This window comes from Salvelinus namaycush, unplaced genomic scaffold, assembly GCF_016432855.1.
Source record: "Salvelinus namaycush isolate Seneca unplaced genomic scaffold, SaNama_1.0 Scaffold394, whole genome shotgun sequence".
NCBI lineage: Eukaryota > Metazoa > Chordata > Actinopteri > Salmoniformes > Salmonidae > Salvelinus > Salvelinus namaycush.
The window spans coordinates 32,225-176,403 of NW_024060941.1; the positions used below are offsets into that span (position 1 = coordinate 32,225).

Genomic DNA, 144,179 nt, shown 5'->3' on the forward strand with positions numbered 1-144,179 from the left:
AGTGAGTTTTGGGCAACCTCCGCCCATGGGACGTACCTCGCCCATTCTCCTGGCCGGTCCTGTCAATACAACCGCAGAAACCTACCCACATCCTGGTTCACTCTCTCCACCTGCCCATTGCTCTCGGGGTGAAAACCTGAGGGCAGGCTGATCGAGACCCCCAGACGCTCCATGAACGCCCCCCAAACCCGGGACGTGAACTGGGGACCCCGATCAGAAACTATGTCCTCAGGCACCCCGTAGTGCCGGAAGACGTGGGTAAACAGGGCCTCCGCAGTCTGTAGGGAGACCGGGCAACGGGAGGAGACGGCAGGATTTCGAAAACCGATCCACAATGACCAGTATCGTGGTGTTCCCCTGAGAGGGTGGAAGGTTGGTGAGGAAGTCCACCGACAGATGTGACCAAGGCCGTTGTGGAACGGGGAGGGGCTGTAACTTCCCTCTAGGCAGGTGTCTAGGAGCCTTACTCTGAGCGCACACCGAACAGGAGGAGACATAAAACCTCACGTCCTTCGCTAAAGTGGGCCACCAGTATTTCCCCCAAGACCCCGCACCGTTCTCTCAATTCCCGGATGACCTGAGGAGGGTAGCGTGTGGGCCCACCGGATCAATTTGTCATGAACACCAAGCGGCACGTACTTCCGGCCCGCTGGACACTATGGTGGCGTGGGTTCTAACCGTGACGCCCGCTCGATGTCCACCTCCCATACCACGGTGCCACCAGACATGAGGCCGGAAGTATGGGAGTAGGATCGGTGGACCACTCCTCGGTATCATAGAGACAGGACAGCGCATCGGCCTTAGTGTTAAGGGAACCTGGTCTATATGAGATGGTGAACCGAAATCTGGTGAAAAACATGGCCCATCTTGCCTGGCGAGGATTCAGTCTCCTCGCTGCCCTGGTGTACTCCAGATTAGGGTGGTCAGTCCAGATGAGAAAAGGGTGTTTAGCCCCCTCAACCCAATGTCTCCACACCTTCAGAGCTTTTACCACAGCAAGCAACTCCCGGTCCCCCACGTCATAGTTTCGCTCCGCCGGACTGAGCTTCCTCGAAAAAATAGCGCAGGGGCGAAGCTTCGGTGGCGTGCCCGAGCGCTGTGATAGCACGGCTCCAACCCCAGCCTCGGATGCGTCCACCTCCACCATGAATGCCAAAGAGGGGTCCAGATTCACCAATACGGGAGCATCGGTAAACAGCGCCTTCAGACGACTAACCGTTCTGCCCGCCTCCGCTGACCACCGCAAACGCACCAGCCCCCCCTTCAGCAGTGAGGTAATGGGAGCAGCCACCTGGCCAAAACCCCGGATAAACCTCCGGTAGCAATTGGCAAACCCTAAGAACCGCTGCACCTCCTTTACCGTGGTCGGAGTCGGCCAATTACGCACGGATGCAACGCGGTCACACTCCATCACCACCCCAGATGTGGAAATGCGATACCCCAAGAAAGAGATGGCTTGTTTGGAGAACACACATTTCTCAGCCTTGACATACAGGTCATGTGCCAACAGTCGCCCAAGTACCCTGCGCACCAGAGACACATGCGCGGCGCGTGTGGCGGAATAAATCAGAATGTCATCGATATAAACCACCACACCCTGCCCGTGCAGGTCCCTGAGAATCTCATCTACGAAAGATTGAAAGACGGCTGGAGCATTCTTCAACCCATACGGAATGACGAGGTTTTCATAATGGCCAGATGTGGTACTAAACGCGGTCTTCCACTCATCTCCCTCTCGGATACGCATCAAGTTATACGCGCTCCTGAGATCCAGTTTTGTGAAGAAGCTGTAACGAACGTCGTCGGGAGAAGGAGAAGAGGACCAAGGTGCAGCGTGGTAAGTATTCATAATACGTTATTTTAATAAATATGAACACTCTAACAAAACAACAACACGACAAATGAACAGTTCTGTAAGGTGACGAAAAACACTACACAGAAAATAATCACCCACAACTCAAAGTGGGAAAACAGGCTACCTAAATATGGTTCTCAATCAGAGACAGCGATAGACAGCTGCCTCTGATTGAGAACCACACACGGCCAAACACAAAGAAATAGACAACATAGAATACCAGACATAGATTGCCCACCCAAACTCACGCCGTGACCAACCAAAATAGAGACATAAAAAGGTTCTCTACGGTCAGGGCGTGACAGTACCCCCCGCCCCAAAAGGTGCGGACTCCGGCCGCAAAACCTGAACCTATAGGGGAGGGTCTGGGTTGGCATTTCACCGCGGTGGCGGCTCTGGTGCGGGACGTGGACCCCGCTCCACCTTAGTCTTGGCCCACTTAGGTGGCGCCTCTGGAGCGGGGACCCTTACCACCGACCCCGGACCGGGGAACCTAGCAGCGGGACCCGGACAGGAGGGAGACTCTGGCTGCTCCGGACAGGAGGGAGACTCTGGCTGCTCCGGACAGGAGGGAGACTCTGGCTGCTCCGGACAGGAGGGAGACTCTGGCTGCTCCGGACAGGAGGGAGACTCTGGCTGCTCCGGACAGGAGGGAGACTCTGGCTGCTCCGGACAGGAGGGAGACGCTGGAGGCTCCGGACTAGAGGGCGACGCTGGAGGCTCCGGACTAGAGGGCGACGCTGGAGGCTCCGGACTAGCGTCCTTCGTTGGAGGCCTCGTGCCATAACTCCTCACTGGAGGTTTCGTGCCATGGATCCTCACTGGAGGCTTCGTGCCATGGATCCTCACTGGAGGCTTCGTGCCATGGATCCTCACTGGAGGCTTCGTGCCATGGATCCTCACTGGAGGCTTCGTGCCATGGATCCTCACTGGAGGCTTCGTGCCATGGATCCTCACTGGAGGCTTCGTGCCATGGATCATCACTGGAGGCTTCTTGACATGGATCATCACTGGAGGCTTCTTGACATGGATCATCACTGGAGGCTTCTTGCCATGGATCATCACTGGAGGCTTCATACCATGGATCCTCACTGGAGGCTTCGTGCCATGGATCATCACTGGAGGTTTCGTGCCATGGATCATCACTGGAGGCTTCTTGACATGGATCATCACTAGAGGCTTCTCGCCATGGATCATCACTGGAGGCTTCTCGCCATGGATCATCACTGGAGGATTCTCGCCATGGATCATCACTGGAGGATTCTCGCCATGGATCATCACTGGAGGCTTCGTGCCATGGCTCACCACTGGAGGCTTCTTGCCATGGATCATCACAGGAGGCTTCCTGCCATGGATCATCACTGGAGGCTTCTTGCCATGGATCATCACTGGAGGCTTCGTGCCATGGATCATCACAGGAATGGAGAAACACACAGGAGGCCTGGCTCTGGGAGAAGGCACAGGACTCACCAGGCTGGGGAGACATGCAGGAGGCCTTGTCCTTGGCCGAGGCACCGGATGCACTGGACCGTGGAGGCGTACTGGCGGTCTCGAGCGCATAGCTAGCACAACTCTTCCTGGCTGGATCCCCCCTGTAGCCCAGCAAGTGCGGGGAGTTGGAACAGGCCGCACTGGGCTGTGCTGGCGAACTGGGGACACCGTGCGTAGGGCTGGTGCAGTATACCCCGGCCGAGGAGACGCACTGGAGACCAGATGCGCTGAGCCGGCTCCATCCCTCCTGGCTCGATGCCCACTCTAGCCCGGCCGATTCGAGGAGCTGCGATGTAGCGCACCGGGCTATGCGTGCGCACTGGGAGCACCGTGCGCTTCACCGCATAACACGGTGCCTGCCCAGTCACTCTCTCGCCATGGTAAGCACAGGTCAGTCCTACCTGACTCAGCCAATCTCCTCGTGTGTCCCTCCCCCCCCAAAAAAAATTCTGGTGCTGCCTCTCGTGCACTTTTCCTCGAGCCAACTCTTCATAGCGTCGCCGCTCCGTCTTAGCTGCCTCCAGCTCCTTTTTCGGACGGGGATACTCTCCCGGCTGTGCCCATGGTCCTTTGCCATCCAAGATTTCCTCCCATGTCCAGGAGTCCATTCCACCACGCTGCTTGGTCCCTTGTTGGTGGGTGGTTCTGTAACGAACGTCATCGGGAGAAGGAGAAGAGGACCAAGGTGCAGCGTGGTAAGTATTCATAATACGTTATTTTAATAAATATGAACACTAACAAAACAACAACACGACAAACGAACAGTTCTGTAAGGTGACGAAAAACACTACACAGAAAATAATCACCCACAACTCAAAGTGGGAAAACAGGCTACCTAAATATGGTTCTCAATCAGAGACAACGATAGACAGCTGCCTCTGATTGAGAACCACACACGGCCAAACACAAAGAAATAGACAACATAGAACAGCAAACCTAGAATGCCCACCCAAACTCACGCCCTGACCAACCAAAATAGAGACATAAAAAGGATCTCTACGGTCAGGGCGTGACAGAAGCGTGCTCCGTGAAATGATTCCACCGCCGTAGCGATGTGAGGTAGCGGATAACTGAACCCCACTGTGATGGAATTTAGACCCTCTATATTCAATGCACGGACACAGACCTCCCTCCTTCTTCACAAAAAAGAAACTCGAGGAGACGTGTGACGTGGAGGGTCAAATGTACCCCTGTCCCAGAGATTCGGTGACATATGTCTCCATAGCCACTGTCTCCTCCTGTGACAGCGGGCACACGTGACTCCTGGGAAGTGCTGCATTTACCTGGAGGTTTATCGCACAATCCCCTCGTCGATGAGGTGGTAATTGGGTCGCTGTCCTTTTACAGAAAGCGATAGCCAAATCGGCATGTTCTGAGGGAATGCACACAGTGGAAACCTGGTCTGGACTCTCCACCGTCGTTGCACCGATGGAAACTCCTATACACCTACCTGAACACTCCTCTGACCACCCCTTTAGAGCCCCCTGTTTCCATGAAATCTTAGGATTGTGAATAGCCAACCAGGGAACCCCCAGCACCACTGGAAACGCAGGAGAATCAATGAGGAAGAGACTAATCCGCTCTTTATGACCCCCCTGCGTTACCATGTCCAGTGGAACTGTGGCCTCCCTGACCAGCCCTGACCCTAACGGTCGACTATCTAGGGAGCGCACGGGGAAGGGTTGTCCTAACTGCACCAATGGAATCCCTAATCTATGAGCGAACCCGTGGTCCATAAAACTCCCAGCTGCACCTGAATTGACTAGCGCCTTATGCTGGGAAGAGGGGGAAAACTCAGGAAAAGAGATTAGTACAAACATATGACCAACAGGGAGCTCTGGGTGCGTCTGGTGCTGACTCACCTGGGGTGTCCGAGCAGTGCTCTGCCTGCCCTCTCGACTCCCAGACGAGCTCCTCCAGCACCGACCGGCAGTGTGCCCTCTCCGACCACAACTGGTGCAGGAGGAGACTCCTCCTCTGTTTCTCCTAGATGCAGCACCCCCTAACTCCATGGGTGTTGGAGCGGGAGTGCTGGGGGGTGGAACAAACAGGACCCGCTCTGGACGCCCGCGAGCAGCAAGGAGGTTGTCCAGTCGGATTGACATGTCGATGAGTTCGTCTAGGGTGAGGGTGGCGTCCCGACAAGCTAGCTCCCTGTGGATGTCCTCCCGGAGGTTACACCGGTAGTGCTCCATCAGGGCCCTGTCGTTCCACCCCGCTCCAGCGGCCAGGGTCCGAAACTCCAGCGCGAAGTCCTGCGCGCTCCTCGTCTCCTGCCTAAGGTGGAACAGCCGTTCACCCGCCGCTCGAACCTCCGGTGGGTGGTCGAACACAGCCCGGAATCGGCGGGTGAACTCAGGGTAGTGGTCCCTCGCTGATTCTGGACCCTCCCAGACCGCGTTGGCCCACTCCAGGGCTCTGCCCGTCAGGCAGGAGACGAGGACGCTCACACTCTCCTCTCCAGACGAGGACACTCACACTCTCCTCTCCAGAGGGAGTCGGGCGAACGGTAGCCAGGTAAAGTTCTAGCTGGAGCAAGAATCCCTTGCACCCGGCAGCCGTTCCATCATACTCCCTCCGGGGCGCGAGCCGAAGAGCGCTGGGTCCGGACGCCACCGGAGAAGTTGATAGCGCAGGCTGAAGAGGAGCTGGAGACGAAGTAGGGAGGCCGCTCCTCTCCCATCTGTCCATTCTCTCAATCATCTGATCCATCGCCATCCCGATCCGGTGTAGAATGGCTGTGTGATGGAGGACACGCTCTTCCATGGATGGGAGAGGGGGCGCAGCTGCTCCTGCTGACTCCATGGCTTCGGGTGCGGGCTTCTGTCAAGGATAGCTAGGAGTGGTGGGTGTGGAGTCAGGCGCAGAGAGCAATGCTTCCAATGGATACGTTTATTAAGCTGGGTCTAGCCAACAAACAGGCAAAATGACCAATAAACAGGTATGTCCCCAAAACCAGGGAAAAATAACAGACAGCAAAAATACGTAAGCAAAACAATTTCACCACTGACAGTAAGAATAAGCCTGCACAAAATCAGGCGGGCCCTGGAAGTTTAAATAGGCCATAATTAATAACAAATAAGTAACAGGTGAAAACAATCAAGACAAAACTAACAGAAAAGAAAAAGGAATCGGTGGCAGCTAGTAGACCGGTGACGACGACCGCCGAGCGCCGCCCGAAAAGGGAGAGGAGCCACCTTCGGTGGAAGTCGTGACATAGAGCAAAATGGAGACCGCATTCATATTAGTTTGTAGGCCAAACACCTTGTGAGAAGACCGATTTTCGGGATGTCTCATGGTCTGAAAAACACTGCTGTAGCTCGGCCACCTTCCTCCTCAGATGCGGAAGGCTGATAGGCTGATACGGTGGATTGAGACGCAGCCAAATATCTTATACCTTTATCTTAAAGTGACGAATTTTGATTGGGATTTTTTTATGATGTTACTTCGATTTATGCACGGGTGCATCAATAGACTCTTAAGGATGAACTTGTAGGTTTAATTCATATCTAAATAATAAAAATAAATTTGATCAGATGCTGGAACTCCTCCACTCATTCAGTGCATTAATTAGAACTGAAAGGGGCAAACATGCAATGTATTCATGGCTTAAATGTCCTCTAAAGCGTTTAATCTCCACCTCAAAATCTCTGACCTCAATTTCATCATATAAAGATAATTTTTTATTTAGCTTGTTTTCCCTTTAAATGGTGTAAACCATTTGCATAACATATATTGTTGCTTGCTAGGTCTGTCCATGTTCTATGAATTTACCTTGTAAATGCTCTCACAATCTAATTGCTATTTTCCCAATGATTTATTCTGCCTTTTACTTGCTTTGAACATAATAAAACAATAAAAAATGGATTTCCCCTTACGAAAAATAGCCACACCCCACACACAAATATGTCAATTTATTATAATCCAGTACCACATAATTCACACGAGAGATGCTGTAGCTGCATGTAGCCTACAGTATGCTACTAGAAATGGCGCCCAATGGACCTGCAGTCTAATGTAGTTAGTAGGTAGGCTACGGTACTGTATTGCAGGGATCATCAACTAGATTCAGCCGACGACCGATTTTATCTTGAGAGGATGGCCGGGGGGGCGGAACATTATTACAAATAATTTATAGACTGCAAATTAACAACAAGAAGCCCAAACCGATATAATGTTTGACTAAAACATAAATCAAATCAAACTTTGTCACATACACATGGTTAGCAGATGTTAATGCGAGTGTAGCGAAATGCTTGTGCTTCTAGTTCCGACAATGCAGTAATATCTAACAAGCAATCTAACAAATTCGCAATGACTACCTTATATACACAAATGTAAAGGGATGAATAAAAATACACTGCTCAAAAAAATAAAGGGAACACTTAAACAACACAATGTAACTCCAAGTCAATCACACTTCTGTGAAATCAAACTGTCCACTTAGGAAGCAACACTGATTGACAATAAATTTCACATGCTGTTGTGCAAATGGAATAGACAAAAGGTGGAAATTATAGGCAATTAGCAAGACACCCCCAATAAAGGAGTGATTCTGCAGGTGGTGACCACAGACCACTTCTCAGTTCCTATGCTTCCTGGCTGATGTTTTGGTCACTTTTGAATGCTGGCGGTGCTCTCACTCTAGTGGTAGCATGAGACGGAGTCTACAACCCACACAAGTGGCTCAGGTAGTGCAGCTCATCCAGGATGGCACATCAATGCGAGCTGTGGCAAGAAGGTTTGCTGTGTCTGTCAGCGTAGTGTCCAGAGCATGGAGGCGCTACCAGGAGACAGGCCAGTACATCAGGAGACGTGGAGGAGGCCGTAGGAGGGCAACAACCCAGCAGCAGGACCGCTACCTCCGCCTTTGAGCAGGAGGAGCACTGCCAGAGCCCTGCAAAATGACCTCCAGCAGGCCACAAATGTGCATGGTTGTTCAATGAACCATAAACAATTAATGAACATGCACCTGTGGAACTGTCGTTAAGACACTAACAGCTTACAGACGGTAGGCAATTAACGTCACAGTTATGAAAACTTAGGGCACTATAAAGAGGCCTTTCTACTGACTCTGAAAAACACCAAAAGAAAGATGCCCAGGGTCACTGCTCATCTTCATGAACGTGCCTTAGGCATGCTGCAAGGAGGCATGAGGACTGCAGATGTGGCCAGAGCAATAAATTGCAATGTCCTTACTGTGAGACGCTTAAGACAGCGCTATAGGGAGACATGACGGACAGCTGATCGTCCTCGCAGTGGCAGACCACGTGTAACAACACCTGCACAGGATCGGTACATCCGAACATCACACCTGCGGGACAGGTACAGGATGGCAACAACAACTGCCCGAGTTACTCCAGGAACGCACAATCCCTCCAATCCCTCCATCACTGGAATCAGTGGAACTCTTCCATCAGTGGAACTCTGTGGTAATGTTTTCATACGCCATCGATGCATCGGTATACACTTTTTACCTGCATAAACAGACATCTGCCCACATGAAGATCATCTTCATCTTCTTGTCAATAGGGGGGCGCTGTTTTCACTTTGGAAAAAATTGTGCCCAATTTAAACGGCCTCGTACTCTATTCTAGATCATACAATATGCATATTATTATTACTATTGGATAGAAAACACTCTCAAGTTTCTAAAACTGTTTGAATTATATCTGTGAGTAAAACAGAACTCATTTGGCAGCAAACTTCCATACAGGAAGTGCAAAATCTGAAAACGAGGCTCTGTTTCAGGGCCTGCCTGTTCAATTGCCTTATATTTATCGATATACATGCACTTCATACGCCTTCCACTAGATGTCAACAGGCAGTGGAAGGTGGAATGGGGTGTCTAGCTTGATCTGAGATCGAACAAGAGCTTTTGGAGTGACAGGTCTGCCATTTTGTCAGTTTTCCAAGGCGCGCGAAAGAGCTCCACATTGTCTTCTGAAAAGTGTTCGGTATACACGGCGAATATCTCCAGCTCTGATTTTATTTGATACATATTAGAAAAACATCATAAAGTAGGTTTTTTCAACCGAGTTTTATCAGTTTATTCAACGTTTATTGGGACTTTTGGAGTTTTCCGTTCTTTGCGCCAAGAGAGGATGGGAATGTTAGCAACTTTGGCTAGCATTGTGGCGCGAATTCGACAGAAGAAATGGACATTCTAAAACCAAACAACGATTTATTCTGGACCAAGGACTCCTTGCACAACATTCTGATGGAAGCTCAGCAAAAGTAAGAAAAAATGTATGATGTTATTTTGTATGTGGAAAATGTAGAATCCAACAGGGCGGAGAATATGTGAGCGCTGTCTCACAATAATGTATTTTGTATGTTGTAGTAAAGTTATTTAAAAAAATCTAACACAGCGGTTGCATTAAGAACCAGTGTATCTTTCATTTGCCATACAACAAGTATTTTTATGTAAAGTTTATGATGAGTTCTTTGGTCAGATTAGGTGAGTGTCCAAAATATCTCCGGACATTCTGGGAAAATGTTGCTACGTATTCACAATGTATAACCACGATTTGCAGCTCTAAATATGCACATTTTCGAACAAAACATAAATGTATTGTATAACATGATGTTATAAGACTGTCATCTGATGAAGTTGTCCAAAGGTTAGTGATTCATTTTATATTTATTGCTGGTTTTTGCGAAAGCTACCTTTGCGGTGAATAAATGCGGTTGTGTGTTTGGCTATTGTGGTAAGCTAATATAATTCTATATTGTGTTTTCGCTGTAAAACACTTAAAAAAATCGGAAATATTGGCTGGATTCACAAGATGTTTCTTTCATTTGCTGTACACCATGTATTTTTCATAAATGGTTTATGATGAGTATTTATGTATGTCACGTTGCTCTCTGTAATTATTCTGGCTGCTTTGATGCTATTTTTGATGGTGGCTGCAATGTAAAACTATGATTTATACCTCAAATATGCAAATTTTCGAACAAAACATAAATGTATTGTATAACATGTTATAAGACTGTCATCTGATGAAGTTGTTTCTTGGTTAGTGACTAATTATATCTCTATTTTGTCGGTTTTGTGAAAGCTACCTATGCGGTGGAAACATGGTGAAAGTATGCGGTTGTGTGTTTGGCTATTGTGGTTAGCTAATATAAATACATATTGTGTTTTCGCTGTAAAACATTTTAAAAATCCGAAATAATGGCTGGATTCACAAGATGTTTATCTTTCATTTGCTGTATTGGACGTGTGATTTCATGAAAATTATATTATATGATATCCCTGTCCCGTTAGGCTAGGCTATGCTAGTCAGCTTTTTTGATGAGGAGGATCCCGGATCCGGGATGGGTATCACTGAAAGGTTTTAAGGTCTGTCTCTGTGAAAGGGAAGAGGGCCCGTAATTCTGCTCTGTTTGGGAATGGCCTCCAACTGTTTTGAGAAATGTTGCCTCCTTTATGTCAGAAGGGAGTCTGGTTTACTGAGTCAGTTTAGCAACAGAGCAGACAGTGTACCTTCCCCAAGTGGCTTTGCAGGACCTGGATACTAAGGTGGAGCGCAGCCAAGGTGTCAGCCAAACTATTTACACTACACTCTGTATTGGGCGGTGGAGTGTGTGTGTGTGGATTAGCTTAAGGGCAAGGCCATACTGATCCCTGGAGAATGGACACCAAATTAGAACAAATACATTTTGGTCCGTAGTCCACGCGCGTGTGGAGAGCGTGACAAGCATTTCGCTACACTTGCAATAACATCTGCTTACCATGTGTATGTGACCAATAAAATTCTATATGATTTTGATTTGACATAAAATTTCCTCTTTGCTAAACGGATGGTTACGTATCTGTCGGCCCTTCAAAAGTTCAACTCGTCAACTTTTTGTCCATGAAAATGGATGGAAAATGTATGGATGTGTCATCTTCGCAGAACATAAACCTACGACTCCTATTGAGAAATCATTGGAAATCACGGATACAGATAAAATCAGCAGGCCAGTCTGGCATCGCCTTTACTCTTCAGAATGTATCCTTCGGATGTTTGACAGGTCTGCGATATTGGTTGGAAGGGAGTGTGTTCCCCGCAGGTTTACTAAATGGGAAACTAACAATTCATCAGGAAAAGGTCAAATTTTTGGGAAATCCTAACGCCTTTAGATACCCCACTGTACAATATAACCAGGGTTGAAAGTGAACCCGGTACGGTCCAGTATGGAGTACAGTACCAGTAAAACAAATAGTGGGGATACGCAGTACCAGTAAAAGATTAGCCTATTACAAAAATTAGATCAAAGATGTCAACAAAACCTTAGGCTTATACATTATAATTATCATTAACACATCAGTCAAACATTTTTTAAATGGACTTGAAAAAGTTGGTGTACGTTCCTGAATGTGGTGTGGGTTTCTCTCTAGAACAAGAACACTGAAATTTTGCCAAGACAGAGATGACATGCCAAGACCAAGGCGCCCGCGGACAACAGAGGACGCATCAACCTAAACTCAATCCTGGTTAGTGTCTCAATCTCCAAATGTCATTACACTTTCTGGTGATTTTCTAGCAGATGTCTTTTTTCATTCATCAAATGGATGGTGCACTGTTGGATGCTGGAAATATTTTAGTGTGGATGAACGTGTGCAGGTAGCCTAAGAAGCATTTGAAGTGTTTTGTTTGACAATCAGATGAAAACATTATGACTGGTTCTGCTTTCCGGTATGCCACATATTGAAAGGTCAAATATTTTAAAAGCAAAAAGACAAATCTTTACAAATTAAACCCTTAATAAAATGTTTAGTTTCACCCCTGGACAAAACAGCTGATAAACCTTGAGGAATTGCTATTTCTATAGGTTGTTCTCACCTTGTGTGGGACGAGATGATAGATAGTCGATGGCAAGGAAGTCGTCCAGGAGGTGGAGGACATGTGGCAGTTTGTTGGTCAGGATCGGAAAGGGAGTCAAAGAGCCTGGGGCTACTCTTGCAGCCGAAGCTGAGGGGGACTGCAAAGTAGTATTGGCACTTCCAGCAGACCCCACAAAAATGCAAGTATTCTGGGACCAGAGGAAGGACCTTGAAGGTGCTGATGACGTCATCGTTGGTAAGCCAAGCGTTATGTCCTGCGAGTTTATCATCGAGATGGTCTGGTTGACTATGTGGTACTCAACAGAGAAGTCTTAGCCGGGAATAAGGCTGTTAATACTGGGGATGTGGCTGTTGCAGGGGTCAGAGAGGTCAGTGATGATTTGTTTCTTTCCAGAGTACTTACATGTAGCTATCCCTATGGGGCTGATCCTGTAGATGGGGAAGGATGGTGATGAGAAGGGGCCGATCATGAATCCTTCCTTCATCTCCTTGGCAAGAAGAGTTTCCAGTTTCCACTGCTTCCGGTTCTGTGATTACAGTCTGGAGCTTGGGGCATGTGAAGGATGATTATGGCAGGGTGATGAGACTGGGGGAGAAACTGTGGGTGAGGCCGTTGAGGAAGAACTGGACGAAGGGGGTGTTGGGGTGAGATGAGAGTTTGGCTGCCATGGCTGGGATGTTGATGGTGGTAGAGATTCAACTCTTCCAGCTGGAGCCTGGTGGGTGACGTCACAACGAATGGGATTGGGGGACGTGAGGTCATCATCGGAAGTCGGGTGCTCGGCTCTGGCAGCAGTGGACGTACTAGCGGGGCCCTCTCTGCTGAGGGAACTGGTGTAGATCGAAAACACTAGAGCTTTGGAATCTACCTTGCGAAAAGGGATTTCCCGCTCTTGGAGTAACTCTGGAGGCCGACCACCAGTGATGGCTAGTGGCTTGGACTTGTTGCCGCTGTAAGCTGTGCGGGGAGATCTGTATCTCTCCCAGACTATGTTGAAGTGACGTGGGCAGCAGGGGATGGTTGAATCTGCTGGCTCGGTCTGATTGAATGCTGTATTGGGGTATCCGGGAACAGGTCTTCATCGGATAAAGAGAACATGAGCTGTCCTATGGCAGAGGTGGTGAGTAGCAAAACTAATACCGTATCGGTAAAGTGGCTAGTTGGCACTAGCAATAGCAAATCTGGTGAGCAAACAAGAATAGCAAACTACTAAAGCGTGCTACACTTGGTGTAACACAGAGAGCAAACACTATGGCTGAAAGATGAACCGAAATGTCTTTTTTTTGGGGGTGGGGGGGATGGGGGGGGTTATTAAACAACTTTTAACAGTTCAATTACTTAAATTCCATCTAGTTTAGAAATCATATTATTCACAAGAGAAATGTAGTCAATAACTATGTGTGACGATGGGCTGTTTGTAAGTTTTCATTAGGCAAATATTCAACCTAGTTCTGCGCAGAAAAGTAGTATTAAGAGGCTGATAACTACAATGACCATAATTCACATCACCTGTTCTTCCCGGCCCCGGGACAGAGGTGGATACATACAGACCATATGAAACCCTATGAGAGGAATGTACACAACACAACGACAAGTGGGATAAAGACAGTTTATGAGGTAGCTCTACCCAATTGATAGTTGTAGTTATTGGTAATAAGCGATCTTGAAAGTATACGTTATCTACTTTGAAGAACTAGTATAAATGTTTTCATCAACCAGCTAGCTGCTAACCTAGCTAAATAGGATGACTCGTTCAATGAGGAGGACAGAGATAACAGATGGTTGTATGGCTGGCTGCTATTGCCTGAGCAGAGATGAGATGATGACTTAAAGTAATCAGATAAAAACTAAGTAATATATACATCTGAAATATTTTATTAAAGTAAAGTTAGTAATGTGAATAAATGGTTAATACGTGATAACCAGTAATGGGCATTCAACTAACATCATGGGGCTCTAAATGGTTTATTCTGTGTTGTTACAGTATTTAACCCTGTATGGAGCTCTAAAATCATTTTAATGTTATTATTTCATATGCATTTGCTTAAATAGTGGGCACAGTTGGACCCGGATTAAGAGGCTGATTTATTCAACATACAGTATAAGGAGGTGGTATATAAATCAAATTAGATTGTGTGCTCTATGGTTGAGGCAGGGGATTAGGATGGACTTCATAAATTAACTAGGATTATCTGTTCAACCATAAATCTAATTCCCAGAACACACACAAGAATTCCAGATCAATCCATTGAAGGTCCTCAGAGTAGTTGAAGTGCATGTGTTGTTAGGAATCCCAGGGATCCGTCAGGTCACAATAAGGACAAGGAGAACGGCAATGGGTCAATGAGGACAAGAGCTGCAACATACACAAAGTATGTGGACACCCCTTCAAATGGGAGGATCCTGCTATTTCAACCACACCTGTTGCTGACAGGTGTATAAAATCGAAAACACAGCCATGCAATCTCCATAGACAAACATTGACAGTATAATGGTCTTACTGAAGAACTCAATGACTTTCAACATGGCACTGTAATACTGTAGGATGCCACCTTTCCAACAAGTCAGTTCGTCAAATTTCTGCCCTGCTAGAGCTGCCGCGGTCAACTGTAAGTGCTGTTATTGTGAAATGGTAACGAAGTATCCATGAAGTGGTAGAACACAAGCTCACAGAACGGGACCGCTGAGTGCTAAAGCACGTAAAAATCGTCTGTCCTCGGTTGCGACACTCACTATCGAGTTTCAAACTGCCTCTGGAAGCAACGTCAGCACAAGAACCCATTTCATGAGACAAACAGTATTCAAATCAAATCAAATCAAATGTATTTGTCACATACACATGGTTAGCAGATGTTAATGTGAGTGCAGCGAAATGCTTGTGCTTCTAGTTCCGACCATGCAGTAATATCTAACAAGTAATTTAACCTAACAATTTCACAACAACTACCTTATACACACAAGTGTAAAGGAATGAATACGAATATGTACATAAAAATATATGAATGAGTGATACCCGAACGGCATAGGCAAGATGCAGCAGATGGTATAGAGTACAGCATATACATATGAGATGAGTAATGTAAGGTATGAAAACATTATATAAAGTGGCATTGTTTAAAGTGGCTAGCGATACATTTAATTATGTCAAGATGGCAAGATGCAGTAGATGGTATAGCGTACAGTATATACATATGAGATGAGTAATGTAGGGTATGTAAGCATTATATAAAGTGGCTAGCGATAAATTGATAAGTAAATTTTTCCATTATTAAAGTGGCTAGAGTTGAGTCAGTATGTTGGCAGCAACCACTCAATGTTAGTGATGGCTGTTTAACAGTCTGATGGCCTTGAGATAAAAGCTGTTTTTCAGTCTCTTTGATGCACCTGTACTGACCTCGCCTTCTGGATGATAGCGGGGTGAACAGGCAGTGGCTCGGGTGGTTGTTGTCCTTGATGATCTTTTTGGCCTTCCTGTGACATCGAGTGGTGTAGGTGTCCTGGAGGGCAGGTAGTTTGCCCCCGGTGATGCGTTGTGCAGACCTCACTACCCTCTGGAGAGCCTTACGGTTATGGGCGGAGCAGTTGCCGTATCAGGCGGTGATACAGCCCGACAGGATGCTCTCGATTGTCCATCTGTAAAAGTTTTGGAGTGTTTTTGGTGACAAGCCACATTTCTTCAGCCTCCTGAGGTTGAAAAGGCGCTGCTGCACCTTCTTCACCACGCTGTCTGTGTGGATGGACCATTTCTGTTTGTCTGTGATGTGTACATCGAGGAACTTAAAACTTTCCACCCTCTCCACTACTGTCCTGTCAATGTAGATAGGGGGCTGCTCCCTCTGCTGTTTCCTGAAGTCCACGATCATCTCCTTTGTTTTGTTGACATTGAGTGCGAGGTTATTTTCCTGACACCACACCCCGAGGGCCCTCACCTCCTCCCTGTAGGCCATCTCGTCATTGTTGGTAATCAAGCCTACCACTGTAGTGTCGTCTGCAAACTTGATGATTGAGTTGGAGGCGAGCATGGCCAGGCAGTCGTGGGTGAACAGGGAGTACAGGAGAGGGCTGAGAACGCACCCTTGTGGGGACCCAGTGTTGAGGATCAGCGGGGTGGAGCTGTTGTTACCTACCCTCACAACCTGGGGGCGGCCTGTCAGGAAGTCCAGGACCCAGTTGCGCAGGGCGGGTCAAGACCCGGGGTCTCGAGCTTACGAGTTTGGAGGGTGATATGGTGTTAAATGCTGAGCTGTAATCGATGAACATCATTCTTACATAGGTATTCCTCTTGTCCAGATGGTTTAGGGCAGTGTGCAGTGTGATGGCGATTGCGTCGTCTGTGGACCTATTGGGGCGGTAAGCAAGTTGGAGTGGGTCTAGGGTGTCAGGTAGGGTGGAGGTGATATGGTCCTTGACTAGTCTCTCAAAGCACTTCATGATGACGGAAGTGAGTGCTACAGGGCGTTAGTCATTTAGTTCAGTTACCTTAGCTTTCTTGGGAACAGGAACAATGGTGGCCCTCTTGAAGCATGTGGGAACAGCAGACTGGGATAAGGATTGATTGAATATGTCCGTAAACACACCAGCCAGCTGGTCTGCGCATGCTCTGAGGACGCGGCCGGGGATGCCGTCTGGGCCTGCAGCCTTGCGAGGGTTAACACGTTTAAATGTTTTACTCACATTGGCTACAGTGAAGGAGAGCCCGCAGGTTTTGGTAGCGGGCCTTGTCAGTGGCACTGTATTGTCCTCAAAGCGAGCAAAACAGTTGTTTAGTCTGTCTGGGAGCAAGGCATCGTGGTCCGCGATGGGGCTGGTTTTTCTTTTGTAGACCGTGATTGACTGTAGACCCTGCCACGTACCTCTCGTGTCTGAGCCGTTGAATTGCGACTCCACTTTGTCTCTATACTGACGCTTGTTTGATTGCCTTGCGGAGGGAATAGCTACACTGTTTGTATTCGGTCATGTTTCCGGTCACCTTGTTCTGATTAAAAGCAGTGGTTCGCGATTTCAGTTTTGCGCGAATGCTGCCATCAATCCAAGGTTTCTGGTTAGGGAATGTTTTAATAGACGCTGTGGGTACAACATCACCGATGCACTTGCTGATAAACTCGCTCACCGAATCAGCGTATTCGTCAATGTTGTTGTTCGCCGCAATGCAGAACCTATCCCAGTCCACGTGATCGAAGCAATCTTGAAGCGTGGAATCCGATTGGTCGGACCAAAGTTGAACAGACCTGAGCGCGGGTGCTTCCTGCTTTAGTTTCTGTCTATAGGCTGGGAGCAACAAAATGGAGTCGTGGTCAGCTTTTCCGAAGGTAGGGCGGGGGAGGGCCTTATATGCGTCGCGGAGTTAGAATAACAGTGATCTAGGGTTTTGCCCTGGTAGCACAATCAATATGCTCATAGAATTTGGGGAGCCTTGTTTTCAGATTAGCCTTGTTAAAATCCCCAGCTACAATGAATGCAGCCTCAGGATATGTGGTTTCCAGTTTACATAGAGTCCAATGAAGTTCTTTCAGGGCCGTCGATGTGTCTGCTTGGGGGGGAATATACACATATGTGATTATGATCGAAGAGAATTCTCTTGGTAGATAATGCGGTCGGCATTTGATTGTGAGGAATTCTAAGTCAGGTGAACAAAAGGACTTGAGTTCCTGTATGTTGTTATGATCACACCACGTCTCGTTAATCATAAGGCATACACCCCCTTATCAGAGAGATGCTTGTTTCTGTCGGCGCAATGCGTGAAGAAACCAGGTGGCTGTACCGACTCAGATAGCCTGTCTCGAGTGAGCCATGTTTCCGTGAAACAAAGAACGTTACAGTCTCTGATGTTTCTCTGGAATGCTACCCTTGCTCGGATTTCGTCTACCTTGTTGTCAAGAGACTGGACATTGGTGAGTAGTATGCTCGGGAGCGGTGCACGATGTGCCCGTCTATGTGCACGATGTGCCTGACCAGAAGACCGCTCCGTCTGCCCCTTCTACGAAGCCGTTGTTTTGGGTCGCAGGCTTGGATCCGATCCATTGTCCTGGGTGGTAGGCCAAACAGAGGATCCGCTTCGGGAAAGTCGTATTCCTGGTCGTAATGTTGGTGAGTTGACGTTGCTCTTATATCCAATAGTTCCTCCCGACTGTATGTAATAAAACCTAAGATTTTCTGGGGTAACATTGTAAGAAATAACACATAAAAAAAGAAAATACTGTATAGTTTCCTAGGAACGCGAAGCGAGGCGGCCATCTGTCGGCCCCGGAAGTCTTGGCCGGAGCAGCCGCACAAGCCTAAAATCACCATGAGCAATGCCAAGCATCTGCTGGATTTGTGTTAAGCTTACCGCCATTGGACTCTGGAGCAGTTTGGCAGATGCCAGGAGAATGCTACCTGCACGAATGCATAGTGCAAACTTAAGTTTTGAACAATGGTCTGGGGCTGTTTTTCATGGTTCGCGCTAGGCCCCTTTCCTCCAGTGAAGGGAAATCTTAACGCTACAGCATACAATGACATTCTAGACATTTCGGTTCTTCCAACTTGGTTTGTCAAGATTGGTGTGGAAGAACTTGACTTGCCTGCACAGTGCCCTCACCTCAACCCCATCGAAAACCTTTGGGATGAATTGGAACGCCAACTGTGAGCCAGGCCTGATCACCCAACATCAGTGCACAACCTCACTAAGGCTCATGGCTGAATGGAAGCAAGTCCCCGTAGCAATGTTTCAACATCCAGTGGAAAGCCTTCCCAGAAGAATGGAGGCTGTTATAGCAGCAAAGGGGGGATTAACTCCATATTAATGCCCATGATTTTGGATAGAGATGTTCGACAAGCATACTTTTTATCATGTAGTGTATGTACGTATCTTCTATACTCAGCAGATGGTAGAGCGGTCATAAAGAACCTGTCTGAATTGGGAGTGAGATGTTGCTAAAAGCTATCCATATTACTCTGAGGAAGCCGCAGGGTCAGCTAGCTAGACAATGCTCCCCTCTATGGGACAAAAGAGGGAATGGTTTACTCCATGTAGCATGAATTTAGCAGCACCACAACAGACCTAGCCACATGCATTTTGTGAGTGTAACTGAATGAGATCATGATTTTTAAAAATTAATTCAAACCTTGTTTTACCAACTATGTTCACAGAGAATACAGTGTCACAGTCTCAGGGAAGAGTTGCAGGGAGGAGAGAGGTTAAATTATCCAATTGGAAGCTAGGAATGATTTGGTGGCCATGTTAGCCAGACTAGGAATGATCTTAGACTTATTGAAAAATTGCCCTTCTGAATGCCAGTAAAGCAATGGAAAAGGGGTTGGGCAGTGAAATACTGTCGGTCAGGTGTGTGTAAACATAGTTCCAAACACAGGCCTGGTGTCTGAGAAGGAAGCTGCCAGGCCAGGAAAAGAGCATGATCCAATTGAAAAGAGAATACATTTGTAGAAATGTTTTACACAATAAGAGGTTCTCAGTTAAAGTTGGTCTAGTACAATACACAAACACTTACTTTACTTGTACTGTCCCTTTGTACTTGCATAACTTTTATTTCAAAGCCATTTTTTGTGTGGTCTGAACTAAATAGTTATTGGTTTACTAAGCGTTCAAGTTTATGAGCTGAGAGAAACGTGATATTGCATTTTTAATTGGTGCTGGACTGGAATACTTTTACTAGACTGCAATAAAAATGTGATAAAAAAGTAACGGGATTTATTAGCTATACAATTGAAAAACAATAATGTTTGTACTAAGGTATGTTAATTAACTCTCAGAATATTGATAAGAACCTACTCCTGCTCTGCAGATTTTGCTGTGAAGAGAGATCATGAGATCACTTGTTTTGGTACTGCCCATATGTAACTTGTTTTTGGTCGCAGGTTCAGGAATGGCTGAAAAATTGCAACATTTACTTGGAACTAACTCTGCAAATAGCACTGCTGGGTGATTTGAAAAGTCATAGTCAATCAATCAATATTTAATTAATATTCTTAACAAAAGTGTTTATCTTTCATTTACAGTCTGTAGAAACCATGAGAATAGAACGTTTCAGAACCTTTGTGAAACATCACAGCACAGTGGAAAAATATATGGCAGCTAGAAATCTAAGCTGGAAAATGATCTACTCCTGCCTTCTTTCACATGCGGGCAAGAGCAGCCAGGGTCACAGCAGCTGAAATGTGTTATGTTGTGATAGATTTCATTTTCACATAGTTTAGACACTCTCATTCAACTTACTCATAAATACATAGCCACACATTCAAATGTGTTATAATGCCACTGGAATGACAAAGAATTTTACAAATCTCCTTTGCAATAAATCAATATTTGTAATGTAGTAATTAGATTAAGGGCAGACAAAAGCACGAGGGACAAAGAAGGGAAAGACAAAAGCACGTCACAGCAAGAGGGATATCTCAACACTACAGGATGTGAGACCCACTGCAATAATGCAAAACATTGCAGGAGCAGGCAACAGCACAAGGGGCAATTAGGAAGAAAGGTATAATGGACAACTGGACAGCAGAGTACAGTGAGTATCAAAAGTTTAGAGACAGTGACACATTAAATGTTTGTTGGCTCTGTACTCCAGCACTTTGGATTTGAAATTATACAATTAAGTGAAGACTATCAGCTTTAATTTGAGGGTATTTTCATCCATATCATATGAACCATTTAGAAATTACAGCACACCTTTTGTACATATTCCCCCCATTTTAGGGGACCAAAAGTAATTGGGACAGATAAACGTATGTGTATTAAAGTAGTCAAAAGTTTAGTATTTGGTCCCATATTTCTAGCACGCAATGATTACATCAAACTTGTGACTCTACAAAGTTGTTGGATGCATTGGGTGTTTGTTTTGGTTGTGTTTCAGATTATTTTGTGCCTAATATAAATGAATGATAAATAATGTATTGTGTCATTTTGGAGTCACTTGTATTTTACATAAGAATAGAATATGTTTTTCTAAACACTTCTACATTAATGTGGATGCTACCATGATTACGGATAGTCCTGCATGAATCGTGAATAATGATGAGTGAGAAAGTTATATAGCAGCGGAAACAGACAGACAGAAAACTGACACCACAATCAGCAACTTAAGTTATTGGTTTGCATAAGGGCTACAAATGTCAGTGAAAATGTCCATGACTGAAAAAAAGGGTATAGGCTAAGTGATTTTGGGCATAGGCTACGTATCATTTTGGCATCATTCACGTCATTAGGGTTGACTGGTGGAACTTGACTCACACAGCAGAAAACAAACCAAGAGACATTGTAATAATAGATACCTTATTGTCCACTGGTTAGAATGGAAATGTGTCTGCCTTTCCCAACACCCCCGGATATACACACCCACACACGTTGAGAGGCACAGGGTCAGCCACAGTCCTGGATGGAGAGCAATAACAGCAGGAGAAGGTACATGGGATCAGAGATCAGCAGCCTTCAAGCTGCCAGTTCAATTGAGTACAGGGTTAGCTGAATCAACAACAAATACGGAATGCAATATTACATTTGATTAAATCGTTTGGGGAATGACCTCGTCAGATGTTGTGATGTCAGGGCTGCTGGTTCAACCCCCCCCCCCCCCCCCCCCCCCCCACCCCGCTGGGGGAAAAGAGTTCCAATGACTGACATTAAGGTTATTATAGCTAGAGGTGGATGGTTGTCGAAAACCTTTGCAGAAAAACAGCAAGTGAGAGAACGAGAGTAAATTGACAAAAATACACTACCAATCAAAAGTTTTAGAACACCTACTCATTCAAGGGTTTTTCTTTATTCTTACTATTTTCTACATTGTAGAATAATAGTGAAGACATCAAAACCATGAAATAACACATACGGAATCATGAAGTTACCAAAAAAGTGTTAAATAAATCAAAATATATTTTATATTTGAGATTCTTCAAATAGCCACCCTTTGCCTTCATGATAGCTTTGCACACTCTTGGCATTCTCTCAACCAGCTTCACCTGGAATGCTTTTTCAACAGTCTTGATGGAGTTCCCACATATGCTGAGCACTTGGCTGCTTTTCCTTCACTCTGCGGTTCAACTCATCCCAAACCATCTCAATGTGTGGAGGCCGGGGGATTGTGGAGGCCAGGTCATCTGATGCAGCACTCCATCCCTCTCCTTCTTGATAAAATAGCCCTTACACAGCCTGGAGGTGTGTTGGTCATGGTCCAGTTGAAAAACAAATGATAGTCCCACTAAGCACAAAGTAGATGGGATGGCATATCGCTGCGGAATGCTGTGGTAGCCATGCTGGTTAAGTTTGCCTTGAATTATAAATAAATCACAGACAGTGTCATCAGCAAAGCACCCCCACACCATAACACCTCTTCCTCCATGCTTTATGGTGGGAAATACACAAACACATCCGTTCACCCACACCGCGTCTCACAAAGACACGGCGGTTGGAACCAAAAATCTCCAATTTGGACTCCAGACCAAAGGACAAATTTCCACAGGTCTAATTGCTTGTGTTTCTTGGCCCAAGCAAGTCTTCTTCTTATTGGTGTCCTTTGAAGGCCTGATTCACACTGTCTCCTCTGAACAGTTGATGTTGAGATGTGTCTGTTACTTGAACTCTGTCAAGCATTTATTTGGGCTGCAGTTGCTGAGGTTGGTAACTCATCCTCTGCAGCAGAGGTAACTATAGGTCTCCCATTCCTGTGGTGGTCCTCATGAGAGCCAGTTTCATCATAGCACTTGATGGTTTTTGTGATTGCACTTGAAGAAACTTTCAAAGTTCTTGAAAAGTTCCGTATTGACTCACCTTCATATCTTAAAGTAATGATGGACTGTTGTTTCTCTTTGCTTATTTGAGCTGTTCTTGCCATAATATGGACTTGGTCTTTTACCAAATAGGGCTATCTTCTGTATACCACCCCTACCTTGTCACAAAACAACTGATTGGCTCAAACGCATTAAGGAAAGAAATTCCACAAATTCACTTTTAACAAGGCACACCTTTTAATTGAAATGCCTTCCAGGTGACTACCTCATGAAACTGGCTGAGAGAATGCCAAGAGTGTGCAAAGCTGTCATCAAGGCAAAGGGTGGCTATTAGAGAATCTCAAATATAAAATATATTTTGACTTGTTTAAGACTTTTTTGGTTACTACATGATTCCGTATGCGTTATTTCATAGTTTATCTTCACTATTATTCTACAATGTAGAAAATTGTAAAAATAAAGAAACCCTTGAGTAGGTGTTCTAAAACTTTTGACCTGTAATGCATATCCCAAGATTTACTGCCATTGGTTGAGAGAGAGGAAGGTGATCATTTCAAGAGTGAGCCCATACAACAAACAGCAAGTGTGGGGAATGTGCATTATTTTGCAGTAATTATAAGGTAGAAAAGTGAATGACATTCTGCACATGGCTAATAGGAAAGACGAGAAGAAGCAAGACACTATGCTGATGATACATTCATCCGCCTCACAAACACACATCAAAATTTGATACATTTTGAACACAGGACCAACAATGAGAAAGTTTGCAAGTGAAATTCATTTACTTTTAAAAAGGGCTGTTATTTTCACATTTAGTCTGGACAGATGTGAATTTCTCGCATCAGTCCTTGGCTAGCTACAATTGTAATGAGGTCTGTGTGTAGCTGTTTAGGAGTCAGGCGCAGGACCGCAGATATGAGTAAATAAACGTACTTTACTTTTATTTTTGTTCAGTATAGATTTATACAATATAATTTCCTTTATCAACTGTATCTGACAGGTTGAATAGAAATTATCCTGATATACGAGCAATATGTTTCAGGTGTGGAATAACAGAAAGTACTTTTCTACACTACATGGGACTGTCAAATTACAAGCATTTTGTCAGGAGGAGGTATATGACATGCTTCCATTAGTCATGAATAATCTTGTTCCACAGACCCCAAACTGCCTTCTGGGTAATTTTGAGAAGGTAAACCTTACAAATAACTGTCATATAAAATTGAACTGAAATTGTCCTTGCTGTAGCAAAAAAGTGTGTTGCTCTAACTAGGAAATCAGACTCCTCCCTGGCAATTACAAAATGGTTCTGAAATGAATAAATGCATTCCTTTAGATAAAATAACGGTAACACTTTACTGTCGGTGTCCTTATGAATGAATGCATTCATAACAGCTACAGTGCCTTCAGAAAGTATTCATACCCTTTGACTTAATCCACATTGTTGTATTACAGCCTGAGTTCAAAATGGATAAAAATTCTCTCACCCATCTACACAAAATATCCCATAATAACAAAGTGAAACATGTTTTTAGTGTTCACACCCGAGTCATTTGTTGAAGCACCTTTGACAGCGATTACAGCTGAGTCTTATTTGGTAAGTCTAAGAGCTTTGCACACCTGGATTGTACAATATTTTCCCATTATTATATAAAAACATCTATGTCAAATTGATTGTTGATAATTGCTAGACAGCCATTTTCAAGTCTTGCCATAGTGCTCAGACTGTCCGCAATAGGCTGAGAGAGGCTGGACTGAGGACTTGTAGGCCTGTTGTAAGGCAGGTCCTCACCAGACATCACCAGCAACTACGTCGCCTATGGGCACAAACCCACTGTCGCTGGACCAGACAGGACTGGCAAAAAGTGCTCTTCACTGACGAGTCGCGGTTTTGTCTCACCAGGGATGATGGTCGGATTCGCATTTATCGTCGAAGGAATGAGCATTACACCGAGGCCTGTACTCTGGAGCGGGATTGATTTGGAGGTGGAGGGTCCGTCGTGGTCTAGGGGGATGTGTCACAGCATCATCGGACTGAGCTTGTTGTCATTGCAGGCAATCTCAATGCTGTGCGTTACAGACATCATCCTCCCTCATGTGGTACCCTTCCTGCAGGCTCAACCCTCCAGCATGACAATGCCACCAGCCATACTGCTCGTTCTGTGCTTGATTTCCTGGAAGACAGGAATGTCAGAGTTCTCATATGGCCAGCGAAGAAACGGGATCTCAATCCCTGTCACGAATCCCGCTTCCTGAGTCTGTGTTTGCCTGTGTTTCTGTCCTGGAGTGTGTTTCCGGTGTCCTGGAACGCACCCTGTCTGGTTGCCGGGCGAATTAGCTTGTTGGGAGATCGATGTTCACCCGCACCTGTATCCCATCAGTAATCTGCACACCTGTCCTGATCATCACCTCTCCCCTTCAAAAGCTCTGACCTGACATCCATTCCCTGCCGGATCGTTAGCCAAGAACAGTATGTTGTGCCCACGAACCAGCCTCCAGTTTATAGAGTTTGTTTTGTTTTGTTTTATTGTTTTGTACGTCTTGCTTGACTTTAACTTACCGCCGTTTGTTTTGTTTACAGCCATTCACCCGGAACCCATACCCCATCCCTGTCTGCTCGTCGCCAGTGTGTTGTTATCCATTGGATCTGCCTATCCACTCCCATCAACCCACCTTCGCTGTCCGCTCCTCCACCCGGAACTATCTACCTCCACGTTCTCATTGATTAATAAATACTCACCATCTTTTTACTCACCTTGTCCTGGTCTGCTTCTGGGTCCAATTCTGGTAAACCCTGACAGAACGATCCGGCCAGTGATGAACCCAGCGGACCTGGACTCCGTTTGCCATGCAATTACCCAGCAGGAGAAGATGTTGGGACAACACAAGACGGCGCTACACGAGATAGCGGGTTCAATCCGAAACTTATCGGATAGATTAACGAGTATCCAGGATCAGCTCAGGTTGCCGGCGGATCATCCACCACCTGTTTCATCCATATCACCTGCCGATTCGGGAGCGGGTTCCTTCCGTGAGCCCAAGGTTCCGACACCGGATAAGTACGAGGGAGATCTGGGAGGATGCCGTTCATTTCTTTTGCAGTGTGGGTTAGTTTTTGATCTGCAGCCCTACTCTTACGCCACAGATAAGGCTAGGATAGCTTTTGTTATTGAGCTGCTGCGTGGTAGAGCTCTGGAATGGGCTTCAGCTGTTTGGGAACGACGGGACACCTGCATGACGTCATACCAGGGTTTCACGGCAGAGATGAGAAAGCTTTTTGACCATCCAGTCCGAGGTAAGGACGCAGCTAAACGTTTGTTCTCTCTTCGCCAAGGAGCTCTCAGTGTGGCAGACTTTGTGATAGAATTCCGGACATTGGCTGTGGAGAGTGGTTGGAATGAGGAATCACTACAAGCGGTTTTTTACCAGGGGTTGTCGGAGCAACTCAAGGACGAGCTGATCTCCTATCCAGAGCCTAGTGACCTAGATAGTTTGGTCACCTTAGCTATTCGGGTAGATAATAGAGTCCGAGAGAGAAGGAGGGAGAAGAAGTGGGGTCCATCTAATCAATCTGAGACTCGGTTACCATTCGGGTCAGGAAATGGACCAGAACGGGTTGATCATTTTCCTTCACACGGGATAAGTGGAGGAGTTCTGCCGCCAGATCCTGAACCTATGCAAGTGGGGCGGCACGGGTTAACTAAGGACGAGCGCCAACGTAGACGTGAGACCAACAGCTGCCTCTACTGTGGTAGTTCGGGACATTACATCTCCGGTTGTCCTCAGCGCCCGTTAAACTGCTCGGCTCGTTAAGTTTGGGAGGTTTGTTAGCGAGCCAGTTTCAACCTCTCAAGAGCCCTGTCAGACCTCGTTTTCCTGCTACCCTCATAAATAAGGATCAGAGTTTAGCGATTAACGCTTTCATCGATTCAGGTGCCGATGACAGCTTCATTGATGCCGACTTAGTGGAACAGCTGGGGCTTTCCAAGGAGCAATTACCGGAAGCCATTGAAGCAACCACTCTGAACGGCAGTGTTCTGGCACGGATCACTATGAGGACTGAACCGGTTAAGATGTTGTTGTCGGGGAATCATTCAGAGGTTATTTCTTTTTTCATTTTGCCTTCCCCCCATGTACCTCTGGTTCTTGGATACCCCTGGCTAAGAGAACACAATCCTTCGTTCGATTGGGTGACTGGTAAGGTAACTAGTTGGAGCATTGAGTGCCATGCTAACTGCCTCAGGACTGCCTGTTCTCATGCTGTCCCCAGTCGGGTCAGTGAGTCTGCTCCTCCTGATTTGTCCCTGGTTCCTGAAACATATCACGAGTTGGGTGAGGTGTTCAGTAAGCAGAAAGCTCAGTCACTTCCTCCCCACCGACCTTATGATTGTACGATTAAGCTGTTCCCTGGAGCTGCCTTTCCCAAGGGACGGTTATACAGTATTTCTCGACCTGAGCGGGAAGCCCTGGAAACCTACATAAAGGAGTCTCTTGCTGCAGGTCTCATTCGTCCCTCGTCATCACCCTGGGAGCTGGATTTTTTTTTGTGAGTAAGAAGGATGGCTCTCTTCGACCGTGTATTGATTATCGGGGGTTGAATGATATTACGGTCAAGAACAAGTACCCCCTGCCCTTGATGAGCTCCGCTTTCGATTCTTTACAGGGTGCTACTGTGTTTACGAAGCTTGATCTACGCAATGCGTATCATCTGGTTCGGATCAAAGAGGGGGACGAGTGGTTGACTGGATTCAATACACCTATGGGACATTTCGAGTACCAGGTGATGCCGTTTGGACTTTCCAACGCTCCAGCAGTGTTCCAAGGTTTGGTGAATGACGTGCTGAGGGATATGATCGGTCTGTTTGTGTTCGTTTACCTGGATGACATCCTGATTTTCTCCAAGGAGCTTTCCAGCCACATCCAGCATGTTAAGCAGGTCCTGCAGCGGTTATTGGAGAACCGTCTGTTTGTGAAGGCAGAGAAGTGTGATTTTCACGCCCACACTACATCCTTCCTCGGGTACATTATCTCCAGGGGTGAGATCAAGATGGACCAAGAGAAGGTTCGGGCGGTTCGGGATTGGGCCCAGCCCGGTACGAGATTGCAGCTCCAGAGATTCCTGGGATTTGCGAACTTCTATCGGAGGTTTATCCGTGATTACAGCCGGGTGGTCGCTCCTTTAACTGCTCTGACGTCTTGCACCAGAGTTTTCTGTTGGACTCCTGAGGCAGACCGAGCATTTCTGAACTTGAAGAGCCGATTCACCAACGCCCCAATTCTCTCTCAACCTGACACTTCCCGTCAGTTTGTTGTTGAGGTGGACGCGTCTGATGTGGGGGTGGGCGCCATCCTGTCCCAGCGTAGCTCCACTGACGGTAAACTCCATCCCTGCGCCTTCTACTCTTGTCGTCTTTCACCAGCTGAGAGAAACTACGATGTGGGTAACCGGGAGCTTCTCGCTGTGAAGCTTGCCTTGGAGGAGTGGCGTCACTGGTTGGAGGGAGCGGAGCAACCGTTTGTGGTCTGGACTGACCACAAGAATCTGGCTTACGTGCAATCGGCTAAACGTCTCAACTCCCGTCAGGCCAGGTGGGCTTTGTTTTTTGGACGCTTCAATTTTTCCCTGACGTTCCGACCTGGGTCGAAGAACGGCAAGGCGGACGCCTTGTCCCGGATGTTCTCCAAGACGGATGAGAGTGGGGCCAAGACTGAGACGATTCTTCCCCAGAACCTTGTCGTGGGAGCCGTTACATGGAGGATTGAGGAGGATGTGATGGCGGCCCTTCGGACGCAGCCCGGCCCCGGTAACGGTCCACCCGGTCGGTTGTTCGTGCCTGAGTCGGTCCGTTCTGCTGTTCTTCAGTGGTCCCACGCCAGCAAGATAGCTTGTCACCCTGGCGTTGCTCGGACTATGGCGCTACTGCGCAGACGATTTTGGTGGCCTGCCATGGGAGAAGATACCCGGAGGTTTGTTGCCGCATGTCCTGTTTGTGCTCAGAACAAAAGTACCAATCGGCCCAGCTCTGGGCTTCTTCACCCCCTACCTATTCCTCGGCGACCTTGGTCGCATCTGGCCCTGGATTTTGTCACGGGATTGCCCCCTTCTGTTGGGAACACGGTCATTCTGACCATTGTGGACAGATTCAGCAAGTTTGCTCATTTTGTCCCTCTCTCCAAGCTTCCATCTGCCACGGAGACGTCCGAGATCCTGGTTAGGGAGGTTTTCAGGGTCCACGGATTGCCCAGTGACATTGTTTCTGACCGTGGTCCTCAGTTTACCTCTGCTGTCTGGAGATCCTTCTGTTTGGCCATTGGAGCTACAGTCAGTCTCACTTCTGGATTTCACCCACAATCTAATGGTCAGGCGGAGAGAGCCAACCAGAAGATGGAGTCCACGCTGCGTTGTCTTGTCTCCTCTGATCCTACCTCTTGGTCATCTCAATTACCCTGGGTCGAGTATGCCCATAATACCCTTCCTTCATCTGCCACTGGGATGTCCCCCTTCCAATGCCTTTACGGATACCAACCTCCCTTGTTTCCTTCTCAGGAGAGGGAACTTTCGGTTCCTTCTGTCCAGGCCCACATTCGTCGTTGCCACCGGACCTGGCATCGGGCCAGGAAGGTCCTCCTTAGAGTTTCTGACCGGTATCAGATCCAGGCGAATCGTCGCCGTATTCCTGCTCCCGCTTATACCATCGGAGATAAGGTTTGGTTGGCTACACGGGATCTTCCTCTACGGACTGAGTCGAGGAAACTGTCACCAAGGTTCATTGGTCCGTTTGTGGTGGATAGAATCATTAACCCTGTTGTGGTCCGACTCAAATTGCCGGCAACGCTTCGAGTACACCCCACATTTCATGTCTCCTGCCTCAAGCCGGTTCTCCTCAGTCCTCTGTTGCCCCCTCCTCCTCGGCCTCCTCCTCCTCGGATGATCGGAGGTGGTCCTGTCTACACGGTGCGTCGCATAATGGATTCCAGACGGCGGGGTCGAGGTTTCCAATATCTCGTGGATTGGGAAGGATATGGTCCAGAGGAGAGGAGTTGGATTCCTCGGCGTCAGATCCTTGATGACGACCTGCTTCGTGACTTCTACCGCCTCCACCCTGGCGCTCCAGGTAGTCCGCCCGGTGGCGTTCGTCGGAGGGGGGGTACTGTCACGAATCCCGCTTCCTGAGTCTGTGTTTGCCTGTGTTTCTGTCCTGGAGTGTGTTTCCGGTGTCCTGGAACGCACCCTGTCTGGTTGCCGGGCGAATTAGCTTGTTGGGAGATCGATGTTCACCCGCACCTATATCCCATCAGTAATCTGCACACCTGTCCTGATCATCACCTCTCCCCTTCAAAAGCTCTGACCTGACATCCATTCCCTGCCGGATCGTTAGCCAAGAACAGTATGTTGTGCCCACGAACCAGCCTCCAGTTTATAGAGTTTGTTTTGTTTTGTTTTATTGTTTTGTACGTCTTGCTTGACTTTAACTTACCGCCGTTTGTTTTGTTTACAGCCATTCACCCGGAACCCATACCCCATCCCTGTCTGCTCGTCGCCAGTGTGTTGTTATCCATTGGATCTGCCTATCCACTCCCATCAACCCACCTCCGCTGTCCGCTCCTCCACCCGGAACTATCTACCTCCACGTTCTCATTGATTAATAAATACTCACCATCTTTTTACTCACCTTGTCCTGGTCTGCTTCTGGGTCCAATTCTGGTAAACCCTGACAATCCCATTGAGCACGTCTGGGACCTATTGGATCGGAGGGTGAGGGCTAGGGCCACTCCCCCCAGAAATGTCCAGGAACTTACAGGTGCCTTGGTGGAAGAGTGGGGTAACATCTCACAGCAAGAACTGGAAAATCTGGTGCAGTCCATGAGGAGGAGATGCACTGCAGTACTTAATGCTGCTGGTGGCCACACCAGATACTGCCTGTTACTTTTGATTTTGACCCCCCCACCTTGTTCAGGGACACATTGTTCCATTTCTGTTAGTCACATGTCTGTGGAACTTGTTCAGTTTGTCTCAGTTGTTGAATCTTATGTTCATACAAATATTTACACATGTTAAGTTTGCTGAAAATAAACACAGTTGACAGTGAGAAGATGTTTCTTTTTTTGCTGAGTTTATAAATGCAACATGCAGTTACAGTTCATATAAGGAAATCAGTCAAAAAATAAATTCATTGGGCCCTAAACTATGGATTTCACATGACTGGGAATACAGATATGCATCTGATGGTCACAGATACCATTAAAAAAAGGTAGGAGTGTGGATCAGAAAACAAATTTGCCTCATGCAGTGCGACACATCTCCTTCACATAGAGTTGATCAGGCTGTTGAGTGTGGCCTGTGGAATGTTGTCCTACTCCTCTTCAAAGGCTGTATGAAGTTGTTGGATACTGGCAGGAACTGGAACACGCTGCCGTAACGTAGATCCAGAGCATCCCAAACATGCTCAATAAGTGACATGTCTGGGGAGGATGCAGGCCATGGAAGAACTGGGACATTTTCAGCATCAAGGAATTGTGTACAGATCATTGCGACATGGGGATGTGCATTATCATGCCGAACCATGAGGCAATGGCAGCGGATGAATGGGACTACAATGGGCCTCAGGATCTCGTCACGGTATCTCTGTGCATTCAAATTGCCATCAATAAAATGCAATTGTGTTCGTTGTCTGTAGCGTATGCCTGCCCATATCATAACCAAACCGCCATCATCTGGCACTCTGTTCACAACGTTGACGTCAGCAAACAGACAGCCATACACGCTGCCTGCCATCTGTCCCGTTAGAGTTGAAGCAGGGATTCATCCGTGAAGAGCACACTTCTCCAGCGTTTCAGTCACCATCGAAGGTGAGCATTTTCCCACTGAAGTCGGTTACAATGCAGTACTGAAGTCTGGTCAAGACCCTGTTGAGGACGACGAGCTCGCAGTTGAGCTTCCCTGAGACGGTTTCTGGCAGAAATTCTTCAGATGTGCAAACCCACAGTTTCATCAGCTGTCCAGTGGCTGGATGTGGAGGTCCTGGGCTGGAGTGTTTAGACGGTGTAGCGGTATTGCTAGAGAGGGGTAAAGATAAAGATTTTGTTCGGTTGCCAGGCAAGTATTAACCCTGCCGAATGGAAAAGAGTAGGATAGATAGAGTACCACTACCAGACCCACACACATCAGCAGAAGAGACTGCTTAGAGTGTAGCCTGTTTGCCAGATAGCCATTGGAGATAACAAATAAAGACACACCATATAAAACCCACATCACAGCACAGGGGTAACCCAACCAATAATACCTCATACAACAATAAGGGCAGAGCAATTTAGAAACAATTGACAAGAAGAACCCAGTCATCAACATTAGAGGATTTGCAAAAATCTGTATTACCTCCCAGGAGGGGAGTGCAGGTGATATGAATGGGTGTGTGGGGGTGGGTGTTCATAGACCAAACAAAGGCCTTAAAATTTCAAATTTCTCGGCCAAATGTAAATAGTCCCACACCAAATCAATACAGTTCAAACAATATTAAACAATACTCACACAAACTCCCTTAAAACCTCTCTGGGATAGCGGGACGGTAGCGTCCCACTTGGCCAATAGCCAGGGAAAATGTAGAGCGCCAAATTCAAAATAATTATATAAAAATCAAACTTTCATTAAATCACACATGTAAGATACCAAATTAAAGCTACACTCGTTGTGAATCCAGCCAACATGTCAGATTTCAAAAAGGCTTTTCGGCGAAAGCATAAGATGCTATTATCTGATGATAGCACAATGTCAACAAAGAGAGAGTAGCATATTTCAACCCTGCAGGCGCAACTCAAAACGCAGATATAAAATATAAAACATGCATTACCTTTGACGAGATTCTTTTGTTGGCACTCCAATATGTCCCATAAACATCACAAATGGTCCTTTTGTTCGATTAATTCCGTCCATATATATCCAAATTGTCCATTTATTTGGCGCGGTTGATCCAGAAAAAAACAGCTTCCAATTTGCGCAAAGTCACTACAAAATATCTCAAAAATTACCTCTAAACTTTGCCAAAACATTTCAAGTACTTTTGTAATACAACTTAAGGTATTTGTAAACGTTAATAATCGATCAAATTGAAGACGGGTCTATCTGTTTTCAATAGAGGAGATCAACAAACTAACGCTACTTTTTTTAGTCTTGCGCAACTCTCAAACAGAACACATGAGGTCACACTGCTTCCTGATGGCCTTCTTCTTCATTGCACAAATGAATAACCTCAACCTATTTCCTAAGACTGGGGACATCCAGTGGAAGCAGTAGAAACTGAGAACAGCGTGATTCGAAATCTGGCTTCCCAATGAAACCTCATTGAACAGACAGTGACTTAAAAAAAAAAAAAAAAAATATGGTTAGTCCTCGGGGTTTTGCCTGCTACATAAGTTCTGTTATACTTACAGATATGATTCAAACAGTTTTAGAAACTTCAGAGTGTTTTTTTTACTAATAATATGCATATCTTATATTCTGTGGATGAGTAGAAGGAAGTTGAAATTGGGCATGCTATTTTTACAAAAGTGAAAACTCTGCCCCCTATCCTAGAGAAAATATCACACCAAATACAACTGGCAGGGAACTAATAGTCTAACAACACTAAACATCAAAGGGAGCGTATTGACAAAAAGGCAAAGTCTGCTGCAGTGTAAAGCGCTGGAGCGATAGAGGGGAAATGAGAGAGCGAGAGAGAGAGAGAGAGAGAAAGAGAGGCTGTTGACTTCAGGCTTGCAGTTGCACTGTCTGTCCGTCTGATGGTTTGTTGGTTTGTATGTCAAAGCTTCGTAACAATGTTGCTACTAATCCATGCGATCAATAGCCGGTGCTGACCAAAAAGATACATCACGACCTACAGTGGTAACACCGGCGATCAAGTTAAACACTTTAAGAGCCAATGTTAAAGTCTTTTTACAACTGAAGCATTTTTTAAGTCAATATTTTGTAATGCCAGCAAGACAAGCATGCAATATGCCATTTACAATGTAGTTGCTCCTGAATGGTTTTAGACCCCTGATCATTTCCATTGTTTTCCCAGTTGTTTGTTTAAGGTTATGTTGAACAAAAACATAAATTGTTGGAAATATTTCTGTAAGTAAAATTTTGGATGGTAAGATGCAGAGCCCTAAGTGGGCCCTAACATTGTGTGGGACTACTGAGTGATTAACATATAACAGGAGTATGCATATATAACAACATCTAAAGAAGAGATGCTGTGGGATGTGGAGATTTAATGGAACGCAAACTTAGCTTTGGAACACATTTGAGGGATGAAAGTGTATGGGAAAGTTTGATGTTGGTGTGAATTACTCTGTTATCATAATAGTTTGAAGGTCTTGGCTCGAAAGCCACTGACACACACCATGGGGAGTCTCTCTCTCTCTCTCTCTCTCTCTCTCATTCTTTTAGTTTTTCAGATTTGTCAGCAGGCTTCATAGTTTATTTCATTCTGACTAAATCATGAACACGTTGGTGCATAGCTCAGAGCATTCTAACGCGTTCAATGTCAGTACCAGAGCACAACATCTACAGTTGAAGTCGGAAGTTTACATACACTTAGGTTGGAGTCATTAAAACTTGTTTTTCAACCACTCCACAAACTATTGTTTTGGCAAGTCGGTTAGGACATCTACTTTGTGCATGACACAAGTAATTTTTCCAACAACTGTTTACAGACAGATTATTTCACTTATAATTCACTGTATCATAATTCCAGTGGGTCAGAAGTTTAAGTTGATTGTGCCTTTATACAGCTTGGAAAATTCCATAAAATGATGTCATGGCTTTAGAAGCTTCTGATAGGCTAATTGACATAATTTGAGTCAATTGGAGGTGTACCTGTGGATGTATTTCAAGGCTCACCTTCAAACTCAGTGCCTCTTTGGTTGACATCATGGGAAAATGTAAAGAAATCAGCCAAGACCTCAGAAAAAAATTGGAGACCTCCACAAGTCTGGCTCATCCTTGGGAGCAATTTCCAAATGCCTGAAGGTACCACGTTCATCTGTACAAACAATAGTACGCAAGTATGAACACCATGGGACCACGCAGCCGTCATACCGCTCAGGAAGGAGACCCGTTCTGTCTCCTAGAGACGAACGTACTTTGGGGCGAAAAGTGCAAATCAATCCCAGAACAACAGCAAAGGACCTTGTAAAGATGCTGGAGGAAACAGGTACAAAAGTATCCATATCCACAGTAAAACGAGTCCTATATCGACATAACCTGAAAGGCCGCTCAGCAAGGAAGAAGCCACTGCTCCAAAACCACCATAAAAAAAGCCAGACTACGGTTTGCAACTGCACATGGGGACAGAGATTGTACTTTTTGGAGAAATGTCCTCTGGTCTGATGAAAGAAAAATAGAACTGTTTGGCCATAATGACCATCATTATGTTTGGAGGAAAAAGGGGGAGGCCTGCAAGCCGAAAAACAACATCCCAACCGTGAAGCACGGGGGTGGCAGCATCATGTTGTGGGGGTGCTTTGCTGCAGGACGGACTGGTGCACTTCACAAAATAGATGGTATCATGAGGTAGGAAAATTCACCCAACTTATTGTGGAAAGCTTGTGGAAAGCTACCCGACACGTTTGAACCAAGTTAAACAATTTAAAGGCAACGCTACCAAATACTAATTGAGTGTATGTAAACTTCTGACCCACTGGGAATGTGATGAAAGAAAAAAAAGCGGAAATAAATCAATCATTCTCTCTACTATTAATCTGACATTTCACATTCTTAAAATAAAGTGGTGCTCCTAACTGACCTAAGACAGGGAATTGTTTACGAGAATTAAATGTCAGGAATTGTGAAAAACTGATTTGAAATGTATTTGGCTAAGGTGTATGTAAACTTCCAACTTCAACTGTATCTATACAGTTATTTTTTGGTCTGCAATTGTTTTGCGACTCTTTCTTCCAAATCCAATATTATTCAAATTCAGTTTTGGAGCCTTCTAGTGTGTCCAATTGTTTCTTCATTTGTTGTTCTTTTACAGACCGAAGAATCAATGACAGTCTTGTCCTGCATTTTATTTAATTGGATTTTGTGGGCTGCTGGGAATGGAGGGGTAGTTAGGAGACGAGTGGTTTGAAACAGTGGACACACAGGCTAGCCTCGTTCAACCATGCTGATCATGCAAGCTTACATTTTGTTTTGTTACTCTGTATAACAAGCTGGCACTCTCAATCTGACTGGCCTTTAGGCCTGTCAATCACCCGCATATTCCAAACAATCAGGACGCTTGGATGCAATCCAGGGCTCTGACACCTCAAGTTAGTGATAGCTTTCGTTACAGGCCATCACAAGGAGAAGAAAGTGTTGTGCTGCCGGACTGTTCACATTTTCCTTCATAACCAAAGTGTTTAGTATTTATTAGAATTCCCACTACTCTTCCTGGGGTCTGGGATTAAAACAATTACATCACAACAAAACAACCGCCGAAATAAAAAATAAAATAATACATCATACAAGATATTATTACATTATTAGTGTGCATCCATTGGAATAAGTAACTGTTGTAAATGCTAGTGGTTTAATGTTGGGTGTAATGTCAGTGAATGGTAGTTACTTTACCATGACATGTAAATGTGTAGATAATTAATATCAGGGCCGGCGTTATGGTCGGGCCTTAGGGGGCCTGGCCCGCCCAATCGCACCTCTTTGCCCATCCAAATAAAATATTGAAATATTAATCATTTCATTTACCAAGACGCACCGCCAACAGAAGCTGCCTCAATCTCAGATAAAGCATCCGAGCTAGTGAAACAGCGGCCCTCTGTCTCATTATGTGTAGAACATGTGTCTGATGCTGTCTGGACCAAAAGAGTATGGCATGTCATACTACAGTATTTCTGACTCCAATTGTAAGGGTGGACACATGAGCATCTCGTCATTATATACAGACCTCTGGTTTCAGCGTCTATAGGCGAAGTGGAAAGGAAAGTTGGCAGTTACACAGTGCACTGTTAGGATGCTGGCTTCCCCTAAAGTAAATTTATGTTTTACCAAAATTATATAATCACTCCTGTCTAAGTAAAAACATTCAAACTACTTCACCAGAGAGCATGACTTAGCCACAGAAGATCATTAGCTTATTTAAAAAAAATAGCTGTGGATTGTTTCAAATCACAAGTGTGTAGGCCTATGCCTATTTGGGAATCCCGCAATTTGGGCACTCGCATGGCAATATGTCTAGCTAATTGAGTTGTGGCTGTCAGTGAAAATTTTCTAAAATGTGTGTGAAGATAATGTGTCCAGAGTATAATTTTAAATGTTGCAACAAGAAGAAGGGGAGAGGTGTGATACAACAACACAATCTCACACTCAATTTGTGTAAATATGTACAAATATATAAAAATAACAGATTTCGTGCATTTTTGTGTGGCTTAATTCATGTGAAAAGACACACATTTTTGTACGACTTCATTCATAGGAAAATAGATTTTTTGGGGGGGGGGAAAACTTCAGAACAATCTTTTGAAAGTGCATGATGCATGATGGGCAACTGCCTTTTTTGTGTCCCACATTTATTTATGTATATAAAAAAACATGTTAACCTGTCTAGGACTGGGGAACCCCTCGCCAACAGCCAATGAAATTGCAGGGCGCCAAATACAAATCAACAGAAATCTCATAAATCAAATTTCTCAAACATACAAGGCACCATATTAAAGATAAAATTCTCGTTAATCCAGCCACAGTGTCTGATTTCAAAAATGCTTTACAGCGAAAGCTCCACAAACGATTATGTTAGGTCACCACAAAGTCACAGAAAAACCCAGCCATTTTTCCCGCCAAAGAGAGGAGTCACAAAAAGCACAAATAGAGATAAAATGAATCCCTAACCTTTGATGATCTTCATCAGATGACACTCATAGGACTTCATGTTACACAATACATGTGTTTTGTTTGATAAAGTGCATATTTATATCCAAAAATCTCATTTTACATTGGTGTGTTATGTTTAGTAGTTCAAAAACATGCTATGATTTTGCAGAGAGCCACATGAATTCACAGAAATACTCTTTAGAACTTTATATACACTTCTCCTTAATGCAACCGCTGTGTCAGATTTACGGAAAAAGCATCATCTGAGACCGGCGCTCAGAGCCCAAACCAGCCAAAAGAAATATCCGCCATGTTGCGCCGTCAACATTAGTCTGAAATAGCATTATAAATATTAACTTACCTTTGATGATGTTCATCAGAATGCACTCCCAGGAATCGCAGTTCCACAATAAATGTTTGTTTTGTTCGATAATGTCCATCATTTATGTCCATTTATGTCAAAATAGCTTCTTTTGTCAGGGAGTTTGGTAAACAAATCCAAAAGCGCGTTCAGGTCCAGTCGGACAAAAAGTTCAAAAAGTTATATTACAGGTCGAAGAAACTTGTCAAACTAAGTATAGAATCAATCTTTAGGATGTTTTTATCATAAGTGTTCAATAATGTTCCAACCGGATAAGTCCATTGTCTGTAGAAAAGCAATGGAACGAGAGACACCTCTCATGTGAAATGCGCGTGACTGAGAACGAGGCTGCTGGCAGACCCCTTAGTCAAACAGCTCCCATCCGGCCCCCCTTCACATGAGAAGCCTGAAACAACGTTCTAAAGACGGTTGACATCTAGTGGAAGCCTTAGGAAGTGCAATATAACCCATATCCCACTGTGAATTCGATAGGGGCTGAGTTCAAAAACTACAAACCTCAGATTTCCCACTTCCTGTTTGGATGTTTTCTCAGGTTTTTGCCTGCCATATGAGTTCTGTTATACTCAAGGACATCATTCAAACACTTTTAGAAACTTCAGAGTGTTTTCTATCCAATACTAATATGCATATATTAGCATCTGGGACTGAGTAGGACTGAGTAGGAGGCAGTTCACTCTGGGCACGCTATTCATCCAAAAGGGAAAATGCTGCCCCCTATCCCAAAGAAGTTTTAACAACCCAATATTGTTAATCAACGAGGTTGTCACTGAAATAATTATAATACAATAGAAGATTTACGTTGTTTTTATTTTATTAAGCCAATACTGTTTTCTATGCTTGTTTTAGCTTAATACTTTGGAATACTGGTGCACTTGTAGTCAGAAAGGCCCTTTTTCTTGTAGGCAACCTTAGGCCCGACAAGATTTTCTTCATAACGCAGTTCATATTTTGTGGAGCATACATTACACAATTTTCTTCATAATACATTTAATACAACACCCCACTTTTTGTTTACATTACATCATTTCTTACATAATGCATTTTATGCAAGGCTTGTTAAATTTTATGAGGGTTGCCAGATTACAGAAAAAAAACAGATTATTTGTATTTATTTTTTGGTATCGATGAAGGTATTTGATTAGGGAATGGTGATACATTTTTATGATGGGAAATTATAATACACACCATAATACACACACACGCACAAAAACAGTTACACAGATAGAGCCAACTGATGACTTTTGTATGAACTATTTGTATCTAGTTGTCATGTATTCCTCATCTTTAACTGGTTAAATGTTTAGTCAGTAATGATTAACATGGTTAACAGTCATAAATCTCTGCTTGATTTAGCTTTTGCTATGAATACACACATTCTGTATTTCCACTGAAGAAAGCAATAATTAATCAACACACCAATGTAAATAAAATGGAAATTGCTCTCTGTAAATAAGTGGTGAGAAATGCTCAGTCTGAAGCCATTCTGCTATGGGTTTCACAGCCCTATAATATTGATACAAGTTATATCACCTTAAAAGGGGTTTATTTACAACCTATGGGGTATAAGATGTTGGACAAGTGGTATAGGAAGGTCTGACATATAACCCCTAACTTGAGTTCAGTCTTTGCCAATGAGAACCAAGAGGGGCCTAGCTTCGTCCTTCATGACTGGGAAAGGCCTCGATTCTAGTCTGTATAAAATCCTAGATCCATCTCATTAGATCAGAACAGGATGGATCAAAAGTGATTCACATTACTGGTTTGCATCCTAAAAAAAGGATAGCTGTGTTTTGCTGCATAACACTTACAGTATTTGTCTACCCATATGATGTAGATCATTGTCAGGTTATTTTATATACAGTTGAAGTCGGAAGTTTACATACACCTTAGCCGAATACATTTAAACTCAGTTTTCACAATTCATGACATTTAATCCTGGTAAAAATTCTCTGTCTTAAGTCAGTTAGGATCACCACTTTATTTTAAGAATGTGAAATGTCAGATTAATAGTAGAGGGAATGATTTATTTCAGCTTTTATTTGTTTCATCACATTCCCAGTGGGTCAGAAGTTTACATACACTCAATTAGTATTTGGTAGCATTGCCTTTAAATTGTTCAACTTGGGTGAAACGTTTCGGGTAGCCTTCTACAAGCTCCACACAATAAGTTGGGTGAATTTTGGCCCATTCCTCCTGACAGAGCTGCTGTAACTGAGTCAGTTTCGTAGGCCTCCTTGCTCGCACACGCTTTTTCAGTTCTGCCCACACATTTTCTTTGGGATTGAGGTCAGGGCTTTGTGATGGCCACTCCAATATCTTGACTTTGTTGTCCTTAAGCCATTTTTCCACAACTCTTTGGAAGAGCTTCCTCCAGCATCTTTACAAGGTCCTTTGCTGTTGTTCTGGGATTGATTTGCACTTTTCGCACCAAAGTACGTTCGTCTCTAGGAGACAGAACGCGTCTGCCTTCTGAGTGGTATGATGGCTGTGTGGTCCCATGGTGTTTATACTTGTTGTTTGTACAGATGAATGTGGTACCTTCAGGCGTTTGGAAATTGCTCCCAAGGATGAACCAGACTTGTGGAGGTCTCCAATTTTTTTTCTGAGGTCTTGGCTGACTTCTTTTTATTTTCCCATGATGTCAAACAAAGAGGCACTGAGTTTGAAGGTAGGCCTTGAAATACATCTACAGGTACACCTCCAATTGACTCAAATTATGTCAATTAGCCTCAGAAGCTTCTAAAGCCATGACATAATTTTCTGGAATTTTCCAAGCCGTTTAAAGGCACAATCAACTTAAACTTCTGAACGACTGCAATTGAGATATAGTGAATTATATGTGAAATAATCTGTCTGTAAACAGTTGTTGGAAAAATTACTTGTCAGTCACAGAGTAGATGTCCCAACCAACTTGCCAAAACTATAGTTTGTTAACAAGAAATTTGTGGAGTGGTTGAAAAACGAGTTTTAATGACTTCATCGGGATAGGGGGCAGCAATTCGACTTTGAACAAATTGCGTGCCCAAACGGAATTTCCTCTTACTCTGTCCCAGAAGGTAATACATGCATATTATTATTACTATTGTATAGAAACCACTCTGAAGTTTCTAAAACTGTTTGAATTATTTCTGTAAGTATAACAGAACTCATTTGGCAGACAAAAACCTGAGAAGAGGTCAAAACAGGAAATGAGAACTCGATTTTCAAAACAGTGTCAAATGATACCCCTTCTAGTTATGAATGAGCAAACACTTCCTAGGGCTTCCACTAGATGTCACCGTCTTTAGATTTTAGTTATATGATTCTACTATAAAGGAGGGGCTCATAGGAGCTATTTTACTGAGTGGTCGTCAGAAACTTTCAGTCTCTTTTGGCGCGCTCACGAGAGAGAGTGCTCTCGTTCCAATGCTCTTTCTTCAGACAATGAAATTCTCCGGTTGGATCCTTATTGATGATTAATGTAAAACACATACTAAATATGGATTGCATACATCATTTGACCTGTTTCTACGACCTGTAACTGAACTTTTTTAGTTTTTGTCTGGAGGGATTGCTCGTGCGTCATGAAAATGGATTCCTGGGCTGAACATGCTAACAACAAGTGGCTAAATGATGGGCTTTATGGAACTTTTCAGTCATTTATTGTCGATCTGGAAATCCTGGGAGTGCCTTCTGATGAAGTTATTCGGAGGTAAGTGCATATTTATAGTGTTTTTGTAGCTTTTGTTGACGCCAAAATGGCGACTATTTCTTTGGCTGGATTGTGCTCTGAGCGCCGTTCTCAGATTAATCTTTTTCCGTAAAGTTTATTTTGAAATCTGACACAGCGGTTGCATAGAGGATAAGTTTATCTTTAATTATGTGAATAACACTTGCATCTTTTATCAATGTTTATTATAAGTATTTCTGCAAAATCACCAGATGTTTTGGAATCAAAACATTACTGCACGTAACGCGCCAATGTAAACTGAGATTTTTTATATATATATATATATATATATATATATGCACATTATCGAACAAAACATAAATGTATTGTGTAACATGATGTTATATGACTGATCTGATTAAGATGTTCAAAGGTTAGTGATTAATTTTATCTCTATTTGTGGGTTTTGTGAATGTCACGTTCCTGACCTTTTTTTCTGTTAGTTTTTGTATGTGTTAGTTGGTCAGGACGTGAGTTTGGGTGGGCAGTCTATGTTTTCTGTTTCTATGTTGGTTTTGGGTACCTGATATGGTTCTCAATTAGAGGCAGGTGGTTATCATCTCCTCTGATTGAGAATCATATTAAGGTAGGTGTTTTCACTTTGTTTGTCGTGGGTGGTTGTCTCCTGTGTCTGTGTTTGTTTGCACCATACGGGACTGTTTCGTTCGTTCGTCGTTTTGTGTAGTCATTTTCCTGTTCGTGAGTTCTTCGTGTTATGTAAGTTCTTATGTTCAGGTTCGTCTACTCCGTTTGTTGTTTTGTTTAGTTTCAAGTGAAGTTCGTGTTTTCGTCTTTACTTAAATAAATCATGTCATATCAAGACGCTGCATTTTGGTTTAATCCCTGCTCCTCCTCTTCGGATGAAGAGGAGGAGGAACGCCGTTACAGTGAAAGCTACCTTTGCTGTGAAAGAAATGTCTGTGCTTTTTTGGATTTGGTGGTGAGCTAACATAAATATATGTGGTGTTTCGCTGTAAAACATTAAAAAAATCGGACATGTTGGCTGGATTCACAAGATGTTTATCTTTCATTTGCTGTATTGGACTTGTTAATGTGTGAAAGTTAAATATTTCTAAAGAATATTTTTGAATTTCCCGCGCTGCCTTTCCAGTGGAATGTGGGGTAGCTAGCGGAACCCCAGTCCTAGACAGGTTTTAATGACTCCAACCAGAGTATATGTAAACTTCCGACTTCAACTGTATAAGCTTAAGTAACAAATGACCACCATGGTTGTAATAACACTTTAAAAAGGTTGTTTTTGAATGTGTTTGTTTTGGGTCCAGACTGGTAATTTAACTTGTGTAAATTAGACAGTCACACGGGATTTTCTTCTGAATAACTGGTCAGGGCATAGCACTTTCCATTCAGCTTCAGGCAACTTTGATTTAAGGCATGATCACACCTGTAGTGATCACTTCTAACCATCATGCCCATTGTTGCTTATCCATTGTTCACTAGTTATATCAATGTAGTTACACCCAACACAATGTTGAAAAACAGAATGCTTCCCACCACTAGACGTGATGTGATCCCAACGCTGCCACCAATAAAGCGGAAGAAAGTGAAAATGCAACAGGGACTCTAACCAGGGCTCTTACGTGGCAAAGTAAGATATAACGGCCATTGCCATGAAAGTGTAGTAGGCCTCAGGGCAGAGGCAGTAGGTCTACAATACTGGCATATACCTTGTTACAATAGCCTAAGTATATAACATGATTGACACAACCATAATAATCATCATGAAATGGCCTTGTACAGTAAGTGCCATAAGTGTAAGCCAACATTATTCACTATTTTTTCAGTAGCCTGTTTAACTGCATTGATATGGCTGAATTGATCGTAGTCCAGACTCATTATAGTTGCAAATACCATGCAGTTGCACAAGGGAAATGAAACCAAACAGATTTTTTGGGCAGGTCTTCTGTTTCCCAACATTTATTGATTTATTAATTTCCCATAATGAAAATGTATCTCCATTCCCCTTTCAAATACCTTCATCGATACCACAAAAAAAAACTGATAAATAAAGCTTTTTATTCTAATCTGGCAACCCTCATAAAATCCGACATAATACTTTGGGATACCGGTGCTAAGGGAAAACAAGCATAGAAAACAGCATTCGCATTAATAAAAAAATGTAAAAAGTAAGACTACTATTAAATTATAAGTATTTTGTTGACAACCTGGTTGATTAACAATGTTGGGTTGTTAACATGTTTTTTTTATATACAGTACCAGTCAAAAGTTTGGACACACCTACAGTACTCATTCCAGGGTTTTTCTTTATTTTTACTATTTTCTACATTGTAGAATAATAGTGAATACATCAAAACTATGAAATAACACACATGGAATCATGTAGTAACCAAAAAAGTGTTAAACAAATTAAAATACATTTTATATTTGAGATTCTTTATAGTAGCCACCCTTTTGACAGCTTTGCACACTCTTGGCATTCTCTCAACCAGCTTCATGAGGTACTCACCTGGAATGCATTTCAATTAACAGGTGTGCCTTGATAAAAGTTAATTTATGGAATTTCTTTCCTTCTTAATGGCTTTGAGCCAATCGGTTGTGTTGTGACAAGGTAGGGTTGGTATACAGAATATAGCCTTATTTGGTTAAAAGACCAAGTCCATATTATGGCAAGAACAGCTCAAATAAGCAAAGAGAAACAACAGTCCATCTGTCACGATCGTCTTCCTGAGAGAGAGAGAGGACCAAGGCGCAGCGCGTGAAAAATACATCTTCTTTTAATGAAGGAAAAAACAAACACTTACAAAATGAACAAAACAAACGATCGTGAAGCTAAACCTGAACTAAGTGCACACATGCAACATAGAACATAGACATAGACAACTACCCACCAAAACCTACTGCCTATGGCTGCCTTAAATATGGCTCCCAATCAGAGACAAATGAATGACAGCTGTCTCTGATTGAGAACCAATCTAGGCAGCCATAGACATAACTAGACAACTCCACTCTACTCTGCCCCATAAACATACAACACCCCTAGACACTACAAAACACATACATTCCCCTTGTCACACCCTGACCTAACTAAAAAACATAAAGAAAACAAAGAATACTAAGGCCAGGGCGTGACACCATCATTACTTTAAGACATGAAGGTCAGCCAATCTGGAAAATATCAAGAACTCTGAAAGTTTCTTCAAGTGCAGTCGCAAAAACCATCAAGCGCTATGATGAAACTGGCGTTAAACGGGAGTTACCTCTCCTGCAGAGGATACGTTCATTCAAGTTAATTAACTGCTCCTCTGATTGCAACCTGTCACGTTCCTGACCTGTTGTCTGTTATTTTTGTATGTGTTTAGTTGGTCAGGGCGTGAGTTGGGGTGGGCATTCTATGTTTTGTGTTTCTATGTTTAGGTCGTTGGTAATTAGCCTTATATGGTTCTCAATCAGAGACAGGTGTTTGACGTTTCTCTGATTGGGAACCATATAAAGGTAGGGTGTTCACACTGTTTGTTTGTGGGTGGTTGTCTTCCGTGTCTGTATGTATGTTCGTACCACTCGGGACTGTAGGGTTTTGGTTTGTAGTCTATACCTGTTCGTACGTTCTTCGTGTTATTTGTAAGTTCTCTAGTTCAGGTCTGTCTTCGTTCGTTTTGTTATTTTGTAATTATTCCAAGTGTTGTTTCGTGTTCGTCTTCGTCGTTTAATAAATTCATTATGTTTTCTAAACCCGCTGCATGTTGGTCTGATCTCTACTCCTCCTCTTCGGACGAAGAGGAGGAGAACAGCCGTTACAGAACCACCCACCAACGAAGGATCAAGCAGCGGGTTAACGGACAGCAGCAGGTGTACAAGGAGGAATGGACATGGGAGGAAATCCTAGACGGAGAAGGACCCTGGGCAGAACCAGAGGAGTGTCGCCGCCCCAAAGCGGAGCTGGAGGCAGCGAAAGCGGAGAGGCGGCGATATGAGGATGCAGCACGGAAACAAGGCTGGAAGCCCGCAAGTCAAACCCAAAAATTTCTTGGGGGGGGGGGCTCTCGGGGAATATAGTTGGGTCAGTCAGGGGACTTGAGCCAACTCCTCCTGCTTTACATAAGGAGCCGGTGAGGGCGGATTTGGAGGTGAGTGACGCAGAGACAGTAAAGGGGTTAATGGAGAAATTGAAGGAGAAAGATATGAGAGATGTACTGGTTTGGTGCATGAGGCACGGCATCCGTCCGAATGAACGTATTGGTGAGTTAATGTCACTGGGAACAGCTCTCCATACTCGTCCTGAGGTGCGTGCTAGCCGTCTGGTTAAGACAGTGCCTACACCACGCACCAAGCCTCCTGTGCGTCTCCAGAGTCCTGTGCGTCCTGTTACTGCTCCCCGCACTAGCCCTGAGATACGTGTTCCCAGCCCAATACCACCAGTGCTGGCACCACGCACCAAGCCTCCTGTGCGTCTTCAGAGCCCTGGTTCTCCTCCATGCACTCTCCCTGTGGTGCGTGTCTCCAGCCTAGTACCACCAGTGCTGGCACCACGCACCAAGCCTCATGTGCGTCTCCAGAGCCCTGTACGCACTGTTCCTTCTCCCCGTACTCGCCATGATGTGCGTGCCCTCAGCCCGGTACCATCAGTGCCGGTATCAGGCACCAGGCCTATAGTACGCCTTGAGAGTCCAGTGTGCCCTGTTGTTCCCCGCACTAGCCTGAAGGTGCGTGTCCTTAGCCCGGTGCCTCCAGTTCCGGCACCACGCACCAGGCCTACAGTGCGTCTCAGCCGGCCAGAGTCTGCCGTCTGCCCAACGGCGCCTGAACTGCCCGTCTGCCCAACGGCGCCTGAACTGCCCGTCTGTCCAACGGCGCCTGAACTTCCCGTCTGCCCAACGGCGCCTGAACTGCCCGTCTGCCCAACGGCGCCTGAACTGCCCGTCTGCCCAACGGCGCCTGAACTGCCCGTCTGACCAACGGCGCCTGAACTGCCCGTCTGCCCAACGGTGCCTGAACTGCCCGTCTGCCCAACGCCGTCTGACCTGTCTGTCTGCAAAGCGCCGCATGAACTGCCCGTCTGCCATGAGCCTTCAGAGCCTTCCGCCAGACAGGAGCCGCTAGAGCCTTCCGCCAGACAGGAGCCGCTAGAGCCTTCCGCCAGACAGGAGCCGCTAGAGCCTTCCGCCAGACAGGATCAGCCAGAGCCTTCCGCCAGACAGGATCAGCCAGAGCCTTCCGCCAGACAGGATCAGCCAGAGCCTTCCGCCAGACAGGATCAGCCAGAGCCTTCCGCCAGACAGGATCAGCCAGAGCCTTCCGCCAGACAGGATCAGCCAGAGCCTTCCGCCAGACAGGATCAGCCAGATCAGTCAGCCAGCCATGAGCAGCCAGATCCGTCAGCCAGCCATGAGCAGCCAGATCCGTCAGCCAGCCATGAGCAGCCAGATCCGTCAGCCAGCCATGAGCAGCCAGATCCGTCAGCCAGCCATGAGCAGCCAGATCCGCCAGCCAGCCATGAGCAGCCAGATCCGTCAGCCAGCCATGAGCAGCCAGATCCGTCAGCCAGCCATGAGCAGCCAGATCCGTCAGCCAGCCATGAGCAGCCAGATCCGTCAGCCAGCCATGAGCAGCCAGATCCGCCAGCCAGCCATGAGCAGCCAGATCCGCCAGCCAGCCATGAGCAGCCAGATCCGCCAGCCAGCCATGAGCAGCCAGATCCGTCAGCCAGCCATGAGCAGCCAGATCCGTCAGCCAGCCATGAGCAGCAAGAGCCCGCCGGCCAGGATCCGCCAGAGCCCGCCGGTCAGGATCCGCCAGAGCCCGCCGGCCAGGATCCGCCAGAGCCCGCCGGCCAGGATCCGCCAGAGCCCGCCGGCCAGGATCCGCCAGAGCCCGCCGGCCAGGATCCGCCAGAGCCCGCCGGCCAGGATCCGCCAGAGTCGCTAGACAGTCATGAGCTGCCCTCCAGTCATGAGCTGCCCTCCAGTCATGAGCTGCCCTCCAGTCATGAGCTGCCCTCCAGTCATGAGCTGCCACTCAGTCATGAGCTGCCACTCAGTCATGAGCTGCCACTCAGTCATGAGCTGCCACCCAGTCATGAGCTGCCACCCAGCCCGGAGCTGCCACCCAGCCCGGAGCTGCCAGTAGTCCGGAGCTGCCCCTCTGTCCTGAGCTATCTCTCTGTCCTGAGCTACCTCTCTGTCCTGAGCTACCTCTCTGTCCTGAGCTACCTCTCTGTCCTGAGCTACCTCTCTGTCCTGAGCTACCTCTCTGTCCTGAGCTACCTCTCTGTCCTGAGCTACCTCTCTGTCCTGAGCTACCTCTCTGTCCTGAGTTATCTAGGGGGGACCGGTGTGAAGGTTCCTAGACCAGGGTTGGGGGCGAGGATCGCCACTCGGAGGACGCTAAGGAGGGGGACAAAGACAATGGTGGAGTGGTGTCCTCGTCCTGCGCCGGAGCCGCCACCGCGGACAGATGCCCACCCAGACCCTCCCCTTGAGTTTTAGGGGTGCGCCCGGAGTTCGCACCTTGAGAGGGGGGTTCTGTCACGTTCCTGACCTGTTGTCTGTTATTTTTGTATGTGTTTAGTTGGTCAGGGCGTGAGTTGGGGTGGGCATTCTATGTTTTGTGTTTCTATGTTTAGGTCGTTGGTAATTAGCCTTATATGGTTCTCAATCAGAGACAGGTGTTTGACGTTTCTCTGATTGGGAACCATATAAAGGTAGGGTGTTCACACTGTTTGTTTGTGGGTGGTTGTCTTCCGTGTCTGTATGTATGTTCGTACCACTCGGGACTGTAGCGTTTTGGTTTGTAGTCTATACCTGTTCGTACGTTCTTCGTGTTATTTGTAAGTTCTCTAGTTCAGGTCTGTCTTCGTTCGTTTTGTTATTTTGTAATTATTCCAAGTGTTGTTTCGTGTTCGTCTTCGTTGTTTAATAAATTCATTATGTTTTCTAAACCCGCTGCATGTTGGTCTGATCTCTACTCCTCCTCTTCGGACGAAGAGGAGGAGAACAGCCGTTACACAACCCAAATAAATGCTTCACAGAGTTCATGTAACAGACACATCTCAACATCAACTGTTCAGAGAAACCACTACTAAAGGACACCAATAAGAATAAGATACTTGCTTGGGCCAAGAAACATGAGCAATGAACATTAGACCGGTGGAAATCTGTCCTTTGGTCTGATATTTGAGATTTTTGGTTCCAACCGCCATGTCTTTGTAAGACGCATAGTAGGTGAATGGATGATCTCCGCATGTGGAGTTCCCACTGTCAAGCATGGAGGAGGAGGTGTGATGGTGTGGGGGTGCTTTTCTGGTGACATTGTTGGTGATTTATTTGGAATTCAAGGCACACTTAACCAACATGACCCCTGGCACAGTGCTGTCCTTCACAATACCAACAATCTCAGACAAAGTGTTCACTCTGGTCTTTCTGAAGCGCTGCTTGATGAGGCCGAAGCACCAGTCGGGGGCAAACTTGGTGTGGCCTGTGATCAGGAAGTGAAGGTCCGGACTGTTGTGGAGGTTGTGCATGGTCCGCCAGGCACAAAACCAGTGCACAAACTTGTTCATGTTTTGGCTACTGCAGTTATCACAATTCAGATCCACACTTGTTTCCCCAACTCCGTAGTTACTGAAGAAATGGTGCATGGAGTTGATGACTGCGCTGCTGCCTTTGCTGGATGACATGCCTTCATGAATCAAGTCGTTGACTTGTTGTGGCATTCCTTCACAGCAGACACCAAACAAACCAAGCTTGCGAGGAGTTAAAAAATAGATGGGACCTGGCTGCGTAGGGTCAGAAGGATAGTGCACCTGCAAACAACAAAATAACATTAACTTTTTATGGCTGCAGGGGCAGTATTGAGTAGCTCTGTTTAATGTGCCCATTTCAAACGGCCTCGTACTCAATTTTTGCTCGTACAATATGCATATTATTGTTATTATTGGATAGAAAACACTCTCTAGTTTCTATAGCCGTTTGAATTATGTCTCTGAGTGGAACAGAACTCATTCTACAGCACTTTTCCTGATATGGTGTGAGATTTCAGACATCTTGGCCCCTGCTCCCAGGTCAGTTCATAAGTCCCTGTGAAGGCTATGATGCTACAAACACTGCCTACGCCTTCCTCTAGATGTCAGTAAGAGGTGACAATTTGAATGGAGTCGATTGCGCAATCAGGGCCTGTATAAAACGACAAAGACCGGATGTACCGTTCTTTTCCTGCTGCGCCTGACGCACGATGTACGTTGGACCTGCTCTCTTTCCAAGCTTGGGTTTAGCCAGTAATATATCGCCGGTCATGTTTTTACTCGTTATAGGTGTTAAAGACATCATAAGGTAGTTAATTTAAACCGTTTTATAGCAATTTATATCCGTTTAGTGCGATTTTGAGGCAATTCTTGGTGATGCACTTTGAAGCTTTGGGCACGTTTCCAGTACCGGTCGAACGTTAGTGGGCATTTCGACGGACAAGCGGACATCTTTCGACCAAAAGAAGATTAGACCCAAGAAAGGATACATTGCCCAAGATTCTGATGGAAGATCACCTCATAGTAAGAAATATTTAAGATGATAAATCGTTGTTCTGTCGAAAAATTTTAAACGCATATTCCGCCATTTTCTTTGGTATAGCTTCGCTTGGCGAACCCTGTATTGCACAGTAAGGATAATTTTAGAAATGTAATTCAGCGATTGCATTAAGAACTAATTTGTCTTTCGATAGCTGTCCAACTTATATTTTTTTAGTCAAGTTTATGAATAGTTAATCATGAGACAAGATCACTGTCAAATATGGCGCCCGACATTTTCAGGCTAGTTTTGCTAGTTTTGTCATTGTATAACCACGTTTTTTTGTGGCTAAATATGCACATTTTCGAACAAACTCTATATGTATGTTGTAATATGATGTTACAGGAGTGTCATCGGAAGAATTCTGAGAAGGTTAGTGAAAAAATTAATATATTTTGGCGATGATTACGTTATCGCTCTCTTTGGCTTGAATCGATGCTCTGGTAACGTTTGCACATGTGGTATGCTAATATAACGATTTATTGTGTTTTCGCTGTAAAACACTTAGAACATCTGAAATATTGTCTGAATTCACAAGATCTGTGTCTTTCCATTGCTGTGAGCTGTGTATTTTTAAGAAATGTTTTATGATTAGTAATTAGGTAATACACGTTGCTCTGTGTATTTATTCTAGTCGAGTTGTGATGGTGGGTGCAATTGTAAACTATGATTTATACCTGAAATATGCACATTTTTCTAACAAAACCTATCCTATACAATACATATGTTATCAGACTGTCATCTGATGAGGTTTTTTCTTGGTTAGTGGCTATCAATATCTTTATTTGGCCGAATTGGTGATAGCTACTGGTGGAGAGAAAAAATGGTGGACAAAGAAAAATGGTGTCTTTTGCTAACGTGGTTAGCTAATAGATTTACATATTTTGTCTTCCCTGTAAAACATTTTAAAAATCTGAAATGGTGGCTTTATTCACAAGATCTGTATCTTTCATTTGGTGTCTTGGACTTGTGATTTAATGATATTTAGATGCTACTATTTAATTGTGACGCTATGCTAGCGATGCTAATCAGTGTGGGGGGGGTGGGGGATGTTGTCATAGGTGTACCGACCTCGGGCTTAAGTTAATAAAAGAAAATGTAACATAAAATATAATATAATTTTTTTATGCATCATTATCAGGTAAGTTTACCTTACCTACAAATGTGCAAAGCAGCAGCACTGCATACAGAAACATCATCTTGGAAACTGAAAGTTTAAATGACACACAGCCCAACTACACGTACCTCTGGAAAATACAGAAATAATGTGATATCAATAAAAGTAGTGCCAATCATGTTAGAGGTCAATTAAATCATCAAAATGTGTTGTTTACGCTTTACATGCCAAGTGTTGTCATCGATTCCTCGTAGACGCCACACTGCTGCTTTTGTCACATGGGATGGTAACAGCTTTCCACTTAAGTGTTTGTGTCCTGGGTGGCATCCTGGTAATACTATTGCATTATCCTCTGCGTAGTTGTTGAAGTTTAACACTCGCTGCAAGTCCTCATGCTTCAGGTGTAACCTGTGCTTGCTTGGGCCAGCTCTCTTTTTGATGGGAGGCATTAGACCATTCTCCTTGTATGACTGGTGGAGGAGAGTCAGGCATGTTCTACTGATGCTGAAAGGCAAATTCCAAATACAAATATTTTGGCATTATTATACATTAGATAGCCGTAATCAAAGTCAGACACACATGGCTAACTTGATGGGTCATGTACTCTTTTTGCGAAGTGGAGTCTTTTGTTTAAACATGCTAGCTAAACGATGAACCGTAATCCTAATCCATAGTACTAGCAATACAAACTGATTTCCATAGCTAGCTAAAGTTAACCAAATAGTTTCAATGTTAACTAGTTAGCTAGCTTACATTAGGCTATAACTAGCAATGCGAAATGACATTCTGAGATAACATTACTACACACAGATTGTAAACGTAATGTTAGCTAGCCATCAGCTAGCTAGCTAACAGTAAGCTTTAACTTGGGGTCTTTTGTTTAGACATGTATCTAGCTAGCTAGATAGCTAAAAAATGAACAATAATCCAAATCCATAGAGTACTAGCAATACAAACCGATTGTCATCGCTAGCTAAAGTTAACCAACTAGCTTCAATGTTAGCTAGGTAACATTAGGCTATAACTAGCAATGCAAAATGGAATAGCCAGCCATCAGCTAGCTAGCTAACAGTAAGCTTTAACTTGGGGTCTTTTGTTTAGACATGTATCTAGCTAGCTAGATAGCTAAAAAATGAACAATAATCCAAATCCATAGAGTACTAGCAATACAAACCGATTGTCATCGCTAGCTTAAGTTAACCAACTAGCTTCAATGTTAGCTAGGTAACATGAGGCTATAACTAGCAATGCAAAATGGAATTCTGAGATAACATTACTACACACAGATCATGAATGTAATGTTAGCTAGCCATCTATTTTTATTTTTTTATTTTGCTAGGCAAGTCAGTTAACCTGTTTAGGCCAGGGGTGCCGCTAGCGGCACTCCTCCCACATTCCATTGAAAAGGCAGAGCGGCAAATTCAAAAAAAAAATTATTTGAAATATTTAACTTTCACACATTAACAAGTCCAATACAGCTAATGAAAGATACAGATCGTGTGAATCCAGCCAACATGTCCGATTTTTTAAATGTTTTACAGGGAAGACACAATATGTAAATCTATTAGCTAAACACCTTAGCAAAAGACACCATTTTTTCTTTGTCCACCAACACCACTAGCTATCACCAATTCGGCCAAATAAAGATATTGATAGCCACTAACCAAGAAAAAACCTCATCAGATGACAGTCTGATAACATATTTATGGTATAGGATAGGTTTTGTTAGAAAAATGTGCATATTTCAGGTATAAATCATAGTTTACAATTGCACCCACCGTCACAACTCGACTAGAATAAATACAGAGAGCAACGTGTATTACCTAATTACTAATCATAAAACATTTCGTAAAAATACACAGCATACACTAATCGAAAGACAGATCCTGTGAATACAGACAATATTTCAGATTTTCTAAGTGTCTTACAGCGAAAACACAATAAATCGTTATATTAGCATAGCACATGTGCAAACATTACCAGAGCATTGATTCTAGCCAAAGAGAGCGATAACGTCAACATCGCCAAAATATATTAATTTTTTCACTAACCTTCTCAGAATTCTTCAGATGACACTCCTGTAACATCATATTACAACATACATATAGAGTTTGTTCGAAAATGTGCATATTTAGCCACCAAAATCATGGTTAGACAATGACAAAAGTTGCCCAGCTGGTCAGAAAATGTCGTGCGACATATTAGACAGTGATCTAGTCGTATACATAAATACTCATAAACGTGACTAAAAAATATAGGGTGGACAGCGATTGATAGACAATTTAATTCTTAATACAATCGCTGATTTACATTTTTTAAATTATCCTTACTTTTCAATACAGTTTGCGCCAAGCGAAGCTACATCTAACAAAATGGCGGCATAAGCGATTAACATTTTTCGACAGAAACACGATTTATCATAATAAATTGTTCTTACTTTGAGCTGTTCTTCCATCAGAATCTTGGGCAAAGAATCCTTTCTTGGGTCTAATCGTCTTTTGGTCGAAAGCTGTCCTCTTGCTATGTGGAAATGCCCACTGCGTTCGGCATGAACTGGAAACGTGCCCAGAAGTTCAAAGTGTCTCAGAAATAAATGTCCCAAAATCGCACTAAACGGATATAAATTGCTATAAAACGGTTTAAATTAACTACCTTATGATGTCTTTAACACCTATTACAAGTAAAAACATGACCGGAGAAATATTACTGGCTACACTAAAGCTTGGAAAAAGAGCAGGTCGGTGTCCACCGTGCGTCCGGCGCAGCTGGAAAAGGGAAACTACCTACACGTTGTTCTGTTTTATAGAGGCTGTGATTGCGCAATCGACTCCATTCAAAGCGTCATCACGTAAAGACATCCAGGGGAAGACGTAAGCAGTGTTTGTATCCTCATAGCATTCACAGGGACCTTTAAACTGACTCCAGATCAGGGGCCAAGATGTGTGAAATCTGACTCCATGTCAGGGAAAGTGCTGTAGAATGAGTTCTGTTCCACTCAGAGACAAAATTTCAACGGCTATAGAAACTAGAGAGTGTTTTCTATCCAATAATAATAATAATATGCATATTGTACGAGCAAGAATTGAGTAGGAAGCCGTTTAAAAATTACACGATTTCCAGAAAAAGTGACAACAGCACCCCCTATCCCAATGAAGTTAAGAACAAATTCGTATTTTCAATGATGGCCTAGGAACAGTGGGTTAATTGCCTTGTTCAGCTGCAGAACGACAGGTTTTCACCTTATCGGCTCGGGTATTTGATCTTGCAACCTTTACGGTTACTAGTCCAACGCTCTAACCACTAGGCTACCTGTCGACCTGTCTAACGTCAGCTAGCTAGCTAACAGTGACGTTTAACCCCAGCTAGCTAGCTAACAGTAAGATTTAACTTGCAATGAAAACAACTTTCTGACAAAATTTGAAACGTATAATATCTGAAACTGTAGCTAGACTCTTACCTGTATACATGGATGAACGCTTCACGGCAGACTGCAACCTGTTTCATTAAATAAGATGTCCTGTGTCGTTTCCGTTTTGTTTGTACAGCTTGCTTGGCCCGTTGTTATGTCAAGTCACTGGTTCGCACTGACCATGTGCAATGCCATAAGAATCATCTTAAGCTTTAACCCCCACCCAAACTCTGACAAATTTACTCGCCCTAGCAGAGCCGGTTAGGCTGTTTTCATGTTATCCAGAGCGTTGTTGACTATAACTGTGCTCCTGGCAACAATTTAATTATGCTTTTTTGCCGACGTTTACTGACACCGGCCATATTCAACCGGTGTTGAGCGTTCATAAATTCATCAGTTATTCTGCGCTCTTACACACACTCAGACGAGAGCACTGTGAAACAGTTGTTGCTGTGACGTTCTATTGAAATGGATACTTGCATAGTTGAGTCTTTTGTTAAGTTTTACATCACGATACATTTTTTATAAAAGCCACGTTAGACAGGATTACCTACACAAACTGACCAGCTCAAATAGACAGAAGCCTGCTACAGTATATGGCAGACCAATCCAAACTCATCTCTTGGCCTGTCCAGCCCACTCATTATCTCAGCCAATCATGGGTAGTGGGAAGGTTGCTGACTTTTTCTGTGGCTTAACCAACTAGGCTCGTAATTTAACAATTGTATTAGTATTTACAGATGGCATACAAGTTTGTTATTAACTTCTACTTGGTACTCATCCCGGATCCGGGAGCACCCTCATCAGTAAAAAAGCTGACTAGCATAGCCTAGCATAGCGCCACAAGTAAATACTAGCATCTAAATATCATGAAATCACAAGTCCAAGACACCAGATGAAAGATACCACATCTTGTGAATCCAGCCATCATTTCCGATTTTTAAAATGTTTTACAGGGAAAACACAATATGTATTTCTATTAGCTAACCACGATAGCAAAAGACCCAACCGCATATTTCCACCATTTTTTTTACTGCATAGGTAGCTATCACAAATTCGACCAAATAAAGATATAAATAGTCACTAACCAAGAAACAACTTCATCAGATGACAGTCTGATAACATATTTATTGTATAGCATATGTTTTGTTCGAAAAATGTGCATATTTCAGGCATAAATCATAGTTTTACATTGCAGCCACCATCACAAAATCTCACCAAAGCAGCTAGAATAACTACAGAGACCAACGTGAATTACCTAAATACTCATCATAAAACATTTATGAAAAATACACAGTGTACAGCAAATGAAAGACAAACATCTTGTGAATCCAGCCAATATTTCAGATTTTTTAAGTGTTTTACAGCGAAAACACAATATAGCATTATATTAGCTTACTACAATAGCCTACCACACAGCCGCATTCAATCAAGGAACGTTAGCGATAGCGAATAAACCAGTAAAAGATATTAATTTTTTCACTAACCTTCTCAAACTTCATCAGATGACAGTCCTATAACATCATATTACACAATACATATATGGTTTGTTCGAAAATGTGCATATTTAGCGGTACAATTCGTGGTTGAACAACGTGAATACTAGCCAAACTGCCCAAAATAATCCGGACATATTTCTGACACTCACATCATCTAATCAAATAACTAATCATATACTTTACTAAAAAATACAGGTTGGACAGCAAATTAAAGATACACTAGTTCTTAATGCAACCGCTGTGTTAGATTTTTTAAATTAACGTTACTACGACATACAGCTTACGTTATAGTGAGACCGGGCCGAAATTAATGGCGAAATATTAGTCTACACAATTTCGACAGAAATACGAATTAACATCATAAATTGTTCCTACTATTTGATGAGCTTCCATCAGAATCTTTTACAAGTTGTCCTTTGTCCAGAATAATCGTTGTTTGGTTGTAGAAGGTCGTCTTCAACTGTGTAATTAGCAGCAAACGTTAGCCATGAGGCGCAGATGTGTCCAACTCAGCATAACGCAGAACAAAGAAAATACCGAAAATCGCAATATACTGATATAAACTGATATAACTCGGTTTAAAATAACTACATTATGATATTTTTAACACATATATCAAATTAAATCAGAGCCGGAGATATCTAACTTATAAAACGAAAGCTTTTCAGAGCGCAATGCAAGACGTCCATCTTGCGTCAGGCCAGACGATGAAAAGACCAGTCTTTCCGTTCCAAGAAGTCTTGTTCGACCTCAGATCTAGCTAGACACCCCATTCCAACTCTCACTGCTTACTGACATCTAGGGGATGTGTGAGTTCCAAATATCTCTAACGGTCACCCCAGCGTGAATTTTTTTATGCACGTGATGTTAGAACGTTCTCTCCATTCCAGAATGTGATTGTTACGCAACAGTACATTTAATCCGCGCTGCCCTCGAACCAAAGCACGCAGGCTGTTTTTATTTATAGGCTGTTTTCAACTTGTCAATTTCAAATTATTTTCTAACAAGTTTTTTATTTTCTAATAACAGTTTGAATTGCGGTGTATTCCGACTCATTCATTCACATAAAAGTTACTTTTGCGGACCAATAAATGTTTTAGACATTTCTGACCCGGACAAAATTCCCACAGTCAAAGTTGTTTTCGTTACCAATAATAACTTTGGAAATGTGTGCGTTTCTATAAAAGTGCCTTATTAGGTTATAATATTTTCTGCTTGTCGTGCTATGTCATTTCTACTGTAACATAATATTTTAGTGTATATTCCTAATAACCGTGTACACGTGAGGTAACGTTACTCATTTCATAACCTTATTGGTGTTATATTCAATGCTTAGGTAGCTAGCTACATTCTTCTATTAGCTCTGGAAAACAATGCTAATTGCGTCAGAACTATTGGCTTGCTGTATTTTGAAGCTACCCTGGAAAAATAGAAAAATATCTTCTTATACCACTTGGTCGTTTTCTGAGTGCATTCCACAAAGCTGTTTATCATGTCCGCCTTATCAACTGCCCCATTTTGAGGTTATAGTCAAGCACGCAGTCTGGTTTGATTTTTCTCTCTCCCATCAGGTGGTCCACCTTCCCTGTGACCGACATGGTTGCTGTATGGACAGTGGAGAGGACATGGATGTCTCATTTGTCATGCCACTTTACTGCCAGCTGTTGACATTTCTTATTTTGTATAACGGGTCATTTAGGATGTCAGTAGCATTGTTGATGAAATGTAGTCATAGCAGCAGAACTAGGTACTGATTATGATGAGCTAAGCTAATTCCAGCTATGTGTGTTTGTTGACATACAATGCATTCTGGGTTTCACTTAATCGTCTGTCGAACTAAAGATGCTATAACAAAATGAGGTGAGTAAGGGTTCACTCATTTTTTGAGAACTTAAGGAAGTGAATGATGTGATGTGAACGATGGTAGACGACACACGCCTTAAATGCATACTATAAACAGACCAAACTCATCTTGTCTTATTATCTTTGGTTTCTGTGAGGAAAAAAAGCATGGCTTCGAGCTGAAACTTATCATCGTTGGATTACTTTCGATTTCTAGAAAGTGTTTAACTCAATTATTTCGATTCAATGGTGAGCTCACCCCTGATGTGATTAATTATACATAGTAATTGCTATTAGCTAATTCATATTGTAGTTTATGTCAGCCGAGAGTTTGAAAATATGACTGCTTGTGTTGCGTCAATCTTTCCTCAGTTAGCGCTAGGACAAATGTAGCCTACATTTTTCCAGTTTGGGTGATTGTGTTATGCTATAGATACTTCTGTGAAAATCTGAACATTGCATCCAAAAATAAACTGCTCACATTCTGGACATAACTTTGTAAGGACTGTGTTTGTGAAAATAGTTTCTTAAAAAAAGTGTGGCAAGCGCAATTTCTGCGACAAGCTGCTGCGTCAAGCTCAATTGTTGCGTCATTCGAAACTAGCTGTTCTAAATAAGCGTTCTAATCACACAGGTGTGATCGTACACTTCAGGGACCACTGTAGAACGATCACACCCGTGTGATGGTACATGTGAAAGGGTTAAGTTTACCTTCAAATGGCTCTCCTGTGAAGTATTGACCAGTGACATACCAGTGACATACGCCTAGTTTCCTGAAACGGGTCATATATGTAGGAACTCCTTCAAGACTGATGGAAAAGCATTTCAGGTGAAGCTGGTTGAGAGCATGCCAAGAGCATGCAAAGCTGTCATCAAGGCAAAGGGCGGCTACTTTGAAGAATCTAAAATCTATAATATATTTTGATTTGTTTAACACTTTTTTGGTTACTACATGATTCCACATGTGTTATTTCATAGTTTTGATGTCTTCACTATTATTCTACAATGTAGAAAGTAGTCAAATTAAAGAAAAACCATTGGATGAGTAGCCGTGTCCAAACTTTGGACTGGTACTGTATATATCCATTGTTTCTTAAAGAATATAACTTACCAATGCCTCATGAGGTTAGTTCAGCTGTCACACTCCATGAGAACCCAAAATATTAGCTTGTTTTTCTTCAATGTTTTTAAACATTGTAAATGTAAACAAACACTGTATAGGCTCATTACATGGTTAAAACAATAATTTGAATATCATGGATGGTCAGTCCTTGAATCCATAGCTCTCTCTATTAATAATCTGATAGTGGTTAAATTTCGCCAGGCTCATCCCTCAGCTTTTTACCGAAACAGAGGCAGGGCCGACGTGTTGTTATTGTTTCTTCTGTGGATTTGCCCTTTAAACAGCTGCATATTAACAAGATATCAAAGTATCACCAACAAAAAGGTAAACTATAGGCCTATAGCAAATGCAGCATATGGCATTCATTTTTCACATGTAAATATAACTTTTCAGTAGTGTTCAAAGCATGCCATTCCATGAGGGCAGCATTTATTGTTCAACACAAATCAATGAGCCCAATCAGTCCTCCATGACAACCAAATCATAAACAACAGAGCAGGGCTGGCTAATAAGTTCCTAGTTTTGGGGTTTTGCTCAGATAAAACAATTTGGCTAATCTATACTTCCATATTTTCCAGTAATATTCTTGAAGATCAAGGGGTATAAGATTTATTGGAAAACTGGAATTCTGATAGACTTTGGTTTCTAATGTGAAGATATAATATATTCATATTATTATATTTAGTAGAAAGCAATGGGTTAGAAGAAGCCTACATAACCAACACATAAAGGAACATTTAACATCCATATATGGCCAGCTATATAAACTTTAACATTGATCTATCCTGCAATAGATGTCGTTCAATTGGTAACATACATGTTTGTCTTCTTCTAATGCCTCAAGGGGAAAGTAGTCTAAAAGTAACTGAATGCAATCAGATTACGTTACTGAGTTTGGGTAATCCAAAAGTTACGATACTGAATACAATTTTGGGCAGGTAACTAGTAACTATAATGGATTATATTTTGAAAGTTAGTTACCTAACCCTGACTACACAGTAATGTAAAAGTTATATTTTTTAGTGATCCAATACGTAATATAATATACTTAGGTTAGAAAATGTTTGTAGATCCTCTATGATACTAGGGAGAGATCCAAACTGTGGATTTAAAAGAATACATGAATCAGCATACAATGACACCTTTGTTTTTAAGAACTGGATTTCTAGCCCCTTGATATTGTTGGATCTGATTTTAATAGATATGCCGATAGTGGACAACTTTGTTTTACTCCTCTTAACAGTTTAATACTTTTTGAGAAATAGCCATTATTTACTATTTTACACTAAGGGTTACTATACATATCTTTAACCCATTGTATACGATATTCTACAAAAACTCAACCTATACTTTGGAATGGTCAACAGTACCCTGCCAGAGGATCTCAAGCTGGGTCCTGACTATGGAGATACAATATCAGAGATATAGGATTGGGCTAAACCAAGCCTATCCTTGAATGTGATTAATAACATTATGTATAACTCTCTCCAGATCAGTGACAGAATTTTTTTTTGCGAAATTACTTAGATGGTAAAAGCGGGACTGAACAACGTTCTTTACATTCAGTTTGAGGTTTAGGTCATGGTCCAAGAAGACAGCAAGGTTTCTGGCTGTGGGCTTTACGTAGGTGGACAAATGACCAAGATTATTTACAGGGTGGGTTCTAGCAAGGTGCGGGCCAAATAAAACAACCTATTTCTTATCAATGAGCGGGAGAAAATTGTCAGACATCCAACATTTGATGTCAGCAAGACACTTGTGAAGGGTAGCTACACTAGCTTGGTCACTGGGACTGATTGGTAAAACGCTGCATGTCATCCTCACAGCAGTGAAACTGAATGTTATGATTGCAGATGATGTCACCAAGGTTTCCCATGTACAGGGAAAAAATAATGGGGCCCAGATTTGACCCTTGAAGGACACCATAGTGGATAGGTGCTGTGGAAAGGTTATTGGGTTTCAGCCCCCTGCTGCCCAAGGCATTGTCCATCTCTGTCCACACAGACATACTTCAGCTAACTAACCTGCTACACTCAATTTCACAACCACAGCTGTTGTTACGTAGTGCCAAAATCAATATCTTTGTTTTGACAGTTACTGTATTCAACTCTGATACCTATCGCTTTAAGATGAATTGAGTTCCATCCAAACGGCTAGATGGCTCAGTCAAACTCAAGACCACATATGGATTTTTCAGAGGCAACTCACTCTTCCCCTTCTAGGAAATTTGACTTGTCTCTTGGAAACAGATCTCTCGTGGCAGCAGGACCAATGTTCATGTGACTGCAGCTGCACTGCATGATACTGTCCATGCTGATCTGGTTTTAATAGTCTTATAACAGCGAATGGAATGTCAGTTATATCTAGTGATATACAGGTAACTTCCTATCCTTCTAAATGCCAAACTATATTTGTGGCAGTCCATTTAATGAGTTGTCACCATTGAGCTGTTTTATATTTTTTCCATGCACTTTGCCTGCATTGTTAAGGGCCCAGTGCAGTTGAAACAGCTGATAAAACTAACACTAAAAAAGTGTATTTTTTTTTTTGCAGTGTTATATCCTGATATTTGCTGGTTGAAAATACAATCTACACAGGCTATTATTGCCCATTTTAATGGAAATCTATTACAGTAAGGTACTTCATTGTTACTCAGAAATTATTTGATATTGATATAAACACAGCTGCATTTGGCATTTAAAGGAAAATACCATTCAAAAACCATCTTTTGATATTTGTTTCATTATTTCACTGTTGATACAGCCCCAAAATGTTTTGCATGTGAGCAATCAAGTTGTCAAGATATAGAACTTTCAAAATACAGAAGGTGTCACACTGTGATGCGTTTTTACCAAACACCAACCCCCAACCACCTGGTAAACGGATCACAATTAATTTGGACGGAGTGAAGTTGAAACCCATGTAGACTTCAGCATGGAGTATTTTAGGATGTAATGGGGAAACCTCTAACCAATATTTCACCCTTCATAAGGCATTACCTATGTTGTTTTCATCACATCAAAAACCCCAGATAAATCGGGCATTGTATTTTTGGTTGTCAGGTATCAGCTATGTGGATATAAATCCAGCTTTTCCTAGACCTAGAACCTAACACTTCAATATAGCCTAAATATTTGTCATTTAACTTTCAAAATGTATTTCCTTTTATGTGTGGCATAAATACAACTAGTCACAATTCGGTTACTTCAAAAGTCTCCTGTAGACTACCTGCACATGTTCATCCACTCAAATATAATTCCAGCATCCAAACTGCGTAACGGCCATTCGATTAATTGAAAGGGACATCTGTTAAAAACAACGAAAAGTTCATTGACATTTGTTATTTGTTATTTTATTAGGATCCATATTAGCTGTTGAAAAAGCAGCAGCTAATCTTCCTGGGGTCCACACAAAACACAAAACATTACAAAATACAAAACATTAATAGATAAGAACAGCTCAAGGACAGATCTACATACATTTCCAAAAAAGGCACACGTAGCCTATATATCAATACATACTCCAAAATTATCTAGGTCAAATAGGGGAGAGACGTTGTGTGGTGAGGTGTTGCTTTATCCGTTTTTTGAAACCAGGCTTGCTGTTCATTTGAGCAACATGAGAAGGAACGACGTTCCATAATGGCTCTATATAATAATGGCTCTATATAATAATGTACACTTTCTTGAATTTGTTCTTGATTTGGGAACTGTGAAAAGACCCCTGGTGGCATGTCTGGTAGGGTAGGTGTGTGTCAGAGCTGTGTGTACGTTAACTATGCAAACAATTTGGGATTTTCAACACATTAACGTTTTGCAGGCAGTCTCTCCTCAACTCTTAGACAGGAGAAACTTGCATGCATAGTAATTACAGTTGAAGTCGGAAGTTTACATACACCTTAGCCAAATACATTAAAACTCAGTTTCACAATTCCTGACATTTAATCCAAGTAAAAATGCCCTGTCTTAGGTCAGTTAGGAATGCCACTTTATTTTAGGAATGTGAAATGTCAGAATAATAGTAGAGAGAATTCTTTATTTCAGCTTTAATTTCTTTCATCACATTCCCAGTGGGTCAGAAGTTTACACACACTCAATTAGTATTTGGTAGCATTGCCTTAAAATTGTTTAACTTGGGTCAAATGTTTCAGGTAGCCTTCCACAAGCTCATTCCTCCTGACAGAGCTGGTGTAACTGAGTCAGGTTTGTAGGCCTCCTTGCTCGCACACTCTTTTTCAGCTCTGCCCACAAATTTTCTATAGGATTGAGGTCAGGGCTTTGTGATGGCCACTCCAATACCTAGACTTTGTTGTCCTTAAGCCATTTTGCCACAACTTTGGAAGTATGCTTGAGGTCATTGTCCATTTGGAAGACCCATTTGTGATTAAGCTTTAACTTCATGACTGATGTCTTGAGATGTTGCTTCAATATACCAACATAATTGTCCCTCATCATGATGCCATCTATTTTGTGCACCAGTCCCTCCTGCAGCAAAGCACTCCCACAACATGATGCTGCCCTCCCCGTGCTTCACGGTTGGGATGGTCATTATGGCCAAACAGTTCTATTTTTCTTTCATCAGAACAGAGGACATTTCTCCAAAAAGTACGATCTTTGTCCCCATGTGCAGTTGCAAACCATAGTCTGGCTTTTTTATGGTGGTTTTGGAGCAGTGGCTTCTTCCTTACTGAGCGGCCTTTCAGGTTATGTCGATATATGACTCCTTTTACTGTGGATATGGATACTTTTGTACCTGTTTCCTCCAGCATCTTCACAAGGTCCTTCACTGTTGTTCTGGGATTGATTTGCACTTTTTGCACCAAAGTACGTTCATCTCTAGGAAACAGAACGCATCTCCTTCCTGAGCGGTATGACGCATGCGTGGTCCCATGGTGTTTATACTTGCGTACTATTGTTTGTACAGATGAACGTGGTACCTTCAGGCATTTGGAAATTGCTCCCAAGGATGAACGAGACTTGTGGACATCTACAACTTTTTCTGAGGTCTTGGCTGATTAATTTTGATTTTCCCATGATGTCAAGCAAAGAGGCACTGAGTTTGAAGGTAAGGCCTTGAAATACATCCACAGGTACACCTCCAATTTACTCAAATTATGTCAATTTGCCTATCAGAAGCTTCTAAAGCCATGACATAATTTTCTGGAATTGTCCAAGCTGTTTAAAGGCACAGTCAACTTACTATATGTAAACTTCTGACCCACTGGAATTGTGATACAATGAATTATAAGTGAAATAATCTGTCTGTAAACAATTGATGGAAAAATATAAAAATATAAATTGGTAGCATTGGATAGAAAACACTCAGAAGTTTCTAAAACTGTTAAAACAACGTGTGTTATGTTAAAAGAACTGATATGGCAGGCGATAACCCGAGGAAAATCAAACCGGAATTTTTTTTGAGCTCCCATCCACTTCAAATGTGAAGCTATTGGAAACTATGACTTCCACCTCCCAGATTGCAGTTCCTATGGCTTCCACTAGATGTCAACGGTCTTTAAACATGGTTTCAGGCTTGTTTTTTGAAAAACCAATAAGGAATAGTTGTTTATCCATGTGGAGCACTAAGGAAAAAGTAGTCTCTTTGAGCGCGTAAATGAGGACGTGTTCTTCATTATTTTCCGTCCCTATTGAACATACTATTCTCCGTATGAAATATTATCATTTATTTAGATATTAGACTACCCGAGGATTAATTAGAAACGTCGTTTGACTTGTTTGGACAAACTTTACCAGTAACTTTTGGGACTTTTTTGTCTGCCTGTTGAACGTGTGGATTACTGAACTCAATGACGGCTTCTAAACAGACTTTTTGGGATAAAAATAAGGACTTTATCGAACAAAACGACCATACCGTGCAGTATCGAAGAGCCCTCACTGCTGCTAGATCATCCTATTTTTCCAATTTATTTGAGGAAAATAAGAACAATCCAAAATGTATTTTTAATACTGTTGCAAAGCTAACTAAAAAGCAACATTCCCCAAGAGAGGATGGCTTTCACTTCAGGAGTGATAAATTCATGAACTTCTTTGAAGAATTGATCATAATCATTCGAAAGCAAATTACGGACTCCTCTTTGAATCTGCGTATTCCTCCAAAGCTCAGTTGTCCTGAGTCTGCACAACTCTGCCAGGACCTAGGATCAAGGGAGACACTCAAGTGTTTTAGTACTATATCTCTTGACACAATGACGAAAATAATCATGGCCTCTAACCCTTCAAGCTGCATACTGGACCCTATTCCAACTAAACTACTGTAAGAGCTGCTTCTTGTGCTTGGCCCTCCTATGTTGAACATAATAAATGGCTCTCTATCCACTGGATGTGTACCAAACTCACTAAAGGTGGCAGTAATAAAGCCTCTCTTGAAAAAGCCAAACCTTGACCAAGAAAATATAAAAAAACTATTGGCCTATATCGAATCTCCCATTTCTATAAAAATTAGAGAAAGCTGTTGCGCAGCAACTCACTGCCTTCCTGAAGACAAACAATTCATACGAAACGCTTCAGTCTGGTTCTAGAGCCCATCATAGCACCAAGACTGCGCTCGTGAAGGTGGTAAATTACCTTATAATGGTGTCAGACCGAGGCTCTGCATCTGTCCTCATGCTCCTAGACCTTAGTGCTGCTTTTGATACCATCAATCACCACATTCTTTTGGAGAGATTGGAAACACAAATTGGTCTACACGGACAAGTTCTGGCCTGGTTTAGATCTTATCTGATAATCAGTTTGTCTCTGTGGATGGTTTGTCCTCTGACAAATCAACTGTACATTTCGGTGTTCCTCAGGGTACCATTTTAGGACCACTATTGTTTTCACTATATATTTTACCTCTTGGTTATGTCATTCGTAAACATAATGTTAACTTTCACTACAATGTGGATGACACACAGCTGTACATTTCGATGAAACATTGTGAAGCCCTAAAATTGCCCTCACTGGAAGCCTGTGTTTCTGACATAAGGAAGTGGATGGCTGCAAATGTTCTACTTTTAAACTCGGACAAAATAGAGTGCTTGTTCTAGCTCCCAAGAAACAAGGAGATCTTCTGTTGAATCTGACAATTAATATTGATGGTTGTACAGTCGTCTCAAATAAAACTGTGAAGGACCTCAGCGTTACTTTGGACCTGATCTCTCTTTTGCCGAACATATAAAGGACAGCTTTTTTCCATCTACGAAACATTGCAAAAATCAGAAACTTTCTGTCCAAAAAATGAATCCATGCTTTTGTTACTTCTAGGTTAGACTACTGCAATGCTCTACTTTCCGACTACCCGGATAAAGCACTAAATAAACTTCAGTTAGTGCTAAACACGGCTGCTAATATCTTGACTAGAACCCCAAAATTTGATCATATTACTCCAGTGCTAGCCTCTCTACACTGGCTTCCTGTTGAGGCAAGGGCTGATTTTAAGGTTTTACTGCTAACCTACAAAGGATTACATGGGCTTGTTCCTACCTAGCTTTCCGATTTGGTCCTGCCGTACATACTTACACGTACGCTACGGTCACAAGACGCAGACCTCCTAACTGTCCCTAGAATTTCTAAGCAAACAGCTGGAGGCAGGGCTTTCTCCTATAGAGCTCCATTTTTATGGAATGGTCTGCCTACCCATGTGAGAGACGCAGACTCGGTCCCAACCTTTAAGTCTTTATTGAAGACTCATCTCTTCAATAGGTCCTATGATTGAGTGTAGTATGGCCCAGGAGTGTGAAGGTGAACGGAAAGGCACTGGAGCAACGAACCACCCTTGCTGTCTCTGCCTGGCCGGTTCCCCTCTCTCCACTGGAATTCTCTGCCTCTAACCGTATTACAGGGGCTGAGTCACTGGTGCTCTTCCATGCCGTCCCTAGGAGGGGTGCGTCACTTGAGTGGGTTGAGTCACTGACGTGATCTTCCTGTCTGGGTTGGCGCCCCCCCTTGGGTTGTGCCATTGCGGAGATCTTTGTGGGCTACACTCGGCCTTGTCTCAGGATGGTAAGTTGATGGTTGAAGATATCCCTCTAGTGGTGTGGGGCTGTGCTTTGGCAAAGTGGGTGGGGTTATATCCTGCCTGTTTGGCCCTGTCCGGGGTATCGTCGGATGGGGCCACAGTGTCTCCCGACCCCTCCTGTCTCAGCCTCCAGTATTTATGCTGCAGTAGTTCGTGTCAGGGGGCTAGAATCAGTCTGTTATATTTGGAGTATTTCTCCTGTCTTATCCGGTGTCCTGTGTGAATTTAAGTATGCTCTCTCTAATTCTCTCTCTTTCTTTCTTTCTCTCTCTCTCTCTCTCTCTCGGAGGACCTGAGCCCTAGAACCATGCCTCAGGACGACCTGGCATGATGACTCCTTGCTGTCCCCAGTCCACCTGGCCGTGCTGCTGCTCCATTTTCAACTGTTCTGCCTGCGGCTATGGAACCCTGACCTGTTCACCGTCCGTGCTACCTGTCCCAGATCTGCTGTTTTCAACTGTCTAGAGACAGCAAGAGCAGTAGAGATACTCTCAATGATCGGCTATGAAAAGCCAACTGACATTTACTCCTGAGGTGCTGTCCAGTTACACCCTCGACATCCACTGTGATTATTATTTGACCCTGCTGGTCATCGAACATTTGAACATCTTGGCCATGTTCTGTTATAATCTCCACCCGGCACAGCCAGAAGAGGACTGGCCACCTTTCATAGCCTGGTTCCTCTCTAGGTTCTTGCCTTTCTAGGGAGTTTTCCTAGCCACCGTGCTTCTACACCTGCATTGCTTGATGTTTGGGGTTTTAAACTGGGTTTCTGTACAGCACTTCGAGATATCAGCTGATGTAAGAAGGGCTGTATAAATAAATGAGATTTACATTTGAGTTGATTAATTGTTTAGCTGGGATCCTTGGGATTGCAAACAGAGGAAGATCTTCAAAGGTAAGTGATTTATTTTATCGCTATTTATGATTTTGTGACACCTGTGCTGGTTTGAAAACATATGTTGTTGTGGGGCGTTGTCCTCAGATAATCGAATGCTATGCTTTCGCCTTAAAGCGTATTGTAAATTGGACATTGCGGTTCGATTATCAAGATTCTAAGCTAAAGAATCATGTATGACACTTGTATTTTCATGAAAGCTTAATATTACGATTTTGTATTTTGAGTTTGGCGCGCTCCGATTTCAACAGATGTTGTCGAATTTGATCCCGCTGGCAGGATCAGCGCCCCTTCTTGTTAATCTAACTGCATTGTCAGATTTCAAAAAGGCTCTACGGCGAAAGCAGACCATGTGATTGTCTGAGGACGGCGCCCCAAATTAACTTATTTTTCAACCATCACAAGCTTCACAAAATCATAAATAGCGATTAAATAAGTCACTTACATTTGAATATCTTCCTCTGTTTGCAATCCCAAGGGTCCCAGCTACAACATGAATGGTCGTTTTGTTCGATAAAATTATTCTCTATATCCCAAAAGTCTGTTTAGTTGGCGCCATTGATTTCAGTAATCCACTCGTTCAGCATGAAGAATCCAAAAAGCTACCGCTAAACTTCATCCAAACAAGTCAAACAATGTTTCTATCTAATCCTCAGGTACTCTAAAATGTAAATAAACTATAATATTTCACATGGAAAGTGGTATGTTGAATAGGAAAGGAAAATTCATAAGTGCGCTCCGAAAGACTGATTTGCTTCAGGTGGTCACCTAACAAAAACTCCAAATACTTGTCCGTTTTTCAAAACAGAAGCCTGAAATAATTAGCCTGAATAAAGACTGTTGACATCTAGTGGAAGCCATAGGAATTGCAATCTGGGTGACGGAGTTACATAGAAACAATAGGTTTCCGTAATAAGAGCCTGGGAGCTCAAAAGAAAAAAAGATTCTGGTGGATTTTCTTCAGATTTTTGTCTGCCATATCAATTCTGTTATAGTCTCAGACATTATTTTAACGGTTTTAGAAACTTCAAAGTGTTTCTATTCAATGATACCAATTTTATGCATATCCTGGCTTCTGTGCTTGAGTAACAGGCAGTTTACTTTGGGCACATCAGTCAGGCAGAAATTCAGGAAACTAGACCCTAGGCCTAACAAAAGAGTAGATGGCCGAGAGCTGCCCTGTGGCACACCACACGTTACATGTTTGACATTAGATAAGCTTCCATTATATAAAACCCTTTGAGTTATATTAGATAGATAGCTCTGAATCCACAATATGGCAGAGGTTGAAAAGCCATAACATATACACTACCGTTCAAAAGTTTGGGGTCACTTAGAAATGTCCTTGTTTTTGAAAGAAAAGCACATTTTTTGTCCAATAAAATAACATCAAATTGATCATAAATACAGTGTATATATTGTTAATGTTGTAAATGACTATTGTAGTTTGAAATGGCAGATTCTTTTTGGAATATCTACATAGGCGTATGAGGCCTATTATCAGCAACAATCATTATCAGCAACAATCACTCCTGTATTCCAATGGCACGTTGTGTTAGCTTATCCAAGTTTATAATTTTAAAAGGTTAATTGATCATTAGAAAACCCTTTTGCAATTACGTTAGCACAGCTGTGATAACATAATTGCAAAAGGGTTTTCTAATGATCAATTGTCCTTTCAAATTAATAAACTTGGCTTAGCTAACACAACGTGCCATTGGAACACAGGAGTGACGGTTGCTGATAATGGCCCTCTGTACGCCTACGTAGATATTCCATAAAAAAATCTGCCGTTTCAAGCTAAAATAGTCATTTACAACATTAACAATGTCTACACTGTAAAGGGTGTCGTCGGAAGGAGAGACCAAGGCGCAGCGTTCTTAGAGTTCCACATAATTTAATCACGAAGTGAAACTAAAACAGGACAAAACAATAAAGAATACAACGACCGAACAGCTTCGATGTGCAAACTCCCTGCACACAAACAAAGAACAAGATCCCACACAAAAAGAGGGAAAAGGGCAGCCTAAGTATGATCCCCAATCAGAGACAACGATAGACAGCTGCCTCTGATTGGGATCCACACTCGGCCAGAAACAAAGAAATACAAAACCTAGAAATACAGAACATAGAATGCCCACCCAAATCACACCCTGACCAGAACAAAATAGAGACATAAAAAGGATCTCTAAGGTCAGGGCGTGACATACACCGTATTTCTGATCAATTTCATGTTATTTTAATGGATAAAAAATTGCTTTTCTTTCAAAAACAAGGACATTTCTAAGTGACCCCAAACTTTTGAACGATAGTGTACATTCTTTCAACAGGTTATGGTACATAATATCAAAGGCTGCAATGAAGTCTAACAGTACAGCTCCCAAAATCTTATTATTAATTTATTTCAACAAATCAGTCATTTGTGTCAGTGCAGTACAAATTGAGTGCCCTTCTCTATAAGCATGCTGAACGTCTGTTCATTTGTTTACAGAGAAATAGCAAGCTGTTTGACCAAAAACAATGCCAAGAGCTTGCAGCTAGCTGATATGTCTGCTGTTAGAACCAGTTAAGGCCACTTTACCACTCTTGGGTAGCTGAATTACTTTGGCTTCCCTCCAAGCCTGAGGACAAAGGCTTTCCTCTAGGCTCAAATTAAAGATATAACAGATAGGAGTGGCCATAGAGTCAGCTACCATCCTTAGTAGCTTTCTATCTAAGTTGTCAATGCCAGGAGATTAGTCATTATTGATCGAGAACAACAATTTTTCCACCATTCCCACACTAACTTTACAAAAGCTGAGGAGAAGAGTCGTAGCGCGTAGCGGTTTTTCAACGTAATGTCATTGAGACCCCGGTAGTCGATACATGGATGCAGGCAGGGAGGAAGAGAGACACATAAACACAGCAGTGAGAGAGTCCTCAATATACCCTTCCATCGTTTTGGTCTCCGGGCCCGACAGGGAATAAAGTCGCCCCTGAGGAGGTGTAGTGCCCGGGAGAAGGTAGATGGCACAGTCATAGGGCCGATGCGGAGGAACCGAGGTGGCACGGGCCTTGCTGAAAACCTCCCGGAGGTCCTGGTATTCCGCAGGAACGGCGGAGAGGTTCGTGGCTTCTCCCAAGCCCGCAGAAAGATGTCCCGGGGCAGGCAGTGCCGACTTCAGGCAATGTGCTTGGCAAAATGGGCTCCAACCCAGGATAGAACCAGTTGCCCAGTTGATCAGCGGATTGTTCCTCTGGAGCCAGGAGAACCCCAAAACCACGGGTTCATGAAGGGATTCAATGGGCAGGAACTGCATACACTCACTGTGATTGCCCGACACTCTCGGGTTAATGGGAAACGTAGTGTGGGTGACTCTGCCAATAGAGCTCCCATCTAACACTGACATCCATGTGAATGGAGAGAGGTTGTGTGGGGAATCCCAGCTCCGAGACCAGTATAGTCCATAAAGCTCTCGTCGGCCCATGAGTCAATGAGCACCCGGAGAGATTTGGGGTAGCATGGAGAGGGGTATGAGCAATGGAATATGGGAAACTCCCCATACGACTCACCAGCGTACTCATAGCTACTTGATGAGCCTGGGTTTTTAATGGGCAGATAGCTAAGAAATGTCCCGTAGCTCCACAAAATAGACAGCTCTGGGTGTTAAGTCCGCGCACGCGCTCACCCGGAGACAATCTAGCCCTGCCCAGTTGCATGGGATCCGAATGAGTTGAGTCGGAAGCCCTCAGTCTTTCCTGAGTGAACTCGGGTGACATCGGGTTCACTCGGATATGTAGACGTCGGGGCTCTCTGGGATTCCTTGGAGGTGAGGTGGGAATCGAGGGCGAGCGAGGGCAACAGGGCACAGATTCCCTCTCCTTCCTACGTTCTCGTAGCCGCCCATCGATCGGGGGAGTCAAGGTTCATTGGCAGCCCTCGGGCTGCGAGTTCATCTTTGATCAATTCCAATAATCTGTGAAGGAACATGTCGAACAATGCTTATGGGTTCCAGGCACTCTCAGCTGCCAACGTGCAAAAATCCACCTTGTAGTCTGCCACACTACGGGAGTCTTGACGTAGCTGGAGCAGCTTACGAGCAGCCTCTCTCCCGGACAACGGAGAATCGAACACCTTACTTCTGCCACAAACTCCTTCAGAATGAGGCAGACGGTGGACTGTTGCTCCCACACCGCTGTAGCCCAGGCGAGTGCCCTCCTGGACATCAGCGTTATGAGGTTATGAGAGGTCTGAGGGGAACGAAGAAGGCTGCAGCTCAAAGATGAGGGAGCACTGGGAGAGAAAGGCCCTGCAGGTTCCAGAATCTCCAGGGTAGCGCTCCGGAGGAAGTAAGTGGGGTTCTCAGGACACTGGGGTAGGCTGGGAAGAAGAATCGCTGGTGGCGGGGTTGCTGAGAGTCTGGGGGATTACTGGTGTGGCCTGCTGCCTAGCAAGGAATCCGCGGAATTACTCCAGCAATGTATCGGACGCCTGATCATGGCATTCTGTCAAGGTATGGAGTCCCTCCATAAGGCATTGCAGTAACTCCTCGTGTCTTCCAATGGTGGCTCCTTGCTGGGAGACAGCATTGTGGATCTGGTCTGGGTCTGCTGGGTCTGTCATGGCCAGTCGGGCAGGCAAAGGGCAGGTTAAGGGCAGACAGGGGTTTGTGATCAGGTCAGAGTCAGGCAGGTACAGGATGGCAGGCAGGCTCGGTGTCAGGGCAGGCAGAATAGTCAGAACTGAGAAAACAGAACTTGAGAAGCAGGAAGACGGGAAAGTACGCTGGTAAGACCTGACAAGACAAGAGGAACTGGCTACAGACAAACAGAACACATGTATAAATGCACCGGGGATAATGGGGAAGATGGGCAACACCTGGAGGGGGGTGGAGACAAGCACAAAGGCATGTGAAACAGATCAGGGTGTGACAAGGTTATTATTGTGGAGTAACTACAATGTTGTTGATCCATCCTCAGTCCATCCTCAATCTCGTATCACAGACGGTAAACTCTGTAACTGTTTTAAAGTCACCTTTGGCCTCATGGTAAAATCCTTGAACGGTTTCCTTCCTCTCTGGCAACTGAGTTAAGACATCTGTATTTTTGTATTGACTGAGTATGTTAATTCAACATCTAAAGTGTATTTAAAAACTTAACCGTGCTCAAAGGTATATTCAATGTTTGCTTTTTTTTACCAGTCTACAAATTTGTGCCCTTCATTGTGAATACTTATTGACTCAAGACATTTCAGCTTTTCATTTGAATTTATTTGTAAAAATGTCAAAAAACATAATTTCACTTTGACATTATGGGGTGTTGTGTGTAGGCCAGTGACAAAATCTAAATGTAATACATTTTAAATTCAGGCTGTAACACAACAAAATGTGGAAATAGTCAAGGGGTGTGAATACTTTCTGAAGGCACTGTATACATAGCCAATAGGGCCTAGGGACCATAAAGACAGATGGGATGTTCAATGGCAATACAGCTTATTAGATAGGAGATAGAGGACCGCAGTTAATTGGAGCAATTTTGTCCGGGACTGTGGCTTTGGGTATGCCAGAAGGCTAATGTGATCAGTGATGTCCAGTCTGCCAAGTGTCGTATAGCAGTGATTGGCTTGACTCTGGGTCAGACACCAATCTGAAAGTGAAATCTCAGCATCCTGACTTTGTACCCGAGCTATGTACTGAGTCTGACAGACTGGTCTCATGATTTAGTGGTCATATATTGACATTTTGAATGTCAGTATGTAATAAAAAAGGAATTTGACCAGATATCTACTCTTGAGTTTCCACCATAACCACAGGAAGGGTCAAGGTTAGGGTTAGGGGTCAAATTCTTATCAGGCTATGGTTGAAACCTATGACCAGAATTGAAGAATTCACCTTAATAATAAATAAATACATAATCTGGATAATAAAGCATATGCATCTATCATCGCATTTGCAGACAAACTGTAACGGCAGTCTACTTCGTCCTCCTCCTCAGACGAGGAGAGGCGAGAAGGATCAGAGGACCAATGTGCAGCGTGGTAATTTGACATAATGAATTTAATAGACAACAAAAACACTATACAAAATAACAAAAGAACATACCGTCACAGTCCTAGCTGGTGCAGAACACAAACACAGAGACAGGAAACAACCACCCACAATCCCCAACACAAAACAAGCCACCTATATATGATTCTCAATCAGGGACAACGATTGACAGCTGTCTCTGATTGAGAACCATATCAGGCTGAACATAGAAACAGACGAACTAGACACACAACATAGAATTCCCACCCAGCTCACGTCCTGACCAACACTAAACAAGCAAAACACATAAGAACTCTGGTCAGGACGTTACACAAACAGTAAAATACTATTCCTAATGTGATGACTAGGCCTATGTCTAGATTTGGTACCAGTAGCCTAGTCACTGCAGGTTATTGAACTCAATGACTATTTGCAAAATTACCTTCTGTACAGAGCGCACATTCGAGGCCCAGGGGTAAATTATTTTAGGCTGTCCGGGAAAATGTTGTCCTTTTACAAAAAAATTGACCTAATTTTACATACTGGAGAAATTAGCATAATATTTTTTTATACCACAAAAATACCAAAATGACAGGCTACTTCGATATTGACAAACTGAAAACAATACAAACGATCTCCTCTTGAATGCAACCAATAGCGTATGTGTACGAAAGGGAGACACATAGATTGTACAATATGATGTCAATCTAATCTAATTACATAATTCTTGCCATTTTTATTCAATATACCAGGGGGTGCTGCAGCATCTCCAGCACCCGTTCTTCCCGGGGCTATGAATTGCAGGCTTTGGTTTGAACCTACAACTAACTAATAACACATTGCCCATATTACAAGGGGAAGGATGAGAAGATAAAATATCCCATATAATGTCTGTGTAAACCAATAAGGATGATCATAAAAACCGGTGTCACCAGTCTTTGACCTCTGTGACCTCTAGGTATGAGGTAATTTCCTTTTCTGTGTTCGTCAACTACCTGATTTGATTGGAGACAGCATCTGGATATAGCAATTGGCCATTGCCCAAAAAAGGGCAGGGGAAATCTAACGTGAACCCATCTTTTTCAGACCCTCAGCATTTAAATTAAACTCAATGAGTGAAATCATTTTGATTTCACTCATTGTAAAAATGCACTGAATTCAAGGATTTTCTACACAAAGGGTATTTTCTAATTCAACTCTACAAACAAGACAGAGCTTTTGTGTTTCAATAATGTCTCATTAAAGATCACATGATCAGGCTGAATCCTTATAGCAATAGTTTACCATTGTGAACATACCGCCACCATGTTCACAATGGTAAACTATTGCTATAAGGATTCAGCCTGATCATGTGATCTTTAATGAGACATTATTGAAACACAAAAGCTCTGTCTTGTTTGTACAGTTGAATTACAAAATACCCTTCATGTTCACAGAGCTGCTCAAAGTGTCTTCACATACAGAGTCTTGAAGATATTACGGGCCAGTTACAAAAGGTTGTACAAGACTAATAACAAGTGATCATACTGTGCCGAAGAGTTGGGCTAAGATAGACATCTGATAGGACTTACTGCATTGGGTTTCATGAGTGCTCAACGGGGGCACCGCTCCATGTGTCAAGGAAAGTATGACTTGAGAAAGAAAGATTGATACAGTAGATTTTGACAGCAAGTTACAAAGAGAGGAGATTGAGAATGAGAGAGCAAGTAAGAGGAATAAGATAGAGATAGAGGGTGGCTGGGGGAGGGACAAAGACAGAGAGAAATAGGAGGGGTTTTAATACTGCCTCTCAACAAAAAACATTTAACATGTAATGAGGTACCAGTGAGGAGAGGCGGTCACACACCCACACCCACAACCCAATCCACACTCAGACTCGCTCAGTCATTCAGTCAGTGAAGACAGATATGGCTAAGCAGAACTGAACTTCTTGTCGGTCAACATCTGGACATTGATCTTTCCCTCATTTGGTGTCACTTCTTTCCTTCTCTTTTCTCCTCATCGTTATGCACTTCAAGTGGGAAATAATTGAATCACCACCAGAGAAAGGAACTCTGCTCCAATGACTCTAAAAGTGGACTCTACTCTTTTCTACTTGCCTAGGTCAGCCAGATGAACACACACAAACCAGTCCACAAAGCCAAGGTAGGTCCCCCACTCTGGAACCTTGGCATTTTGGGCATCTTATTGTGATGTCAACTTGTATCATTCCAAGCTTTCTTTGTTGAGGGCAAAAATGATGGGCTAGAAATTGTAAGATGAATGCTGAATGCTAGATATTTTGTTATCAACATTTGTTATCGACATTAATGCCATGTATTTATTTGTTTTAAATTACGTATTCATCATGGCTGTGGATTTTGTTTCGAGTATAAGGTCTAAGTTTGCAATTCACACAGAGATTGATGCTTTGACTTGATTGAAGGCAAGTTTATTTTATTAAGCCACATACTTTGTGTGAATTTGACAAGACAGTTAATGAGTTGTAATTAACTGCATTTACTGTAGTAGTCTAGGCAATGCACAGAGAGTGGTTACTGTTACTGTGAAGAAGATCGATGGTTCCAGTCTGTATTGTGAAACACCCAGTGTAGCCAATGGAGCTTAGGGAGTGAGAAGAAATATTGGAAGCATTTTTTTGTTGCTTATGAAATGAGCTTGGGATGCATCACAGGTTTATGAAACAACTTCTGTGGCCCAGCTAAAACACACAGTACCACACTGAAAAGTTAACATCTAGGATGACATAAGAACACTGTCTTTTTTTAAATGTCTCTTCTTGAACTTATTTGCTAAGCTCAGCAGAGATCTCTCTCTCCTGTGGTTCTTGTTGGTTCTTTGAGCTTCTAGTTTGTGTAACCATTGTAATGCCAGAAAGGCAATCCTGTAGGTGTATTCATAGCCGCAGGAAGTAGTTTGGGGGTGGGGAGGGTGGAGGGGTTGGGGGGGTAGCCATATGATTAGCTGTTTAGGAGTCTTATGGCTTGGGGTAAAAGCTGTTGAGAAGCCTTTTGGATCTAGACTTGGCGCTCTGGTACCGCTTGCCATGCGGTAGCAGAGAGAACAGTCTATGACTGAGGTGGCTGGAGTCTTTGATAATTTTTAGGGCCTTCCTCTGACACCGCCTGGTGTAGAGGTCCTGGATGGCAGGCAGTTTTTTGCCCCAGTGATGTATTGGGCCGTACGCACTACCCTCTGTAGTGCCTTGCGGTCGGAAGCCGAGCAGTTGCCATTCAAGTCAGGATGCTCTCGATGTTGCAGCTGTAGAACCTTTTGAGGATTTGAGGACCCATGATAAATCTTTTTAGTTTCCTGAAGTGGAATAGGTTTTGTCGTGCCCTCTTCACGACTGTCTTGGTGTGTTTGGACCATTATAGTTTGTTGGTGATGTGGACACCAAGGAACTTGAAGCTCTCAACCTGGCCAGGTCACTGACGTCCTCCCTATAGGCTCTCTCGTCGTTGTCAGTGATCAGGCACTGTTCACACACTGTTGTGTCGGCTGCAAACTTAATGAAGGTGTTGGAGTCGTGCCTGGCCATGCAGTCGTGGGTGAACAGGGAGTACAGGAAGGGACTGAGCACCCCTGAGGGATTCCAGTGTCGAGGATCAGCTTGGCAGATGTGTTGTTACCTACCCTCACCACCTGGGGGCGGCCCGACAGGAAGTCCAGGATCCAGTTGCAGAGGGAGCAATCGATAAAATGCAATTGTGTTTGTTGTCCGTAGCTTATGCCTGCCTATACCATAACCCCACCACCACAATGGGGCACTCTGTTCACGACATCAGCAAACCACTTGCTCCCCCAATGCCACAGACGTGGTCTGCGGTTGTGAGGCCGCTTGGACGTACTGCCAATTCTCTGGCAACAGCTTTGGTGGACATTCCTGCAGTCAGCATGCCAATTGCACACTCTCTCAAAACTTGAGACATCTGTGGCATTGTATTGTGTGACAAAATGGAACATTTTAGAGTCGCCTTTTATTGGCAAAATGCACCTGTGTAATGATCATGCTGTTTAATTATCTTCTTGATATGCCACATCTGTCAGGTCGATGTATTATCTTGGCAAATCAGAAATGCTCACTAACAGGGATGTAAACAAATTTGTGGACACAATTTGAGAGATAAGCTTTTTATGTGTATAGAACAAATAAAGTGAATGGAAATATATATGGGATATTTTATTTCAGCTCTTGAAACATGGGACAAACACTTTACATGTTGCGTTTATATTTTTGTTCAGTGTAGATATGGAGACTGTTTAGTGACAACAATGAGGGGTTAAATACACTATATATACAAAAGTATGTGGACATCCCTTAAAATGAGTTGATTTGGCTATTTCAGCCACACCCGTTGCTGACAGATGTATAAAATCGAGCACACAGCCATGCGATCTCCATAGACAAACATTAGCAGTAGATTGGCCTTATTGAAAAGCTCAGTAACTTTCAACGTGGCACCATCATAGATGCCACCTTTCCAAAAAGTCAGTTCGTCAAATTTCTGCTGTTATTGTGAAGTGGAAAATATATAGAAGTTGCAAGTTCCACCCCAGTGATAGAAAGTTGTTTTTGAGATTTTAATGCCTTAACTTAACCTTAAACACTTCAAAATTTGACTTTTGCAAAAACATCGAAATGTTACATTTGAGAAAATGAACGTCTAATTTTGACGTGAGACTATGAGAGCTAGTTGGTATGTAGGGCCTGCTGATACTAAAGGTGTCCTATTTCAGATACCAGACACGAATATGATCATTCCAATGGCATGTCTACATCTATGGGATCAATGATTCGCATGAAAAGTTCAACAATTTGCCACAATCTGGTGTCTGTTACTATGACTGAAGATGTGAATTATGTCTGAATCCTTAAAAGTAAAGCATTTTTTGCTAACGTTTTCACAGAGAAGATGATTGATAAGCATTATGATAGACTGAATAATCTCCTTCTTTTCCTTCTTTCCCTTCCTGTGCTATTGGGTGGAATTCCCTGGCGCTGTGGTATGGAACCTGGCTCAAACTGCTCAGACACAGGGTATTCTGCAACATGCAACAGCGGTAACCCCAATAGAAGGGTGTCATGTACACAGTTGAGGCAGTCACATTTTCGAATGCAACATTTTTCAACTATTCTGTTAGAATCTGGGTACGATAGCAAATTGAAGAAATTATGAATGATTGTATCGTCCTTTTTTGTAAAACGGATTAAAATAAGCTTGGATGATACATAGGTGCTGTCCTATGATTCAAAATATTCTGTGTTCAAAATAGGATCCACTCCCTCAAACAGTGCTTTTGTCGCAAATGTCAGAAAATGCACCCAAACTTTAAAAGGGAAATCAGCAGTTGCTACATACATTGTTCTACTCATAAATTAATGATATATACCTATTGATTCCTGAAGAATATACAGTGTCTTCAGAAATTAGTCACACCCCTTGACTTGTTCTTCATTTTGTTGTGTTACAGCCTGAATTTGAAATGGATTACATTTAGATTGTGTCACTGCCCTTCAAACAATATCCTATAATTTCAGTGGAATTCTGTTTTTAGAAATGTTTACGAATTAGTAAAACGTGTAATGTCTTGAGTCAGTAAGTATTCAACCTTTTTTTATGGCAAGCTTAAATACGGACTCACTCTGTGTGCAATAATAGTGTTTAACGTAATTTTTAAATGACTACATCACCTCTGTACCCCACATATACAATTATCTGTAAGGTCCCTCAGTCGAGCAGTGAATTTCAATAACAGATTCAACCACAAAGACCAGGGAGATTTTCCATTGCCTCGCAAAGAAGGGCACCAATTGGTAGACATTGAATATCGCTTTGAGCATGGTGGAGTTATTAATTACACTTTGGTTGTTGTATCAATACACCCAATCAAATCAGTGTATTTGTCACGTGCGCCGAATACAACAGGTGTAGACCTTACAGTGAAATGTTTACCTCAGGCTCTAACCAATAGTGCGAAAAAAAGGTGTGTGTGTGTGTGTGTAGGTAAGTAAAGAAATAAAACAGTAAAAAGACATTTGAAAATAACAGTAGCAAGGCTATATACAGACACCGGTTAGTCAGGCTTATTGAGGTAGTATGTACATGTAGGTATGGTTAAAGTGACTATGCATATATGATGAACAGAGAGTAGCAGTAGCGTAAAAAGAGGGGTTGGCGGGTGGTGGGACACAATGCAGATAGCCCGGTTAGCCAATGTGCGGGAGCACTGGTTGGTCAGGCTAATTGAGGTAGTATGTACATGAATGTATAGTTAAAGGGACTATGCATATATGATAAACAGAGAGTAGCAGGAGCGTAAAAGAGGGGTTGGTTGGGGGGGGGGGGGGGGGGGGCACAATACAAATAGTCCAGGTAGCCATTTGATTACCTGTTCAGGAGTCTTATGGCTTGGGGGTAAAAACTGTTGAGAAGTCTTTTTGTCCTAGACTTGGCACTCCAGTACCGATTGCCATGAGGTAGTAGAGAGAATAGTCCAGGACTGGGGTGGCTGGGGTCTTTGACAATTTTTAGGGCCTTCCTCTGACACCACCTGGTGTAGAGGTCCTGGATGGTAGGCAGCTTTGCCCCAGTGATGTACTGGGCCGTACGCACTACCCTCTGTAGTGCCTTGCGGTCGGAGGCCGAGCAATTGCCGTACCAGGTAGTGATGCAACCAGTCAAGATGCTCTAGATGTTGCAGCTGTAGAACCTTTTGAGGATCTCAGAACCCATGCCATATCTTTTTAGTTTCCTGAGGGGGAATAGGGGGGGGAATAGGCGTCCTTCCTAACTCAGTTGCCGGAGAGGAAGGAAACCGTTCAGGGATTTCACCATGAGGCAAATGTTGACTTTAAAACAGTTACAGAGTTTCAAATCAAATGAAATTGTTTTTGTCACATACATATTTAGCAGATGTTATTGTGGGTGTAGCGAAATGCTTGTGTTCCTAGCCCCAACAGTGCAGTAATATCTAACAATTCACAACAATACACACAAATCTAAAAGTAAAATAATGGAATAAAAAAATATATAAATATTAGGATGTGCAATGTCTAGGATGTGTATATGTCTATGTATATAGGGAAGCAGCCTCTACAGTGCAGGATTGAGTGACCGGGTGGTAGCTGGCTAGTGATGGCTATTTTACAGTCTGATGGCCTTGAGATAGAAGCTGTTTTTCAGTCTCTCGTTCCCAGCTTTGATGCACCTGTACTGACCATTTCAGATCGTCAGTGATGTTTACACCAAGGAACGTGAAGCTTTCCACCTTTCCACCCACTGCGGTCCCGTCAGTGTGGATAGGGGTGTGTTCCCTCTGCCTTTTCCTGAAGTCCACGTTCAGCTACTTCGTTTTGTTGACGTTGAGGGAGAGGTTATTTTCCTGGCACCACTCCACCAGGGCCCTCACCTCCTCCCTGTAGGCTCTCATCATTGTTGGTAAGCCTACTATGGTTGTGTCGACTGCAAACTTGATGATTGAGTTTCTGGACTTCCCATCCCGGATCTGGGATCATTCTCATTAGAAACGCTGACTAGCATAGCCTAGCCTAGCGCCACAGGGATATAATATAATTTCATGAAATCACAAGTCCAATACAGCAAATGAAAGATAAACATCTTGTGAATCCAGCCAACATGTCCGATTTTTAAAATGTTTTACAGCAAAAACACAACATATGTTAGCTCACCACAATAGCCCAAAACACAACGCCATTTTTTCACCGCAAAGATAGCTTTCACAAAACCCACAAATAGAGATAAAATTAATCACTAACCTTTGAACAACTTCATCAGATGACAGTCTTATGACATCATGTTATACAATACATTTATGTTTTGTTCGAAAATGTGCATATTTATAGCTACAAATCGTGGTTTTACATTGGCGCCATGGTCAGAAATGGCTCCATAATATACGGAGAAATTTTAGAGAGCCACGTAATCTAACAGAAAAACTCACCATAAACTTTGATGAAAAATACATGTTGTACATATAATTAAAGATACACTGGTTCTTAATGCAACCGCTGTGTTAGATTTAAAAAAATAACTTTAGTAAAAAGCACAGCATGCAATAATCTGAGACAGCGCTCAGGCATTCTCCGCCATGTTGGAGTCAACAAAAATACAAACATCATAAATATTCCCTTACCTTTGATGAACTTTCATCAGAATGCAGTGCCAGGAATCCTAGTTCCACAATAAATCGTTGTTTTTGTTTTAGAATGTCCATTTCTTCTGTCGAATTAGCAACTTTGGCTAGCATGTGTAGCTCACGTGTCCATGAAGATTTGACGCATTGAACGAAAACTTCTAAATGTGATAATAAAAGTCGAATAAACTGGTCAAACTCAGTTGAGAATCAAAATTCAGGATGTTTTTCTCATATATATCCAATAACGTCCCAGACGGAGCATTTCTTCGTGTCTATCTAACGATTTGCAGACAAAGATATGACATACCCAAGTGCGTAGCCAAATACTGCCAATATGGCTGACCTGACACTCCAAAGGCTCTCATTCGGTCCCACATAAGGCTAGACACTTCATTCCACATTCTACTGCCTGTTGACATCTAGTGGAAGGCGTATGAAGTGCATACAGATCCATAAATACAAGGCAATTGAATAGGCGATGCCTTTCACAGAGACCCATTTCAGAATTTTCACTTCCTGTTTGGAAGTTTGCCTGCCAAATGAGTTCTGTTTTACTCAAAGATATAATTCAAACAGTATTAAAAACTTCAGAGTGTGTTCTATCCAATAGTAATAATAATATGCATATCATATGATCTAGGACAGAGTACGAGGCCGTTTAATTTGGGCACCATTTTATCCAAAAGTGAAAAGGGCGCCCCCTATTTCCAAGAGGTTTTAAATCAGTTTGAAAATCTGTAGCAAGACTTGAAAATGGTCAACAACCAACTTGACAGAGCTTGAAGAATGTTTTTAAGTATAATGTGCAAATATTGTACAATCCAGGTGTACAAAGCTCTTAGACTGAACCAGAAAGACTCAGCTGTTTTCAATGCCAAAGGTGATTCTAACATGTATTGACTCAGGGGTTTGAATACTTATGTAAATGAGATATTTCTGTATTTCATTTTCAATACGTTTCCATTTTGACAATATGGGGTATTTTGTGTAGATAGGTGATAGGTTTTGAATTCAGGCTGTTACACAACATGTGGAATAGGTCAAGAGGTATGCATACTTTCTGAAGGCACTGTAACTTATAAATGCCACATGAGCTTAGTTTAGCTGTTGTACCCCATCAGAACCCAAAATAGAATCTTGTTTGTAAACAAAATACATGTAAACAAACACTGTATAGCCTCAAAACATGTACTTAAAACTATAGAGTTGATATCATGCGTGGTCATTCCTTGGATCCATATCTCTGTCTATGAATTTGAGAGGGATTCAATTTAAAAGTTAAACATTTCTTCCACATTAACTTCTACTTGGTCACAATCCCGGATCCGGGAGCACCCTCATCAGTAAAAAAGCTGACTAGCATAGCCTAGCATAGCGCCACAAGTAAATACTAGCATCTAAATATCATTAAATCACAAGTCCAAGACACCAGATGAAAGATACACATCTTGTGAATCCAGCCATCATTTCTGATTTTTAAAATGTTTTACAGGGAAGACACAATATGTATTTCTATTAGCTAACCACGATAGCAAAAGACACAACTTTTTTTTCCCACTATTTTTTTCCTGCATAGGTAGCTATCACAAATTCGACCAAATAAAGATATAAATAGTCACTAACCAAGAAACAACTTCATCAGATGACAGTCTGATAACATATTTATTGTATAGCATATGTTTTGTTAGAAAAATGTGCATATTTCAGGTATAAATCATAGTTTTACATTGCAGCCACCATCACAACTCTCACCAAAGCAACTAGAATAACTACAGAGACCAACGTGAATTACCTAAATACTCATCATAAAACATTTATGAAAAATACATAGCGTACAGCAAGTAAAAGACAAAGATCTTGTGAATCCAGCCAATATTTCAGATTTTTTAAGTGTTTTACAGCGAAAACACAATATAACATTATATTAGCTTACTATAATAGCCAACCACACAACAGCATTGATTCAAGCCAACAATAGCGATAACGAATAAACCAGCAAAATATATTAATTTTTTCACTAACCTTCTCAAACTTCTTCAGATGACAGTCCTATAACATCATATTACACAATACATATAGAGTTTGTTCGAAAATGTGCATATTTAGCGGCACAAATCGTGGTTATACAATGAGAATAGTAGCCAAGCTGCCAACAAAATGTCGGGAGAAATCTTGGGAGAGGCACCTAATCTAATCAATAACTAATCATAAACTTGACTAAAAAATACAGGTTGGACAGCAAATGAAAGATACATTAGTTCTTAATGCAACCGCTGTGTTAGATTTTTAAAATTAACGTTACTACGACATACAGCGTGCGTTAAAGCGAGACCGCACCGAAATTAATGGCGGAATAGTAGTTTGACATTTTTCAACAGAACAACGAATTAACATCATAAATAGTTCTTACTTTTTGATGAGCTTCCATCAGAATCTTGGGCAAGTTGTCCTTTGTCCAGAAGAATCGTTGCTCGGTTGTAGATTGTCGCCTTCAACTTTGGAATTAGCAGTAAACATTAGCCATGTGGCGAAGACGTGCCCAACTCACTATAACGCAGCACAAAGAAATATCCGAAAATCGCAATATACTGATATAAACTGATATAACTCGGTTTAAAATAACTACATTATGATGTCTTTAACACCTATATCGAATAAAATCAGAGCCGGATATATCTAAGGCCTATAACGAGAGCTTTCCAGAACGCCATCCTGAGGTCTGTCTTGCATCATGGCGAATGTTGAAAAGTGTACCCCACGTACCCAGACCCTTTATATGGCCTCAGATCTGCCTAGCAACTCCATTCCAATTCTCACTACTTGCTGACATCTAGGGGAAGGCGTATGCAGTGCATGTCGACCAATAGAATACATGCAAATTAATAAACTGACCCTAGAACAGACTGCCTGATTTCAGATTTCTCACTTCCTGACAGGAAGTTTGCTCCAACTTGAGTTCTGTTTTACTCACAGATATAATTCAAACGGTTTTAGAAACTAGAGAGTGTTTTCTATCCAATAGTAATAATAATATGCATATTGTACGAGCAAGAATTGAGTACGCGGCAGTTTAATTTGGGAACGAAATTTTTACAAAGTGAAAACAGCACCCCCTATTTAACGGACGCTACTAATAGAATTATCTTTTATAATTGTTTGATAGGAGGCTGTTCTCAGAAAGGCAAGTCTTGGAATTCCTCTCTACAGGAAACAGCTTCAAGATTATTTTATTATTCCATTAATCATGTTAGATTTCATTATTGCATTAGATTTTTTCATGAAAATGCATAACTCATTCATTTTAAAGCTGTCATTGTAACATACTTTTTTAAAACTAAAGTCCTGTTTCATACAGTGGGTCACAAACAGTCTTCATATTAAACAAATAACTACTGTGCTCATATTGTTGGGATATTGGAAGCAGGGTGTTTACATGAGTTGAGTTAATTGAAATAAAAATACTTGAGTGCTGTTGGAGTGTTTCATTAGAACACCCATCAACAACTGTTGTTTTTGGCCTCCACGGTGCTAGCCAATGTGTACATTAACATTTTATTCACATGATTTTTTTCTGTTCTGTTTCAAAGATGGGATGAATGTGACCAGTGGCTGATGTCTGAGTATGTCTTGAAATGAAGTGTTCTCTGGTGTATGGTTAGGGCCATGACGGAATCTATGGAGGCAACATCTTCTGATGAACACATGTTAATTCAATATTTTTTTAATTTTATTATTATGGCCTTAATCCATATAACATTTTATACTGTTGCGAAACATATCAATCTTCATCAATTACATATGCCGCTTTTGCTGTGAAAGAAAGGAAAATAAATAAGCCCACAGGTTCCATCTGGTCATGATTTTGGAGAGAATAACCATAAAATACAAATGCCATATAGTAATTCGATCCTCCTGTTGTTGCAGGAAACGCAAACTTGTATAGCCACAGGAAGTGTGTGTGTGGTGGGGGCGGGGAAGCTGGGGTATGTTGTAGTAAAGGCCCAGTGCACTACTTTTTAAAGATTCGTTTTTATTTTGTTAAATGTACTTCTTATGATTTTTAAAGTGGTGCTGTATATACTTAATATGTCATTTAGTTATCACGTGTGGATTAAAGGCACTATTGTGCCTAACATTTTACAACTCATTATTGAACATTATTGAGCCCGATTCATGTCTTTGCTCTTCTTCATGGGAACATATGGTTCAGTGTGAACAACTAAACTTTGACTTGTAGATCCCTGAGCAGTAGTTGTAGTGGAAATATAAGTTATTGTTGTAGTACTATGTAGTAGTAGTAGTAGTAGTAGTGGTAGTAGTTATGTAATAATACTGTTCTGTTCATTTCAGGCTAGGCATTTGTGCTTCGTCGTCCTCCTCTGCTTCCCTTTGGCGTGGGCTGGCGTCCCTGGTCCATGTCGACACTCTGTGACAAAGGGTCACCTCCTCAACCTCAATCGCCTGGTGAGGACACCTCATACCACACTAAATCATGCAGTGATATCAATAGATTCCATAAACTAAAAATCAACTTGAGATATAGTTGCTTTCAATCACTCAAACTGTCATATAACTCATGCCTGAACATATTGATGTTAATGAAAGGTTTCCTCCCAATTTAGTTAATGTATTATCTAAATGTAGGATTTTTCCTTCTGTGACCCACACACATAACTAATGAGAACAAAATGTGGCAGACGTGAATTCTGTATGGCTGCCTGACTACTGAATTCCACACTTCTGTTTTACATTTCACTGTTTGTATCTTTGTTTACCTCGCAGATTGACAATCAGTTGGAGAATGGCTGTTCAATAACCTATGTATTTACTGAGCTCCAGAGTTTGGTGAGTATTTCCTTCCTACTACACTGTAATTACATCTTTCACAACAAAATGAGTTTGATGCGTGCACATAAAGGATATTATACCATAGATATACACAACATCACAACCAGTCACTGTCAAGATAGTCTTGTTCTTTCAAGATGTGCCAGGCTGGCATACTGATTCAAACTAATGCTCTCACTTCTAACATTACAGGTCCAAGTTCATCACATCTTTTGCTCCATCCAGCCTTTACGCAAAAATTGAATTATATTTAGAAGAAAAGTATAATGCCATGAACGAGCTAGGTTGTTCATCCCCTGGAAGGGAATGTTTTGAAAATACCTCTGAACTGTGCCAAGTCACAGTAGATAGATAAAGAGAGAGAGCTGTGTGGCAGTACGGAGTCAAGTCCCCCCCCAGTTTAACTTGACACCGATCAGGAAATGGTTTACAGGTTAACTGTTTACTGCAGTGGGCTAAATCAGGGTCATACAGAGTGTTTCTTGGTAGTCTTAAACAAATGTACTTTGAAACAAAAGTTTACACCTCACACACATGGTTCTGGGCTTAAAAAAAGAAGACCCCTGTACCATGTCAGATATAGAGTTGAAATGTATTTTGAGTTTGCATCCCAATATTATACTTTATATACATGAAAGAAGACTGAAATATAACAAAACTGACATAGAAACACCGGCGTTTACATTTTTGTAAGGTTGATTATTTATGACATTGTGAAAAATATTGATAACATTCCACCCATGCGGCCACTAGGTCATTTGACTGCAGGAAAGGGCTATCAAGGTCTCTGAAATGTTGAAGGTCTGTTTAAAGGTTGTGCCAATAACTACCACAAGGACCTGTTGTTATATTGCTAACTTTTCCTGCACCTCCAATTAAGTCTAGTTATACAGGAAGCAAAGTCACTATGGCTAAGTGTAAATGACTGTTGAGTCATGAGTGACTTTCCAGGTCTGCTTTGGAAAGGAGGTTCAAACCTCAATGGAAATTGGTGTTAATAAATGCAGTGACGATAGGTTTCTTTCTCCTTTGAACCACAGAGTGAAGTCTGTTATGTGAAAGCAGCCTTTCCACAAATCCTGGAGCTTCTGAACACAAACTTCAATTATGTCATGAAGTCGGACAACGGACGCTATGTCAAATCCCTGAAGAAGGTCATATACAACCTTTACTCCCACAACTGCATACCTGAAATCAACGAGGAGATTGAGGTGCGTGCTACTTACTTATGAGCATTGCTACTCTAGTCTGGGAATAGGCTTAGCTAAATCTCTTCCAAAGGTCTGTTGGATTGTGCCAGACTTCAACTTTTATTGATGGCAGCATAATTATTTCTCAGAAGTAAACAAAGTGAAATAGTGCTTGGGTGGTTGGTGCATGAAGTGCAGCCTTATTAAATTGGACTATTTGAAAAGGCATAGTAGTATGCAGTGATGTTAATAATGTTTATCTTAAATTCTAATAGGACATGGTAACTCTAAACACATTTCTTTATTACAATATGGCTCCTTAGATATATATTATGTTCTCTAAACATTTTAAGCTGTTCAGTGATCATGGTGGTTAGATAGATCAAATAGATAAAGTACATTTACATTTACATTTAAGTCATTTAGCAGACGCTCTTATCCAGAGCGACTTACAAGTACATACATTCATAAATTTTTTTGTACTGGCCCCCCGTGGGAATCGAACCCACAACCCTGGCGTTGCAAGCGCCATGCTCTACCAACTGAGCCACACGGGGCCCTGTAGGGATAAAATGCAATCAATCAATCAATCCAGCTTCCTCAGACCTCAAATCAATTCAATTTACAGAGTACAGAGGAACAGTCACCAATATTCAATTTAGCATTGAATTCATTCTTCAATGAGATTGTGACCCCTGATATGGCAGGGTTAATAGAATAGTTTTAACAGCATGGGAAAAAAATGTGATCTCTATTAAGTTGGCTTGGGGAGATAGCAGGGCCCAGGAGACAGCATAAGCATGCACACTTCAGAATGCCAGTAAGTCTGGGCAAATCATCTTGTGTCTATATTAGATTAGTGTTAGATTAAGGTCAGACATGAGACTGGTCCCCCGGTATGTCTCTGGGTACCCTGTGATGATGGTATCAGACAATGGTCCCTCTTCAAGTGACCCCTGTCTCTTAAAGGAATGCTTGTCCAACATCTACACTGTGAAGTTTGGGCTGGCTAAATATGTCTGTTTTGTGAATGGCTGTAGTCTTATCCAGTATAAAATATTAAATTAACTCCTATACAAAACAAATTACTCGACCCAATCAGGGTGATTGATTATAATTTGTCAGTTGATTTTCTTTCAACAAATTTGTTTTAGAGTGCTTCACAAAACCCTTTTAAACTATGAAATACTGAAGACTTAAGCCAAGGTGGCCAATAGCCAATGAAGTGGCGTTGGAAATAGACACTTTCATTTTGTTTCTAATAATTATTTAGAATAGCCTGCTCCTCTTGCAACTCCCTTCACAAGATCTGAGTTTTCATAGTTAGAGTTGATGAAACATTCATTAGGTATGAGGCATTAACTGAGTGCCATTAAAAACAACTTGAAAGTATTTCAGGATGTTTTGAATTGTTTGTAGAGAATGTGACCCATCCCATCACCACTCTCCCTCTATCTTGTCTCTGTCACAGGACAACCCAGTGAAGTTTGTGAGGGTGCACAGCACCTCGCCCAGAGAGGCTCTGAGGAAAGCCCGCGGGGTCATTGAGATGTACATGACCCTGATGACCAAGAGCAACGGGCCTGTCGACTGGAACTGTGAGGAAGAGTACGCTGAGGATTACCCAGAATCCGCCACTGTCCTCCCCACCCCAACCAAAGGTAGAGTGAGATGAATTATACTATCCATTAATATCTATTCTAAGAGTCAGTTGAAGTCATTGTGAATTGTTTACTGTCTCCCATAACTACCACATATTTTATTGATTGTTATTGCTGTTTGTCCCCCGTAGTGGAACATTTCATGTGCATAGGCTGAAAGGATCAACTTTCATTTGGAAGTGCTGGCTTAAAAGTTATGAGGAGAATATAACATTATGGCCCATATAAAAACCAGTCAAGGCCTAAAGTATCAACAGAAAATCTGGGAAACACGCATCTAAACAATGCTTCCTTTTCAAAAGCCAGCAAAGCTCCCAGCAATGATTTACAGATTGTGTGTACGTGTTTACTTTGCTGTTTAGGAACCAAACATTTTTTCCACACATGATTACTCCAAGCTGTTTTCAGACTATTCTCCTAGACCTATTTATCATAACCATGTTAGAGACAGTTCAAGGTGTCCCCACAAAAAATGCACCCCCCTCCCCAACAAAAAATATTTTCACATGACCTTCCCCTTGTACTGTAAATAAAATTGCACACCCTCCCCCCTCATAGAATTAACTCTAAATAATGTTTACCACCACAAATAACAATAACTAAAGCGACCATGTGTTTATAAACGTGGATATTGACTTTGCCACTTTTGTGGCACAGTCGATTCCAAGCAGAGCTACAGGCCAGAAAGTTGAGGGTTCACCGATCACCACAGACGAGCTCACGCTCCCTGTTTGTTTCTTTAGGCATACATTAATCAGAACCGGCTGCAGACAATGACGAGTTGGGGGGAAATTCGATTTTCACAATTTCGATGCCATATTTATTAACGTATAAAATATATGCAACAAATTTTAGACCAACATGTTCAAATGTGCAAATGCACCACACAACCAATAAACAAAGAATACTGACTTTGAGCACTTCGATTTCATGGTTTGCGTTTTCAACATCACAATAAATAGACCATGTCAATCTCGACAAACAGAAAATACATCCTTACCTACCTTGAATGTCTACCCAGTATTAAAGGCTTGGCTTGACAATCTCCAAATGTGTCACAATCGTCTTCGTGAGAGAGAGTGGACCAAGGCGCAGCGTGTGCAAAATACATCTCTTTATTTAGAAGAGGGAAAAACACGCAACGAACACTATTACAAAACGAAACAAACCAACAAACGATCGTGAAGCTAAAGACGTAAGTGCAATAACAAGCTACAAACGTACAACATAGACAACTACCCACAAAAGCCTACTGCCTATGGCTGCCTTAAATATGGCTCCCAATCAGAGACAATGAATGACAGCTGTCTCTGATTGAGAACCAATCTAGGCAGCCATAGACATAACTAGAAAACTACACTCTACTCTGCCCCATACACATACAACACCCCTAGACACTACAAAACACATACATTCCCCATGTCACACCCTGACCTAACTAAAAAACATAAAGAAAACAAAGAATACTAAGGCCAGGGCGTGACAGTACCCCCCCCCCAAAGGTGCGGACTCCGACCGCACAACCTGAAATAGAAAGGGGAGGGTCCGGGGTGGGCCCCATCATGGCGGCGGCTCGGGTGCGGAACGTGGCCCCCACTCCACCATTGTCAATACCCGCTTTGGTAGCCTCCTCCAAATGGCCACCCACCAAATTAACCCCACCGGACTAAGGGGCAGCACCGGACTAAGGGGCAGCACCGGACTAAGGGGCAGCTCCGGAATGAGGGGCAGCTCCGGACTGAGGGGCAGCACCGGACTGGCTGGCGGATCCTGGCTGGCTGGCTCTGGCGGATCCTGGCTGGCTGGCGGATCCTGGCTGGCTGGCGGATCCTGGCTGGCTGGCGGATCCTGGCTGGCTGGCGGATCCTGGCTGGCTGGCTCTGGCGGATCCTGGCTGGCTGGCTCTGGCGGATCCTGGCTGGATGACGGCTCATTGCTGGATGACGGCTCATGGCTGGATGACGGCTCTGGCTGGTCATGGCTGGATGACGGCTCTGGCTGGTCTTGGCTGGCTGACGGCTCTGGCTGGTCATGGCTGGCTGACGGCTCTGGCTGGTCATGGCTCGCTGACGGCTCTGGCTGGTCATGGCTCGCTGACGGCTCTGGCTGGTCATGGCTCGCTGACGGCTCTGGCTGGTCATGGCTCGCTGACGGCTCTGGCTGATCCTGTCTGGCGGAAGGCTCTGGCTGATCCTGTCTGGCGGAAGGCTCTGGCTGATCCTGTCTGGCGGAAGGCTCTGGCTGATCCTGTCTGGCGGAAGGCTCTGGCTGATCCTGTCTGGCGGAAGGCTCTAGCGGCTCCTGTCTGGCGGAAGGCTCTGAAGGCTCCTGTCTGGCGGAAGGCTCTAGCGGCTCATGGCAGACGGGCGGCTTTGCAGGCTCATGGCAGACGGGCGGCTTTGAAGGCTCAGTACAGACGGGCAGTTCATGCGGCGCTTGGCAGACGGACAGTTCAGACGGCGTTGGGCAGACGGGCAGTTCAGGCGCCGTTGGGCAGACGGGCAGTTCAGGCGCCGTTGGGCAGACGGGCAGTTCAGGCGCCGTTGGGCAGACGGGCAGTTCAGGCGCCGTTGGGCAGACGGCAGACTCTGGCCGGCTGAGACGCACTGTAGGCCTGATGCGTGGTGCCGGAACTGGAGGTACCGGGCTAAAGACACGCACCTTCAGGCTAGTGCGGGGAACAACAACAGGGCACACTGGACTCTCAAGGCGTACTATAGGCCTGGTGCGTGGTACCGGCACTGGTGGTACCGGGCTGAGGGCACGCACATCAGGGCGAGTACGGGGAGAAGGAACAGTGCGTACAGGGCTCTGGAGACGCACAGGAGGCTTGATGCGTGGTGCCGGAACTGGAGGTACTGGGCTGGAGACACGCACCACAGGGCTAGTGCGTGGAGGAGGAACAGGGCTCTGGAGACACACTGGAAGCCTGGTGCGTGGTGTAGGCACTGGTGGTACTGGGCTGGAGCGGGGAGGTGGCGCCGGAAATACCGGACCGTGCAGGCGTACTGGCTCCCTTGAGCACTGAGCCTGCCCAACCTTACCTGGTTGTATGCTCCCCGTCGCCCGACCAGTGCGGGGAGGTGGAATAACCCGCACCGGGCTATGTAGGCGAACCGGGGACACCATGCGTAAGGCTGGTGCCATGTAAGCCGGCCCGAGGAGACGCACTGGTGGCCAGATGCGTTGGGCCGGCTTCATGACATCCGGCTCAACGCTCAATCTAGCCCGGCCGATACGTGGAGCTGGAATGTACCGAACCGGGCTATGCACGCGTACAGGAGACACCATGCGCTCTACTGCGTCACACGGTGTCTGCCCGTACTCTCGCTCTCCACGGTAAGTACAGGGAGTAGGCTTCCAGGTCTCCTACCTGACTTCGCCACTCTCCCTTTAAGCCCCCCCCAAGAAATTTTTGGGGTTTACTCACAGGCTTCCTTGCTAGTCACGTACCCTCATAACTCCGGTTCCTCTCTCCGGTTGCCTCTGCTCTCCTAATCGCCTCCAGCTGTTCCCATGGGAGGCGATCTCTTCCAGCCAGGATCTCCTCCCATGTGTAGCAACCCTTGCCGTCCAAAACATCCTCCCATGTCCACGAGTCCTGGTTTCTTTTCCGTTGTTGCTGGTTCCTCTCACACTGCTTGATCCATGGTTGGTGGGTAGTTCTGTCACGATCGTCTTCGTGAGAGAGAGTGGACCAAGGCGCAGCGTGTGCAAAATACATCTCTTTATTTAGAAGAGGGAAAAACACGCAACGAACACTATTACAAAACGAAACAAACCAACAAACGATCGTGAAGCTAAAGACGTAAGTGCAATAACAAGCTACAAACGTACAACATAGACAACTACCCACAAAAGCCTACTGCCTATGGCTGCCTTAAATATGGCTCCCAATCAGAGACAATGAATGACAGCTGTCTCTGATTGAGAACCAATCTAGGCAGCCATAGACATAAGTAGACAAATACACTCTACTCTGCCCCATACACATACAACACCCTTAGACACTACAAAACACATACATTCCCCATGTCACACCCTGACCTAACTAAAAAACATAAAGAAAACAAAGAATACTAAGGCCAGGGCGTGACAAAATGTCATTAAACTTTTTGGTGTTCCGGTACAGATGTCTCTTTCCTTTCAACAAATGGCTGCTGCGAAGTTTGTATTGATTGATACATTTTATTTGTCAGTAAAAAGACAAAGTATATGGACAAAGTACATGCTCCTTACAATGCTCAACCTCCAGAGGAGTATGAGGGGACTTTAATACCAATTCTTACAATCTTGTTCTGGATAGTCTGTCGTAGTCTGTAGCTTATTCTTTAGATTACATGTGTCAAACACAAGGCCTGTGGGCCGAATCCGGCCCATGACACATCTCTATCTGGCCGCCCAATGATTTGGGTTGTCAATTCAATCAGACACGTTTCCATACAGCCCACAATGCGCTGCACTCCAAGTCACAGCAAGCGCTGCCAATGTGCTGCACGCCAAATGGAATTGCCACACACACAACCCCCTCCTCCAAGGGGGGCTAACGGTGCTGCAGCACTCCCTGAAAAATCGGACCGATAGCAGGCAAAAACTTTTTCCCACCTTTTTCGTTTTTTAAGCATGACTTTGAACAACCAAAAAACAAAACCTACAACACCATGCAAGGGAGAAACATGTAGACCTATTAAAATCAATCAATCTATCAATGTATTTATAAAGCCCTTTTTACATCAGCAGATGTCACAAAGTGCTATACAGAAACCCAGCCTAAAACTCCAAACAGCAAGCAATGCAGATGAAGCACAGCAACATTTGTGCAGTAGCCTAGGCTGGCTACTCAACTACAAGACATTTTGAGTGGCCATACAGCAATGCTGCATTCAACCGCATTGGTGATCCATGCATTCCAAAAAAATCTAAATAAAGTTGCGACCCGTTATTCAGGGCAAGTGGGACAGAGCCCTACTTGTTTTGAGCCCCACTTGTTCAGCAAAATGTGTGTATATATATATATTTATATATAGTATCAGTCAAAAGTTTGGACACACCTACTTATTGCAGTGTTTTTCTTTATTTGTACTATTTTCTACATTGTAGAATAATAGTGAAGACATCACAACTATGAAATAACACATTCAGTTGAAGTCGGAAGTTTACATACACTTAGGTTGGAGTCATGAAAAATCGTTTTTCAGCCACTCCACAAATTTCTTGTTAACAACCTATAGTTTTGGCAAGTCGGTTAGGACATCTACTTTGTGCATGACAAGGGTCATTTTTCCATCAATTGTTTACAGACAGATTATTTCACTTATAATTCATTGTATCACAATTCCAGTGGGTCAGAAGTTTACATACACTAAGTTGACTGTGCCTTTAAACAGCTTGGAAAATCCCAGAAAATGATGTCATGGCTTTAGAAGCTTCTGATAGGCTAATTGACATCATTTGAGTAAATTGGAGGTGTACCTGTGGATGTATTTCAAGGCCTACCTTCAAACTCAGACTGATGAGAGAAAATGTAAATACCTGGACTTATGGATCATCAAAGAGAATGATGCATTACATACATACTTATACACAAAGCCCACAGACCGCAATACCCTGCTACGTGCGGATAGTATGCATCCCCTTCCCCTCAGGAATGGTCTACCATATAGCCAGTTATGCGGGGTAAAACAGATCTGTGGCCACCAGACAGATTTTGACAGCAATGCTAAGAAAATGACAGATAAATTCAAAATGAGAGACTACAAGGACAAAACTCTTGATGCTGCAATGATGAAAATATCTCAAAAACCAAGAGAGGAATTGCTAAAAACTCAACCAAAGAAGAAAAACAACGCAACAGTGTTTTGCACCAAGTGTTCGGAGAACATGAAAGCAATCATGAAAAAGCACTGGCATATTCTGCAATCAGACAAAAAAAATGCAAACCTCTTCAAGGAGCCCCCACTGCTGGTCTATAAGCAGGGTCGCAATATTGGGGTTAACTTGGTGAGATCTGACCTGCCCCCTGAGCCCACTCAGACACTCTTGACACCTATTCCGAATGGGAACTACAAATGTTGATCATGCGCACAGTGCAATAACACTATAAAAACATCCTTCTTCAGACACCCACATACAGTTCGAAAACTCCCTGTTAGGGGTAACATCTCATGCAAGACAAAGGGAGTAATTTATCTCATATCCTTTACATGTGGGAAAGCCTACGTGGGACAAACGAAAAGACAATTAAAACAACGCATAGCTGAACACCGCAGTTCAGTCAGGTCTAAGAATACTGACTATCCAGTAGCAGCTTACTTTGTTGAAGCTAATGTTAGGTTCTAATTTTCAGAGTAAATAACTCACACACACTAGAGAAGCTTAACCAAGTTTAATTCTTCCCTAAGTGTCGATACAGCTGCATTCAGAGAAACAGCATTTCACAAAAGCACTGATATTTAACCCTTTCTCCTAGTCTGAGTCTCCTTCTCCACAACTGAACAGCCAATGCATCCCTGTTGCTAGACAGAACCTTAGTGATATCTGTTCTTCCTTACTTCATCTAACCTGACCTCTACCCCAAAGTGCTCACTCCTCACCAACTCAAGGCTGTCATGGTTATTGATACCAGACTGTCTCTTCTCCTCCCAGAGGATCCCTGATGGCTAACAATAACATGCTGACATAATGTAAACGTTATACATTACCCTCTCTCCCTCAGTGACATTGTTAGTTTCTAAGATCTCCACCCATCTCCCCTACACATTCCAAAGCCATCTGGCTCCTACAGATAACCATTAACTTCTGATGTAACAACAATTCTCTATCATCCCTCAGATGCTATATTATTACTTCTGATCTATCATGTCATTAGTATAGCAAATCAAATCAAAGAATAATTTGTCACGTGCGCCGAATGAAATAATTACTTACAGGCTTTAACCAACAGTGCAAAGTATAAGTTTAAAAAAGGCTATTAGGTGAACAATAGGTAAGTAAAGAAATAAAAACAACAGTAAAAAAAGACGGTGAAAAAAAGCAGTAGCGAGGCTATAACAGTAGCGAGGCTATATACAGGCACCGGTTAGTCGGGCTGACTGAGGTAGTATGTACATGTAGGCATGGTTAAAGTGACTATGCATAATTGATAAACAGAGAATAGCAGTAGCGTAAAAGAGGGTTTGGCGGGTGGTGGGTGGCGGGACATAATGCAGATAGTCCGGGTGGCCAATGTGCGGGGGCACCAGTTGGTCGGGCTAATTGAGGTAGTATGTACATGAATGTATAATTAAAGTGACTATGCATATATGATAAACAGAGAGTAGCAGCAATGTAAAAGAAGGGTTGGTTGGGGGGGGGGGGGGGGGGGGGGGACACAATGCAAATAGTCCAGGTAGCCATTTGATTACCTGTTCAGGAGCCTTATGGCTTGGGGGTAAAAACTGTTGAGAAGCCTTTTTGTCCTAGACTTGGCACTCCAGTACCACCTGCCATGTGGTAGTAGAGAGAACAGTCTATGATTGGGGAGGCTGGGGTCTTTGACAATTTTTAGGGCCTTCCTCTGACACCACCTGGTGTAGAGGTCCTGGATGGCAGGCAGTTTAGCCCCAGTTTAGAACCAGTGATGTATTGGGCCGTACACACTACCACACTGCGGTCGGAGGCCGAGCAGTTGCCATTCCAGGCAGTGATGCAACCAGTCAGGATGCTCTCAATGCTGCAGCTGTAGAACCTTTTGAGGATCTGAGGACCCATGCCAAATCTTTTTAGTTTCCTGAGGGGGAACAGGCTTTGTCGTGCCCTCTTGACAACTGTCTTGGTGTGTTTGCAACATTCTAGTTTGTTGGTGATGTAGACACCAAGGAACTTGAAGCCCTCAACCTGCTCCACTACAGCCCCGTCGATGAGAATGGGGGCTTGCTCGGTCCTCCTTTTCCTGTAGTCCACAATCATCACCTTAGTCTTGGTTACGTTGAGGGATAGGTTGTTATTCTGGCACCACACAGCCAGGTCTCTGACCTCCTCCATATAGGCTGTCTCATCGTTGTCGGTGATCAGGTTGTGTCGTCTGCAAACTTAATGGTGGTGCTGAAGTCGTGCCTGGCCATGCCGTCGTGGGTGAACAGGGAGTACAGAGGAGACTGAGCACGCACCCCTAAGGGGCTCCAGTTTTGAGGATCAGCGTTGCAGATGTGTTGCTCCCTACCCTCACCATCTGGGGGCGGCCCGTCAGGAAGTCCAGGATCCAGCTGCAGAGGGAGGTGTTTAGTTCCAGGATCCTTAGCTTAGTGATGAGCTTTGAGGGTACTATGGTGTGTTCAACACACTACAGCTGAGCTGTAGTCAATGAACACCATTCTCACTTTTGTCCATGTGGGAAAGGGCAGTGTGGAGTGCAATAGAGATTGCATCATCTGTGGATCTGTTAGGGCGGTATGCAAATTGTAGTGGGTCTAGGGTTTTTGGGATAATGCTGTTGATGTGAGGCATTACCAGCCTTTGAAAGCACTTCATGGCTACGGACGTGAGTGCTACGGGTCTGTAGTCATTTAGGCAGGTTGCCTTTGTGTTCTTAGGCACAGGGACTATGATGGTCTGCTTGAAACATGTTGGTATTACAGATTCAATCAGGGGCATGTTGAAAATGTCAGTGAAGACACCTGCCAGTTGGTCAACACATGCCCGGAGCACACGTCCTGGTAATCCGTCTGGCCCCACAGTCTTGTGAATGTTGACCTGTTTAAAGGTCTTACTCACTTCGGCTACGGACAGCGTGATCCCACAGTCGTCCGGAACAGCTGAAGATCTCATGCATGATGTCTCAATGTTGCTTGCCTCGAAGCGAGCATAGAAGTGATTTAGCTCGTCTGGTAGGCTCGTGTCACTAGGCAGCTCGTGGTTGTGGTTCCCTTTGTAGTCTGTAATAGTTTGCAAGCCCTGCCACATAAAATGAGTGTCAGAGTCGGTGTAGTACTATTCAATCTTATCCCTGTATTGACGCTTTGCCTGTTTGATGGTTCGTCAGAGGGCATAGCAGGATTTCTTATAAGCTTCCGGGTTAGAGTCCCGCAACTTGAAAGCGACAGCTTTACCCTTTAGCTCGGTGTGAATGTTGCCTGTAATCCATGGCTTCTGGTTGGCGCATGCACGTACAGTCACTGTGTGGACGACGTCCTCGATGCACTTATTGATGAAGCCAGTGACTGGGGTGTTGTACTCCTCAATGCCATCGGAGGAATCCCGGAACATGTTCCAGTCAAAGCAAAACAGTCCTGTAGTTTAGCAATGTTCAAAGTTGACCCAAAATCCAACACTAACCATCCCATCTCCTCCCTCAGATGTAGAGGCATTGAGCATGTTGCTCTACCAAGGAGAGGAGGTAACATGGAGATCCTACTACTACAGAGGGAGGTTTACTGGATATCCTTTTTAAAAACGTTGACCCCTAGTGGTCTGAATATTGACTTTGATCTCAGGCCCTTCTTATGACCAATTATATTTTCTGTGAACAGGTCTTGTAAATGAATGTATTCTTTCTACATCTTATCATAGTGCACCTACTATGTTCCCACTGTTGATGATGCTTATTATTATTATGGTTTAACCAAAATATTACATGTAACAACATTTTAAATGAAATCGAAAATATTTAAATACATAGGTAAAAAAAACTGAAACAATATTGTATGTTGATGCTAATGTTATGCTAATGTTAATGGCATATATCCAATATGCTATGGGTCTTTTAACAGTTTAGCTCAATTCATTCTGATCAACCTAGCAATTATGACACACCCCTCACTTTTGTCATTGGTTGCACTAATTGCACTGTTTGTCTACAAAACCTGGTTCAAGCATTCATGGCATTACCCTGAAGAAGGCACAGTGATGCCGAAACATTGGTGTTTTTTCACCCAGTAAATTACTGGGAGGTTATACATACGGAGTGTGCGACAGTCTTTGTTTTATAGCTTACAGTTGATTCACCGTTAGTCAGTACCTTTACACTAAATAATTGTCTCTGGGTGTGCCCCAGCTCATGCTTTTTTTAGGCATATCAGTTTGCAAACAATGTAATAAATAAATTAAAAATTCAGTTAATAAAGCCACCTACAAACATTGTCTCTTTTTTTCTTTTTTGAGTTATGCAGCTCCAAAATGCAGGTGTTTCAGCCCAGCTCAGTGCTTTCTGTGGTGGTGGGGCAGCCAGCGGAAAATACAGAGCGTAGGTGTTGGTAATGTTCTCTAGTTGCCCTGTGATTGGCTCAGTGTTCTGTCAATCATGGGGACACTACGTCACTGCAAAATCTACAGGGAGAGCAAAACAATTCAAGTCCTTTGGGTGCTGCCAGAGATTTATATTAGAAGTGTCGATCCAAGAAGGCTCAAGGTCATTGGCCACAGATAAAATGATGTCAAATCACGTTATATCTATCGTAGCTTTGATTGGACTGATCATGTCAACATCATACTTTCAAAATCTTAGCTAGCAAGCTAGACAAGTAGTCATTGTCATGAATCATGTCGACAATCTACTGGCAAATCATTTTCAATCCTTGTCATATGAAGAGACATTATAGATAAAATGTATCGGTGCTCATCGGCCACTGGACATAAACATTACACAACAAGTCGGAAATCGCAAATTCAACAGTGAGTGGTTTGGAAGGAATCAGTGGCTAACTGCAAGCGTTGCAAAGCAATCAATAGCCTGCTATTCAGTGGAGTGGTCCAAGTCTTGGTTTAAGGGTCTCTTTTCCAAGCTTTAAAGGATAAACATTCACATGCAACTCCATGTGCCAGAAAAGGCTGAATACATTGGCCATTCTGTCAATCCAGCATGACTTCTGTCGCGTTCAAAATATTTGGAAACTCGGAACTGGGAAATCTCAGACTTCAGTGAGATCAAGACAACTGGGAAAAAACAAGCTCCGACTGGGAAAATGCGTTTAGAACGGTCAAAGAACTCAAAATTCCAAGTCGGGAACTCGGGCCTCTTTCTAGAGCTCTGACATGAAGATCACTGATATCATGATTCAACCTTGTTTTTTTCTTTCTTCGAGTTCCCAGTTGTCTTGAAAGCACCATCAATCCAGAGAATGGCAGACTTTGATGACAAAGTTTGATGACAAAATTTGCCCACAAGAAGGACCGCCTCGCCACCTTCCTGTTCATGGTGAGACCAAAAATGTCTTAGGGAGAAATGTATACTGTAGCAAAGAAAGTAATACTAAGTGTATGTCGTCATGACGTGGCCCTCTTTGGGTACAGCGAGCACCATCCCCCTCTCTCTGCACCATCCCCCTCTCTCTCTCACCACCTCTCTCTCTTCCCCCTACACCCAGGCTCTGTTAGGCAGGTCATAAATTCCTAGAGGAGTTCTCTCCTCATGGCCAGAGTAGAGAGGGAGTAAGGTTCACAGGAGAACAAAGGAACCTCTTCCAAATCACAGAACTTGAGAACTGAACAATTTCCATGTTTTGGAGAAGGTGTACACAGTCGTGGAAGAATCCAGCTACGAACTGGTCTGTTTTGTACAATTTTGTGAAACTCATGAGAGACAATACAGCCACATTACCATAACTCAGTTTATACAAGAGTCTCAGTTGTGAGGCTTGCATCTAATTTTTGTATAAAATGAATGAGTAAAGATGAAACTATTTGTGAAATTATGTAATGTGATTTTAAACTGTTTAATGAAGGAAACTCCAATTCCCTTTAAATTTTAACTAAATCATTGGCCCGCCCCATGAGCACAGATATTGATCTGGCGTCATGGGACAGCCCCTTTCTACTGTTATGAATATAACCCCCACAGGGAGGAATTCCCTTCAGACCAGCTTACCTCGATTACCACGAGAGGGCTAAGGTTTGAGACCAGCTTACCTCGATTACCACGAGAGAGCTAAGGTTTGAGGAGAAACTATAAACCTGAGTATAAGCTAAGGTTGTAATAGTTGTTGAAACTCTGAGACTATCGATACTGACAGAATAAGAGCAAATCTTTGATACTAATTACTAGTCTGCAGCTAGGAATTCTATACCATTGAATGTGAAGGCCGACAACCGCCGAAACACCTATTCTATAGCAACATTGCTGAATGTTTCTCTGAACTATCCATTCTAACCACGAAAGAGAGAGAGAGAGAGGGCGGACGGACAAACTCTCCAACAGAAAGACGGACGATCCCAACAGAGATCACGACGACACACTGAGCATAAATATATATATTGTTTGCAAATATTCCCGAATGAGTGAGCGTTCATGTGCAAAGGATTAGCATTTCAATGAATATGATTATCAAGTGTGTAGTGATTAATTTGCGTAATTCCCGCCTTTCTCAGTCTACACCCACTTCCCTTTTGTCCACCAATCCGTAATACCGGTTTAGCCCACTAGGGCACATCCCCTATCATCTCCTTGTAACCATATCTACTTTGTTTGTTTGTATGTGCATTTCTGTGATTATTTAGTTAGTTAGTAAATAAATTATTAACCTCTAATTCCTCCCAATCCCGGATCCGGGAGCACCCCCATCAGTAAAAAAGCTGACTAGCATAGCCTAGCATAGCGTCACAAGTAAATACTAGCATCTAAATATCATTAAATCACAAGTCCAAGACACCAGATGAAAGATACACATCTTGTGAATCCAGCCATCATTTCTGATTTTTAAAATGTTTTACAGGGAAGACACAATATGTAAATCTATTAGCTAACCACGTTAGCAAAAGACACCACTTTTTTTACTCCACCATTTTTTTCCTGCATAGGTAGCTATCACAAATTCGACCAAATAAAGATATAAATAGCCACTAACCAAGAAACAACTTCATCAGATGACAGTCTGATAACATATTTATTGTATAGCATATGTTTTGTTCGAAAAAGGTGCATATTTCAGGTATAAATCATAGTTTACCATTGCAGCCACCATCACAACTCTCACCAAAGCGACTAGAATAACTACAGAGAGCAACGTGAATTACCTAAATACTCATCATAAAACATTTCTGAAAAATACACAGCGTACAGCAAATGAAAGACCAAGATCTTGTGAATCCAGCCAATATTTCAGATTTTTTAAGTGTTTTACAGCGAAAACACAATATAGCATTATATTAGCTTACCACAATAGCCAGAAACACAAGCAATTTACCAGCAGCAAAGGTTAGCGATCGTAACAAACAAGCAAAAGATATATAATTTTTTACTAACCTTCATAAACTTCTTCAGATGACAGTCCTGTAACATCATATTACACAATGCATATAGGGTTTGTTCGAAAATGTGCATATGTAGCGGCACAAATCGTGGTTATACAATGTGATTAGTAGGCAAACTTCAAGCAATCTGTCCGGCGCCATCTTGGAGAGGCACCTAATCTAATCGATAACTAATCATAAACTTGACTAAAAAATACAGGTTGGACAGCAAATGAAAGATACATTAGTTCTTAATGCAACCGCTGTGTTAGATTTTTAAAATTAACGTTACTACTACATACAGCGTGCGCTAAAGCGAGACCGCACCGAAATTCATGGCGGAATTATTGTTTAACATTTTTCAACATAAATACGAATTAACAGCATAAAGACTTCTTACTATTTGACGAGCTTCCATCAGAATCTTGGCCAAGGTGTCCTTTCTCCAGAACAATCGTCTTTTGGTTGAAAGATGTCCTCCAATCCTGTAGAATTAGCAGCTAACGCTAGCTATGTGCCGGAGAGGTGTCCAACTCGTGATAGCGCGTGACAAAGAAATTCCAGAAAATCGCAATAAACTGATATAAACTGCTATAAGTCGGTTTAAATTAACTACCTTATGATGTCTTTAACACCTATAACGAATAAAAACATGACCGGATATATCTAAGGCCTATAACCGGAGCGTTCTACAGCCACAGCCAGATGTCCTTCCTGCGTCAGAGCGAAGTGAACAAAGGCCGGACACTTTTTTCCCAGGCCATTTATAACCTCTCAGTTCTGCCTAGCAACCCCATTTCAACTCTCACTATTCGCTGACACCCAGGGGAAGACGTATGCAGTGCATCTCAACCAATAGAAGACAGGCAAATTAATAAACTGACCTGGAAACAGCTTGCAGATTTCAGCATTCTCACATCCTCATAGGAAAAGTGCTCCAACTCCTGTTCTGTTTCACTCACAGATATAATTCAAACGGTTTTAGAAACTAGAGAGTGTTTTCTATCCAATAGTAATAATAATATGCATATTGTACGAGCAAGAATTGAGTACGAGGCAGTTTAATTTGGGAACGAAATTATTACAAAGTGCAAATAGCACCCCCTATTGACAAGAAGTTGACAATTGATGTATGGTAGATTCATAGTAAAGACTGGGTTCGTGCAGATAACCAACAATTTACGACGTTTGGAATGAAACTAACGTGAGGTAAAAAATAATTAATTAATTAGAAGACTAATTGATCAGATATTAAATATCTGAAAGTTATATTAGGAAAATTATAACCTTGTAATCTGAATATTTTCCTTGGTGCCAAGACTTCCTAGTTAATTATATTTACCTGATTAGTTAATCACGTAATAATAATTACAGAGAATTGATTTGATAAACTAACAGTCTTCAGTTTAATGATGCCAAAGACATGACAATGTTGTGTAGTAAGCTGTTAGTAGCCCATGTGCCGCACGCAAATAAATTGGTCCCTTTCCCTCTCATAACTCAGCCTACTGTTCTGAGCTGGTGGTGCACATAGCCTGGTATAGAGAAATGTCATCATCGAATATTGTAAGAGCGTTCATTGTCTGTTTATATGCCCCGTTTATTTATCCTACGGTTCTGGCTTGGTGTACAGGGAAATTACTGTAAGAACGGCCCATGTTCTGAGCTCTGTCGCTGTACATTTCAAAAGTGCTGAACAAATAGTTTTATTGACTACGTCTGTCTTGGCTTGCTCATTAATGTCTTAATAGAAATTATGGATTGCCTCTTATCAGCGCATTGTTCCCATATGCCATAGTTTGTACATGTCAATTGTCAGTAGAAACCACACTTGTTTATTAAGCAAGTCAGCCATATCAACTATGTTTTTTAAAAAGGCAGTAAATGAGGCTGAATGAACTGTTTCGCTGCCAGACAAGGCTCCTCTGATAGTCAGGTGTAGCGGTGGTAAGGATTCACTCCATGGTGCTGAAAAGAATACTCTGCTGTTGGGACAGCTTTATGTATGCCCTAACAGTTTGTGGGCACCATTTGTCACTGTTATAGTGCAAGTGTTTACTGTTGTGTAGTGGCATAGCTGGCATGCGTCTTAATAAAATTAAAAATAAATTCCCCTCAAAGATTTACATGCTGAAATCGCCACTGACAACAACCAAGCTACTTTTTGGTTATTTGGAGTTATTACGTACTTTTTAGGGGGTCGTAGCATATTATGCGCATCTGCGAGCATAGCAGCAAAGCTGGATAAATATTATGTATCTCTTCTTTTATTTTAATATGTTTAAAAAATGCTATATACAGCATCCTTTGTACATAAGTGGACATTATGAAGGCCATATTTTTTCTAATAAAACAATGGCCAGTTTGGGTCGCAGGTGTATGCAATATTTTTTTTTAAACAAACATAATAGCGTATGTCAGAACTGCAACTGTGTTGATTAGGGTGTCTGTAGCTAGGTTACCATTCAGTTGACCACAGAGTGTCATGCAACTGTGTTGATTAGGGTGTCTGTAGCTAGGTTACCATCCAGTTGACCACAGAGTGTCATGCAACTGTGTTGATTAGGGTGTCTGTAGCTAGGTTACCATCCAGTTGACCACAGAGTGTCATGCAAATATTCTCAAATCTGCATAAGAACAATATGTGCATTTTCCCATCAGTGTTTTGTGTCCATCAAATGAACTTGCTGTGGATAAAAGTCTGTGCTTCAGTAAATATGTAGTGCACATACAAATACCTTCTGCAGTTCAATTCCCATGCAACGAATACAAAATACAAGTTAAATGGGTTTCCATCTCATTTTCAACTCTAGGCCTACTGATGGTTTTGTCCCAATTTTTTTTGAATAGGTACAGTATAGTGAATGTACCCACTCTGGTACTGGCATGTGTGCTCTAGCCAATAGCTCAGAGATACGGTGCTGGTATAGCCTACACAATGAGATTATTATGGACTAAACTGTGAGATTATTTTTATCTGTCAAATGGCAGCCAAGAGTCAATCATCATGTCACCAGAATAAGACCCTCCATATTTATTGAAAAGAGCATCAAGCTCATCACGTGCACTTTCACCACCCTGTGAAGTTCATCATCATTTATTTCATCTGTGGATTGTATGCTTTCCCATGATGTTGTGACATTTTTTATCCGACATGTACTTTACTTTGAGGATGCTGGAATTATATTTGGGACGAATGTGTGTATGCTTACAGGAGACTTTTGAAGAAGCCTAATCAGATTAAAACATTGTGACTGGCTGTGTTTATGCCACATATAAAAGCCAAAACATTTTAAAAGTTAAATGACACACATTTAGGCTATATTGAAGTGTTAGGTTCTAGGTGCGTGAGCTGCTCAGATTGGAGAGGAGGCAGAGTGTACACTAAGATGTCCTGAATAAATGGGCCTGCGGGGAGCATATGTGGCCACGGCAGGTAGCCTAGTGGTTGGAGTGTTGGGCCAGTAACCGAAAGGTTGCTGGATCGAATCCCCGAGTTGACAAAGATGTGTCCCTGGGTGTCAAAGATGTGGATTTTGATTAAGGCAGCCCCCCCCCCCCCCCCCCCCCGCACCTCTCTGATTCAGAGGGGTTGGGTTAAATGCGGAAGACACATTTCAGTTGAAGGAATTCAGTTGTACAACTGACTAGATATTCCCCTGTCCCTATTATAGGATGGCTTGGGAGAATGATGATCTGCAACAGACACCCCATCTCAGTATCAGAAGTAGAAATACAGCCAGACTGGCCTGCTACTGTGCCTTTCTAGACTGTATAAACTGTGGAGAGTAGACTCACAACCAATCCAAATGGAATTAAACATTCAAATCACACAGCTTCTGCGCTGTTATTCAAATGATGTTTTCACCGCAGCCTAGAGTAGAATTTTGTACTCATTTGAAAACAATAATGCAATTATTCCTTGCATTGTGGTGTTGTAGGCTAGTCTAGGTACGATAATTGTATTGTCCCTAAACAAGATATATAGGGGAGCTTTTCGAGCTGTGTGTCTCATGTCTTCACTGTTCTTTCATGCGCAGTGATGCACCTGGCTTCTCCGCTGCCTATCAGCTATTCCTATTTGTTAATGTGGATTCATATAGAAAATATATGCAGCTTTGAAGGCTTTTATGTGTGGTACGATGGCTAGTTAGCCTATTGCAGATCTGGACAAACAATCCACCTACCACTATTGTCGCTATGAATGGTGGATAGAGAGCAGGATAGACAGTTAGATTGGTTGATTATACTGACCTGTGGTATAGTAATAGTTAGTGTGTTGAAAAGCGTAGGTCAAAAGGGAGTACCAAAACACCTTGATATAGGGGAGGAGCATGCAAGCAGATGAGGACATTTGGCTCGGATGGAAGAAATTATGTAGTAAAACCTGCAAAATATTTTATGAAAACCAAACCCCTTACATCTTCCTCTCATCTGCCCCTAGCTGAACCTGAACCGGAACACCAGTGTGCATGTCCAACAGTGGGTCCGGTGGCCCCTGATGTCTCCCTGGTCTCCCACAGTGTATGGAGCAGTCCCCCACAGCCCACCCTCTCCCAGTCCCCCAACCATGCAACCCAGGCCTCCTCACCCACCATTGGGTACCCACAGCGCTGACCCTGGGGTGTTCCTAGGGAGTCCTGGTACTATAGGACCCCCCTCCCTTAGGGAGCTGCAGGTGACTGTCCCCGATGGACATTCACTTGGAGAGGGCAGAGAGGGGGAGTTACACTGGGATTCTCGTCCACCTCCACCCACTGGAACTGAGTCAGACTCTGCACTCTATAAAACAGGCTCGAACCCCCCTTCTACCACAGACCACCCTTTAATGTCTTCCCCTCCCAGCCTAGTTCTCATGGAGACTGTTGGCTCCAAGGACAAGGGTTTTTACTACCCCCAGACTGAAAGGGCGATGGAGGCTTCTGCAGACAAACCATCAGGGAGAGGAGCAGCAGGTTCACCACACGATCTCTTTATTGTCCCTGGGGTCAAGCTGGTCACACCTGTCCCTTTCTTGTACAAGGTGATGGGCATCACCCTCAGTAGTGATGAGAGCACTGCCTATGTGTTGGCCAAGAGGTCACTGGACGCCAGGAAATATGGAATATTCCAGGATGGAGTTTCAACAGAGACCCCTCAACTAGAGGACACTACGAAAACATACCCAAGCACAGAGAGATATTCACATGACTGGAACCATCCGATTGGGAGCACTACGACTGAAGCATCTCCACATTGGAAGATGACAGAGGAGGAGCCAGACAAACTACACACCACTACAAAGGTCCTGGGCCAAATCAGGAAGACTGAGTCAAAACATACTAGGACATACTATGAGGAAGTCTTGAGCACAGGTAAATACTGTAGCATAGCACCCTGTTTGAACTACTTTGTGTCCTCCTCCTGATTCAAAATACACACATTCACTTGCATAGAGATTTGGCTGTTTTCTCTGGTATGTACCTGATATTTACCTGATACTTTAAAGAAAGTATTGGTAAGTATGTGGTACTACCAAATTATGCTTGTTTTAATTAATTTTAAGGAAACAATAAAGTAATGCATGTTGCTGTGTAATACCATTTCACCATGTAGAATAATCTTAAATACCATGCCATTTAAATACCATGCCATCATCCCTCAGATATTCTGTCAGAGAAGACAGATGTGGATGACGCTCCTATTTCAGAAAGACCCAGTGAAGGCTCAGAGAAGAAATTCCAGAATGGGAAAACTGGTCATTACGATTCCAGCACCTACTACCAGACAGCCTTTATCATTGCAGCCGTGTGCGGCGGACTTCTCCTCATCACAACACTATTCAGTGAGAAGAAGGTAAGAGGGAACACACACTGAACAAACAATTGTAGTGCCCAACTAAGCTGTCAGAGACAACTAGTTTACATCTGCCTCCACATGTGGGGATTAACCCTGCTAACCAATCCCACTCTAATTCCTACATAGACGTCTAATTTAATATTTTTTTCATTTCTCAGAGACTCCGAGCCCTTCTCCACAGTGCCAACATAATTGAAAACCAGAGGTAAAAAATTCTATTTAATATTATCCTTAAATGTCATGATGGTAAAAACAGAAAACTGATAAGACAGTGTAGTCCTTTGAAGGCTTTTTACATTAATCAGGGCGGCACTATTGCTAGGCAACAACCACAACACAAACAGTCAGACATGGCGATGGTGCAGTCAACAGTGACAGATATCGTCAGGCAATGAACTCATGGTTTTGGCTCAAGATGATCATCTGCAACTTATACTCAACTCCAACTCAGTGTCATATTGATTTTTACTCAAACGTTCTCTGGAAATCAAAATCTATAAATAGGCTAACGTTTATTGCTACGTTCAGTCCTAGTGATCTGATGTCTTTCCACATGTTCAGATGAATTCATTAATTTAAATAAATGTATTGTTGATTCATTTATTAATATAAAACTGCAGCAACTGTCTGTTCTGTTTGAACTGAAGTAGCCTATATTTACACAATGATCACATGCTACCTCACCCTCACAATTCCATTGACTAGTCTTCACTAAAACCTAACCCATTGTGTTGTGTTACAGCCTCAATTCAAAATGGATTATATAGATTTGTTTTCTGACCCATCTACTCACAATACCCCATAAAGACAAAGTGAACATGTTGAGGAAATGAAATACAGAAATATCTAATTGTACAATATTTCCACATTATTCTTGAAAAAATTCCAGCTCTGTCAAGTTGGTTGTTTCAAGTCTTGCCATGGATTTTCAAGCCGATCTAGACCACTCAGGAACAGTCCATGTCATCTTGTTAACATAAACTCCAGTGTTTATTTGGCCTTGTGCTTTAGGTTATTGTTCTACTGAAAGGTGAATTTGTCTCTCAGTGTCTGTTGGAAAGCAGACTGAACCAGGTTTTCTTCTAGGATTTTGCCTGTGCTTAGCACTATTCCTTAATTTTTTTATTAAAAACTCCAGGACATCGCTTTGTATTCAGAACATAAAGTTCATTTCTTTGCCACATTTTTTGCAGTTTTAATTAAAATATTCAAAAACATTCATCTTGTTTGCATTAAGGCAATATTCTGTACAGGTTTCCTTCTTTTCACTTTGTAATTTAGGTTAGTATTGTGGAGTAAGTACAATGTTGTTGATCCATCCTCGGTTTTCTCCTATCACAGCCATTAAACTCTGTAACTGTTTTAAGGTCAACATTGGCCTCATGGTGAAATCCCTGAGCGGTTTCCTTCCTCTCCGCAACTGAATTAGAAAGGATGCTTGTATCTTTATAGTGACTGGGTGTATTGATACATCATCCAAAGTGTAATTAATAATTTCACCCTAGTCAAAGGTATATTCACTGTCTGCTTTTTTTGTTGTTAACCCATCTACCAGTACAGTAGGTTTACCTCTTTATGAGGCATTGGAAAACATCCCTGGTCATTGTGGTTGAATCTGTGTTTGAAATTCCCTGCTCGACTGAGGGACCTTACAGTTAATTGTATGTGTGGGGTACAGAGATGAGGTAGTTATTAAAAAATCATGTTAAACAGTCCATGCAACTTATTATGTGACTTGGTAAGCACATTTTTACTCCTGAACTTATTTAGGCTTGCCATAACAAAGGGGTTTCATACTTATAGACTCAAGACATTTTAGCTTTTTATTTTTTATTAATTTGTAAAAAACATAATTCCACTTTGACATTATGGGGTATTTTGTGTAGACCAGTGACACAAAATCTAAATGTAATCCATTTTAAATTCAGGCTGTAACACAACAAAATGTGGAAAAAGTAAAGGGGTGTGAATACTTTCTGAAGGGACTGTAACATGTTCCACAGGGCATGCCGCAGCATTAAGGACATTGAGCTGCACTATTATAAAGCCAAGGATTGAGAGCTCTGGTAAGAGCCATTAACATTCCTTTCCACGTCTTCAGCAAGAATGAATGCTAAATGATTTATTGAGTCATTAGAAAACATCCTTCATTCCTATCCAAGCACTTCGGATGGCCAAGGTTTGGTTTCGCTTTGAGCATTTCTCAAATGGTATGTTCTTTTCAATGCCCCATATGTGGAATTGGCTGGGACTAATGCACCCCTATTGAGATCTGAGGGAAACAGTTTAAGATGCTTGAGTACCGGTGGAGTACACTGCTGCCCTCAAATCATGACACGTTATATCATTCACACAATGACTAAGAAGTTAGTCTCTCTCTCTCTCTCTCTCAGTATATCATTCACACAATGACTAAGAAGTTAGTCTCTCTCTCAGTATATCATTCACACAATGACTAAGAAGTTAGTCTCTCTCTCAGTATATCATTCACACAATGACTAAGAAGTTAGTCTCTCTCTCTCTCTCTCAGTATATCATTCGCACAATGACTAAAAAGTTAGTCTGTCTCTCTTTCTCTCTCTCTCAGAATATCATTCACGAATGACTAAGAATTAGTCTCTCTCTCTCTCTCTCTCTCTCTCTCTAGGATTGGTTTCAACTGCCAGTAAGAGACCAATAACCACCTAATTTGTCAAACAAGTGGAAGACATGGACATTTGGCTGAACTATTTTACTCGTGTCACTCTTTTGTATATAAATATCTAAGAATATCTAAAGTAATCTATTTTTATACAAATTAAGTTTATTATTCCTTGAAATATTGCTGGATTTGTTTTTACAGAGAATCTTATGCTATCAAAGTTATACAATATTGGCCTGCTTCCATTATTTTTCTGTTTAAAAGGTTTGAGTGAATTTGTCGCTCATAGACTATTTGGACGGTGTCATGTACAACAGAATTTGGATCTTCCCTGAAATAGTGTGGACCAATCAACCTCCAAGGACTCTTCAGCACGGCAGGGGTTAGTGACTTCACCTAAACCTGATGCTTCTTCACTGACACTGCCCTGCCATCAAACATCTCCAAGCGTGACTGATAGATCCTCACAGTGAAATGCACAGTTCAAGCGTGACTGATAGATCCTCACAGTGAAATGCACAGTTCAAGCGTGACTGATAGATCCTCACAGTGAAATGCACAGTTCAAGCGTGACTGATAGATCCTCACAGTGAAATGCACAGTTCAAGCGTGACTGATAGATCCTCACAGTGAAATGCACAGTTCAAGCGTGACTGATCGATCCTTACAGTGAAATGCACAGTTCAAGCGTGACTGATAGATCCTCACAGTGAAATGCACAGTTCAAGCGTGACTGATAGATCCTCACAGTGAAATGCACAGTTCAAGCGTGACTGATAGATCCTCACAGTGAAATGCACAGTTCAAGCGTGACTGATAGATCCTCACAGTGAAATGCACAGTTCAAGCGTGACTGATAGATCCTCACAGTGAAATGCACAGTTCAAGCGTGACTGATAGATCCTCACAGTGAAATGCACAGTTCAAGCGTGACTGATCGATCCTCACAGTGAAATGCACAGTTCAAGCGTGACTGATAGATCCTCACAGTGAAATGCACAGTTCAAGCGTGACTGATAGATCCTCACAGTGAAATGCACAGTTCAAGCGTGACTGATAGATCCTCACAGTGAAATGCACAGTTCAAGCGTGACTGATAGATCCTCACAGTGAAATGCACAGTTCAAGCGTGACTGATAGATCCTCACAGTGAAATGCACAGTTCAAGCGTGACTGATAGATCCTCACAGTGAAATGCACAGTTCAAGCGTGACTGATAGATCCTCACAGTGAAATGCACAGTTCAAGCGTGACTGATAGATCCTCACAGTGAAATGCACAGTTCAAGCGTGACTGATAGATCCTCACAGTGAAATGCACAGTTCAAGTGTGACTGATAGATCCTCACAGTGAAATGCACAGTTCAAGCGTGACTGATAGATCCTCACAGTGAAATGCACAGTTCAAGAGGGGAAGAACCTTGTTTTTTATTACATCGGCATCTGTGTTTGGATGTGTCTCCCAAGTCAACATCAAACTTAAGAAAGTCTGTGTGACTGAAGTACTCCCATGACATTGTTGAATGGAGTTGGGTTCTTGAGCCAAAGTAATACCAGGTGCCATTACTTCAAGCTGACAGAGGATGTATCTTTGGGGATAAATCAATTAAATAGAAAAAAAACACAACATTTTTGGGAACTCCATAAATGCAATGATGCATCATACTGGATTAATTTGCATTTTAACATTACTCTGTTTTGTCCCTTTCAAATTATGACAATGACTTAAACCTGTCTCTCATGCCATGTTGTGCTGATACCAATGAGAATGTATGACAATCTCCAGCAGTTTGTAAACCTATTAGAGCGCTCCATTCCATACAGTGAATCATGTCCATATACAAACGATTGCGTTGTACTCATGTGGCGTGAGGGTTTTTATAAATCACAAAAGTTGAAGATGTTGAACATTTGTATGTAGGTCCTTTGTCCCTTTCAATTGCTTAATTGTGAAGTAAGAGAATGCAATTGAAGTGCTGCTAATTGATGACTGTGCCTAGAACCTTCAACTAGCACCACACAATTAAATAGAAACTGCAATTACATTTTCAGTTTGTTACCTAAATTATGCAATGTTTCAATATGACTTGTGCCCTGTAATAAGTGCAATTGAACATCTTGACAGTGCTAACCCATATGAGTCACACTTGGATTATGCTGTACTTCGGATCAATTGTGTTGATTCAATGCAATGTATTAGATAATGTTAAGCCCCAGGATCATTTACTGTATGTATTACTTTAATACTGTATACAATAATAATAATAATAATAATACAAATAATAATGAAGATTGACATGGAACTGTTAAATATTTAGACTCTTATGTACAATTGCAGTAAATAGAAGTTGAGGTGTTGTCTGTTCATATTGGTCTTTGCTTAGGCCACGATTCAATCCAAAAAGGTGTTAGAGTCATGTTATAGTGCGTTTAGTGCGTTGAGCTGACATCTGCAGCGTTTACCGTCAATGCAATCTCAGCAAAAGTGGGAACATTGCCTTAAAAGCTGCATTGTCTTTAGATTTAGGAACTTAATTTGATCACCCTGTTGTAGAATCCTTTAAAACGTGTAGTGTTTTTGATGTTAAAAAAGGTTTCTGAAGTTTGTAATTTCCACTTTGAAATGGCGGACTTGATTTTCTCTTAAAAATGTATCAACCCCTACAAAAATGTCCATTAATTATAATCCACATTATAATTTACATGTCCTGTTGCTGTAGCAAACTGGCTCATATTAAGATCCTACATCTGTACATGCGTGAACGGCTTGAAGCCTTAGTGTCTAAATGCAGAAATAACAATATATTAAAGGAATCCTCAATAAAATTGGACTTGAATGAATCCCTGGTTTTGCCTGTTATTGTGATGATTCTGTTCTGCCTGCGGCTATGGAACCCTGACCTCTCCCCCGGTTTGCTACCTGTCCCTGACCTGCTGTTTTTAACTCTCTAGAGACAGCAGGAGCGGTAGAGGTACTCTTAATGATCGGCTATGAAAAGCCAACAGACGTTTACTCCTGAGGTGCTGACTTGTTGCACCCTCAATAACTACTGTGATTATTATTATTTGACCATGCTGGTCATTTATGAACATTTGAACATCTTGGCCATGTTCTGTTATAATCTCCACCCGGCACAGCCAGAAGAGGACTGGCCACCCCTCATAGCCTGGTTCCTCTCTAGGTTTCTTCCTAGGTTTTGGCCTTTCTAGGGAGTTTTTCCTAGCCACCGTGCTTCTACACCTGCATTGCTTGCTGTTTGGGGTTTTTGGCTGGGTTTCTGTACAGCACTTCGAGATATCAGCTGATGTTAGAAGGGCTATATAAAATAAACTTGATTTGATTTTTGATTTGATCTTTTGTTTCTCTGTGTTTCATAATTTTCCTTCAATTCACAAAAAGCTGAATGTATCTCACTGGAGAAAGCATTCGAGCGAACGAAACAGCGCCCCTCTTTTCCAGTATATGTAGCCCATCTATCTGATGCTGTCTGGTGAAAAAAAGCATGACATTCTTGCCGCCCGTAGCACTTAATGATAAACATTTTTGATAATAATAGCCAATCAGCTTTGAGCTAAACTGAGGGAACTCAACTGTGAATGGTCCTAGCACACAAAAAAAAGTGTCAAGAGAAGCCAGTTTGGATTTGACTTTACACCAATCACATCAAATCATAACGTCATTTATAGAAAAAACTTGAATTGTTGCATCTTGTTATGTCGTTGCCCTCCAGTGGCTAGCTAAAATTGTCCCTTTCATACACACACACACACACCAATTGATTAAAGGACTGCTGAATGCATATTTTTTACTACTGTACTCAGGAAAGCTACTGTACTCAGGAAAGGGCTAAAAATTGTCCATATTAATGTACGTAGCCTTAGAAATAAGGTTCAAGAAATCAATAACTTGCTAACATCAGATAATATTCATATATTAGCCATTTTGAGACTCACTTAGATAATTTATTTGATGATTCAGCAGTAACAATACAAGGATATAACATCTGTAGAAGAGACAGAAATGCTTATGGGTGAGGTGTTGCTGTAAATATTCAGAGTCATATCCCTGTAATGCTTAGAGAAGATCTCATGTCAAGTGTTATTGAAGTGTTGTGGTTGCAGGTTCACTTGGCACGTCTAAAGCCTTTTCTTTCGGGGGGTTGCTATAGGCTACCAAGTGCTAACAGTCAGTATCTAAATAATATGTGTGAAATGCTTGATAGTGTATGTGATGTAAACAGAGATGTCTGCTTTCTTGGGGACCTGAATATTGACTGGTTTTCATTAAGCTGTCTGCTCAAGAGGAAGCTTTTCACTGTAACCAGTGTCTGTAATCTGGTTTAGGTTGCTAATCAACCTACCAGGGTGTTTAAAAACACTACAGGAACAAGATCATCCACATGTTAATACTGTAGAACTTTGTTCTAAAGCTGTATCTGTACCCATTGGATGCAGTGGCTATATCCAGGAAAGCCAAAATTCCAAAAGCTGGGCCAAGAATTGTGTATAAGAGACCATACAAATGATTTTGCCATGACTCTTATGTGGATGATGTTAAAAGTATGTGTTGGTCTGATGTGATTAATAAGGAGCATCCAGATGCTGCACTTGATGAATTTATGAAATTGCTTCTTCAAATTATTGATAAACATGCACCTGTTAAGAAACTGACTGTTAGAACTGTTAAGGCTCCATGGATTGATGAGGAATTGAAAAACTGTAGGGTTGAAAGAGTTGGGGCAAAAGGAGTGGCTAATAAATCTGGCTGCACGTCTAACTGGCTGACTTACTGGAAATTGAGACATTATGTGACTAAACTCAACAGAACAAGAATAAACTGTGTTATGAAATAAAGATCAATAATTTAAAGAACGATGGAAAAAAAACTTTCTAGACAAGTTCAACTCCTTCTTTCATTGAATCAGATGGCTTATTCATCACAAAACCATTTGATATTGCCAATTATTTTAATGATTACTTCATTAACAAAGTGGGCAAACTTAGACAGGAAATGCCAACAACGAACAGTGAGCCATCATATTCATGCATAGAAAAACAAATAATGAAAGAAAAGCATTGAAAGTTTGAGTTTTGTAAAGTTTGTGTGGGAGAGGTGGAAAAATTGTTGTTATCGATCAATAATGACAAACCTCCGAGCATTGAGAGCTTAGATGGAAAGCTACTGAGGATGGTAGCTGACTCTATAGCCACTCCTATCTGTCATATCTTTAATCTGAACCTAGAGGAAAGTCTTTGTCCCTTGGCCTGGAGGGAAGCCAAAGTAATTCCGCTACCCAAAAGTGGTAAAGCGGCCTTTACTGGTTCTAACAGCAGACCTATAAGCTTGCTGCCAGCTCTTAGCAAACTGTTGGAAAAAATAGTGTTTGACCAAATACAATGCTATTTCTTTGTAAACAAGTTCACTTCTTTGGGAAAGGGGGCCAGTATTGAGTAGCTTGGATGAATAAGGTGCCCAGAGTAAACTGTTTGTTACCCAGGCCCAGAAGCTATGATATGCATACAAGTAGTAGATTTGGAAAGAAAACTCTCTAAAGTTTCCAAAACTGTTAAAATAATGTCTGTGAGTATAACAGAACTCATATGGCAGGCGAAAACCTAAGACAAATCCAACCAGGAAGTGTTAAATCTGAGGTTTGTAGTTTCATTTAAGTGATTGCCTATCCAATATGCTGTGTCTATGGGGCCAGATTGCACTTCCCAAGGCTTCCAACAGATGTCAACAGTCTTTAGAAAGTTGTTTGAGGCTTCTATTGTGGAAGGGGGTCGAATAAGAGCTGTTTCAACAAGTGGACTAGGCTGAGGCCAATGAGTTGTTTACTGCGCGGTCACGCGGGTGTGCCGTTCCTTCTTTTTCCTCTGTAATGAATACGCTATTGTCCGTTTGGAATACTATTGAAGACTTCTTATAAAAAGACCCTAAGGATTGATTGTAAACATCGTTTGACATGTTTCTACAAACTGTAATGGAACTCTTTTGACTTTTCTTCTGGATTTTGAGCTCGCGCATTGTGCCTTTGGAATAGTGAACTAAACGCGCGAACAAAACGGAGGTATTTGGACATAAATATGGACGTAATCGAACAAAACAAACATTTCTTGTGGAAGTGGGAGTCCTGGGAGTGCATTCCGACGAAGATCAGCAAAGGTAAGTGAAGATTTATAATGCTATTTCTGACTTTTGTTGACTCAACAATTTGGCGGGTAACTGTATGGCCTGCTTTGGTGGCTGAACGCTGTACTCAGATTATTGAATATTGTGCTTTTGCCATAAATCTTTTTTGAAATCTGACACAGCGGTTGCATTAAGAACAAGTTTATCTTTAATTCTATGTAAAACATGTATCTTTCATCAAAGTTTATGATGAGTATTTCTGTTATTTGATGTGGCTCTGCAATTTCTCCGGATGTTTTGGAGGCATTTCTGAACATGGCGCCAATGTAAACTGATGTTTTTGGATATAAATATGAACTTTTTCGAACAAAACATACATGTATTGTGTAACATTGAGTCCTGGGAGTGTCATCTGATGAAGATCGTCAAAGGTTAGTGATTCATTTTATCTATACTTCTGCTTTTTGTGACACCTCCCTTTGGTTGGAAAATGGCTGAATGCTTTCTGTGACTAGGCGCTGTCCTAACATAATGATATGTTGTGCTTTAGCCGTAAAGCCTTTTTGAAATCGGACACTGTGGTTGGAATAACGAGAGTGTATCTTTAAAATGGTGTCTAATACTTGTATGTTTGAGGAATTTTAATTATGAGATTTCTGTTGTTTGAGTTTGGCGCCCTGCAATTTCACTGGCTATTGGCGAGGTGGCGTCCCGAACGATCCCAGAGAGGATAGCAAGGGACTTTCAGCATGCTTATATAGAGGGGCACTCAATATGTTCTGCACTGACACAAATGACTGATGATTGGTTGAAAGAAATTGATAATAAGAAGATTGTGGGAGCTGTACTGTTAGATTTCATTGCAGCCTTTGATATACTGACCATGACCTGATGTTGAAAAAATGTATGTGTTATGGCTTTTCAACCTCTGCCATATTGCGGATTCAGAACAATCTATCTAATATAACTCAAATGATTTTATTTAAGTGAATCTTCTCTAATGTCAAACATGTAAAGTGTGGTGTACCACAGTGCAGCGCTCTAGGCCCTCTACTATTTTCTATTTTTACCAATGACCTGGCAGCAAAAAACATGTGTCCATGTATGCTGATGATTCAACCATATATGCATCAGCAACAACAGCTAATGAAGTCACTGAAACCCTTAACAAAGAGTTGCAGTCTGTTTTGGAATGGGTGGCCAGTAATAAACTGGTTCTGAACATCTCTAAAACTAAGAGTGTTGTAATTTGTACAAATCATTCCCTAAGTTCTAGACATATGCTGAATCTGGTAATGAATGGTGTGGCTGTTGAATAATTTGAGGAGTCTAAATGATTTGGCGTTGCCTTAGATTGTAAACTGTCATGTGCAAAACATATAGAATCAATCATTGTTTTCATAGTCAACTTACACACAGCTCTGACACACACAGACATGCCACAGGGGTCTTTTCGCAGTCCCCAAGTCCAGAACAGATTCCAGAAAGCGTACAGTATTATATAGAGCCCTTATTGCATGGAACTCCGTTCCATCTCATATTGCTCAAATAAACAGCAAACCTGGTTTCAAAAAACAGATAAAGCAACACCTCACGGCACAACGCCTCTCCACTATCTGACCTAGATAGGTTGTGTATGTATTGATATGTAGGCTATGTGTGCCTTTAAAAATATATATATAATTCTGTTCTTGTCTATTAATGTTCTGTATTATGTCATGTTTCATGTTTTGCGTGGACCCCAATAGAAAAGTAGCTGCTGCTTTTGCAACAGCTAATGGGGATCCTAATAAAATACCAAATACCAAATTAGCCAAGGATGGAGTAAGGGAATTTGACTTTAACATAATTATCTGTACTGGCCAATGATTTTAACAGTGATTGTGATCCAACCATAAATTCATATATTTTGCCCCTGGCCTGAGAGGATGGAAGTTCAATAGGTAGATGTAGTAATGTAGCATCATTGCCCATGAAAGGAAGTTAGGCTAGCAAGCAAGCATTTTAGCCAGGTAGCCTAGGACAACAAAAACTAAAAGCTTGTACTGTATGATAGGATCATAGTCTATTTCGGATATCATTGGAATTTCTCCACAAGCAGGGTGATTCAACATATTTCTTTCTACTTGCGGGCATGCATGCACACACACACACAGAAATTAGCACCATGGACAGCCACATCATATTTAGCTTATGTTGATTGAACTACATTTCTTTGGTATCTTTTAGTTGTCACTGTACTAAACTAAGCATAGGTGATTTGATGATGTTGAAATGTTGTGGTTGAAATGGTGCTGGAATAGTCGATGAAGCTCCTTACGGTAACTCGCTGTGGTTCTAAATCAAAGATTTGCTTGACCATGCTGTAGATCATGTTAGTTACATGCAAAATGCTTTGTGGACTTCACCGGACAGATGTTGATCTCCGGAGTTGTCATGAAGCAAAGGTGTGGTTAAATTTATTCTACCACTGTGTCTCCTTATTCTCTCGGCCTTAGGCCTATATATCATGGTGCAAGGCATATGAACTAACAGGTTAAAAAGCAACCAACGCAATCGCAATTATCACAACATATACGTTGTACTATTGCTTTTTTCCCCTGGCTTGGCTTCCCCAGTGATTTTACCCACGCACTGCTATTGCCAGAACATCAGACACATAGATAAGAATCCCTCAAGTATGTTTCTGAGTTGAATCATATTAATCAATAAACAGTAATGACATAATGTAGTTGAGAGAAGTCTTGAATATCTTTGAGGACAATAGTGGGTTTACTTACACGTCATCCAAACAGCAAACTACTCAATAGTTACATAAATAACTGATGTAATCTATGCACATAACATTTGAGTAGATGGAACATTGTTTTAAAGGCACAATATTCAGCTACGCGAGCGACCCGACCAAATTCACATTGAAATTAAAGATGCATGATATATCGGTGAACATGTCGGAATCGGCCGATATTAGCTAAAAATGCCAACATCGATATCTGTTGATGTCTAGTTTAACGCCGATGTGCAAAACCAAGGTCAAAGCTGACGTGCATACCTATATAACGTAGGTACATGTAATGATAAAATGTCGCGCTATATGTGCAACACAGCATTCCTAAACTAGCCCACAATGTCTGCTGTGTGGATCAAGCAGTTAGCAAGTCGAGCAGTCATTTGAAAGAGTAACAATTTCAGCAAGACAACTCAAAGGCGAAATCCATTAAAGCAAAGATAATGGAATTCATTGCCCTTGACAATCAACCGATACACACTACCAAGTGCGCTATTTTTCAGATGTTGCACTACCGGAGTTACAAAGTAATAGTGTCACTGATATTTGCTTCACAACATACATTTTAAGTTCCTCGGTGTACACATCACGGACAAACTGAATTGGTCCACCCACACAGACAGCGTTGTGAAGAAGGCGCAGCAGCGCCTCTTCAACCTCAGGAGGCTGAAGAAATTCGGCTTGTCACCAAAAGCACTCACAAACTTCTACAGATGCACAATCGAGAGCATCCTGTCGGGCTGTATCACCGCCTGGTACGGCAACTGCTCCGCCCACAACCGTAAGGCTCTCCAGAGGGTAGTGAGGTCTGCACAACGCATCACCGGGGGCAAACTACCTGCCCTCCAGGACACCTACACCACCCGATGTCACAGGAAGGCCATAAAGATCATCAAGGACAACAACCACCCAAGCCACTGCCTGTTCACCCCGCTATCATCCAGAAGGCGAGGTCAGTACAAGTGCATCAAAGCAGGGACCGAGAGACTGAAAAACAGCTTCTATCTCAAGGCCATCAGACTGTTAAACAGCCACCACTAACATTTAGTGGCCGCTGCCAACATACTGACTCAACTCCAGCCACTTTAATAATGGGAATTGATGGAAATTATGTAAAAATGTACCACTAGCCACTTTAAACAATGCCACTTAATATAATGTTTACATACCCTACATTACTCATCTCATATGTATATGTATATACTGTACTCTATATCATCTACTGCATCTTGCCATCTTTATGTAATACATGTATCACTAGCCACTTTAAACTATGCCACTTTATGTTTACATACCCTACATTACTCATCTCATATGTATATACTGTACTCTATACCATCTACTGCATCTTGCCTATGCCGTTCTGTACCATCACTCATTCATATATCTTTATGTACATATTCTTTATCCCTTTACACTTGTGTGTATAAGGTAGTAGTTGTGGAATTGTTAGGTTAGATTACTTGTTGGTTATTACTGCATTGTCGGAACTAGAAGCACAAGCATTTCGCTACACTCGCATTAACATCTGCTAACCATGTGTATGTGTGACAAATAAAAATTTGATTTGATTTGATACTATGGAACGCCATTTGGGTCTTTGCATGTCAAAAAAGATACAGTAACACTGTCAAAGCTGTACAAAAAAGTCTGCAAACAAGCAAACACCGGCCACAAACGATGTATTTACAATACCGCATTGGTAATGAAGCTTAATTTGTTCAGCCGCAACTTCTGGGGTAGCTAGCTAGCTTTAGCTTGGTACCTAGCTAGCACCAATATAACCAGCCTGAAAACAATGACCAGTAGAAACCGCAGTCATTGTCATTATTCTTAGCAATGATTTAGGAATCCTTGTGAGTAAGTATTAGCTAGGTTGCCACTTGTTGTTCGCCTATTGAAATTGAACTTCAGTTCGTGAAAATAAATAGCTAGCCAGCTACTTAACCCTGTTGCCCAAAGCTAAAATTATAAGCAGCCAGCTAGCTTCATCTGGCTAGTGAGGCTCGACCACACCGGGTTATGTGTTGTGAAGCTAGCCACAAAAAGGATTAGGCACAATAGTGGAATTTGCGGTTTGCCTTCAAAATAAAAGTATGTCATTGACAGTGATGCAAATGAATACAAATAGTAGAATTATGCAATACTGTTATTTTGAAGGCTAACCTCAAAGTCCACTATTGTGACTAATCCTTATTGTGGCTATTTTAACATAGATGGGTTCTACCACCATTAATCCAATAATCCAATCATATTTCAGATGATGACACCTACTATATAGTTAGCTATACGAGTGATAGTGTAAACAATGTGTAATAATAACTACGTAAAAAATGAACGCGTTAAATTATTATGTGACGTGCAGTCATATTCAGGTCCTGATTGGTCAACAAGCTTATTTGACACGTGAAATAGTGTTGAGGACAGAGGGCGCTGTTTTCACTTTGGGGGAAAATCGTGCCCAATTTAAACGTCCTCGTACTCAATTCTTGCTCGTACAATATGCATATTATTATTACTATTGGATAGAAAACACTCTCTAGTTTCTAAAACCGTTTGAATTATATCTGTGAGTAAAACAGAACTCCTTTTGCAGCAAACTTCCTGACAGGAAGTGGAAAATCTGAAATCGATGCACTCTTCTAGGGGCTGCCTATTAAAGTCCTTGTTATTTATTAGTTTAGATGCACTTCATACGTCTTCCACTAGATGTCGACAAGGAGTGAGAGAAGAAATGGAGTGTGTAACTTGATCTGGCCTCGAATTATAGCTCTTGGCATGACGTGTCACCAGTTTCCTGTTTTCTGGAGAGCGCGAGGAGGCACCTGGATTTGCCTTCTGATAAGCTGACGTTATGGATGACTAATATCTCCGGCTTTGATTTTATTTGATACATGTGACAATATCAACGTAAAGTATGTTTTTTCAATATAGTTTAATCAGATTATTGAATTTTTTTCGGGAGTTTTGCCGTGTTCCGTTCTCTTCCGTTTGTTGACATGGAGAGATTCGCGCCACTTGGCAAGTGTGCTTGCTAAATCGAGAGGGAAAAAGGCCGTTCTAAATCCAAACAACGATTGTTCCCGACAAAGGACCCCTTGTACAACATTCTGATGAAAGATCAGCAAAAGTAGGACCCATTTTATGATGCTATTTCATATATCTGTCGAACATGTTGTACTAGTCGTTTGCGCCCAGCTTTTGGGTACTCTCTCGCCATAACTAAGCTGGATGTCGTAATGAAGTTATTTTTAGAATTCTAACACAGCGATTGCATTAAGAACTAGTGTATCTATCATTTCCTATACAACATGTATTTTTTAGTTATGTTTATGAATAGTCATTTGGTCAGAATATGTGTGTCAGAAAAGGTGTCAGAAAAAATATCCGGACGTTGTGGGAAAAAGATGCTACCTTAGCACAATGTATAACCACTGATTTCAGCTCTAAATATGCACATTTTCGAACAAAACATAAGTGTATGTATAACCTGATGTTATAGGACTGTCATCTGATGAACCTTATCAAGGTTAGTCAAAAATTATATATCTTTTGCTGGTTTGTCACGATCGCTAACTTTTACTACTGGGGAATGGCTTGTGTTTCTGGCTATTGTGGTAAGCTAATATAACGCTATATTGTGTTTTCGCTGTAAAACACTTAATAAATCGGAAATATTGGCTGGAATCACAAGATGCCTGTCTTTCATTTGCTGTACACTATGGATTTTTCAGAAATGTTTTATGATGAGTATTTAGGTATTTGACGTTGGTGTCTGTAATTATTATGGCTGTTTTCGGTGCAATTTCTGATTGTAGCTGCAATGTAAACTATGATTTATACCTGAAATATGCACATTTTTCGAACAAAACATAGATTTATTGAATAACATGTTATAAGACTGTCATCTGATGAAGTTGTTTGTTGGTTAGTTTGGTTGGTTCTTGGTTAGTTACGTTGGCTTTGTGCATGCTACCTGTGCTGTGAAAAATGTCTGTCCTTTTTTGTATTTGGTGGTGAGCTAACATAAATATACGTGCTGTTTTCGCTGTAAAACATTTTAAAAATCGGACATGTTGGCTGGATTCACAAGATGTGTACCTTTCATTTGCTGTATTGGACTTGTTAATGTGTGAAAGTTAAATATTTCTAAAAAATATATTTTGAATTTCGCCCTCTGCCTTTTCAGTGGAATGTGGGAGGAGTTCCGCTGGCGGAACGCCAGAGCAGTACAGGTTAAATAGTATATGTTTTTGACACACAAAGACCCGAACGGCGTTCCATAGCAAAGACCCAAACAGCGTTCCATAGAAATCCTGGTTGAGAATGAAACGACTGAACAAAAGAACAACGAAACAGTACAGCAAGTAAGTGAAAGAAATAGGTTTTGATAACGTTTTACTGGTAATGGGGACATACGTAAATGCCAACAAAATAACCTTTTGGTCAGTGTTGTGTGTGTGTGTGTGTGTGTGTGTGTGTAACCTTAATTTAACTAGGCAAGTCAGTTAAGAATAAATTCTTATTTACAATGACGGCCTACCCCGGCCAAAGCCGGACGACGCTGGGCCAATTGTGCGCCACCCTATGGGACTCCCAATCACGGCCGGATGTGTTACAGCCTGGATTCGAACCAGGGACTGTAGTGACGCCTCTTGTGCTGATGCAGTGCCTTAGACCGCTGCGTCCATGTGTGTATGTTAACTATTTAACTGTACTAGAATGCTTAAAAAGCAGCATAAATGTTAAATATCGGTTATCGTTATCGTTTTTTTTGGGGCAAGGAACATTTTGCATATCGGTATCGGCCAAAAATGTAATATCGGTGCATCACTAATTGAAATGTCATTGGATCTGTAATTCTCATTGAACGCAAGTCGGACAAGCAGTTGATTCATTTTATTCATTCTACTATTTCTATGCTTCCTGTTCTTAAGTTTTGTTTTTGTGTCTTTACTTTCAGTTTTGTACACCAACTTCAAACAGCTGAAAATACTATATTTTTGGTTATTGAAAATAATTTTTAAAGCTGTTTAGATGATACAATGAATCTCTACATTTCTTGTTTTGTCACAAACTGAAATAAATCAAACAGTTTATCATTTTTATCCAGGTAATACCGGAGCGATTTCTACACACTGCACCTTTACAACCATACGTTTGGTACAAGGTGACAACATACTGACAGAGAGTGTCTGGTAGCTTCCCTCTACAGGCTCATTTGATCTTGTTTCTGGGTTTGAACACCACAGTGGTGTAGTTCACAGAGTCATCATTATCATTGTCATCACTGTCCTCCCCATCCTCCATGTCCTCCATGTCCTCCTTATCATCTCCTTTGTCTGTCTCACTCCCCTCTCTTTCTTCTGTTGGCTACATATCCTGGCAGAGGCCTCTTCTGTCTTCACCTCATCGTAATAGTCATCCTCCTCCTCCTCTGCCTCTCTTAGCTATTCCTCCACGTTCTTGTAGTCATCTTCAGGGCGGATCATCCATGGTACCTTCCTCCCAGGACAGACGCCACGTTCTCATAGTACCCCCCTCAAAGACGCCTCAGGGGAAACGTTGATGTAATCCTTGTCTTGGCCAAATTCTCTGACACTGGGATTAATGCAGGGGCCAAAGATGAAATCGTTCGACTAGAAAAAACACAGGGAAAATGTTAACTTTACACACTGTTTTTCATATAGGACATATTCTGTATTTTATAGAATTCAACCGTTGTCAGGATTGTGCACATCTCAAGTAAACTTTAACAGAATAGCCTAACATTATGTTCTATTATGTTATTTTTAGCTTCATGTTGTTTTGGCAATAATCAAAAGCAGAGTTTTTAGAGGGTTCCTGCTTCCTGTGAGGTCAATCACTGAGTCATCAGATCTCGTTGTGGAAGTCTTGTCATCAACAAAATGGAGACATCCGTATTGAATTTAGTTTATAAAGTCTGTATGTACTTAAATAATGTCTGGTCTACATTGGTTAATTGTAAAACAAACATAGCTTGAGAATGTACATAACGATTGACATACCAAGTGGGAATGTTACATATACACAGGACAGAGATATGTTTACCTGCAGCCTCTTCAATGACTCCGGTGAGATGATGGTGTTGGTGGTACATAATAAATGCAGTCTCCCAGTCATAAGCATTGCCATGAGCCATATTTGTTGGGGTGGTCCTGGAGAATCGTACCTGGATTTTGCCTCCACCTTGGTTGGATGTGGCTGGATTTAGTGAAAGACAAAAATGTTTTCATATGTTGATTTATGAGTGGATGTAATGGATAAGATAGCTGCTCAGATTTACCTAACAAATAATGCCCTGTACATTACAGACATCTAGCTATTGTTCCCCAAAAGGGACGAAGAGCATTAAGAAAGTTAGGGAAGAGTCCTAGTTTATTGTAACGGTTGTCGTCGGAATGAGACCAAAGCGCAGCGTGGAAAGTGTTCATGATATAATGTTCAAAAAACACTCAAACAAAATGACAACAGGTGAAAACGAAAGTGCACAGTTCTGTCAGGAAAAAACACTAAACAGAAAACATCATCCCACAAAACCCAAACGGAAAATAACAACTTATATATGATCCCCAATCAGAGACAACGGTAGACAGCTGCCTCTGATTGGGAACCACACTAACATAGAAATAAGGAAACTAGAATGCCCTTCCTAGTCACACCCTGACCTAACCAAAATAGAGAATAAAAACCTCTCTATGGCCAGGGCGTGACATTTATGCATGCCATGTAGCTGATGCTTTTATCCAAAGCGACTTACAGTCATGCGTGCATCCATTTTTTGTATGGGTGGCCCCAGCAGGAATTAAACCCATTATTGCACCAGAGGACCACATCTATCTTGAGATGCAGCCATTGTGTTTCACTTAAACTTCTGTGTATGTCATGCATTACAGGATGTCAACTTCATTTACTCAAAAAGATTTCAAGTGAAAATTAGAGTTTATATAAATAAATTATTAACACCAGTGAGATTCTGATGTAACAGGGCTAGGGTCAATTCAAATTGAAGGCAGTCAATTCAGGAAGTGATTCCAATATAAAATTCTAACATTTAAAAACATTTGAAATATTTGACTTCTTCTTTTCAGTTTATTGAAAATCATTGAAATTGGAAAAAATATTGAATTGGAATTTCAGTTTACTTCCTGAATTGACTGCCTTGAATTAAAATGGACCCCAACCTTGTTATGTAAGGAACTGTCACGCCCTGACCTTAGAGATCCTTTTTATGTCTCTATTTTGGTTTGGTCAGGGCGTGATTTGGGGTGGGCATTCTATGTTTTGTTCTATGTTGTCCTTTTCTATGTGTTTTGCCTGGTATGGTTCCCAATCAGAGGCAGCTGTCAATCTGAGAACCATACTTAGGTATCCTGTTCCCACCTGTGTTTGTGGGTAGTTGTTTTGTGTTTTTTTCACCTTACAGGACTATTTCGTGTCGTTCACTCTCGTTGTTGTTTTTTTTGTCATTCAGTGTTCAGTTTATTTGATAAAATGTATTATGAGCTCTTACCACGCTGCGTGTTGGTCCGATGATTCCTATCAGACGAAGAGGAGAGCCGTTACAGGAACAAGGTTATTGACATGTGAGATTATGATGACATCTGATTAATGAACCATTGTTTTAAGTTTAAATGATCACCCTTAACACTCACCACTTCGCTTCTTCAGAACCACCAACACAATGCTAAGGATATGGCAGTGCCTGCTCCTATGGCCATGTAGAACACCAATGAGTTTGGGCTGCTGCAAAAAAACAAATAACACAGTGGGTAAGGATGTATTGCCTTTGAGCCGAATACTAACTTATCTCATCTTATCCGATCTGTTTTTGTCCAAATCTTCGATGGACAATGCATGATTTACGTGAAAGTCTGAGTCAAGTGGACACATATCAAGTTAGGATTTATACCAGTTAATGTCATTGATACAACAACAATAACTAATGTCATTCCATTTCTATCAAACCTCAGGATAAGACCCAGATGCAGACACAGGCGGCAGATGGTTCGAATCTCTGATATTTATTCAAATACAAGGGGCAGGCAAGTCGAGGACAGGCATAAGTTCGTAAACCAGGTCAGAGTCCGAAAGGTACAGGGCGGCAGGCAGGCTCGAGGTCAGGGCAGGCTGAATGGTATGGCAGGCGGGTTCGGTGTCAGGGCAGGCAGGACAGGTCGGAACTGTTAACTTATTGTTTCTCTGGAAACTTGGCAAAAAGCTGCTCATAGTTTTCAATGATAGGCCATAGCCAGTAACCATTTGAACAATTAAATCCCACAGAGCCTCCAAATTTCCCATTAATCTGCTGAACTCCCGAATCACCTGTTGAAATTGTAGAATTGTCACTTTGTATGTTTTTTGTTTAGCTCTAATTTGCATGCAAATGTCCGAATGAGGATACCAGATCTGTTATAATTCACACAGGATCGATTTTGTGATCTGCCTTTTTCTACACTGTCATTCATTTTCTTGTACTGTATATCAATTTCAGTGAACAGAACAGTAGCTTTAAACCATGCTAGCTATGGCTAGCCACTCAACAAAATCTATGGGCTTTTAACAATGTTGTCCGCCTTTTAGTCAATAAAACTAAATGTATTCATATTTGGTTAACTACTTAATTCAGTTTATGAATAGACTTTATTTTGTTACTTTATTACCCCCACCCCCCAATTAACTCAATGCATTGTGGTGTGTTCTGTTGAACCTTACCTTCCAACCTGGTAAGCAGAAGCATCCCGATAAGAAAACTGTAGACTCTCTTCATGTTCATGTACTGTATTAAAGTCCTACTACTCTAGGCCTAAGGTCTCTGACCCGGTAAAGGTGCTGTTGTCTCTGGGTATCTACATGCTTTGGCTACTTGATTCTAAAACATTATCTACTCTACATTGTCAGTACTTAGTTCATCTTATGCTTGAGCAGTTTATAGACCAATAGATCAGACAAATAAGCCAACCCCCAGTGAAAAATGTGTTGACCACAACCCCTCTGTAGAGAGGAAACCATGTTGATGTTGAACTGATAACACATGAGGTGGAGTTGCTTGAAAGTATTGCTGAAAATAAATTACATTTCAGTCTGCTGGATTACAGTGACCATTTATTGAATGGTGTCATCTTTTTGATTTCCAGTTGCATTCATAAAACTATCACATATCAGAACGGAAACATGTCGCAAAACACACACACATATGGGTAACACATGACAGTGGCTGTTGTAAACAAGAAATGATAAAGTCATTATAAAGTAATTTCATCAATAGCTGTCATGAATCGTCATAGATGATATAGCAATATTTCAAGTGTAGGCCTTGGAATTTTGTCTGCTTTTTACACATAAATATATCTACCTACATCATATTGTCAGGCACTGTTCAAAATATAATCAAGTACATAACTGAGAGACGTAATAACTTTTTATAATCATTTTCCATAACGTAGGCCGAAGGAGTTATGGTTGTATGAGGACCTCCATGCTCGATTCTGACGAATCCTGTTTTGTGGTTGGGGCTTCGCTGGGTACCACCACCACCACACCCTTCTGGGTAGTTCCGCCTCTAGCAGTGGATTGTCTACGTCATAGGGTAGAAGAGCAGGAAGTTTGTCAGGGGGTGGGCCCTCTGTTGATGCAGTGGATACATCTCTCAAGACTTTTAGCATTGCATTGTCTGGACTCTCCCCTGTGGAAACAAAGTTTATATTACATTGTAGATCCAAATATGAGCCTTAACAGTCACCAGAGCAAAAACAACACATGCCTCAGTCACCCTTTATATGTCTGTTATAATACTGTCATGTCATTGTAAAAATTATGATTTTAGGACTAACACTCGTGTGAAGCATGACCTTCATTTTTTCTATCTCATCTCATTTGATCTAAACCACTGATAATTTGTCCTCTTAAGTCACATACATACTGTATTTACAGACACTATTTAATTTACATGAGTGACTGTACCTTGGGTATAGTGGGAGTATCTGAGGCTGCTAGCGGGGAAAGTCTCTGTTACTGAAGCGATTAACATCAGAACCACGGTGAGCTGCAGCATGGTTGGTGGTGTTAGCCTGGAACCCACCGCTTGGCTTAATGTATCTGTAAGGAGAAACACAGGAGAAAAGTCCAGTACGTTAAAGGTGCAGTAATGACCAACATTTTAAAAGTCCTTGGGGTAGTAGGAAGGCCTTAAAAGTGAATTATCTAGCCAAAATAAAGCATGGTAAAATAAAACTGTATATGTATATAACTGTATATTGTCCACCTGCTCACCCCTTTAGATCAACATGGATTCTGTAAATGGATACAGTGCATCTTAGCAGGGGTGGGTTTAGTGTGAAATGCAGTTTGATGTATTGTGGATGTGTGTAAAAGGCAGTTGATGTATTGGGGATGTGTGTTAAATACACTTTGATGTATTTGGGATGTATGTAAAAGGCAGTTGTAACGGTCATCGTTGCATGAAGAAGAATCGGACCAAAGCGCAGCGTGGTAAGTGTTCATGATTTTTATTAACACTGAACACTAGAACAAAAATAACAAAATGAGAAACGACAACGAACAGTTCTGTCAGGTGCAGAAAACACTAAACAGAAAATAACTACCCACAAAACACAGGTGGAAAATGCTACCTAAGTATGGTTCCCAATCAGAGACAACGATAGACAGCTGTCCCTGATTGAGAACCATACCCGGCCAAAGCAAAGAAATACAACACATAGAAAAATTAACATAGAATGCCCACCCAAATCACACCCTGACCAAACCAAAATAGAGACATAAAAAGCTCTAAGGTCAGGGCGTGACAATACCCCCCCCCCCCCCCCAAAGGTGCGGACTCCGGCCGCAAAACCTGAACCTATAAGGGAGGGTCTGGGTGGGCATTTCTCCGCGGTGGCGGCACTGGTGCGGGACGTATATCCCGCTCCACCTCTGGCTTGGCCCACTTTGGTGGCGCCTCTAGTGCGGGGACCCTCGCCGCCGACCCTGGACAGGGGACCCTCGTTGCGGGCCCCGGACTGGGCACCCTCGTTGCGGACCCCGGACTTGTTACCCTCGTTGCAGGCCCCGGACTGGGCACCCTCGCTGGAGGCTCCGGACTGGAGGGCGTCGCTGGAGGCTCCGGACTGGAGGGCGACTCTGGAGGCTCCGGACTGGAGGGCGTCGCTGGAGGGACCGGACTGGAGAACGTCTCTGGAGGCTCCGGGCTGGAGGCCGTCTCTGGAGGCTCCGGGCTGGAGGCCGTCTCTGGAAGCTCCGGGCTGGAGGCCGTCTCTGGAGGCTCCGGGCTGGAGGCCGTCTCTGGAGGCTCCGGGCTGGGCGCATGCACAGGATTCACCAGGCTGGGGAGACACACAGGAGACCTGGCTCTGGGAGCAGGCACAGGATTCACCAGGCTGGGGAGACATACAGGAGGCCTCTTCCTTGGCCGAGGCACCGGATACACTGGGCCGTGGAGGCGCACTGGCGGTCTCGAGCACAGAGCTGGCACCACCCGTTCTGGCTGGATGCCCACTTCCACCCGGCAAATGCGGGACGCTGGCACCGAGCACACCGGCCTGTGAATGCTCGGCCGAGACACAGTGCGCATCACCCCATAGCACGGGGACTGACCAGTCACATGCTCGCCACGGTAAGCACAGGGAGTTGGCTCAGGTCTCCAACCTGACTCTGCAACACCTACCATGTGCCCCCCGCCAAAAAAAAATTGGGGGGCTGCCTCTCAGGCTTCCTTGCCAGCCGTGTTCCCTCATAACATTGCCGCTCCGCTTTAGCTGCTGCCTTCGCCTTCCTCTCTGCTTCTACCTGCTCCCAGGGCAGGCGATCCTTCCAGGCCAGGATCTCCTCCCACGTCCAGGATCCCTTGCCATTTAAAATGTCCTCCCATGTCCAGTCCTCCTTCTTACCACGCTGCTTGGTCCTTTGGTGGTGGGTAGTTCTGTAACGGTTTTCGTCGTCTGAAGAGGAGTAGTCGGACCAAAGCGCAGCGTGGTAAATGTTCAAGATTTTTATTAATACTGAACACTAGAACAAAAATAACAAAACGAGAAACGACAACGAACAGTTCTGTCAGGTGCAGAAAACACTAAACAGAAAATAACTACCCACAAAACACAGGTGGGAAAATGCTACCTAAGTATGGTTCCCAATCAAAGACAACGATAGACAGCTGTCCCTGATTGAGAACCATACCCGGCCAAAGTAAAAAAAAAATACAACACATAGAAAAAGGAACATAGAATGCCCACCCAAATCACACCCTGAACAAACGAAAATAGAGACATAAAAAGCTCTAAGGTCAGGGCGTGACAACAGTTGATGTATTGTGGATGTGTGTAAAGGCATGTTGATGTATTGGAATGTGTGTAAAAGGCAGTTGATGTACTGGGGAGATGTGTAAAAGGCAGTTGATGTATTGGGGATGTGTGTAAAAGGCAGTTGATGTATTTTGGATGTGTGTAAAAGGCAGTTTATGTATTTGGGATGTATTCAAAAGGCAGTTGATGTGTGTAAAAGGCAGTTTGAGGTATTGTGGATGTGTGTGAAAGGCAGTTGATGTATTGGGGTTGTGTGCAAAAGGCAGTTTGAAGTATTGTGGATGTGTGTAAAAGGTAGTTGATGTATTGGGGAGATGTGTAAAAGGCAGTTTGATGTATTGGGGATGTGTGTAAAAGGCAGTTTGATGTATTGGGGATGTGTGTAAAAGGCAGGTGATGTATTGTGGATGTGTGTTAAATACACTTTGATGTATTTGGGATGTATGTAAAAGGCAGTTGATGTGTTGGGGATGTGTTTAAAGGCATGTTGATGTATTGGGATGTGTGTAAAAGACAGTTGATGTATTGGGGAGATGTGTAAATGGCAGTTGATGTATTGGGGAGATGTGTAAAAGGCAGTTGATGTATTGGGGATGTGTGTAAAAGGCAGTTGATGTATTGGGGATGTATGTAAAAGGCAGTTTGATGTATTGTGGATGTGTGTAAAAGGCAGTTTGATGTATTGGGGTTGTGTGCAAAAGGCAGTTTGAAGTATTGTGGATGTGTGTAAAAGGTAGTTGATGTATTGGGGAGATGTGTAAAAGCCAGTTGATGTATTGGGGATGTGTGTAAAAGGCAGTTGATGTATTGGGGATGTGTGTAAAAGGCAGTTTGATGTATTGGGGATGTGTGTAAAAGGCAGGTGATGTATTGTGGATGTGTGTTAAATACACTTTGATGTATTTGGGATGTATGTAAAAGGCAGTTTGATGTGTTGGGGATGTGTGTAAAAGACAGTTGATGTATTGGGGAGATGTGTAAATGGCAGTTGATTTATTGGGGAGATGTGTAAAAGGCAGTTGATGTATTGGGGATGTGTGTAAAAGGCAGTTGATGTATTGGGGATGTATGTAAAAGGCAGTTTGATGTATTGTGGATGTGTGTAAAAGGCAGTTTGATGTATTGGGGATGTGTGTAAAAGGCAGTTTGATGTATTGGGGATGTGTGTAAAAGGCAGGTGATGTATTGTGGATGTGTGTTAAATACACTTTGATGTATTTGGGATGTATGTAAAAGGCAGTTGATGTGTTGGGGATGTGTTTAAAGGCATGTTGATGTATTGGGATGTGTGTAAAAGACAGTTGATGTATTGGGGAGATGTGTAAATGGCAGTTGATGTATTGGGGAGATGTGTAAAAGGCAGTTGATGTATTGGGGTGTGTGTAAAAGGCAGTTGATGTATTGGGGATGTATGTAAAAGGCAGTTTTATGTATTGGGGATGTGTGTAAAAGGCAGTTGATGTATTGGGGAGATGTGTAAAAGGCAGTTTTATGTATTGTGGATGTGTGTAAAAGGCAGTTTGATGTATTGGGGATGTGTGTAAAAGGCAGTTGATGTATTGGGGATGTGTGTAAAAGGCAGTTGATGTATTGGGGACATGTGTAAAAGGCAGTTGAGTTATTGGGGAGATGTGTAAAAGGCAGTTGAGTTATTGGGGAGATGTGTAAAAGGCAGTTGATGTATTGGGGAGATGTGTAAAAGGCAGTTGATGTATTGGGGATGTGTGTAAAAGGCAGTTGATGTATTGGGGATGTGTGTAAAAGGCAGTTGATGTATTGGGGATGTATGTAAAAGGCAGTTGATGTATTGGGGAGATGTGTAAAAGGCAGTTTTATGTATTGGGGATGTGTGTAAAAGGCAGTTGATGTATTGGGGAGATGTGTAAAAGGCAGTTTTATGTATTGTGGATGTGTTTAAAAGGCAGTTGATGTATTGGGGATGTGTGTAAAAGGCAGTTGATGTATTGGGGACATGTGTAAAAGGCAGTTGAGTTATTGGGGAGATGTGTAAAAGGCAGTTGAGTTATTGGGGAGATGTGTAAAAGGCAGTTGATGTATTGGGGAGATGTGTAAAAGGCAGTTGATGTATTGGGGAGATGTGTAAAAGGAAGTTTGATGTATTGTGGATCTGTGTAAAAGGAAGTTTGATGTATTGTGGATCTGTGTAAAAGGCAGTTTAATGCATTGGGGATGTGTGTAAAAGGTAGTTGATGTATTAGGGAGATGTGTAAAAGGCAGTTTGATGTATTGGGGATGTGTGTAAAAGGCAGTTTGATGTGTCAGGGATGTGTGTGGTTGCTGGGCAACTTGCCAATGTGACCTCAGTGTTAACTCATATCACCTGCTCTGTGGAGATGAAAGCAACTCACCCTGCAGAGCACGCAGGAGGAACACAGGGGAAAGGTTGGGGTATTGACCTGCCACAGCTGACAGAATACTCCCAGAGCTGCTCATACTCTTCTCAACGAAGACAGAAACTCACTCTTTCAGACACACACATAGATTATCATGCATGCACGCACGGAAACGCACACACACAAAACAGAATGATCTCCTCCTACCCCCCATTCCCTCACATACACACACGCACACACGCACACACACTCTCAAAAACTCAACAGTTGACTTCAAACAGGAGCATCAAAGGTCTGTGACATCATTACCAACCACTACTTCCTCAGTTATCTCTGGCTGACTGAAGGGATGCGCTTGATATTCAAGTGTCCTGTTTACTCACTGCTAGAGTCCCATTTCTGCCCAAACACCACATTGTAACGATGAGAAAGTAAACATTTCCAAATCTTTCATATTCAAGGAGCTTTCCAGGGAGCCCTGAATCACTTTTTATTGGCTAATTATTTTTCCTGACTTGCTTACTTTGGACAGTTAAGCGGAAGGGAAACCTTAGCTACAAATGTTTTAAAAGGTTTTCATATACCGATATATCCTGAATTATATTAATGATATTTTAAAAAATCCACTTTGGACCCACATAGAATATTTTCAGTAACCAGTTGAATGTATCTATTCAACACAGTACTCATAAAGTCAAATTAAACGTGGTCCTATGTAGCTCAATTGGTAGAGTATGATGCTTGCAATGCCAGGATAGTGGGTTTGATTCCCGGGAACACCTATATATGTAAAAAAGGTATGCACGCATGACTGTAAGTCACTTTGGATAAAAGTGTCTGTTAAATTGCATAAAAAAACTAATAGAATAGCCTAAAAATAATGTTATCTTCAGAAACCTCCAGATTGTGGTTTTGATGGAGGGGAACCTTGACTCAAGCATTGACTCTTCTGGCTCGTTAAACACTAAAGAGGCCTTTAACCTAGTAGTTTATCTGCTTTCCATGCTCCGCTAAAGTCAAAGACACTGATCCTGCAGTGCAGATCTCAGTTAACAAAGGGATACTGATCACTGCCTGCCTCAGCTGTGGATCTGGTTAACCTGGCACTCCTCTGGTTTATTACAGTACACCACACTAACCACAACCTTTACTATGTTCCTGAAAATCTTGACATGGCATATGTACTTGACAAGGCATATGTACAGTACATTGAATGTAAATTAAGAGAACAATAGACTGACAAAAATAGGTGATTCTTGATATCTTGAACTTCCTGGAAACCCAGTTTTTTTCTTGAATACTACTTGCTGAAATTTAGGCCAAATACCTTGTTTGTTTAGAACCAGGAGCAATCAATGTGGTTGATTTCAACACCAAGTTGACAAACCACTCAGTTTCAAGGCAATGGCATACATATTCTGTTCACCATAAAAAAATCTACCATGGAAGGAACAACATTGGCTTACCTGTTTCCCTGTGGAGCCGCCTGAAGAGGAAAGATATGTAGACCACTCCGACGGTGTCCTCACTACCCACCCCAAAGGGGCTTTTGTAGGGAGACCACTTGCGTCATCGTCCCTGTGTTGTAACCTGGTGTGCTTGGACGTCCCCCCTTCTTTCTATCTCTCCTTTCATCCTCCTGTCCTCTCTTCTGTTTGGTGATTGCCAGAATTTCTCAGAAGTGAATCCCCTGAATTGGAACCAATTAAGTTTTATTTAGACCCATCCAGCACATAATGCAGGGTAATTGAGCTTTATGTCACGATCATCCGGACAATAAACAAAAGAATGTGACATGTCAAGATCATCCAGACTATAAACAAAATAATGGAACATTGCAAAGGAGAAGTGGTTTGATGAATATGTAGCCTCATACCCAATGTCTTCTTGATGTTGTTCCTTGTATTTAAACTACACAAAAGGGGTATGGGATGCTACAAAATAGCACTGGCTACAGTTGCTAGTCCATTTCCCCAAAAAAGGAGTGGAAAAAGTAATTCACTAGACATTCTGAATAATCAAAGGCATATCTACTATTATACAATGGGAGGTCTAATCCTGAAGGCTGATTGGTTAAACCCACATTCAAGCCGGTGTCTATTCCAGAAGTTACCACCGGCTAAATCTACGATGTTAAAATGCCTATTTACTCTGTTCCATCTGACTGCGCAATCCACTGTCTTATTAGCCCAGCCAGGCAATTGATCAACTTGTCAACGTGTCCAAACGTTTTGACTGGTACTGTATATCCTTCAAACACAGGCTTCTCGGGCATTATCACTTAAGTAAATGTTAAATAGGTAACACACAACACTTTCTAAATGTACAACATACCATGGAAATACAGTTCATTCTGAAACTATTCAGACCCCTTGTCACGTTCCTGACCTGTTTTCCTTTGTTTTGTATTTATTTTAGTTGGTCAGGGCGTGAGTTGGGTGGGTGGTTGTATCGCGTGTCTGCATTCGTGCCACACGGGACTGTTTGTCGGTTGTTTTATGTTATTTTTGTTTCGTGTTCAGTTTCGATTCATTAAATAATCATGGACACAAATCACTCCGCGTATTGGTCTGATCCTTCTCGCCTCTCCTCCTCGTCCGAGGAGGAGGATTACGACGACCGTAACAGAAACACCCACCACAAGAGGACCAAGCGGAGTGGAGAAGGGCAGCGACAGCAGCAGAGACAGACAGAGGAATGGACATGGGAAGACGTCTTGAACGGCAAGGGTTGCTACACATGGGAGGAGATCCTGGCTGGAAAGGATCGCCTCCCATGGGAACAGCTGGAGGCAGCGAGGAGAGCAGAGGCAACCGGAGAGAGGAACCGGAGGTATGAGGGTACGCGGCTAGCACGGAAGCCCGAGAGGCTCACCCAAAAATTTCTTGGGGGGGGGGGGGCTAAAGGGGAGTGTGGCGAAGCCGGGTTGGATACCAGAGCCAACTCCCCGGGCTTACCGTGGAGTGAGAGGGCGTTGTACTGGTCAGACACCGTGTTATGCGGTGGAGCGCACGGTGTCCCCAGTACGCGTGCTTAGCCCAGTGCGGGCTATTCCACCTTGCCGCACTGGTAGGGCTAGGTTGGGCATCGAGCCGGGTGCCATGAAGCCGGCCCAACATATCTGGCCTCCAGTACGTCTCCTCGGGCCGGCGTACATGGCACCAGCCTTACAGGTGGTGTCCCCGGTTCGCCTGCATAGCCCAGTGCGGGCTATTCCACCTCGCCGCACTGGCAGGGCTACGGGGACCATTCAACCTGGTAAGGTTGGGGAGGCTCGGTGCTCAAGAGCGCGTGTCCTCCTTCACGGTCCGGTATATCCGGCGCCACCTTCCCACCCCAGCCCAGTACCATCAGTGCCGACACCACGCACCAGGCTTCCAGTGCGTTTCCAGAGCCCTGTTCCTCCTCCACGCACTCTCCCTGTGGTGCGTGTCTCCAGCCCAGTGCCTCCAGTTCCGGCACCACGCACCAGGCCTACTGTGCGCCTCAGCAGGTCAGAGTCGGCCGTCTGCCCAACGCCGCCTGCGCTGCTTGCCTGCTCAGCGCTGCCCGAACTGTCTGCCTTCCCAGCGCTGTCTGAACTGCCTGCCTGCCCAGCGTGGTCTGAACTGTCTGCCTGCCCAGCGCTGCCCGTCTGTCCCGAGCCTTCAGAGCCGTCCAGCCAGGACCAGCCAGTGCCGTCCAGCCAGGACCAGCCAGAGCCGTCCAGCCAGGACCAGCCAGAGCCGTCCAGCCAGGACCAGCCAGAGCCGTCCAGCCAGGACCAGCCAGAGCCGTCCAGCCAGGACCAGCCAGAGCCGTCCAGCAAGGACCAACCAGAGCCAGCAAGCCAGGAGCTGCCAGCCAGCCAGAATCCGCCAGAGCCTTCCGCCAGCCAGGATCCGCCAGAGCCTTCCGCCAGCCAGGATCCGCCAGAGCCTTCCGCCAGCCAGGATCCGCCAGAGCCAGCCGCCAGCCAGGATCCGCCAGAGCCAGCCGCCAGCCAGGATCCGCCAGAGCCAGCCGCCAGCCAGGATCCGCCAGAGCCAGCCGCCAGCCAGGATCCGCCAGAGCCAGCCGCCAGCCAGGATCCGCCAGAGCCAGCCAGCCAGGATCCGCCAGAGCCAGCCAGCCAGGATCCGCCAGAGCCAGCCAGCCAGGATCCGCCCCTCAGTCCGGTGCTGCCCCTCAGTCCGGTGCTGCCCCTCAGTCCGGTGCTGCCCCTCAGTCCGGTGCTGCCCCTCAGTCTGTTACTGCCCTTTGGAATAGTGGGATTGACATGGAGGGTGGATATTGGGAGGAGGCCACGGAAGCGGGGGTTGACTATGGTGGGGTGGGGACCACGACCAGCGCCAGAGCCGCCACCGTGGACAGACGCCCACCCAGACCCTCCCCTAGACTTTGTGCTGGTGCGCCCGGAGTTCGCACCGGGTTCTGTCACGTTCCTGACCTGTTTTCCTTTGTTTTGTATTTATTTTAGTTGGTCAGGGCGTGAGTTGGGTGGGTTGTCTATGGTTGATTTTCTATGTTGGGATTTTGTGTTCGGCCTGGTATGATTCTCAATCAGAGACAGCTGTCAATCGTTGTCCCTGATTGAGAATCATACTTAGGCAGCCAGGGTTTCACTTGTGTTTTGTGGGTGTTTGTTCCTGTGGAGGTTTTTTGTTGCCACACAGGACGGTTTCGGTTTTGTCACGTTGGTTGTTTTTGTATTTTGAAGTGTTTTGTTGATTTTCATTAAAAGAATGAACACTAACCACTCTGCGTTTTGGTCCCCACCTTCTGTCAGCGAGGACAGCCGTAACACCCCTTGGCTTTTTCCACATTTTGTTACCGTACAGCCTTATTCTAAAATGGATAAAAAATAGATATATTATTTATATACCTGGGGCGGCAGGTAGATAAGTGGTTAGAGCGTTGGGCCAGTAACTGAAAGGTTGCTAGATCGAATCCCCGAGCTGACAAAGTAAAAATATGTCATTCTGCCCCTGAACAAGGCAGTTAACCCACTGTTCCCCATTGTAAATAAGAATTTGTTTGTAACTGACATGCCTTAAATAAAGGTTAAAAAAAGGTCATCAATGACTCTACAAGCTTGGCACACCTGTATTTGGGGAGTTTCTCACATTTTTCTCTGCAAATCCTTTCAAGCTCTGTCAGATTGGATGGGGAGCGTCGCTGCGCAGCTATTTTCAGGTCTCTCCAGAAATGTTAGATCCGGTTCAAGTCCGGACTCTGCCTGGGCCACTCAAGACATTCATAGACTTGTCATGAAGCCACTCCTGCATTGTCTTGTTTGTGTGCTTAGGGTCATTGTCCTGTTGGATGGTGAACCTTGCCCCAGTCTGAAGTCCTGAGTGCTCTGGAGCAGGTTTTCATCAAGGATCTCTCTGTACTTTGTTCCGTTCATCTTTCCCCCAATCCTGATCAGTCTCCCAGTCCCTGTCACTGAAAAACATCCCCATAGCATGGTGCTGCCACCACCATGCTTCACCGTAGGGATGGTGCCAGGTTTCCTCCATACGTGACGCTTGGCATTCAGGCCAAAGAGTTCTATCTTGGTTTCATCAGACCATCTTGTTTCTCATCGTCTGAGAGTCTTTAGGTGCCTATTAGCAAACTCCAAGCGGGCTATCATGTGCCTTTTACTAAGGAGTGGCTTCTGTCTGGCCACTCTACTATAAAAACCTGATTGGTGGAGTGCCACAGAGGAACTCTGGAGCTCTGTGAGAGTGACCATTGGGTCACCTCCCTGACCAAGGCCCTTCTCCCCCGATTGCTCAGTTTGGCCGGGCGGCCAGCTCTAGGGAGAGTCTTGGTGGCCACTGTGTTCTTAGGGACCTTCAATGTTGCAGAAATTATTTAGTACCCTTCCCCAGATCTATGCCTCAACACAACCCTGTTTTTGAGCTCTACGGACAACTCCTTCGACCTCATGGCTTGGTTTTTGCTCTGAAATGCACTGTCAACTGTGGGACCTTATATAGAGGTTTGTGCCTTTCCAAATCATGTCCAATTAATTACATTTACCACAGGTGGACTCAAATCAAGTTTAAGAAACATCTCAAGGATAATCAATGGAAACAGGATTCAGCTGAGCTTAATTTTGAGTCTCATAACAAAGGGTCTGAATACTTGTTTTTTATTTGTAATACATTTACTAAAATTTCTAAAAACCTGTTTTTGCTTTGTAAATATGGTGTATTGTGTGTAGATTGACGAGGGGATACAATTATTTAGTACATTTTAGAAGGCTGTAACGTAACATAATATGGAACAAATCAAGTGGTCTGAATACTTTCCGAATGCACTGTAAATAAATAAAATGTGTAGGGCTCGATTCAATCCATAGTGCTGAAGATCCACACTTTAGAGCGAAATTTAAAGTTAATTTCGATTGAACCAACATATACAGCATTAACCATAAATGCATTCTCTTCGAATGGCGGAACATTGACTTTAAATTTCTATCGCAGTTCAGCACTATGGATTGAATTGAGCCCAAAGTGTGTTTAACAGAAGGGCTCGTAGTTGCTTGACTACAACTATAATAAAGAGTATGATAAACTGTAGATCAAAAATATGGTTTTATTATAAATACATAAGCAGGGTTGGGTAGGTTACTTTCTAAATGATTACCCAAACTAAGTAATAATCTGATAACTTTCAGTTGCTTTTTGAATGCCTTCCTCTAAAGAGACAAAAAGGATCCATCAAACGCATCATAGTGGTCTCTGACTTATGGTCAGACTCTCTCAGGCTGAACAAACTTAAACGTGCCGTTTTGTCAATGCTGAATTGAGAAAACAGAAAGGTGTTATAATGTATTTTTTTCTGCAAACATCCTTTCTAAATGTAAAAGTAATCCAAGAACTAATCACCTAGTTTTTCAAAAGTATCTGTAATCTGATTACAATATTTCTGCTTGTAACGTAACTGATTGCAGTTACAGTTTCTTGTAAATGATTACATGTCATTGATTACATGTAATCGGTTACTCCCAACCATGTACATTAGTGGTAGGGCAGCTAGTCATTGCCACACATCATGTGGTGGTTCATGTTTTATGTAAACATTTCAAGAAGAAGAGTCCATCGGTTGGTTCATGGTTGTTGATGGGGGAAGGCTCTAAGCTACCTCCCCGCTCCATCAGTCTCTGTCAAAGGTCATAGCCAGTCTGAGCCCAAATACACTTCTCCTTTTGTCATCCATCACTTCCATTCCTCCTCTCTTCTTTTTCGGCTTCTCTCTCTCCCTTTCCTCAGACAATAGAAGGGCTACTTCCTATGAAGTTGTTGTACAACTGGGACATGAAAGAAAGAAGAGAGAAAGAGTGAGATAAATATAGAGAGCTTCCACTCCCTTTCTCTTCCCTCAGATCATAGAGGAGCTGTTTCCCTTGGAGAAAAAAAAGAGAAGCGAGAGAGAGAGATTTCAGTCTTTCATGAAGCAGCACTATCGGGAGACTATAACTTGCCACTAGACACATTGTGAAAATGTTATTTGGAAAAATGTTGTCTTTGATGAAATATCTGGGGTGTACCCAAACGTCAAGTAGTCTTGGAGACGGGCTCATGTATTGTTGTTGTTTTTCCATTGCTTTGAGAGCCCAAACAACGCTTCCCGTATTTACTGATGGATCTCGGCTATTTTGTGGGAGAATGAAAAAAATCATAATGTATTATGTTTATTCAAAGTGATGAGTCTGGCTTAGTGACAGTCACAGTTGAAAAAAATAATGATTGTTGCTCTCACCACATTGAGATAGGGTATATTCACCAACGATAAAATGAATCCACACGCCACAGGGAAGAATGACCTGGAAGGAGATATAGAGATACATAAGAAGTGAGAACATTTCAACCCAGCAGACACTGTCACTTCAGCTTACAACTACCACAGAGTGATTCTGTCTTTGGTGTTGCCCAGGATACAGAACTTCAGAACTATTCCCAAGACAAATATCCCTTTAGACATATCAGACATTATTTTTGGGATTGAAGCTTTCTCACGTGCTTTGTCCACAGTTTTTCTCAGAAAGTGGTCCAGGGCTGGTCCCTGGACGCGGTCAGTAAAGTGATGTTGGCTTTCTTTGACCCTTCAGTCATGTCAGAACCTTGGATAAGGTGGAAGAGAAACTCGGACGTGGTAGCGTCTGTGATCTTCCAAACTGGGTGTTCATTTTGAAAGTGTTGGCATGGCATCAGTCATATAGCTGCTGTGTTAAACGCACTGTTTCCAAACAACCTTAAATGGAATCCCTCCTTTGCTTTGTCTGTTTTAAATTGAAGGCCAATATAGTTGAGAGGTCTGGGAAAGTTGATACTGCTTTCCCCTGGAACTTTCCAATCAGTTGGCATCAAAGAAAGGAAACGAGGAGAAGCAGGCGTTTAAAAATACGGTGCTGCCACCAAGGTACTGTACGTCTCTCATACCTAATCGTCTCCCAGCTCTCCTGTTGCTATGTGGTTGTTCCACCTTGCTTTCTAGAAAGCATGTCTTCTAAGACGCTCTGGATGAAAGTGCTGAATGACAACAACAAAAATGTAACATCTAAAATGTCCTCTCTATCAATACCCCAGATGTGCTTTTGAACTCACCTGAACAGGAGCACGAAGCCGTAGCTCTCCACGGCCATGCCGATGATTGGCCAGCGGAACAGCACCAAGGCCACGCCCCCCAGGAATAAGGTGGAGCCTCTGAGCTTCTGTCTCTGGAAGAAGAAGCCGGCCGTCCTCCTCAGGCCAATGATGAACGTCAGACCAG

General features: G+C 42.8%; 2 protein-coding genes, 1 non-coding gene and 1 pseudogene across 5 annotated transcripts in view; 1 reads left to right on the forward strand and 3 right to left on the reverse strand.

Moving 5' to 3' along the window:
• Window positions 1-1,145: 1,145 nt before the first annotated feature.
• Window positions 1,146-111,239, forward strand: LOC120040939 (annotated as a pseudogene).
• trnaa-ugc lies at window positions 88,966-89,041 on the reverse strand. The gene has a single exon. It is a non-coding gene; the product is annotated as a tRNA-Ala (tRNA).
• An 18,634-nt stretch (window positions 111,240-129,873) lies between the features above and the next one.
• Window positions 129,874-137,011, reverse strand: kiss1 (KiSS-1 metastasis suppressor). The gene is made up of 3 exons (XM_038985925.1): window positions 136,901-137,011; window positions 130,727-130,861; window positions 129,874-130,448 (listed from the first exon to the last, which is right to left on the reverse strand). The coding sequence occupies exons 2-3, from the start codon at window positions 130,815-130,817 to the stop codon at window positions 130,192-130,194; spliced, it is 348 nt and encodes a 115-aa protein (XP_038841853.1). The 5' UTR covers window positions 130,818-130,861; window positions 136,901-137,011; the 3' UTR covers window positions 129,874-130,191.
• Window positions 136,991-144,179, reverse strand: part of LOC120040940 (vesicle transport protein GOT1A-like) — an 11,807-nt gene continuing 4,618 nt past the window's right edge. Inside the window, exons 3-6 of one of the 3 annotated variants that reach the window (XM_038985922.1) lie at window positions 144,014-144,179; window positions 143,169-143,232; window positions 142,957-143,059; window positions 141,979-142,716 (exon numbers count right to left, since the gene is read on the reverse strand). The exon at window positions 144,014-144,179 is cut by the window's right edge and continues 13 nt beyond it. In XM_038985922.1, coding sequence (XP_038841850.1) covers window positions 142,964-143,059; window positions 143,169-143,232; window positions 144,014-144,179 — 326 coding nt within the window. In that variant the 3' untranslated portion in view covers window positions 141,979-142,716; window positions 142,957-142,963. Of the gene's footprint in view, window positions 137,125-141,978; window positions 142,717-142,956; window positions 143,060-143,168; window positions 143,233-144,013 lie in introns of those variants that run through there. The other 2 variants (XM_038985924.1, XM_038985923.1) reach the window with 2 other exon arrangements.

What these genes read in the sequence shown, in the direction of transcription:
- kiss1 (XM_038985925.1), bottom strand. Translation starts at nt 130,817, where the DNA reads ATGCTGCAGCTCACCGTGGTTCTGATGTTAATCGCTTCAGTAACAGAG. An exon ending in ATACTCCCACTATACCCAAG is followed by an intron (nt 130,449 to 130,726) that starts GTACAGTCACTC and finishes TTGTTTCCACAG; the next exon opens with GGGAGAGTCCAGACAATGCA.